This window comes from Dermacentor albipictus, chromosome 2 (genome assembly GCF_038994185.2).
Source record: "Dermacentor albipictus isolate Rhodes 1998 colony chromosome 2, USDA_Dalb.pri_finalv2, whole genome shotgun sequence".
In the NCBI taxonomy this organism is placed as follows: Eukaryota; Metazoa; Arthropoda; class Arachnida; order Ixodida; family Ixodidae; genus Dermacentor; species Dermacentor albipictus.
Window position 1 is genome coordinate 87,814,912 of NC_091822.1, and position 120,562 is coordinate 87,935,473.

Genomic DNA, 120,562 nt, shown 5'->3' on the forward strand with positions numbered 1-120,562 from the left:
AAAGTTCTGAGGGCAGGTGCCAGTCCACAGCACTTTTGTAATATCGCGAAAGTAAACTGATCGAGCAGGAAACTCTCGAAAAAAAAAGCGCAGGAGCCGGAACATTGTGTTTTGTACAAGAAAGGCCGGCGGTGAGTAGGCCCAGCCTCAAGAGTATTTAATCACATCGCAATATCTTCGTGGCGTTACGTGAAAGTGAACCGGTTTCTCTCAACCGACAAAAAAGCCTTCTCGTTCTTTATTGAAGGAGCAACCTATAGCAAATCGAGTGCATATTTACTTTGTCCACTTCACTTCATAGCATGTTGATACCGTAAAAAGCAACGAAGTGGATGGCATGAATGAATTACTACTGTGTGTCGCAGCAACTTACACTTGTTTGTCCTTAACTGGAGTCTGCCGGTGCTAGCGACGGCGCTCGATGTGGCCTAAGCGCCATTTAGAATCATGGTGGCACGGAAAGGCAGGTCTCTGGTTATGTGGTACAGCAGTCATTCGTCGCATTGTCACTAAAAGTTCGAATTTTTCTGCGACATTGATTTCCTTCACGAACGCGACTCAGACGATCTCCGATATCACAACACGGCGGCGGATAAGCGTCTGCCACACCGTTTTGCTTGAACGTACAAGTTCGACGTTAGCAGCACGGTTGTCCGTTGGCGTGCTTTCAGCAGCGGGATTATATGGCGCGTTGCGGAGGCTCGATTCAGTGTTGGTGTTTTTTTTTTAACATAGTCGCCAGGTTGTCATGTTGCGACCCAAAATCATACATTTTTGCAGCAAAAGTCGTTTAGGGATAATGACGATGATGGCTTACTCGACCTGAATTTTATATTTCTTTATAATACTTTGTGGACGCCTTCGTCGTTATTTTCAAGTTTGAGTTTTGATGTACCTCATGTAGTGGCGACTCAGCGAACGGAGTGGGAGCCCCCGCGTTTCTAAAACGTTATCAGATGTTGCAATTGTATTTGACCAGAAAATGGGTTTTGACGCATCCTGACGGCTAACTAATACGCTGTCTGGTATGCCATTAGAAGTAGCGACCAAATGAAAGCGTATATCCGCATTCGCATAAAATAAACGTCAGGCACAATTTAATGGATATTCGCGCTACAAAAAGGTCACAGAAAAATCACTGAAACTTCACAAAGGCAATGTTGCCGCTAAGGTGACTAAAAACTCGCTAAATTTAGTCACTTTCTTGCTAAGACACCGACACTGGCTCGATGAGGCTCGTGTGGACGCCCGGTCCTGGGTCCTTGAAAGCACGCACGGTCATCACAGTAAGTCCAGAAGCACCGGCATTGTTCACGCTCTCGAGGCCTGTTGGCACCACATGTCTGAAGCCTCGCGACAGCTGTTCACAAGTGCAAAACCATGTCCTTGAGCGACGAGAACCTCTGCAGCGTCCGCGACACATGCTGCGGTTGCTGCAATTCTTTGGCAGTCCTCGGCGACTCCATGCCCAGCAGCTCCGAGAGGAAGCGCACTTTGCGGTCGCATTCGTCGAACGATTGCCTCCGCCGTGCCGCCTCGCGGCCGATCACCAAAGTGCGCAGCAGCGAGCAGAGCGACTGCGCCGGTCCGTCGCAAACCACGTAAAAGAGCAGCGCGCCTGCATAGCTCAGAACCGTGTTGGCCACGAAGTCCCGAATCTGGAAAGAAAATGAGTCATTCCGGCGGAAAGATTATCCTGAGGCGCATGTGCTCAACCCACCGCCCATAGAGGCGCCACTTATGGCCTCCTAGCGGGCGCTCTTGAAAGTACAGTCGGTATGCAGCAGCCGACGACAACACTTTGCAGCAAGTATGCCTGAAGTTCGTGGCTACGATTCCCCCTTTTGCTTTCGGATGCCAGCCCACTGCTTCAGTGGTGACAGCCGTAGGAAAGGCGCGGACCTCTACGAGAGTGGATATTTAGACGATGTTACGAGCCAGATGCGTGCTGCAGACAAGCACAATGAAAGTCATAAGAAGTGCAACTCGAGTTAACTAGCCCCTTCGTCTTGTTGTCTAATGCGTTGTCTGAACAGTTTTCTTTTTCCATTTTACCTATCCAAACTCGAATGGGTGAATAAAAGCGCAAGTTAGCAATGCACCATTGATGCCATCCCGCAGCGCCTGCCGACGAACTGTCCTTCACGCTGCAGTTCTCGCAATTTGAAATTCCCTGACTGACTGGCTTGGAGGCGTACAACGTGAAAGTGTAACCAATTCTTGAGCATATATTTTTCGTTTCTAGGGAGGAGAGAATCCACAGGATACATTTAAAGGTGGAGCAGCGCTGGCCAAGCCAGATGGGCGCTGGCGGCAGGGCCGGGTTTTGTCCTTTGCGGCGTAGGCATTGCCACTCCTACGCCGCAAGAGATAATAAAAAAATAATTCAACTGAGTACGAAATGCACACGCAGGAATGCACTCAGTTCTGAAAGAAAGTGCTTTGCGTTATAAGCATCAAGGTGTAATGACTCCACAAATATGACACGAATTTTTCAGCGAAAGTTAAACAGCAATACCGTATATGCAGCAGCCAACATCAATCTTCACAATATCGAAGTTGTCTAGGGCAAAGCAGTAAAAGTGTTCAAGGAGCAGTTGTCTTTCATCATTTTTAAAAACTACAGCGTGATTTAGGCCCCTTACAAAGGAGGTGAGCCGAAGACTTCGTATTTAAATATACCAACAGGAGTTCTGCATGCAACAACTAGCAGCAGTTCAAGATGCACGATATCGCGCATCAAATGCACCCAAGAACATAAATCGCGTAACAGTTGCCACGACGATTTACTGGGCCGTATGAAAACAACAAATTCAGTTCTTGGAAGCCTTCAGCAGCTCTAACACACAGTCTCGTACAGTCGGGCTAGAGCAACACACTAAAGAAGCTGCAAACGGTAGAAGCGGTAAGCGGCAATCAGAACCTAAGCGAAATGTTCGTCCTGTCCATATCATTTCTCTCCGCACTTATTCCGCTCAAAGATAAAACGAAACGAAATGTGTTTAACCCGCATGCGACACTGCGCACAAACCGGACCAAAACATGACTAGGCCATGAACGGCTTCGTCCCGTATTCGTATAAACATGATCGAGTGCAACGAATACCGAGATGACAAAAGAAAGCCCGAGAACAAGAAATGCACCGGCGGCGATACATTGCTGCCGTTGCACACCGCTAATGAAGCCTCGCTGATAATTATTAGAGCCGTGTCGCCGACAAGTTTTCTGTCGCTTTTTGGCGCCTTGAAGTTTGACCACCACACATATGCCACGGGTCTGGCTATTATAGAAGCACGACCAACGACGCAGAAAATAATGGCGGACAGCTCCCTCCTTTCCCGAGTGCACTTAGCAAAGCCGCCACCAGTGGCGCGTCCATCGGCATGCACTATGGGTATACACTGAAAAATACACGTCACTGTCAAAAGCTAACTGCAGCTCTATTTTACTTTGACCAAACTGTTAATAAATGGGTAGACAACATCATGGTGAAGCAATCTTAGCAAAGCTGCAAGGCTGAGGGTTGCCTAATTATATTATTAGCACCTCAGCAGAGGAGGCACGCACTTCGTATAGTTAGTTCCGTACGTCGCCAATCTCAGCACCTCGCCTCAGAGATTTTCAGCCCGCAGAGTGTGCCGCTATATCACATAGGTCATATCGAGGAGCCGCGATGGGACATTGGTTCTGAACGTTCTGGGTCCTGGTCCACACTCAGCGAGCGGTAATGGTAGTGTTTCTCTTTAAGTTTCAGTGCCAAAGAACGTCCCTTTAGCCAGTTTCTGTCGTGACACAGCCACTCGTATTTCAAAGGTAAAATTTTCCGCGGAGGCTGCTACATATATCTACATTTTCTGAAACTACACAGTCTGTCTACACGATCCGCAATTTTGTCACAGTTGGTATTCAATGGTAAAACGCCAGCAAAATACACAACGTGTGTATAGCCGCCGTTATTTCTCGGCACTTACAAGAAAGGCTTGAGCGTTCTCAAGATTGTTGCGTGCAGAGAGCACGCCGTGCATGACGATCATCCAGGAACAGAGGTAGGCGCCCAGCGAGAGCCTTCCCAATGCAGCAACGGTGCGGCAGCCAAGAACGTCGCGGACCAGTCCTGAATAAAGCGGATCCGCGTAAGGAGGCTTGAAATTGTAACTAGAAGAAACAGTGTCCACAACAGAGATCGTATACGTACATACTGCCTCGGTGCACGAACAATATATATCAAGACATTCTTACGGCATGCTTGTTCATCAGCTCTGGGTATAATGCCATTTCGGCATTTTCTTGCAAGGCACCAAAAGAAAAGGAGGGTTACATGTTAACTTTAATCTCGGCCGTATATACATTTGTACTATTGGGAAAAAATTCAAGCGGAAATAATTCAAAATCCAATGCGTTGTTAGGCTATCAGGTTCACCTGTATTTGTAAGAGTGGCATAATTTAGTGTCATGGACGTACATTTGGGACCACTACAAGCTTAGAAACCGGCTACAGAACGAATGCCTTTTAATTTAATGACGCATGACATGCGTTTCGATCAATTATTTTCTGTCCGCAGTTCAAATCATGACGATAGTACATTTAAGAGGAGATGAGGAATATTGCGTAACAGCAGTAGGCTGCCCAGGCTGCCCACACAGGCAGCCTCGCGAATCCCCAACCTCGCACCCGAGCAGTCCAAGGCAGTGCTGTCCAGCTCGAAGCCTCGTTTCCATTTACCATTTACCGAGCTACCATTTTCTGTTTCGTGGCTCCTCGCGAGATTGTTATTCAGTTTATTCCTCCAATTCCATTGTTATACTCAAAGTTTCAATCGCACCTTCGCGAAATGCAGTGATTCTACATTTTCCGCTTCAAGGAGAACGGTAAGGTGTCGCCCGCGACTCGACGATGTCTGGAGTACGTGCTTTAACCAATTGCCATTCGAAGCGTTTTATCGGGGAGTATATTCAACTCGCGTATAAATTTAGTGCGTGGTGGGAGCGGTTCGTCACGCCTCGCATAGCATGCGTACCGGATTTCCACGTTGTGGCGGCCCACAGCACGTAGGCGATGGCCACGCACCAGACCAGCCGAAGGCCCACGATGAACAGCACCGAGGCCGCTGCCGTCGAGACGGGGACCCAGGATGTCCAGAGGCACGGATAGAGGGCGCCCCAGACCAAGGCGGTGGCCGAGAGGAGCCAGAAGACGCCACGTACGCACTGCGTCATGATATGTTTGTTCGCATCAATCGTGGGCCGAGCAATTCTATGGAAATTAGCGCAGATTTTAGGCAAGAACGAAAGTCGTCATCGCTCGAGCCTTTCTGCGCTGGCTGCCTTATCGATGAACAGACAGCGAGTGCAATTCGCAACCCTTGCTCGAGAAACTCCGTCAGTAAACCTGCTACATCTTCATAGATGTGCACAGGAAGGCGCAATACACTCAGCATTTCGCCCGCGATTCACCGGCTTAATGGATATTGACGGTGAGCACGCAAATCAGGTACTGTATTCCGGAAGAATAACTTTAGAGGTTACGGTCACTTAGGCGACACTTCGCGTGACTCGGCACAGGATGCGTCGAGAGAAGGATAAAACGTTCTATTTGCTCAGTGAATTATTGGGCCATGGACCTCAGTCCACGCACCTCTGTCAGTGCGATTGATGGCGAATAATATGTACGCTGCCAAGTAATCTTGCTGACGGTGTATATCGGCCGCAACTCCCAAACTAGGGTTGGGACGTAGTGTTAGAGAGGTGGTAGAGCCTAACAGAGAAGGTACAAAGTGACACGTCCACAAAGATCGCTGTTAGCGTAGTCGTAGCAGTGAATGTGCACTGAGGGGGCACTCGAAGATATGGCTGAAAGCGTTTCTGCCTCTGTGCAAAAATAGCCGGTTTAGCGTAGTGCCTGGCACGCTGTCGGCCTTGGATGCAGATGCCGTCCAGTGTCGATTCACATGAAATCTTGTAAGAGTGGTTGCATCTTCGAAAGTGATCGCTCGAAAATTCCGCCCCTACTTTCCCGGCCGTAATAGCTTGACACCCATGCCGGTTGTATAAGTATTTCACGTGCTAGCTTGACACATTTTCTCCTGTGAGGGTTAAATGCACAATTCACGTGATATAATTCCGTGGAAAGAAATTCGCTGATGCCACTTCTACACTAATCACGGCTGTGCGCTCGCCACAAAGTATACAGACTTAAAAATTAAATTGTGGGGTTTTACGTGCCAAAACTAATTTCTGATTATGAGGCATGCCGTAGTGGGGGACCCCGGAAATTTCGACCACGTGGAGTTTATCAATTCCAAATTTATCAACCAAATCAAAAACTTGCAACCAGGAGTCACTAGATTTCATGTTTTTATTTTAAATGCACCAAACCTCGTCAAATTTGGTGCAGTGGTTGCCGAGAAAAACGAATTCTCCTTTAACATGTATTTAGATAGGAGCACCCGAGCTAAAGCTTCCTCTTAAGCACAACGAATAAAAGTAAGAGAGAAATAAACAAAGATTGCCTCATATATCTCCACGAACGGCGATAGGCGGCCTGCCGCGAAAAATAGCTCTATGACTAATTCTCTCCGCGACAGGAAAAAAGTCGCCGCTCACCTGTTCTCGCTACACGCTTTCTGTCGCCTCCAGCATGCCGGGGACGCTTTTGCAGCTAATGCGGATAAAGAATAATATACCGCGGAGTAAACTGAGATAATGGCGTCAAACCTAAAAGCCGCGATGATGAGCGCACGCGTTCCATACATCGATAGTTTTAGCAGTTTCACACACGACGACCGGGCTTTGGAGCATATATGAAGATGGCGGCGCAAACCTACCGCCACTGGCTATTGCGCTGTTGCTACGTCATTGAACATACTAGTGACAAAATAATGATCTTGCACTGATAGATCCTACTGTAACGGACTTTACGTTACAGGAAACGCAGTGGTGCACACTCAGGAGAAGAATGGCTGGTCGACACGGTGTACGTGAGTGATCGCCTGCAATGAAACGTGGTTTGCTACTTAAAATCGCAGAATTTAATTTATTTTCACACTTTCATTATCGTCGTAGTGAAAGTTCGAAAAAGCCTTCTTCCAGATAGCGTTCACATCGCAGAAGCAATGAAGTCGTGACAAAAACGTGGGGCATGCGTTCAGTACCCGTTGAGTACCATAACGCTCAATCGCTCCATGCGCTGCAAATTATTTGACGCCATGTGCCTCACTCACTTTGAACAGGTGGTGTTTCTCACTTGAGAAGCAGAGAGGGTGACTGAATGTATGGCGCAGGAGTGTAAAATTCTATACGGAGGCGGAGACAGCGGAGTCCGCTGTTGGAGAGCGATGATGTCACTAAAATAACCGAGGAACGATGACACAAAGCTACGCGTCCAACACAGACGTGTTGCTACGACGTCATCGCCAGTATATTCACATCAGCCTGTCCGAAGGGAACAAAAACAAAAACGAAAAAAAAAGATATTCTTGACCGTAACGAAAACATAACCGAAACGTTATCTATTATTTTGTTTCGGAGTAACCGAAACAAAACCGAAAACGAATTTTTTTATCCGCTTTTTGATCAAGGGGGAAAGTAGAGAATTCGGAACAACCGACGTCAGGCAACGTCAGAGTTAGAGCTTGTCTCGGCGGTCCACATAAGCGCGTATCGCAGGCGGGGATAGTGCGAGCGATAGCCGGTCGAGCGCTCCACTAATCTACGTCTGCCGCTCGGTGCACTAGGAGATTGGCATCGTAGCAAAGCCCAGGGTTTGTGCGCTGAAGAGCGTATCATTTCGTTTTGTACGGCTACAAAGGCTTTGTTACCGAAGTTTCACCATTCGTTTATGTTCGTTTAAGTTTACTTTATGGGAATAGCGGTCTCTGGCATTTCGGCGAGTGCGCTCGATGAAGTGCCGCTTCTCACATCATGCTCACTGCCTTGAGTCAAGGCAATGAGCATGATCAAGGCACTGAGCATGACATGAGAATTCATGATTCACGCACTGATAAAAATAAATACCATGTTTTAAAGCGACAGCGTTATGGCCCCGTGGGGCAGGAAATCCGGCGTCCATGTCCGCATCAGAAAAACGATCCCGAATCACGCGTCCCGATACATGCAGGCCCTCCGCGTGGTGGATAGGCGCTACTTAACAAATTGATTTTCTCAAAACGCGTCAGAAAGTTCGTGACTTGCACAATACCTCTAGGCGCGATAGCGTCGACTTGTAATTTTGAAATGCACGAAAACATAATTCTGCTACGCGGAAACTCAAACGCGAACGCTTATTCCACCTGCCGTTTGAGGTGTGTCTTAGTAGAAACGGCGCGCCCCAGAACGCTCGCCTTCGTCTACGGCGTTGGCCACCAACGCTTCAAGGAAAACATTACGATTACACAAGCTGCAGTTGCCGGGAAGCGTGAGAAGCAATCAGGGATCCTTGAATGCTATCGTGTTACACTCTTAAATGTGAAGCTTGAGCGTTCCCCCCCCCCCCCCCCCCTACCCCAAATATTTTATCGTTGTTTTGCTTCCAAAATTTTTCGCATGCGAACGAATACCATGGTTGCCTGACGTCGGTTGTTCCAAATTCTCTACTTTCCCCTTGATCAAAAAACGGATAAAAAAATTTCGTTTTCGGTTTTGTTTCGGTTACTCCGAAACTAAATAATAGATAACGTTTCGGTTATGTTTTCATTACGGTCAAGAATGTCTTTTTTTTCCGTTTTTGTTTTAGTTCCCTTCGGACACACTCCTGTGAATATACTGGCGATGACGTCGTTGGCCACCAGCGTTTCAAGGAAAACATTACGGTTACACAAGCTGCAGTTGCCGGGAAGCGTGAGAAGCAATCAGGGATCCTTGAATGCTATCGTGTTACACTCTTATATGTGAAGCTTTAACGTGCCCCCCCCCCCCTCCCAATATTTTATCGTTGTTTTGCTTCCAGAATTTTTCGCCTGCGAACGAAAGCCATTATGAGCCGTTACCAATCGTTACTTTTTTTTTTTGTTCCGGACCAGAAACGGAACGGAACGTTTTCCAGTGGAACGAAACTAAAACGAGAACGAAAAACATTTGGTTCCGACACCGTGGTTCACAGAGCGTGTACGTGACTTGCGCTGGATCGCGTATATATTCGAAGTGTAAGGTGTTGTGTTGCTTAGCAACATGGCTAATCATTTATTCACAATTTCTATTCGCGCGCTTTGTAGCTCTTAAACAAAACGGGGGAGCACAGGCGATGCCGTCTCACCTTAGAAATGCTCACTCTGCACACCCTGGTTATCCAGTTGTTGAAGAGGACGCCGATGATGAATGCCGGAGCGTGTAGGAATGGCAGGTACACAACTTCGCTGAGCGTTCTCACGTATTCCCTGGAACATGCAAGACAGCAAGAAAATGCCAAGCAAGGTCAGGCACTGGATACGCGGCACGTTAGCGATGCTATTTTGCACTGTTCTCGTGAGGCACGTCGACGATCACGTTCGCAATTCTTGCGATAGTACACGCGGTCCGGCGCTGATAGACAGAAGGTTATATATAGAAGCAGTTGAATGACATTAGACTGCCGGCCACTCGTGATCAGAAAAATGTTACCTACGTAAGAAACCGATTATTCACAGTGCAGAGCCGCTATATAAAACAGTGATTAGGCATAAAGAATGTGATAAGACGGTATACGATCACGTGGCGATACGGCTATTCTCGCTGCACAGAGCCAGTACGGGATCAGAGTGCACATGGCACGGATTAGAGAATTATATGCTTAAATATATATATCTTTTAATTTACGAGGCATGATAGTTTGTTGCAAGAACTCGCCGTGATGTTGTAGTTGCTTTTGAGTTGCGCTGCTGAGCCCGAGGTCGCGAGATCAAATCCCGGCTGCGATGAGGGCGAAAAAAGAAAGCGCTCGTGCACCGTGTATAGGGTGCACGTTAAGGGACCCCAGATTATAGCAATCGATCCGGAGTCCCCCACCACGGCGCGCCTCAACATCCGATCGCGCTTTTGGCACGCAAACCCCAAGAACTTAATTAAATAATTATCATTCTTATAGGAAAGCGGAACTAAACAAACTCTGCCTCCATTCCTCCCTGTCAAAGTGGATGTACAGCGAAGCTGCTGCCGACATTAGGTAAGCACCGCCACCACAAGCAACGTACGCGTACGTCACGCGAGCACGCATGTGTATGGAGATGCAGCATGCTTCATCATTCTTAGCTGTCCTGTGGCTAGAGCAAGTACGCTATTGGACTAAGTGAATTTCTCAAAGTAAAATGCGTCAAAAAATTCAGAAAGTACGATTTGCACACAACCTGCAGACATATAGCGTTGGATTGTAATTCTAGTATACGAGAAAACATGATTCTGTTACACGGAAACTCGAACACATGGCCTTTCAAATGCCGCTTCTTTTTGTGTGAGCACTGCGCACGCGGACACGAAAATTCCCGACCAACTATACTCCATCGCACAAGCTGGTTTCATCACTGCCGTAGGTCGAGGCATACACGCGGAATATCCTTGCGCACGGTTATGTTGTTCTAGGCGCAACTGGCTGATTATTGGCTACATAAGCGAGCTTTATTTTTGCTCGCTGCGTGATACGGTACAGTGATACGTGACATGTTAGGACCTTTGCGCATGCAGGTCGTATAGCGAGAATTACTGTGGCAGTTACCGCCGGTAACCGTAATAACCACCCTTATCATGGCAACATGGCAGCGCCCATACAGCGCCGACCACCCGCTTCGATCCGAATTTGCGCTTGTTACTGGATCTTCGTTCTGTCAGGAAGAAACGAGCGGTGAAGTCCGTCATCACTAAGTCTTCTCACGCTGAGCTCAAATAGTTAGGTATCTTTCGTCGTAATTATTGAGCTCGGCTGTTCGTTTTGACGCTGACAGGACTACAAATACGGCAGCGAACCATAAAACTTGTTTGATTTTTAGTCAGCCCATGGTGCCATAGCATTAGCACTGGTGATGCGTTGACGATGCGGAACGCTATAAAAGCCTAATTGTTCACTACGTGATTAATTTACTACTCCAACCTAGCGTGCTACGTGATGAGAGCAGCGAGCAAACGCCAACTAGACGCCGAAAAGACGCTGTGGTGCAGGTGAACATTTGTAAGGGGATTCGCCCGTACTACTTGTTAAGGAGGCTGCGAGGTAAAACTGCAGGGAAACTGTATAGGTAAAGCGAAGCCCTGCTGTCGCATACATGTAAGCGCAGCTTATGGTTACGGTATCGAAACATCTTTTGCGTCAATCCACCAACCATGAAGCGTGTAACAGTATGGCAAGAAGACGCTGAGCAGAGCTGTGAGAGACAGTTACGGCGCTGCACTCATCTCTTCCGTTTCCTTACCTAAAATCACTTCACACACACACGCTGAGCAGAAGACGCGACGCGGATGAGCGCGCTTCGAAGGACATTCGGTCTTCCTATTGGCTAAAATTTCGTGTAGCTTCCACAGTGCTGCAACCAGCTTATGAGGTGCAGTATGGAGACTAACAACTTGGCTCTAAAAAGATCTTGCATTTCAAAGGGATCGATATCAAGCACTTTGCACTCGTTTTTAAAGCACACTGTGTAGTTGACTAATCAAACTATTGCAATGTTTCTGCCACTCATTTTAGCACATATTCACACTACATCGTTAATATTCATCCACTTATGACGCTATTTTCTCTCAAGGTATGCAGTTGCAACGTATCTTTGGATCAGCGGCTATCGAATATAATGTATACTGGCTGACCGTTTAAGGCGTAGTGGCTTATCGTATCACTTCAGGTCAGTGGATACTAAAGCACCATCCTGGTGTGTTGCATGGCGGGCGCCACGTCGCGTCGGAAAGCGTGTCCTGAAAACTCCGGAAAGTGTTATCGATGCTGAAGCCAAGCGATCCGCCATATACTGCAGCGTGTGCGACAATGTTCATGTCAAAAAGAAGCAGGAATGAACTAATAAGGTCCAGTAGACTTTGTTCACTACCATGCCACGGACATTTGAGGCGACACACAAAGGTGCTTGATTTCATGGTCCTTTCCGCGATTTTATGTGCCAGAATAGACCACCGCGTCAACTCAGCATTGTTCTTCGGTGCCTTTGAGCGATACCCTTCGCCTTCATATAGCCGACTCCACATATGTAACGATATATGTCGCGTCAAGCTGTGTGACACGACTTTATTTACCCCCTAAATATGAAGAGCTGAAACGATACCTGCTGCGGATGGCCACGGGAGGCTGGTATCCTCTGACGACCACTGCGGCAGACACTGCTGCAAGTGCGGCGATGCCGATGAAAGCGAGAAGGATGCACGATGTTCTCTTGAACCTGCGAAGTCGCGTAGTAGGAGGAAACATTAACGTGTTTGTTACGAGCTGGACAGATAGGGTTAGTTCGTACCGAAGCTTGTTGCGGATCGCGTTGTGGTCCAACTTATGACTTGAATAACTTGAACGTGTTAAGGTTCAAGTCTGCGCGATTGCTTTAGAAGTAATTTTCAATAAGCTTGTCGGAAGCAAAAGTTTTTCATATACTTGAACTTGCGTCCTTGCAGGAGCAAACTCCTTCTAGGGATGATTTCCTTCAATCTCTATATTACGTTTACTGTAGCAGTTGGCACACGCGATTAGTTCTCGTTGAACAGCCTGCCTGCAGTGGCCAGACGAGCTAAAAGAACTGTGATAACTCGATACTATAGTACAAACGAGAAAAAACAGCATGAATAGAATTTTGCGAGCGCGTAAAAAATACTCCTAAAGTCAGCAGGCTACAAAACGTTTACGGCCTGTCTAAAAATTTGCCCTGTCGAATGAACAAATCTACTGCCATTTTTTTTTTACATCGCGCGTTGCGGAAGCAGAAGGTATAAAAGTCCTCGTGCAGAACCTACCTTGCACTTAGCTAGCATGTTACTATCAAGCAGTAATAAGACGCGACCACAAGGAAATTTACTAGAAAGCGCGCTCATTTTGTTGAATTTCACAGTGTCTGCCCGACATGGTGTAATTACTAGGTTCACAGTTCTTTCGCTGTAGCGAATTTGCAGATTTCACATGAGTCGTAGCTTCAAGTAAGTATACGTAAGATGTATTCTATACCTCGCGTATTGCTGTTCCTAGTACGTTCTGCCCAAAATAGCACATGAAGTGTTCCTAATTTCACTTGAGCTAGCTCACGTATCTGGTTTCTGGATGTTCAAAATAAAATTTTAAGTTGACCGGCGCTCTTATTTAAATATCTCCTAAAGAGGCTCATGCGCCTTATTTCTGCTTTTTAAAACTAATCTTCCCAAGATTGCACTTGTTGGATCGCAATGTTCAAGAAGACGCTTAGAACGGCTGTTTGCCTGGTTTTTTGGGCCTTCAAGTCGGCCACAGCTTGCTTCTCTGAGGGTAAGGCGTGAACACAATAGCGATTTCCTTTTTCTGGATGAGTCGGGGATTCAAAGATGCGAAGGGTTGTGTTGCGGTATGGCTGGAAATTTCGACAAATAAAAGGAACCCTGGGGTTTTACGGGCCAACACCGGGATTTGATTATGCGGAACGCCGTAGTGGGGGACTGCATATTTATTTGCATATCTGGGCCACTCGCAGGCTTCGCGGCGGCGGCGCCAGATGGCGCAGAGTGCTCTTAGGGAAGTGCAAAAGAGGCGCCCCGCTGCAGTACAGGCCTCAAACATAACTCGTTTCGACGGTGGCAATGCGCTGTGTCGCTATATTGATTGAAAGGCTAACGCGTTATCGTCGACAGTCATCGTGAGATAGATTCTGCCGCAATCTTTTTTTTTTAGTTTGTACCCGAGGCGTACAGGGCAAAATCAAGTGGTACCACCAACCTGCGCCTGTGTGGGCAATATAATCCACAGAAGAAAATTCAACGTAGCACGGCTGGGCAGAAGGAATTAAAATTTTTTTTATTGCGCCATGGTCTTTAGACATTGTTCCCGGTTGTACATAAAGCAAATGCAACGTACAAAACAAATTCTAAATGAAGCCTGACCAGTGTGTAGTGGTCGAACAGCGCATTCAAGGTAAGCAGATCATTTCGGACCATTACCCTTTCGATAAATAGTGCGAACCTAAATAGGACTTGCCGATAAATACTGCAAAACTAAATAGATATTGTATGCAGGTTTTATATTGTTGGCCAAAGAACTATCGAAATGTGTCGCACGCTTTTGTAATCTACAAGCATAATGTCAAGTGCACGAAGCTCTCCAGAGAGTGTTTGCCACACCTATTGTTTTAGAATTGAATACGGTAGTGCCGGTGCCGTGCTTTCTTGAACAATGCCGGCACTGCCATTCTTTGATTACAGATCTCGGAGTGAAACTTTAGAGCCGAGTGTCTCACCTTCTTATGAGAACGACGATTCCGGAGAGGGCGACGAATATCTGCATCTCGCACGATACGTACCACAGAGGATTGTAGCACTGCCATCATGTTGAAAGAGAGAATAAAGCGCCACACGTAAACGTTGAGCCGCAAAGAAGAAAAAAAGTAATAAAGCAGCCACTGGCAAAATAATACACTACAGTCACTTAAACAAAGCCACTATATTTGACAGCACCATATTTGACACACACGCACGCACACGCACACAAGAAGAAAGCCCATGGAGCATCAAATGTCATGTAAGCGCACTTTCCTGCATTGAGTTCAAAAGCATAATAGCAGCAGTAATTGGCTGTTCTAATATACTAGTAGCGGGGAGGAAGTCGAGCAATATTTCTCCTGATGACATCGTAAGTCTGGCACTGCAACTGGAGGCGATCGCAGGAGCGCGTCTCATTTTGGCCGCCACGCTTTTGCATGGGTGTGCATGCACGTGAACGATGTGTCAGGCGTGTCATCGCTATCGTGGCTTGATTTTTGTGGCTCGTCAAACACTGCGCACAGCAGCTTTTGTGGAATGATGTGCTTGTTGTAATGTGGCTGCACTCGCTACCCACGTTAGCTGAGCGAAGTCGCTATTTGGATCAAGTTGCCTGTGATTTCTCACGATCTCACAAATGGCGTCACTGCATGCCCGTCTCCCCCATATGATTTGAAAAGGGCTCGTATATTTGTTAATAATTGTCCAACATTCATATCGCTATGCCTAACAAGTGTTGTGTTCGCAACTGTCGGAAAAGTTACCAGGATGCAATGTGCTCATGGTCAGCTTTCCTGAGGATAATCACCCGTGCGAAAAGTAGCCGCACTCTATCTACTGCGAGAAGATTTCACTCCTTCTCACTACTCCAGTGGGAGTAATAATAAATCCTTCTTAATCAGGGCTAGCCTACGCGCTTTTTTGTGTTGTGTTGTTCGCAGAGCATTTAATCGGTGCCTGAGAATGACCTCTAGCGATAATATTATCGTGTGTCGAGCAGAAGTCTCTTACGTACAGGCAACATCCTCTGTAGGTTGGCGAGCATCACTTCGCACTCAGGAGACGTTCGCACTCAGGAGATCATTCAGGAGACGTCTCACATCGCAACATTATCAAGCGAGCAAGTGTCTTACGTCACACAAGCAAGGTAACGACTCGCTGCAACATAGTGGCGACTGAGGAGGTGCTCTCGAAGGTCAAAGCCATCATACCGGTCTTGGCCTACGTGGCGGGATACGCCTACTACGCTACTTTGAAGTAGCTCAAACGCAAATAAAAGTAGAGAGGCACTGACAGTGAACAAAGAAATAAGCGTCGCCATTGCTGAAAGGCACTGATTTCATCAGTGCGCTGGACCGATGGGCCCTGCTACACCCAACAATGTCTGTCGTTAATGCTGTAGCTATAGCTACGCTGTTGTTGACGATCTGTCAGGGATAGAGCACTTTATAAATCTGCCCACTCAGCGTCAGATAGTTACGGATATGACCTCCTAAGCAGTGACGATTCGTATGATTTTGACGCCTGTGGTGAAGGGCGCACAAGTGAAGTGGTTCTCAAACATGTGCTGTGATACCATATGAATGTACTGCTGAAAAAAGTTATTTCCGAATAAAATAAATAACTGTGGATGCCGCTGCTAAATATAAGAAAGGTCTAAACGTTGAAAAAGTGCACCAATGTTAATACCGAAGAATGTAAGCAATAAAAAAGTCGTAGTTTCGCCCGACATGCGAAGCATCGATTGTGATAGCAAATTAGTAGACAGTTTTGCGAAGCAAGTAAGGATACTAGCTTTATCGGCCGCATGAAGTTGGAAACATTCGCTTAGTAGTTGAATTAACAAGCATGGTGTTAGCGCGCACATGCAAACATGGTACGACATGGTGGTACGACAAGGAAAACAACGATGGGCTTACGCACGCTTTTCTTCATTGTGCAGGTTAGTAGGTTCCCAAAACTACCTCACGCTTCTTTTAAATCTGATGACCTGTTCCTTGTCGTGCTTCCATGCCCAAAAGCCTTGGTTGATCCTTTTTATTCTTTGCTTTTGTTGTTATGTGGTGACGTTGAGAGCAATCTCGGTCCCAGTACAGGTTCGCAAAAAGCGCAATCTTCGAATGCTGTGGAAGAAATTTTGAAAACGCTTAAGGATCTAGACGAGCGATCTATAAGAATGGAAACCCTACAGAAATCTATGGCTACGTCAATATCAGACCTAAAGGAAAAGCAGGAGTCAGTTTGTCAGGTAATATCGGATATAAAAGCGAGATTAGAAAAAGTTGAACAGCAAACTTTTGCAATTGAACAAAAGCAGACAGATCTCGACGACGTGCGGGATTCCGTAGTCCGCGTCGAAAAGCACACGCGCACACTCCACTCAAGACTAAACGACGCCGAAGACCGCGCTCGCCGGAATAACTTGTTGTTCTACGATGTGCCTGACTCCGCTGATGAAACCTATTCCAAGTCGGAAGAAAAAATACTGAAAATTTTTGCCGACACTTTAAAAGTTGATATTTCAAGTAACAACATAGCCAGAGCGCACAGAATCGGGCGATTTGCTACAGGGAAAGCACGACCACTAATAGTAAAATTTGAAACATACAAATGTAAGGACTTAGTCCTTTCCAAGCGCCAAGTTCTAAAGGATGAAAAAAAAAATATCCGTAAGCGAAGATTACTGCCCAGCAACAAGACACTGCCGCAAAAAGTTGATCGAATTTGGAAAAAACACAAAAAAGTCATTCAAGTTGCATTACAATAAATTGATTATCGGTGGAAAAACGTATGTTTACAATGAAGCTCATAATACTGTTACTGAAATAGAAGCTTTCGATAGCACACAGAACGACCTCAGCCCTCGTACTCTTCGCTCTGGACGCGAATTCCCTTTAAAAGAAATATAGGGGAACGAACGGGGAGGTGGTTCTCAGCTGTGTTCTTGCTCGGTGCTTTTCTCGAACATGCGTAGTCTTCTGCCAAAGAGGGACGAACTGTGTGCCATTATTGATGACTGTGACGCTGACATCATTGCGTTAACTGAAACCTGGCTGTCATCTAGGGTAGCCAACTCTGAGTTGTTTTTTTGCAGAAATAAATACGCAGTTTTTCGGAGTGATCGCACCGGTAAAGTAGGCGGTGGTGTGCTTCTTGCAATCAGTGACCGATTTGAGGGCTTTTGTGTGCCGGTTGTTTCAGATTTAGAAATCATCTGGTGCTGCCTTACAATAAAATTTAAAAAGCTACTAATAGGGGTTTGTTACCGATCACCCTCAAGTCCTTTGTCCTTTTGCAATGACCTGTATGACAACTTGAACCAAATAACAATACGCTATCCTGGAGTGCCAATATATCTAATGGGCGATTTTAATTTTCCATACATCGTATGGTCACCCATCAGTCCGTTTTCTGAGCCCTCATCTACTGAATGTAATGAGTTCATTACACTTTGTTCTGACTTCGGTTTTTCACAAATGGTCACCTCACCAACACGAATAACTCGGCACTCAACCTCACTACTTGATCTCCTGCTCACAACTTCTCCCGACAACGTCTCATCGGTAACTCACTTACCTGGTCTGAGTGATCATGACATTTTGCGCTTCACGCTTACATTCCCCCAGCAGTATCAATGCAAACAACTAAAGACAATTAGAAACTTCAAAAGAGCCAATTTTTCTGCCATAAACTCAAGCCTATGTTCATTTCTTGACGACTTCTTACCGCAGTTTTTTGAACGATCAGTTGAAAGAAATTGGTGTATGTTCAAGACTAAAATTTTAGAATTAATCCATCAGCATGTTCCACTCCAGCGCGTTTATTCTCATAATCAAGCCCCCTGGTATAACAGATTTCTTAATATGCTCTCAAATAGGAAGAGACGCCTTTTTCGCACTGCTAAACGGACGAAAAAGCCTGCTCATTGGCTTGCATTAAAAACGCTGCCTCCAACTACTCAATCACTGCTAAACATACTAAGCACACATTTTTTAGCAAAACCCTGCCATTATTACTAAAAACAAATCCAAAGCGCTTTTGGAGCGTAGTAAAATGTAAATGTGGAAATAAGATTGCATTAACACAGTCTGGTAGTCAGGTTCCCAGCTATCTTTGCGCAGACGTCTTGAACAGCGCGTTTGTGCAATCATTTTCCTCTCCCGCACCTAACAACGAATGTCCCGTCTTACAAGGCTGTAACTTTCCTCTTATGGACCCTATTATATTTGATGCAACAGGAATTAAAAAAATAATCGAAAATTTGAAAATTACTTCCTCCTGCGGTGTCGATGAAATCACCACCAAATTCTTAATTAGCACAGTTGAATATTCATCTATCATATTGCAATATCTATTCTCGCAATCATATAACTCTGGCATGCTTCCGCTTGATTGGAAAACAGGAAAAATAATTCCCATACACAAATGAGGTGACACTCATAATCCCTTTAATTATAGACCAATTTCTCTTACTTCAGTACCTTGTAAAATTATGGAACATGTAATCTACACGCATCTCATTAACTTCCTTGACGATAATAATTTCTTTACTCCTCACCAGCACGGGTTTAGAAAAAACTTCTCTTGCGAAACACAGCTTCTCACATTTACAAACGATTTACACTCTAACCTTGACGCAGGCTTCACGACGGACTGTGTTTTTTTGGACTTCGCTAAGGCATTTGACAAGGTGTGTCATGCTCTACTCTTACACAAACTAAGCATTTTAAACATTGACCCTACACTACTTAGGTGGATCTGTAGCTTCCTTACATCGCGCGTTCAGTTTGTTTCTGCTAATGAATGTACTTCCTCTCTAGCCCCTGTCGGCTCGGGCGTCCCTCAAGGATCTGTCCTGGGCCCACTTTTGTTTCTTATATACTATAATGACTTACCTATTAATATTTCATCAAAAATATGTTTATTTGCAGACGATTGTGTGATATACCGAAAAATTTCCAATAACTGCGATGTAACAGCCCTACAAACCGACTTAAATAAAATAACTAATTGGTGCAGCACGTGGAAAATGCAACTTAACATTAAGAAGTGCAAAACTATGAGGGTTTCTCGTACTAACTCTAGTTCTCCAAATTATTCTCTCACTAATATATCACTTGAATGTGTCACCTCGTATCGTTATTTAGGCGTAACCATAACTAACAATTTGTCTTGGAAATCGCATATTGATATCGTAGTGTCCAAAGCTAACCGCACTTTAGGGTACCTACGCCGAAATTTTTCTCGTGCGCCATCATCATTAAAACAATTACTATATACCACTTACGTTCGCTCGTAACTTGAGTATGCTTCATCAATATGGGATCCCTGGCATTCAACACTAATACATACGCTGGAAGCTATACAAAACCGTTCAGCCCGTTTCATTTTAAATAACTTCAATCGGACAGCAAGCGTAACACACATGAAATGTTTATTAAACCTTCCTCTCTTATCCGACCGCCGAAAACACTCACGCATTTGTCTTTTTCACAAAATCTATTATCATAACACCTTTTTACACACTCTTTGGATCAGGCCAGCACCTTTCATTTCTTTTCGTCGTGATCATAATCAGAAGGTTAGCATATCTCATTTCAATACTATCATGGGCGCAAATTCATTCTTACCAATGACTAGCAAAGACTGGAACAGCTTATCCCCTTCATTAACAGGTATAATTAATCCACTTATGTTTAGAAACGCACTTGAAAACGAACTTTTGTAATATACTTACCATTTGTCTTGCCTATGTGTATGTACCTTTCTCTATTGCAGCATTTTCATCAGTTTTCATCAGCATCATGATCAAAAAGTTAACAATGCATTTTGTAAATCTACTGTACATATTATGTTTTTTTGAATCTCTTTACCATTGTGTACATCACATTTGTATTTGTATCTTTCGTACCTCTGTTTATTATCATCGGATGTCAACTCAAAATTAGCAATTATTACTGCTGTTATAATTATTTTTTTGTTTGAGTTACTTTTACCGATGTTTACTTTGTATTTCCTTAGCCCCTCCCCTCTATAATGTACTATGTACCTTGAGGGTAAAATAAATGAAATGAAATGAAATGAACACAGCACACTCGATGACCGAGGGGGAGATAGAGAGAAAGAGAGGCGAGCACGAATAAAGCGCGTACACAATAGAGCGGTAGGGGGCGACATTCTTAAAGTCTATCGTGAAGGTCCGTAGACGAAGTGCAGAATCCTACCACTTTCGCGGTTGTTGAGTTAAATGGCTATGCCTTCTTGTTTGTAACGGGATCTCATTATGAATATTTATCCTTTATGATGCAGACCGGAGGACGCACCACGAGACAGTGCTGGTCACCGTGAAGGATCATCTGGGAAAACTACACGGATGCCGCAGCTAATTGAAATAGTTTATATGTGCGTCTTGGCTATTGTTATCTCGTGGTCCTTAAAATGCAATTTTCATCACAGCGCGCCTAGGACAACTGGTACAGCGCCGTACTCTTAAAAGCAAAAACGAAGTGTTTATAAGGGTCCACATATGCCACAACAATAAACACAAGAATTATGAGCTTTCGCGAGCACGCAGTTTTTTAGCAGCAGCCATATTTGGTTCTGATGAAGCGAAGCGGCTTCGTGGAACGTCATCTTTTGTACTGGATTTCCGGCTGGGTTAAAAATACCCTGAGCAGCAAAAACAAGCCCTTCGATTCCTTATCTATGCAGCGGTGTACCTCGCTGCCTTACACGTCTCAGCCCGGCAGGAAACAAGAGACCGCCGTCTTCTAAACTCATGTGTTCAAGGACGGCATTACGCACCAGCAGAGAAAGGCAAAAAAAAGAAAGATACAATAGTGGCGTTTCAGATCTTGCTTGGACTCACGCTACGCTCAGATTGCCGCGAACCTAAGTCGTACAGTTACTTTGGAGGAAACATAAATGAGTGAATGATACTTCCAAATAATCAGCGAGTGTTAATTAAACGGACTGCATACAAAATGCTGTGTAGTCGCATACGACTAGGGCATATATGGCCTAAATCTAGAGTGTTGTGGTTGCAAGTACCCTTCGTATGAAGAGCATTCTTGCAAAGAAACAAGCGCAGAAGAGTCCTCAAGGACCATGCTCAAAGGAGGCAGTGAGAGGTCAAAGTCCATCAACCCCTGGTATTAGACATCTGTGCGCACTACTAAATATATATATATATATATATATATATATATATATATATATATATATATGAAAGTAACCTTGCGGTACCCTAAGTCTCATTTGGAGTAGTGTACATCAAAATTGGATCGTCATCACGCGTACTACACTCGGAAAATAGGTACAGAGGCACGAAGCCGCTTACACACACACACACACACACACACACACACACACACACACACACACACACACACACACACACACACACACACACACACACACACACACACACACACACACACACACACACACACACACACACACACACACACACACACACACACACACACACACGCGCGCGCACACACACACACACACACACACACACACACATGTCTTCGTGCCTCTGTATGTATTTTTCCCGGGTAGTACGCGTGATGACAACCCGATTTAGATGTACACTGCTGCACATGAGGCTTAGGGTACAGCAAGATGACTTTTGTGACCAAGTGTGAAGGGTTTTTGGCGCTTTGGCGAAATTCATCGCAAAGAAAGAGAAAAATGAGGGATGAAACGCCAATAAATATAGCATATTATTCTAATAGTGAATACAGACTTTGCATAGCACACCCGATGATGTCTGGTAAGCGCCGCATCCTTCTACGCAGTATTGTGCACGATTTCTGCGAGGAATTAAAAATCAAGCCAGACTTCACGGAGATTTCATGAATTCAATGGAAGCTAATAGGAAAATAAATAAAATCTGAAGGAAAGGCCGGCAAGTTGCTAGATGCGCGCATGGGCGGAGATTTGAACGGATAGAAAGAAAGGAAAATTGAAATAAAGATAGACGGGCGGGACTGGACGGGAGTGAGACGGTGAAACAGTTGTCACGAGAAGTCATCCGAGTTCTTTTGCTTACGGTTATCGGCAGGGAGTTGATAAAGAAGAATAAAAAACAAAGTGAGCACTATTTTGGCACACAGTTATGCAAGGTCTCAGCCACCCCAGTGAAGGTAAATCGCCTACGATTATAACGATGTAGGCACTCCGAGTCGCATACGGGCGACCTTGACTGGTGCGTTGGCGATCGCTTTTGCATCTGGACGCAATTTGTAACACTCACACGAGGACGAGTGGGCGTCAGGCCTAGTATGTGCGTTACTGAAAGTATTCGGCTAGCTTGCGTCATTCTGAGGCATTTTTTTCTTTTGAAAACTGCTGAAAGGCTTCAGCGATAATTTAAGATTTTTTTGGAAAAACTGCAGAGGGATTTTTTTTAGCACGAGAAACAGTACGAAGTTATTAATGCTCCATTTACACTCGAATATCTACTGAACATCTACTGCTACAGTTAGAGAGTCCTTATTCAGAGGCAAGCATGTATAGCACTATGGTGTGAGCCCACTTATCACTCATGCACGGCGCACCTGTGCATGAGTGATAATGTGATTCACCATGGTTAATTTTTATCGAGTTGTTTTGTTGCGCACAACGCGCCAGATGTACGTTGCTGAGTCTGCGATGGGATGTTTCGGCGAATAAAGTACTTCTAGTACTTGACTCCACTGGCGGATCCCAAGGATATAGCGGTGCGTGGCTCAGTCTCCGACTGCACCATGCACATGGCGTTGCCTACAGACGATATCGCGCGTCCAGCGAGCCTCCATTCCCTCCTCTACCCCGATTTGTGTACGCTTTTATGGGCCAATAATTAGACCCATTTGGGATTTTAACGACAAGCGCTTCATAACGTGCAATATAAAGAGAGGAATTCGCTAACATCGTGAATATACAGGATGCGAGGACCAGTTTACATGAATTGTTCGATCATTTTTCGAATACCACATGAAAGCTAATCGATATTTGATTCGATTTGGTTTTAGAACTATTCGATTCGTATTTGATCCGCTCAGGAAAATGAATATTTGCACATCCACGGCATAGAAATTTCAGGAGTCAGGGTTCCAGCAGCCGCATACTGCAGGCTAAGTGGCGCCGTCGATGAATAGCAAAAGAGGGCCGCGCTAGTTGGAGTCCGCCCAGGGAGCTGGCGTTTTTCGCTTACAGGAAGAACGGCGAAGGGAGAGATAACATACATGGTTGGCGTTCTTCGAAGGAGTCTTTATTGCTGGGACGTAAACGTGCGTCGTGGCCGTCGATAAACTTCTTTTCGATATCAAATTATCCGTGTGGATTTGGAGACAAGCCAGTGATTGGTTAGAGACATTGGTCACCGTCCAGTTGACCTTGCATTGCTGAATCATGAATGCTCTTCCGATGATCTAAAATTAGGTTCATGGTACGCCGCTTGTTAAATGTTAAAGATTGCCCAACCTGCCAAGCAGGGCGGCTGGAATTCATAATAATTGAACTCATTTAGGCTTTTCGTACGCATTCCTGACCAAATGCACGGCTATAGAACGTTACAATGCCGATGCTGGCGTTCACGCTTAACTTCTGCTTCCGCAGCAATGGTCTAAGTGAATAAGCACTGCCGCTTTAGTCTTCACACCGCCTTTCCAATTGTGCTCAGGATGCTGCAAGTCCGGCTAGTTGGTCCATGTTGATTATGAAGTATTTGGGAAATTGCTTACCTTTTTAGGTAAACGTCGTGCAGTTGCACACATAAATTAGGCAGCGATTTTGCGCGCACAAGACTTATTTCGATACATTCAATACAAATGTCAGAATGATATTATCAGAGTATAGGAATTTGAGAATGTGCGTAGGTATTCATGAGAATGTGGGTCTATATAACCGTAACAGTACTGTCATAGCATAAAAACATGTCCTATTTGTACATGTCATCGAAGAGATTTGGCACAAGGCAAGCGTGATTACGCCAACATACTGGATGGCGCAACGGGAGTTGGAGCACTGTAGGGGCCCGAGCTGGCCAGGCCTGGCCTTCGGGTGAAGCTCGGGCCAAATAAGCATTTGTTGACTCAGGCCCGAGCCGGGCCTGAGTCAAAAACTTATTTTAATTAAGAAACCAAAATTAAATAAGTTTTCAACAAGTCCAGAGGGCCCAACAACTGGTGGAGCGTCACCACGTTCCCGTCCCGACTTGGGCGTCACCTACGGTTTCGCCAGAGGAGTTGCCCACGTGGGATCTCTAACGGCTTGAAACTCCTCCGGACCTCAATAAGGTTCTTTACTGACCGACCGACCGACCGACCGACCGACCGACGGACCGACCGACCGACCGACCGACCGACAACAAGTTAACTGAGTACCTAAATAAAGTGGCAGCAAATAAATTCCGGAACGTTCACTCACAATTTTTTGTGTGTTAAGACATAGTGCAACTCACTGCTGGTTTCCATTATTTTTCTTCTTTATTTGCTGAACTTAGTTTAATATTCTGCCGTTGGTAATGTCGCAATTAGTCCAACTAATCAAATTTAGGCTTTCAAGTATTCGCTGTTCTTGGATGAATACTTTAGGCCTACGCGGATGCTGCAAAACTTATCCACATTCGCGAGAGGGATGTGAAAATGAATATAGCACGCACAAAATGTTATTTTCTTGGTGAATTTTTATTTGGAATGCTATTTTCCCACGTTGACTGGCCTGACTCTCATGTTCACCGCTTTGTATATGTTTTTCTACTATTATAGGTGGATTCCCTGCGAATTTAAGTGAACAAGCAAGCAGATAATATTCCAATATGACGGGGAAAATTGTGCTGCCTATGCCCTGCATGCACTGTAATGTAGCACAAAACGAACAAGTCCAAGATTGCTTATATTGCGAAACAAGGATGCTTAAATTGTGGAATGAAAAACTGACACTATTACAATAAAGAAGAGTAAAGTAATAAAAATGACACGTTCCGTGTGAAAATATGATTGTACACAAATGTTGGGATAGCGGATGAGCAATTTCTGTTTATAAACAAGCTTCTAGTGACCGTGTATTATAGTATTCCCAAAAGGCAATAGAACTACGTATTTCAATTTACATTCGCGGCAAATTTATTGGCCCACGTTCCATCACTTTACATCCAAATGATTATGTGAAATTCAAAAGTGACGTGAATTGGCTGGCGGTCTGTACGCGAGTCTTCAGCTGTACCTTCGCTGTAGTATAATGTCGCACAACTATTTAGAAATTATGGCACGGCCGTTCATGTCACACTTTAAAGCGCGAGCATGGTGGGGAATGGGTGTACGTTTCTATATCTTCCTCCCGAAATGTAAGCAGGCGTTGTGCCACTCCCCATGGCTGTTGCAAGCCTGATCCTTCCCTATTTTCCTAACTGTCCATTGTATATGCGTGTTTTCGTAACAAATATTCGAATAATAAACTGTGCGTGTTCACCTAGCAATGAGATGAAATTAAATGTTTATTTCTCTCACAGTTGAAGCAGGCGGCAAGAAGGGATGCAGGGCAAAAAGCTGCTTTTATGCAGCTTGAAGACCGGCCAGAGCCCGTTGATCTCATGACGGTATCTTCACAATAACCTAGATCTCGAACTAGCTTCGTATAGGCTCAAGTGATAATGGGTTAAGCAGAACCGGCCAGAATCTTTCGGGCCCGGGCCTAGTACGGGCCATGTTGAAAATCACCGGGCTGGGCTAGGGTGGTCCAACGCATGGTACTTTCGGGCTCCGGCAAGGCCCAGAGTTAAAAAGCCGGCCCATGCAGTGGTCAAGCGTGAGCGCATGGCGGCGTGTTGCGGCACGATGTTCAGCTACAATGAATGCAGCAACTTTCACAGCACAGAAATGATCGACTGCGGGCGTCTTAATTGCAGGACAGGAGATTTCGACAGCGACTAAATGGTTAAGAACATATCACCGTACATCTCTGCTTTCAGATAGACAAATACGCAGTGCAAAGCGAGTAGATTTCGGATGCATTGCGATTAATCAAACGTGTCACAAGATGTCGCCATTGTAGCGCTTCTATTTTATAAAAGGTTAAATAAAATGTCACTGACTCGAGACCATAAGGACGCTGAGGTTCTGTTCTAGTTCACGATTTTCCACTGCTTTAGTATACGTCCACGTTCCGAGGTACATGCATGCTACGCGCTAAAATAACGTCCTGAATCCTAAGTCTAAACGCGTTCACTCACCACCTCGCCATGTCCCTGCAAGTTGTTGAGGTGCACGACCACGAACCCCCATCGTCGCTGGCAGACGTCGCTGAGCCGCGGCAGCACCCGGTCGGCGGCTGGGCCGTCCACAAACAGCGGGTAGAGCACGAACACACCCAAGGTGAAGAGAACTGACGCAGTAAGCCTGCGAAAGGACCACGTGATCAGTTGGCACCGGCAGAGTCCATGGGTTGCGCCAGAGGAGCCGCACGCCGTTTGTTCATTAAATTATTCACTATTTTCATGCGTGTGCATACATCCCCCGTCACTCCTGCCAATAGCGCGGTGACGGTGCGCCCGGGAATGCATTTACCAATGCTGTCGCCCATTCGAGACTATTGTTTTTGTTGCTTCTGAGCATACGCTATATTATGGCGAGGCCTGTGGTAGGCGCATCGAAAAAAATTACACAACCTCAATGCTGAAGGCCCAGGAGCAGCACAGTCGGCCTTTGAGGGAGGATGTTGCGGAGGCCTCAGGAGTCGGGATTAATTTTGACAACATGGGGTTTCTGAACGTAAATCCATTTGCAAAGTGTACACAAAAATTCTTGCGTCACGCCGTAATGAAAACGATGCTGGCGCGGCCTGGAGTGGAACACGCGATCTCGGGTTAGGCCTGCTCGCGCGTCGAGCGCAATGAGTATACCGCATAGATAGATGACCGAGCGAGCCGGATCTAGTGTAGCTACCACGTGGCGACAGACTGCGTCACCACACGTTAACATCCTGAGAAGGTAAACCAAAGCCATTTGGCAGAAAAGCTACTGTGGTAAAATATTTAGAGCGCTCTGAGGCTTGTTAGTAACTTTTCTGGAGTTTCATGGTTCGACCTTTCATTGAACGCAAAAATGAAAAACAATAAGGAACTATCACTACTCTTTTAATCTGCTATTCCATCGGCAACTTCCGCTGTTCAGTTGCTTTCTTTTGCTACCAAGAGTTTGTTTTCGTACTTGCCCAGTGGGCACCCGTTGTGCTTATTATTTACACTGTTTGTTTGTGCTGCTCTTTATTTCATTGATTGGCTGTCTGCTGTATGCGGTTCTCAGAACGAACCGCTCGTTTGTGAAAAAAACGCGAAGACGTTTGGCTGTTTTGTCATTCTTTTAAAACCAGCCATAATTATTTCTTTCTTTAAATGCATGGACTTTCTTGAAAGCGCCGCGATTCGGATAACGACGTTACCTAAGCAGTAAGTTGCGTTCATTTTTTGTTTGTTTGCGTATTAAAGATGTTGAAATATTTGAAAGGTTGCCACTAATTCATAACTATGGTTGCTTTGTGCACATGGCGCTCGCTTTTAGTGTGAAAGTAGCCGAATCTCCAAAACGATACAAGACCAGTCGGGTTGCGGAACACTTGTGGCTTATACACTGCAGCTTTCCAAGAGGCCACAAGTTCAATTTCTGGCCGCCACGGTTGTATCCAAATGGAAGGAAATTAAAAAACAGCATATTTCAGCGATTCTTTCGGCTCTGAACTCGTTTACTGCGACAGCAGCATTCTCTTACAGTGAAGATCTGCAACATGTTATTTATTTGTTTTGGTTGGCGGCTTTTCTTTGAAATAAAGGCGCCCACCAGATACGTGGAGCTCGAAGAGACTCCAACGGTTAGGGTAGAGTTTTAGGGGGGGAAAGGCGCGGTTGCATACAGGCCTATGACTTAAAGAAACAGTAAAAAAAAAACTAACATGCATTATATAACTTGAAAGGTAATAAACATTTCTGGCAGCACAGAAAGGCTATTGTTTAATAGATTAGGTCTGAATTTTCTTCTTTGTGATGTACGCAATCTCATTTCTGTATGACATAGTAATGCGTGTTGTGAAAATAGAACTACGTACATGGACGTACTTTAGCGCTCTGAGATTCCCGCTGTATGAGTAGGCTATACTTGATTAGCTAAAATACACAGCTTTTCGAGACCTTTTATTTGTAATTGTTTGACCAAATGCTTATGATAATCTTTCTTTTTTTGTTCGCGGCTGTTGAATATTTTAGAATACAATATATTTTACTCGAACAGTTTTGGCACACCTTGTTCATTTCAAGCGCAGCTCTGAGGTACCAGTTCCTGCGGCGAGCGTCGGCGTAACCGAGCGAACGAGCGCAGTGACGGATGAAAGAGCGAGCGCGGAGCGGAGGATTAAAAACGAAAGGAGCAAAGCGGAAGAAGAGGGTACAGTGGAACTACGACTCCAGCGCCGCAATTCTCTCCGTTTGCAACGTGCCGTTAGAGACAGATTGTCCGCACCAGCCAATATGTCGCGAAATGAAAACACGTAAAGAGCTGCTATCCAATTTCGCATTAGGGGGTATCGTAACCGAATCGGTCAATTTTTTTGCTCGCTTTATGTGAAAACACTTTCTTCGAACTGCGGCAATGGCGACTACAAAAAAAAAATATATTTTGTTGTGCGTCGTCGATGACAGCAATCGTCGTCACCCACTGCTGGATGGACGGGCGAGACGAGAAGGACTGGTCAAACCAAATTTTGAGCGCTTAACTGTTATTGCAGTAAAGCGTTCGTGTAACGTTCAAGGGGCCTAAATTAACTCAGAGCTCCATTCGCCCCCTATAGCATCTCAACCAACTTGGTCCATTTCTTGTGTACAGACTATAAAAGAGGTTATTCTTGAAGCAGAATAAACTGATTGACCCCTGCATCACGTGGTGGGAACCGCGCAGCCCAAGGAGCTGTGAGTGTATCTTCTTAACGCCGAGTAAACAAAAATAAAACGTGGTAAGCTAACCATAGCTACGGCAGAAGGGCGACAAACTGCAGCACTATTGAACTTCTCCTTGGTCTTGCACTGCGAGCCCAGATTTGACGGAGGACACATTTGCATACAACGTGAGATAATAAATACCATAGGCCACTACCGAAGTCATCATTTCAATAACGTCACGTTAGGCTGCGCATCACCTCCTGCCTTTTTATCACTAACGGTTTTCTCGTGATAAACCAATGTGTGTACAGCCGTCATCAAAAGGGGACGGCCTACGGGTTCAGCGAGAAGGCTAAATTATCATGTGAAATGTGCCAGCAGCTATTAGAACAGTACATAGCTATGATTGGTCGCATAAATGAAAGGATTCCACAAGTACGAACCCCAGATTGTTTGCTCAGACTGCAGAAATATGAGCTTTTCTTGCAGATGTTACGTCTCGTAAAATTTTGATTAAAGATAGTGAGATATACCGCCGTTTTCACAAGGCATGCAGACGACCTGGTATACCTTCAGGATGAGGGTGTCGTAAGTGAAGTTTGGTTGGTTCCCTGTTCAGTAAAAAAAAGTCGACTGTAGGCTCACCTGCTCTTTAAGCAGTGGACGGCTAGCAGTCTCCTGAAGAAGCCAACTTTAAGCCTGTGCAGCTCGAGGACGGTGTTGGCCGCTGCGTATCCACTGCGTTGGACAGGAAGGACGAAGCAGATAGAAGCACAGTTGAACGTGATGTGCGTGGTGATCCCGCGCTCTTGTGTGCATATGTGTGTTGCCTGTGTGTATGTGCGTACTGCGTGTGACTGTGTGCGTCTTATACGTGTGCTTCGGTGCTGTGACAGCCAAAAATGCCGCGTGTGTCAACTGTGGCCGCAAGGGGCCCCTTTTAAGTTGATTGAAACAAAATTTTCAACCACCTGTAAAGCCTATTTTAGGATAGTATAGACATAGACTAGCTTTCATGGAAAACCTTAGGCCTGAAATATGGGTGGATGCATCGCGATAAACTAGAATAAAAAAAAACATGTTTTTGATACCGAAGGTGGAAAAACTGTCGCAATTCCGCCTCGCCGGAAATCACGCAAAAGCAGCCCGTCTCTTCGGCATGAATAATCAGATAAACGGTGTCCCCGGCATGCTCAGAGGCGGGTCACATCTGATAATGCCGTCTGCTCAGGAAATAATCAAAGGATTATAACAATTTAAATTATAGGATTTTACGTGCCAAAACCACAATCTGATTATGAGGCACGCCCTAGTGGGGGACTCCGGAAAGTATAACTACCTGGGGTTCTTTAATGTGCGCCTAAATCTATGCACACGGGTGCTTTCGCATTTCGCCCCCATCGAAATGCTGCCATAGCGGCCTGGATTCGACCCCGCGACCTCGTGCTTAGCAGTCCAACACCATAGCCACTAAGCAACCACGCTGGGTCAAAGACATTTATAAGAATATTAGACGACTACCAGCCCCTGCCAACACTGTTTCGATACAGCATACTATTCATTCATAGCCAACTTAGCCAAACTTGAACTTTTGTTGCAGTTGACATTTGAGCACCTGCTTCATGACTGTTCTCCATGCAACGTGCAGAGACGAACGCTCGGAACTGCATGTGCTAAGTGTCATTTATGAGAGAGCTCTTCAAGAAAGGAGCGGCTTTATAATGCTGACTCGACGTCTAGTTGCAGCGGAGGATGACGAAGGCGCTTTTACAATTCTTAATGGCAAGGTACTTCTACAAATGGCTTTAGTAGTCGATTGAGTTAATTTGTATCCACGACTGTGCGTGTGTATATGCTAGGTGCCCTCTTTATTTCGGTCTCCTGGTGCAATGAAGCCAACAGGATTTGCTTGTCTATTTGACGTCCTTGGCTTTCTCCTTTCTATCGTCCGTGTTGCCTCAAATCTACAGAGACATTCCGCGTGTAGCTCGCACGAGCCTTCCTCCGTGCACAAGAGACCACCTAGAGTCCTAGATGGTCGTGAGACAAGGCCGGTCCTGTCGCGCCGACGGTGACTGTTTTCGATGGAGGATGCGGTTCTATTCCGCATGCCAACAGCCGAAGACTTAAGTGCAGAAGTATGTGCCGGGACCAAAAGCCGACAGCGTATAAAAATAAATTGAGGTGTTCTTCATTCACATGCGGACTTTCAAGGATTTTGCGCCTAACGCCGTTTACCGCTTTGGTGGTTACAATCCTGATCACAACGCTGGAATGACCGGTCGTAGTGCTTTTGATAGGATCACCTACTAAAATTTCCTATAGCTAATCTTTATGGTGGAGCATCGCACATGGCCTTGTTTATTTGCTATCAAAATGTACACATCAGAAACTACATCATAATCATGTTTCGATTGGTCTATTTCTCGCGCATTACTTGATGCTGAGTTTTCAGGCTACTCTCGTAGTTTACCTGAACTGGTTATTTGCATTTTGCGGTGGACCTGTGTGTAAAATCTTCTGCCCACTCACAGGGCCTTGCTCTGGAAGGTAGGATGTGTGAAACACTGCTGCACTTGATACGCAATGAACTCGGCATGCCTGACAGAAAGCGACATTTAGAAATCAAATATTCGCACGCACGCTCAGCCGTGCCAAATCCGCGGCCACTGGAAATATTGCCTACACCCTTAGAGTTGGAAAGTGGAGTTCAGTGATTGTTCTACCAGGTGAGTTCAAAAAGAAAATTGGTAATAGCGGATGTTAAAGCAAAAAAGAGAAACTTGCGAACACCTACATATATACGCTCACCATAATAGTTAATATTGTGAGCTGCTACATTTACGCGCTCACCGAGTGAGAGGCTCAGACATCTTTCTTGCCAACGTCTGGGAGCGAAATGTCTCCCCTACCTTATTGAAAGGGACAGCCCGCGTGACAAGTATGTTGAGAGCTACGTTTCTTTTCATCTCTTGCTTTCATTGCAGTGAGGCGCATTTCTGGTGGCGGTTTTTTGCGCGCTCTGCGTTTGTTTCCGGTGGGGGTGTTGAGTTGCTGCTCGCGGGATCCACGACGTTGCAAGGGGCAGTGAGGGCGTTTCGTCAGCTGGCGAGCAGAGTGGCTGCTCTGAGAATGAGAGCCTCGCGCGTTTTCGTTTGAGTTTTAGGTATTTCCGCGGCGCACGTACAACAGGCCACAAAATATTATGGACCATGAAATACGAGAAACAGCTGAATATCTTCGCAACCTCACAACGCCGCCTGGTATTTGAATTTGGGGCCTCGACTGGAATATGTTATCAATATTATCGTATACGATTTTACTGGCTACTGCTACAAGCTGCTCGAGACTTGAACGTTTTCTGAGACCCCGTGCTCCGTAAACTTTTGTGGCCGAGTGTACGTGTGATATCTTGCAGACACGTTCGTCATCGCGTGACCTGCGCTCAGCGCTTGCTTGTTTCCGATGCGAGGGGGCTCTTTGATATGAACAGCGGCAGGACGACAAAAAGGGTTGGAGGAATGGGTACCTGAGCAGGAGCAGCGTGGTGTACGCCAGGTCTGAACTGGTGGCGAGCGCGTACAGGGCGCCGTGCCGCCATTGCTTGTCCACCTCGTGCTCACCTGCAAAAATGACAATCGCCGCAGCAACGCATCAGTGAATGGGAACCAGAGCAAGAGCGCAGTGGAAGTCACGTGATTATAGTACTGCCAACGGTGCCAAATATTGTGGGACTCGTGGATCGCATGGAACGATCGCTTTCAACGCGGTGCTCCGTGTAGAAAGAGACCAACCCGACAAGGAACGAAAACGCCAAACGTTTGAACGTAGGACTGAAGAAGCAGGGTTCCCAACAGTGAAGATGAATAGAGCATCCTTAGGTATAATAAGATACCTTTAAAAAAGATTTTGGCTGTATTACATGTTCGGTGGTTGTGGTCGTAGGTTCTTTACCAGGTGAATATTGTATCAGCGTGCGGCTAGTGGAGTGGTCGGAATGGGTCGGGTGCTCGCCATTTGTTGAGTGTACAGCTGCCAAGCAGCAGACATAGCAGCTGGCAGTGAACGACCACTGTTTTGGAATTCAATAATCGTGGTGCGAATGAGATACACCGACTCGTTTTTTTTCTTTCTCTCTTTCCTTACTTTATTCCTTTCGTTAGAAGGGGTAAAGTGAAAAGCTCGCAAAAAAAAGTAACAGTGCGCTCCTTGGTTTTTCCTAAGCATCGATAAGTGCCTGTCGTTATATTTCTAAGGAAACGGCATGCGCTGCATGTTTATTTAGGCTTTCTTTTTTTGTCGATGTAGAGCAACACCCGTACCGTGTTCCAGTAACCGGGCCCTGTACGTCATGCCGAGGACGATCCAGAGCAGGCTGACCGTCTTGAGGGGCTGCACGGCGGACATGTGCTTCTCTTCACGGACCAGCAGCAGACGCTTGATGCTCGTCACGGCCGAGATGGCCACCGTCAAATTCCGGTGGCAAGAATCTGCGAGGAAGCAGCGAAAGAGGAAAAAAAAAGGGACGTGCAAACCATTACGGGACTAGACCTCCTGCGTGGGAATGCATATGGTGAATCTCTTCGTCTCGATAATATGGAAAACATTTTAGCGCGAGCAGGCATGGACAAAAAGAAGACGTAAACACCGAGGCCTCCCTCTTTCGCCACACTGCTTGCGCGCAAATACATTCCAAATACATTTATTGATGTGCCGAACACACAGCTAATTCTAAGAACCTCTTCAAACACAAAAAGCTCCTTGTCAACTTCGGGATCTAGAAGAACTCGCAGTATCGATCGCCCGACAGGCGAAGCATCGATTGGGATAGCAAATTAATAGACAGCCTTACGAAGTAAGGATCGTAGTTTTATCGACCGTATGAACTTTCAAACACTCGCTTACTAACTAAATTAACAAGCATGGCGTCAGAATCCACAGGCAAACATGCACACATCAAACTCGATGAACGAGGACAACCGCTGTCAAAACTCTGGCGTGAGGAAGCGCGGCAGCAGCAGCGAGCGAAGTGACCTTCGTGCTTTCTATCACTTCAATGCAAACTGTGCGGCGAGATTACAGCACACGCAAAGCTACGAGCTGTCGGCCCACCTAGACTCTGTCCCCAAAGCAGATCGCTTTCAGCATAAAGGCCGCGTGTTGCTGCTGAAGTACAACGCCCCCATACCTCTCCAACCCCAGGTTCAGCGCGCGCGATGGATGACAGTGCCCTTCCTCCACGCTTTCCGCTCTCGAGCACGCGAGATTGAGCCGCAATTGTCGGGTCATCTTTGCACGCATTCACTCGCATACGGCGCGTGGCGACGGTGTTATCGCCCATGGACTTTATAGGAAACATCACGGTGGCGACGAAGGCAAAAAAAAAAACGCCTGGAGTACCCATATAATTGCTATCCCAATGAAACGGTGATTAGCCGCGAAATTGTGACACGACGAAATTCGGCTATCAGAGTGCACAGAAACGGAAATCGCAGGCTGCAGACAACGCGAAGATGCGCACCTCGAGGCGATGTTCTGGTTACGTCACCCAGCAGCCGGCAGACAGCGCTATGCGGCAGTGAGGATCACGAAGACCAGAACGCTGGTTCGCCTCTGCCCATCCACGTGGAACTGTTGCGCGCGCCTGCATTCGTGGTCTGCCCGAACTGGCGTGGTGTAGATACAGTTTTAGCTCTGAGTGTATTAGTTTCTTGCTGCGAATTTTTCATTGATTTCGATATTTCTCTCAACTTTAAATAACCTTTCGAACCAACAGATGAAACAAGTAACTGATGTTGCCTTGAATAAATCTCCAAGTTACGTGTCACTGTGAGTGACATCACTGCCATTCGTCACTGCCACTGACATCACTGCCACTGCACATCACTGCCATTTACGTAGGTGCACTTGTGAGACTGACGTCGACTCTCCGGCTGGAAGCGCGGCGCCCGCGAAAAGAGCGTACAGGGTTTGGCTTGAAATTTCAGGTCTTTTTCGCGGCGAGCAACGGCGGGGTGCTCGCAGACCCGATCGTTGGGGTGCATTGTATGTACTGCGCTTGTCAGCGCAAAATGACCAGATCTGCGAGGCATCGCTTAACGAGACACAAAAACAAAGCGTAAAATATTTCATTTCAGCAGCATCTCTTTTGTGAATCGCAACCGTTCGCGTCATATCTCAACGCGTCCGTTCCATAACTGCTGACGGTCATGCTTTCAAGCTCGCGAACTCGCAGCTCTCGTGTTCCATGGATGTCAACTTTAAGCACCTCGCCGGCTTCTTCATTCTTCGCCCATATTTTCAGCTGCTAGAAATGCCGCTGTTCCTGGGGCGCTATAACGCAAAGCCATTCCAAACTATTCTATTCCGATACTTCGATCTGCCCTCCACGATCGGTGAAAAAATGTTAGAGCCACCACCGACTGCGCCTTTCTGTTACACCACATCACGAAAACAGCGAGAACGCTCCATCTCATATGATATGTGCACCCTGTCACACTCATTATGCATGATTGCAGCGAACGAAAGAAAAATAATTTCTGATTCGACACCTTTTTCGCCGTCAGCGGAAATGGCCTCGTTTGACCAACTGCTATTGCGCAAACGCTTGCGGACTGCGCCCAATTTGCCTGCCTGTCACGCGACGTCACACACGCCAGGGAGACACATTATTACGCAGAACAAAACTGAGTTTTTCTCAATAGCCGTAGACTGCCCCGTTCCGAAAGAAATAGAAGATGGCTACCCGCCGATCTCTGTGGAACTGGCTACTCGGAGCTGCCGTAGAGCGTTGATTTATTTGCGTGTAATAAAAGATTTTGCGTGACAGTGTAACGTTATCAAGACCCTACCGCACATATAGACCTTTTCATCGGGCGAGGAGGATAGGGCGCGCGGAGAGCCTTTCCTCCTCTCTGGCTTGGGGGATCCGGCGCGGCGCTGCTTGAAAGTATTGCTGACGTGTGCTGCGGAACGATTTCGTGATGTTTTAGGATGCTACTTTGTGAAATTTACGCCATGTCCGTTCATATCAGGTCGTCAGGGAAGCCTTTCGGTCCATCGGTAACTACAGTAGGCGGAAATATCTCTTGGGGGCGCAAAAATGTGACGCGCTTTATCAGCCGCGGTGTATGTACATTATCACTCACGGTGTGTATGTGTTATAAACTATTTTGCTTATACCGGTTTTAATTCAACAAAGAAAACCGGTGCCTCTGTATTAGCTGCATGAACTGGTAAAACTGCTCACTATCTGATCGCTTGGCGTAGGGGGTAAAACAAAGCATAAGAGCGCACGCTCGTGCAATGCCAACCTAAGGCAACCACGAAACATCTAAGCGGCAGGCGCTATCAAATATTTGTGATGCACCGGCATCGTTCTCGCGCAGTTCGTAAACAGTCCCCTTGCTGGACAAGCTTAATTCAGACTAAGCTATGCTGCAATTACTGGCCAAAACTATTTTATTCAGGGGCGATAACCTCATCCATCGAACCAAATAGTCGCGCAATGTAACCTGCAGCGAATAGTTTGAACGCTTGTCAAAGTATAACATCACAGCTCCTATCGTAGCAGAACGGTACTCACGCTGTTACGATCGTCGCGTATGTTTCATGGCTCCTAAACCGCAGCTTCGAAATAGAGGATAATACTGCAATAATGTCACATTAGTTATTGGAACATTCAGAAATACACAAGTTATCTCCGAGGCTGATTGTAGGCTCAAATATGCGCGCACACATCGCGCTGCGTGTTCCGTCCACCTCAACGCCAGCAGAAATTCCGGCCATGACGCCTTAAATCACTTCAGCACGTCTCACAGAACAGTTTACCACGTAGAAGACGCACGTCATACTAAATAGACCGCACGACCGCGAAAACAAACGACAGAACCTATCGCCGAGCGTACACCTGCCATGCCAAAGACCGCTTTCACCCAAGCCAGTATGGCGCTGCTCACAGGCGGCGCCACTGCGTTCACAATATGGCGGCGCCTACGAAAAAACGGTCTATATGACATCGCTCTGCTATCTCTACTTTGCTGAGGATCCGCTTCGGCGGCATTTTTAACCTTCTGTTGCATGCCGCCGCGCACCAACGAAGCGCAGACGGCGGCACTACACTCCTTATCCGGTTATCGACTTTCAGTGTGCTGGCTCGGCCCCATTGAAACTCTGTGCATTTGAGCTTGCCCGTCGCCTCTTCCCAGCCAATTAGAAGAAAAAAAAACAACTGCTGAATGTGGGCAGCTTGGAAAGCAAAAGAAATGGACTTCGTATAAGCGAGAAGCGCATTTGATTCGGCTTTTCGAACAACACTGCGGGTTACCACCCGATGCTTGCGTCGGTCGCTGCGTAAATTTGACTTCAAGAGATTGGAATAAAAAACAGATAGGAATGGTCTTACGTTATAGGGTCCCTGATGACCAAGCAAATACGAAGCGCCTCGTTTACGTATATACGTTGTTTCTTTTTCTTCCTTTATCTTCTTTGTTTAGACTGAGGAAGCGCAGTCGGTGGGAAGTAGCAAGACTAGCTCAATTTCTCATTTTCAGTTTTAGCTGGCGCGAAGGAAATGTGACTACCAGAAATTAAAAAAAAAGGTTCTGCGGACTGGCAGCAGTAAAAAAAAAAGAAAAGAAAAAGAGAGAGAGAGAAGGAGAATGTTCTGCTGATTCTTACCAGCGACCTTCTTGACCGACGACTCCTTCCTGTCCCAGTAGAAATGCACCAAAGTAGACATGGCGATTAACGTGATCCAGACGATGAAGATGCATCTGTTGGAGAAAAGAAAGAAGCTCGTGAAAGAAGAAAGAACCTATCAAACTTTCCTATCACAATCAATGGCTTATGATTTCCTCGAGGCTCGTGTGCCCGATAGCTGAGAGAGAGAAAACGTGTACGCAGGTACAGCAGTTTGCCACTGAGCCAGCGTTTTCTTAGTGCATGCTACTGTGCTTTCGTGAAACAAGTACAAGGATTTTACGCCATCTTCCGCACAGCATGTGAAGATGACGTCTCTGTGTAGCGGCGTTCTTCCTGTCATCAACGTTCGAGCCTTAAGGAGTACAATAACTCGGTGAGGTGCCCTGAACAAACCGATGCGCACGTGGAAGTTCTCGCCGGAAATACAATGTTGATGTAGCAGAATATCAGGCGTGCACGCTGACTAGCTTCCAGTCGTGACCTATAGGTGGGTACAGAGTTTTCGGTCTTTATTTTACCAGAGTTTGGGTTTACATTGCCAGTTTCTCTTTTTCATGAAACCTAATCAGTGACATCTTTCCAGGTGGTCTATCGCTGCCTTTTCTAGAGCGCAGCTCTTAGGCGCCCGTTTTCTGCGGCGAGCGTCGGCATCGGCGTAACCGAGCGAACGAGCACAGCGAAAGATGAAAGCGAACAAGAAACGCAGCGGGGGTGGGGGGTGAAAGACGCAAGGAGGAAAGCGGAGGAAGAGGGTATGGAGAGGGGGTGAGAAGAAAAGCGAAGTGCAGCGACAATGGCTAGGAGATGGCGCTCGAGCAGCACGCGTCGTATGGAAGGCTTGTCGGTGGCTGCTGCTATGAATAACGGCCACGCATTACCCATGCGCTCGCTATCGCACTCTCAAGATTAGTGAGGCAGTCGCGCCGCACTTCGCTCCGTTTACAACGTGCCGCACGAGACAGATTGTCCGCGCCAGCCAATATATCACGAAGCGAAAGCACGTATAGAGCTGCGCTCAAATTTCGCGTTAGGGATCGTATCGTAATCGTCGGCGAATTCTTTTTTTTTCGCTGAATATTTTTTTTGTAACGCTTACAGACTTTCACCTGTGTATATATTAGGCTTGTAATTGTGACACGTTCGTCGTAAAAACAAACATTGACTAATTCTGCTGCCGGATAAACTATTAGTGGGGACGGCCGGCCAATACGAAAACGCAATTAGGAATAGAAAATCTTTGTGAATCCCGCCTCTGCTTCACTAATTTTGTTGACGCTAAAGCGTGATGCATGAGTTTCGATGTTGCGTTACTACGCCGTAGTTGCCTCGAATACAAAAAACAAAGTTTCCAAAAGTAGTCTAGAAATGACGCAACCCTATTTGGCAATGTGACTATGTATCAAATACGTATGACTACATTTAATATTCGAACATAAGATGCGGCTTTATTGGTAATCATACGTGGGTATATAGCTCCAAGAACGATTACAACAAAAGAAAAGAAAGGAATGTAGCGTTCAAACACTGTGTTAACATAAGTGAACTTGCCCAGTTCGCCCACCGAAGTGCGAGGATTGTTATGAAGACCTTCTACGGCCCTAAACCGTCTCACAAGTCAGGCGAACAGTACTTTAAGGCTCCTGGGCAGGGTCTCAAATCGAAATGCAGGCCTCGAGGAGGACAATGTCATCAGAGCATATCAGGCATTCTTCATCAGTCATGTGACGTACATTGCATCACACCTGAACTGGGGGAAAGCAGAGAAGGCTAAGCTAAATGCACTTATACGCTCCGGACTCAAAAGGGCTCTGGTACTGCCGCACGGAACGAGTGCCGAACTCCTCAACAAGTTAGGACTTCATAACACTATAGATGAGCTCATTGAGGCGCATTCGATGTCACAAATTGCAAGACTCTCCAACACTAAGCCCGGGTGCAAAATTCTAGATGAAGTCGGAATACTGCCTCGAGGAGAGGTCTCTAAGTTCAAAATACCCAAGGAGGTGGAGACACAATTAGTTGTAGACTCCATACCTAGAAATATTCATCCTGTCCACAACAAGGGCAGAAGGGACGCCAAGGCCAATGCATTCTGGGTAAACTGCGCTAACAACAAAGCTCAGCTCTTTATGTCGATGCAACTAGTTATGGATCGGGAAACCGCTACGCTATTTCCGTGGTCGATGAGAGTGGTAAATTAATAAGCGCGGCGTCATTCAGAACGAGCTCAATTGATGCCGCCAAAGAAGCAAGCATAGCACTTGCAATTACAATGAGGAGAGGCTCCACGATTTTCTCTGATTCCCGTACAGCTATTAGGAACTATTCAGCCGGCTTCGTCTCAATGGAAGCACACAACTTCTTTACACACTGTCTTAATACTCATAAGTACGAGCAACTGGATAGCTCACACCTAGTCTGGTTTCCGGCTCATCAGGGCCACTCGGTCAGCCCCAATGGCTGCAATCCTAACGAGCAAGCTCAATCTGCTGTGCGAGATCTTACATGCCGCGCATCAGATCAGAAACTGCTCAAGGATGACTGCGGCTGCTACAAATACCCACTTACTACTTTTCACGAGATCACCTCACACTATAGGGACGGCAGGAGGTTTTTTCCTCCCCCACATCAGAAGCTCAACCGAGCTCAGGCAGTCACATTAAGAATCATTCAAACTAAATCTTATCCCACACCTTTTGTGCTTAACAAAATTTACCAGGATTTTCACGCGGAATGTAAAAGTTGTGGACACACTCCGTGTCTATTTGATCATATGTTCTGGCTGTGCCCCAACCAAAGGCTTCGGATCTCAACACTGAGGAGGACTGGAGTCGGCGCATATCCAGCGAAGTCCTCCAAGATCAACTCCTGGCCGTCAGGAGAGCTCACGACATCGGGAAAGCCTTTGGCCTACCGTTGTCAACGTTGGGAGCCAACGACTTAGCCTGGGTGCTTTTGTCTCGGTCCATAGTTTCTCTGGACCCAAATAGCGTTCTTGCCATGCCATGCCATGAAGACCTAGGCAAGGACTTCTGCTCACCCCTCCGCGTACTGCCCTCCAATCCCTCTTGTTTCCTCTTGTTTTTTTGGAGGCAGAAGGGACTCAAATTTGTTTGTAAATGTACAGGACGATGTAGACAAATGAGAGAGAAAGGCAAAGAAATTACATAACAAAAAGTTGGGTAGTTTCTCCCGAGGCGCGAAGCATTCATAGCGATAGCAAGGTTTGGTGTTGCGTTAAAGCTCCTCGGGCAGTGTTCCAAGAACACGCGATGGTGGCAAGCTGGCGCGACACAGCACGCGAAGCAACAGCTGCCTGGCAGCTATTAGGCGTCTCACAACACTGGCGTGATGAAGGAGCGCCGGCAACGGAGCTGCAGGCGTCGCACCTCCATGATGTACGAGGCGAGATGGAACGAAAACCGACAGTGTTTACAGCTTTTAAGTCTGGGCAGCTAATTCCGTTCCGCTCAGACAAGTGCACGTACCACGATGTACCATGCACACTGTCGCACAAAAGGAACGCTAGTGTTGGCAGTGGTCGACAGACATGGCCAGCAGCGGAAAGCAGAGCACTGCCCTTACTATATTGCAGAGCCGATTGAGCGGATACTGAGCGTGCGCCCACTTGCATTTAGTTTCTTTTTTTTTGCCAGCCAAACCCACGGCGCGTCTTTCTTACGGCCTTCTTACCCTCCTTGCGTGTCAAGAATATGCACCGTTGATACCGTGACAGCACGGCGTCGGCATTGGCGGAGGGATCACACCTCGAGTGTCCATATACCGTATTTCCGCGATTCTAAGCACCCCCGGATTCTAAGCACCCCCCTCTATTTTCGAGAGAAAACTGGGAAAAAAGTTTGCATGCGAATCTAAGCAGCCCCCCCCCCCCCCCCCCCCCAATTAGTGAGGAAGAGCGTGTAGCCAAGGCCACCAAGCGTGCTTGCTCCCTCTGCCATCGAGCCGGAGCCGTCGGCCTGCCGAGGTGACACGGCGTCCGCAGCTCGAGTACGCCGTACAGCCGGACTGTACGGCTGTACGGCGAAAGCTGCAGAAACCGTCTCCATCAACCATGGCAAAGTGAATTTCGGACGCGTGGAAGCGGATCCAAGTGGACGTTGTGGTAAAACCTTAAGAAGTGCTCGATCCCAAACCACTTCGACGGAACGGAAGACTACCTGCTGTGGGATACCGAGTGCGGCGGTTCAAGCAGTGCGACGAACTCGAGTGGCAGTGACAGCAACTGAGCATCCGATACAATCGGTGGGTTCACTGTCTGCACCGTTTTTTTCTTTTGAATGTTTGCAAAATAACATGTTTTTCCTCGCACCCGTATCGTCGTGATGTCACAGCGAAAAGAGGGAGGGGGGGTCATTCTAGGTTTTTCTAATCTAAGCACCCCCCCCCCCCTCACTTTGGGCATCACGATCGATGATCGTGAAAAAAACGGGGTGCTTAGAATCGAGTAAATACGGTAATTGTTATTGCAATAAAAATTATATTGCAATAAAAAAGTAAAAACTACAGGGCGCTAGGACTCAAACGTTGACCCCGGCTTCGCCAGGCTCGTTGCGTAGGAGCGCTCTGAGCCATACCTAAAAGCTGTCTCGTAGATCACATAAGAATAGGCGACTGCTAAGCCCCTGTATAGATCGCCTCAGATGTAAGCAGTTTTGAGACAGACCAGGCCACCGCCCCCACGGGAATCACTTGTAATGTCACTACCACAACAAACGAAACCTCCACGACAGCGTGCTCGACGGCATAGCATACGGGAGAACAAATGCGTGTCGGATTTCACTTCGTCGCCCTCCGTATTTTAGTCAATATCACAACGCTGCTTTCGCCGGTCTTGCCATAGCGAATGCGATGAAGTGGTGAAAGCGGTACACCGCGAATCGCACCCACAAGGTGCTGCGAGACGCGAGACAACTGCACTGACAAAGCGTGTGCTTATGCCTTGCGAGGTGTCGCACGGCCGGAAGAGAGACATCACTGTGGCGAAGTATCCCTCGGGTACGAGCTTATACCAGCGAGAGTTACGGACGTGTTCAGTTCGGTTAGTAATTATTCGCAGTGTAGAAGAGGTGTTGGCCTTAACAAGCAGGTTGTGTATATACACGCATAATGACGGCTCGGAGAAGCCATTGGCACGCGAGATAGCAGAGTGAACAAAACACTAGTAGTGAAACGTTGGCAAACGTCAAGACCTCGGTGTGAAACGATGATCGGGATGTACACATGTCAAAATAATTCTTAAACACTACTGAGCTCAAAGCATCTATCTACACATGCATTGAGATACGATGATTACAATGTATACGTTAACATAAAATTACGCTTCGCTATAAGGGACACGTGATACGTACCTCATATAGGCGCGTGTAGTTGCATGCACTCTGGATGCTTACAGAAAAGTAGACCACGGAAGTCTCCTGCTCGCAACGCCTTTTTCCTGCCATAACCACGCTGTCAAATATTGATATTAGTTCAACAAGCGCTAAATGATTTCATGTGTTCAAAGAATTAGCGGAAAATAAAGTACTTGTCGGGCCTGGGGGCTTCGAACATTATCAGAGAGGAGGGCCAAGCGAGTAACTATAGTAAAGTGGTCTTAGGGTGCTTTACAACGACACGGAATCATTTGAATACACAGGTAAAAATATCGGCAGATCTGAGCCGCCTCTGGCAAGCCTAACACCAAGTGCGACAATTGTATGTGATTTAACTGCTGAGATCAGGCACGCTAATAAATTAGTAACAACAAATAAGGTAACCGTTATAAGTTCACGTCGGTGCTGAAGGTTCAAGAGTCATGAACATGCGGACAAAACTTGTAAATAAATTGTTGTCTAGGAAATAAATTAGTATAATAAATAAAGATAAGGACGATGGTGCACGATGGAATTAGTGCCTCTGTACCCAGCCGAGTTGGGTTGTCCTGCTGTAGGATTGAAGACGACCTATGTCTGCTTTGGCAAATGATCGGTGACTTCAAAGGTGCTCGACGCGATCCTGGCGCTGTAAAAGTGCTGCAACATAACGTAGTGCTGGTCCCGTTGCGAGTAGCCCATCCGGTAATTGTCAAAATCGATGTCGTACAGCAGGGCGCACAGATCTTCCGCCTTGCCCAGATGGGACATCTTAGCCTGCAGCGTTGTTTTGTCGTCGAAAGTAATCGTGACCTTGAGGTAGCGGCCCAACGTTCTTCTGAGCAGGCAACCCGGTACTGGCTTCACGTAATCCTTGAACTCGATCTTGAAGTCGCACACCTCGAAAAGAGCCATGCGGCCGGGCGTCTGGGACACGAGCTGTGCAGGCGCGGGCCGTTCCGTATCGCGTTCGTTGCCGGCGTACAGTGCCAGCGACATGCTGACGCAGAGACCTTCGTATTTCTGAGGTTGCGCGTTGGGCGCGCTCCCTGGCACCGGGTGTACCCCGAAGAAGGGCGTTACAAGCGCCATGTGGTACGCGAAGACTGGCAGGGACTGGTCGCAGTAGTCGTCCGAGAAGCTGTTGCCGCGCGACATCTGGTGAATCTTGAAGAAGGTCACGTTTAGGCTGCTCTGATGCGCGCGGAAAAACTTCATCGCGGAGACGTCTTCGGCGTCGACAATGGCGGTGATCTTGAAAGCGGCGCTGGGCGTGTTCAGCGACACCAGGCGCCTGATAATATCGATGAATTCCACCAGCCGCGGCATGGCGTCCTTGAAGGGGGACTCGCAGACGGCCTTGTCCGGAACCCAGTGCAGGTTGAATCTGGAAAGGTTGTACTTGCGGTACGCGTCGCAGGCACCCTGTGCCAGCAGGTGTCGAACGCTGTCGTTCTCGCTGACCACGTGAAAATCGGCACTGTCCTCGGGGTAGCCACCGAGCGTCAGGATCACGTCTACGTTGACGCCCTGGACCCGCGCGACATCTTTGATGACGGCGAGTCCGTATTGCTTGTCAAATTCTTCCGCCCGGCTGGTAAGGTTTCCGTCGGGCAGCGCTCCAAGACCAATAGACGATTCCCGGGCATAAGGCCAACGGGAGATACTGCGCTAGGAAGAAGCACCCACTAGGCCGCCTGAAGCGAGTCACGTTGAAGAGGCAGTATAAGGGTTGCGGACCGTTGAGTGGAGCTTTGGGACTAGCCGATAGAGTCTCCCTGGGCACATCCGACAAGTTCTTGGCCCCGGGCACTTTGGCTTTCGTCCGCCGGCACTGGTCAGCAGTCGCTGTCGTACCGGCAGTGACGATTCTCTTTTCCTTTTCCTTAGTAGCCGTTGTCTTGGTCGGTTGATCGACAGTTGCTAAAATGGGGTTGAACACGTGGCCTGGTGGTGCCTCAGTGGCGGCTAACAGGCTCGCCTTGATGTAAGGAAGCAGTGAGATCACCAAGGGAACTGCTATAATTGCGACTCCCACGATGCAGAAAGCCCACACCATGATGAGACAGCCTCCGGAGCGTCGCCGGTCATTTGTCGTGTCGTAGTCCGACGAAAGGTTGACGAGTCGCGTACGTGCGTGCCGTACCTGTACTCGTCGCCTTGCTGGTAGTCGTGGAGGTCGTAATCTCCGCCTTCTTTCGGGGCGTCCGCTGGCGGCGGTTCCTGCGGCGATTCCGGCGCGTGCCGTCGCGAAGCCGCCGCCGACAACTCTTGGAGCTCCGGCCACGCGACGACGCGTATTATTGACACCGTGGAGGCTCGCCTCCTGGGCTTCCCTCATCGTGGTGCATCCGGGATCATCTGGAAAGCTCGCCTTCGCTTCGTCGCCCTCTCCGAGTGGTCACTCACGGTGGCGAACAACCGCGCAGCAGGACTGATTCGTCCTCGCAGTGCTGTACCCGTTGGTGCGACTACGCCCAGTGACAGCAAAGCACACGCTGGCGGAACGAAGCTGCACCTAGCGCCTCGAGAATGCGCGGAATGGGAGGGCTTTTTCTCTCCTTTCTTGGCCGTTTCGAATCGCACAGAAAAAGACCGCAAGAAGTGGGATCCGGGGTGCGGCTTTCTATAGGAGCAGTTAGATTATTTAACGTTAATGTGAGCCGGCTGTAGAGAAATAATGTGCTTTGAGGGGACGTCGGTAATATCGACTGTATATGCTCTGGCCTTAGATTCTGTGATGGCCGCTAGGTGCCAAATACAGGGTGCCTAGAGAACTGGAGAACCTGGAAACGTCAAGGAATATGTAAACATATAGAAAATAAATGGAATTGTTAGGGGACTTAGTGTTTCATAGGGGAGAGCCATGCAAAATGAGCATGTAAATTAAAGATTGAAATTCGTACAGAATGGATGCCTCGCAAAACCCTCGTCTAACCAAAAAGCCGAACTTGTGCCTTGATGGACTCGTAGTAGTGCATTAGACAAGCAATTGTTGAAATAAATTAATGGTGTTCTTACCAGAAATCAAGGCATTCGATGAATATTCATAGCTGGTTAGAGGCATGCAAACAGCTGATGCTGCTAATTTCTGCACAGTGGTGAATGCCCGCTTTCACCCAGAGAACCGAAATTGAGTTGCCGAAGAGAGCACTGTGACATCGTTAGCAGATGCACATGACTGAAGTCCCTGTTTACGCCTCACCGTCGGGTGAGCATGAAACGAGCACCCTTGTAAAGGAGCCGTCTCGCTAGCTTCATGCTCGCACTGCTCAACTTGGCTGTGCATGCTCGCCTGCACATTATTTTTCTAATTTCAATTTTGTTATTGCAGCCACAACTAGGACTACAACTTATAAACTGAATGAAAAGACTGGATATTGTGACATTTATAATAGTTATAGAAAATCTTCTGCAATTCATATACGCTGTCTCCCGAGTTCGCTATCTGTCACTGCTAACAGGACATTTCGTTACTGATTGAAGTAAGCACGTCAGCATGCTTCCCGAATTCCGAGAGCGTCTGCTGTCAACTACAGCAAAGGCAGTCAGTTCCACCTTTTCCTTCTTTTTCTTTTGTTTTCTTCTCTCAGCTTGTCTGAATCAAGTCAAGGGCGGATATGTGTTTGCTTAGGCCCATTAAGCCTCATGAATTAATCAAATTTAGGAGTCTGCGAATATTAAAACCTTTGTAATAGCGAATGAAATATTTTCCTATTCGATTCCATCTTCAAATCGAATAGTGGCTCTATGAAAATGCGAATATTTTTGCAATACTCGTTAAATAATTTACGTCGTCAAGTGTGCTCGATCAAACGTAAAATTATACCGATAATGTCCATCAATTATACCAATAATCCACATTGAGAATAACGCGTGCTGCGTACGAACCGCACTTTTACGGCAAAGAGCGACCACTCGCTAAAGGATGTTGCTTAGACAAGAAATGCGGCAGTGAGGATTGTTTCGTGCTATATATATATATATATATATATATATATATATATATATATATATATATATATATATATATATATATATATATATATATATACTAAATGCGTCCTTGCACGGGATTAAATCAGCATACAATTAAGTGCAGCGGACTTCACACAACAGTGGCACCATTATCAGCGACAGTTCAAGCTAGAGACAAAGTGCACTTTCTTTTTACTCGGCCAGTGCCGCAGATGCCACTGCCGCAGAAAATGTACTCAGATATTCATTGGTCCACAAGGCTACATTTACAAACTGATAATGGATGAGCGCGTATGTTCACAGCAGCCCTGAGTTTGCGAACAATCTGATGAGTTGCTTGTTATGCTTTCATTGTGCTTTTAATGAAGCACGCTTTTTGATGGGCAGTGTAGCGACAGAAACTTTCTGTTGTTCTGTGAATACCAGGCTTTTAATATTGTTTGATATTATGGTGAGAGAGTTTTACATGATTCGCAAGCTATACGAAATATATTTGATTCGTCTTTTTGGTAATATTTTTTTCTTTTAAAATCCGGTCTCAGAAACTGCTATGCGCACACTCCTAGTCAAATTATACAACATAAATTATGACCTGGTTGCACTGAGCCATTTCTTTCAAACGGCTCCCTCTAGGACTCTGAATATTTTGCTATGAACCAGGCTACAGTCAGGTTTCTTCACTATAGTGCCGAACAACAGTGCTGGGAGGAAAGTACGCAGCTAAGAAAAGCTGCTTGGTTCGCTGGTTCACTGGCTCAACGGCGGAAGTTAGCTAGACTTAAATTTCTTTTTTTGTTGTCGAAAGGCCACTTCAATATTGAAACCACGTCCTATCTTGCTCCCAGGCAGGCTAGAAACGCCAGATCAAGCAATCATTGCATGTTCTCAGTTCCAAAAGCATATCTGGACATGTACGCTTATTCATTTTTTCCGCGAACGATTAAGGAATGGAACAGTTTGCCGGCGTCTGTTTTGCAGTCGACTAGCATTGAAATCTTTGAGGAACACGTTAAAAACCTTTTATGAAATTTATTCTTAGTGGTGCCGTGCAAACATTGTCACACTATTCTAGAAATACATACAATAGTCTTTCTTTCATGCTGCTTCCAATATCACTGTCACAATGTTAGAAACATGTATTTCTTAGCCAAACTATTGTTTTTGTATTTCATTATTTGTTTCGCATTGTATTTCCAACATTCATTGCTTCATGTCCAATTCACGTTTGTAAAGTGTTTACATTATTTTACGCTATGTGCAAACCAGCTGTACCCACCCTGTTACGGCCAAGACGGCCAACAGTATTTCAAATAAATAAATGTGATTGAGGCCCGCCCTTTCTTTACAAAATTTACATTTGGCCGAATATTGTTCTGGATGATAATGATTAAAGGTCACAAGATTTGGGCAGGTATTGGTTTGAAGGAGGCGCCATTCCACCGCCTGCTGCTTATTACGTGATGGGTGTGCGGGAGGAAAACGCACCCTCTCCCCCTCTGGAATGGTTATTATCTCCCTGTAGCCAACCATTCCGTCCCCTGTCAGCCCGAGCCGCGGCGTCCGGGTGGCTCGGCATGTGAGTCCTCGAGCCACGGTGTCGGCCGCCTCGTTGCCGGGGAGGGAGGAGAGCGCAGGCGCCCGGAAGATATGGATAACCCGCTAACCGCTGAAGTTTGCCAGGATTCGTTGTGATTCCGGCGAAATACACCCCTCTGCGTAAGTTATAATTGCGGTTTTCAAATCGCTCACTATTAAAAAGAAACGTGTGAGAAAACATTGCTTAATATAAATATTAATCAGCGCTTCCCGCTCGCCACAAGGTCGAGTTCGCCTGAACCAGAAAGAAAAAAAAAAGAGAAAAGAAATGTGACCTGCGTTATGCGCTCCTTCTATCCAAAAGTATCAGGAACTTTTGTTTCTTTGTTAACGGCTGAAGTAGCATAACATCACAGCGGTGAACATTTCCCGCGCTTAACGAATTTCTAGGACTGTGATAGCCAATTCCTCCAGTAGAGTGTCTGTCACAGCGGAGACGTTGAACAAGCCCGACTTACATTACTGCCAGCTGCACGTGGGTGATGCTGAAGTCGTTCCGCGAGCGGCACGCCGACACTGTGACTGATGTATTGGACCCGTTGAGCACTGAAAAGAGAAAACAAAGGTGAGGGACAGATAGATAGATAGATAGATAGATAGATAGATAGATAGATAGATAGATAGATAGATAGATAGATAGATAGACAGATAGACAGATAGATAGATAGATAGATAGATAGATAGATAGATAGATAGATAGATAGATAGATAGATAGATAGATAGATAGATAGATAGATAGATAGATAGATAGAGGGGGGGGAGCGACAGGTTCTTTAAGGAAAAGTGGAGAAGTTTGCCTGGCTGCATTGACTAAATATTTAAAATATGCAATCGCGTTGTCTGCATTCTACTCTATTCACTTGCATGTGGGTTAAATATTTTTCAATAAATTCCAACTTAGGAATTATGACAAGAAGGTTTGATTGCAGAGAGATGGAGAGAGAGATTTAATGGATCCTGGACAAGTTTGGCCGGCGGCATGTTTAGCATGCTACTCCAGAAGGATACGGAGAAAAATGAAACGGCGTGAACAGTTCACCCTGCTTTAATGAAAGCCGCGGCATGCAAATAGATAACGTCAGCTAAAGTTAGATCAGATGTGTGCGCTACAATAAGTTTCACGCTTTATTTTAAGCACGGAGAAAGCGTCGCGTACGTGTTAATTAATGCTACGCAAGCAGTAAAGCCAGAAAAATGAAGAAAAAAAATAAGAAAGGTGAAAGCACATAATAAACCTGTCGTTCACTGGTAAGAGTGACCACAACTTGCCTTTGGCAATGAGCGCTTCCACTTCTCCCCCAGAGCAGTGTGAAGGCACGCACACGCCTTGCCATATCCTCTTGAAGGAAGTCTGCAAGTGGTATTGAAAGAAAATGCTCACACTAGCAACTTTCGCTATATATTTGCTGTTCCACAACGAGTGGTCGCCACCGAGAGCCTATAGCACCTAATTCAGTATTGACACGCATTCTCAAAGTTGTGAAAACTTTACTGTTTCTGGCACGGAAAAGAATGGCACTTCTGAAGCGTGAAGTTTGGAGAAACGCTCATGAGATGCTATTGCTAGCAACATTGTTTGGGACTTCGCCCTTTTTTCGGTATGATGTCCGTGTTTGACTTCTTTCGCGACAGCTTGGGTCACTGGGCATGTGCTACCTGGTGTGTGTCCGAATAGACAACAAGCGAATAAACCTTTTGAAGCATAGGGTATATGCGCCACTCGGTATGTTGCACGAGATATGTGGCCATACATGACCAGTTCTACAACATGACTATGTGCGACTGGGTGGGTGACCGCACCGAGAAGCAGAACAAAAGGCTAAAAGTGGGGAAGTCAGCCACCGACAGCTTAAGAAGTCGGCTAAAGATTATTGCACATGCCGGCATCAAAAACAGCAGAGTGTAGAGAACAAAGCGAAGCGAATACAACGGGACCTGAGCGTTTATTGAGCTAGCTGCATTTAGCAACAAAAAATTGTACAAGTCGTTTACGCTCAAGTTAATAAAAGTTCGCCATGCGGCGTGTCACTACACTGCTTCGATGCTAATAGCAATACCGTCGACCTTCATCGTGAGGTGGGCTCTGCAGGAATTGCTTAAATTTGATACTAAATTTGGCCTTGAAAAGCCAGATCTGGCGTTATCGACATTATCGCGACGTCTGACACAGAGCGAGATTTAGTTACGTGGTATAGTAGTAAGGCTAGTTATGATGAAGCTGCTCATAAAGATATTAACGCGAGGTGCAGTGGGTCGTTTCTTCTGGCTCTACTCACGCGCGGCCGCCGCAGCGATCGCAGAAACGGAGCAAACAAGAGTACCACGATGTCATGACGGAACCACCTTCCACCTACACAGGTACAAACTGGCCCGTAAAAACATGCATTACAAATTATTTTGCTAGTATGGTTTTTTCAATGTATCAAGGGGCCCCAACCGTTATTTGGCGCAAAACAAAGTTCAGTAACGATTTAACGGTAAATGCTAGAGAAATGCAGTTGCACTACGTCGCACCGCTTTGAAGTCCCGGATCCATGTTTTGTAATGGGTTCACCACATTGCAAAGTTTTGTTCAGGAGCTCTCTAGACACACGTCCTGTCTGTTCGAAGAGCGAAGTGCAACTGATGGGGGTCCATGGCACATCACCATCAGTAGCACTACATACATACATACATACATACATACATACATACATAAATACATACATACATACATACATACATACATACATACATACATACATACATACATACATACATACATACATACATACATACATACATACATACATACATACTACCCTAATCTCTCCCATCCCCTCACTACCTTTACTGCGTGACCAGCTTTCCACACCTCACACACATGCACTTTTTCCCACTTTTACACTCTCATTGGCTATGCATCAAAAAGAAAAAGAACGGCAAGTACGAAACGTCTCGTCGCTACTCTTTATGCGACGCAGACACTGAAAGACAGACAGGTATGGAAGATGCGCCACTTCCTACTTAAATCCTATTACTAAATGTGATATCTGTATACATATGCTCAGCGGCAAAAGCAAATAGGGAAGCCAAGCATATCCAGTGACATTCATCGCCGTAAAATGAAATAAGACAAAGCTAGGCTGAAGAGTACAGCCTACCTCATGGCATGATCCGCGCGTACCATTCTGGTGAATAAATTGTTTTGTCCCGTAATTTGCAGCCCTTCGTTCTTGCGATTACACGTTCGCGCAAGACAGTGTTTTCTTTTGTAAAATTATCACGTTCTTTTAAACTGAGAAGGCTTAGCAGTAAGGATCAACGGCGCATATCTCGGCAACCTTTCATTTGCAGATGACATTGTTCTGTTCAGCGAAACTGGGGACGAGTTACAACAAGTGATTGAGGACCTTAAGAGGGAAAGTATAAGAGTGGGGTTGAAGATTAATATCCAGAAGACAAAGATAATGATAAATAGCCGGGAAAGGGAACAATAGTTCAGGCTCGCCAGTTACCGTCTAGAGTCTGTGAAACCGTACGTTTACATAGGATACTCACAGGGGACCCTGATCGTGCGAAGAAAATTTACGGAAGAATAAAAATCGGTTGAAGCACATTCGGCAGACGTTGTCAGATGCTGACTGGAAGCTTACCATTATCATTAAAATGAAAGGTATACAATCAATGCATTCTAGCGGTGCTGACATATGGGGCAGAAGCTTGGAGGCTAACAAAAAAGCTCGAAAACAAGTTAGGGACCGCGCAAACAGCGATGGAACGAAGAATGTTAGGCGTAACGTTAATAGACAGGAAGAGAGGGGTGTGGATCCGAGAGCAAACAGGGAGAGCCGATATTCTCATTGACATTAAGAGAAAGAAATAGAGCTGGAAAGACCGCGTTATGCGTAGGTTAGATAACCGGTGGACCATCCGGATTACAGAATGTGTGCCAAGAGACGGGAAGTGCAGTCGAGGACGGCAGCGGACTAGATGGGGGTGATGAAATCAAGAAATTCACAGGCGCTAGCTGGAATCGGTTGGCGCAGGTCAGGGGTAATTGGAGATCGCAGGGAGAGGCCTTCGCCCTGCAGTGGACGTAAAATAAGCTGCTACTGCTGCTGCTGCTGATGACTCAACTAAGATGGATGGTAACGTCGGCAGACGGAAAGCGACCAGAAATATATACGAGCACTTATAGTCGAGGATTCAATATCGCAATACAATATAGGACGGAAAAAAATATGAAATAAACAACGTGGCGGCTTGCTTGTTCTGTCTTTCGCTATGTACGAGTATGTAAGCAACATTTAATTGCCAACAATGCTACAACTGGTCGGCCTGCATTATTGCATTCTTTAAGCATATTATAGCGTTGTTTCACAACTGGGTCACAGAAACGGCAGATGAAAAGAAGTTCTGTATATAACAAAATGCATGGCGTAAGGAGCAAGCAAGTAAGCAAGCAAGCATTGCAAGCAAGCAAGCAAGCAAGATACTGTTGTGTGTGCATACGTGCGTGCGTGCGTGCGTGCGTGTGTGTGTGTGTGTGTGTGTGTGTGTGTGTGTGTGTGTGTGTGTGTGTGTGTGTGTGTGTGTGTGTGCACGGCTACTTTGTTCACAGATGAAGAAGTAGTAGACATTAATAAAACGTAAATGAGGCCGGCAAAGCGAACAACGAAACTATATATGAAAATTAGGGAAAGCATATCATTCACAAAGGTTGACAATGACAAAAATTGATGCGTTATTCCTTCAAAAAGGTCAGTATAAATACTTTGCTGCGTTTTCACTGACTATACATTGCGATTAATAGAAAGGCAGTTGAGATGAAGTTTAATGACATATTCCATTTTTTTTCTTACTCAGGTACCATCGGTGGAAGCGAGTGAGGCAGAAAAGAAGCTTCTAAAGTAGGCGGCCAACACAGAGATGGGTGGGAAGGAAACAGACCGATACATCGACGCACGTTTCTCGCACACGCGTGGCGCACACAAGCACAGCACGAATAACCAAGGCAATGGACTGATTTCGCTACGTTCAGAGTGCATGTCCAGTTTCCCTGCCACGACGACAGTAGCTGTCGTCGCTTTCCCGCTGTACTTACGTTCAAGGCAACATTGGGGGCAATGCCGGGGCTATGCTAATGGAAATTTTCGCAGTGGATGTTATGCGGAAGTTGGACCGACGAGTTCGCTCAGCCCCAATTTTATTGTGGCATCATTTTATACTGACCTTCCTGCGTTTTAATATCGAGGGTTCGGTGGGTTTGTGATGACACAAGAACAACAGGCTACTTCGTGTACAGTTACCGTTCATTTCACCAAGGACTGCTACTACCGACTGCTACTACCGGCGGCAGAGGATGCGTAGTGAAAGCTTCCTTTTCACAGAATCGATCTCGGTCGCTGTGGCCTGAGCGAAGGCCAGGCGTGCGCATTCGTTCCGTGTAGAGCGAAGGTTGCACTCAGTCTTGAGCCATGTATGCCGTCGAGGCTCGAGCCCTTGCGCAAGCTCAAAACGCAGCCAGCTCACGCTACTATATCCACCAAGGTGAGACGTCGCTGAAGACGCAAATCACTCTATGTGTCGGATATGTCCTGCGTAACTTTTGGCGAATGAGCGATGTTTGATCACTGAATTTTAATTAGGATGGTGCTAAGATATGCAACATTGAGTCTCATTCAATGAAGACACGCTCGAACGTGTCTACCGAGGCCACGCGACGTTCGAAGCAGAACGGCTTGTGTACACCTCAGGGCCACTTTCTATTGAAACGTCCGAAGTAACTTGCACTTGTGTGGGTGGGTGTTTTATTTTTGCAGCGAAAGCTGTTGTGGGGTCTAATCAACCAGATGTATTTGAAGTTGAGAGTATGACGGAAGCCCGTCTGGTCGGGATGATGCATACTTAAAAGGAAGAGGTCTAGACACCGACCAAAAATGGTTTAAAAGAGTTATTTACGTTTCGGCTCCCCCACGGGAGCCTTGTTCACAATGAAAGAAGCGGCAGAGCTGGCGCCCCTTTTTATGTGCGTCTCAAAACATGATTAAGGCACCTGGCATACATGGGCGGCAGATTGCTTTCGTTGCGATTAAGAGTGTGCGCCGTGGTTTGGATGATTAGGTACTCAAGATAAAGACGCGAAGAATGATTTCGCTCCTTCGCAATCACACGAGATTTCTCCCAGTTGATCTTATGTGATGTGGCTGCGCAGTGTTCGGCCAAGGCATTTGATGCAACGTGTCGTTTCTGGACGTCATTCATGTGTTGCTTAAGTCTTGTTTTGAAGTTGCCGGTTTCACCGACGTAGACATATCGACAGTCCGCACACGGAATGACATACACCACGCCTGGGAACTTGTCCTTTTCCAATGGGTCTTTCACATGCACGAGCTGGTGTCTAAGTTTCCGGGAGGGCACATGCGCAGCCTGCACGTCATATGACCGCAGGACGCGCGCAAGAGTTTCGCTTATGTCGGGGACGTACGGAATCACAGCCCGTCTTTTGGGGGGTCCAGACTGGGTGGGTACTGTGCGAGCCAGCTGACGCCCTACCGAGTCAATGACGTACTCAGGGTATCCACAAGCCATTAATTCCCTCCGCACAAGTGCATTGTCCGCCATGTGGTCTACCGCTGTTGTGCACACGTTTTTTGCCCGACGAAGAAGAGAGCCGACAACAGACCTCTTTTGCGAAGCAGGGTGCACCGATCTGTAGTTTAGGTAGCGGCCCGTGTGAGTGTGCTTCCTAAACACCTTGAATAACAGGTTTGGCCCATCTCGCTGCACAAGGGTGTCCAGGAACGGCAGTTGCCCTTCGGATTCCACTTCAACGGTGAACTTGATTGCTGCTTGTATATTGTTTAGGTGAGCCGTGAAAGGGTCAAGGTTTTTCCTTTGCAAAATGCTGAAACAGTCGTCGACATATCTGAGGAAGACTTTAGGTGCCGGTGTAAATGAGGACAACGCTTGAGCTTCGATAGCCTCCATTGTATTTGATATCGACACCACATGTCGATGGGGGGCGAAGTGCAAAAAACATTTGAATACATTAGGGCCCTATAACGTAAAACTATTCCGATTTGTCTGTATTTCATTTCTGCCATTGGCCTTCCACAACTGGCCAAACATTTTCGGGAGACACCTACTTCGCCTTTCCGTCACGCGACGTCACAAAACTACAAGAGCTTCCCATCTAAAATTCTACCCACTAAAATTCATAATTAGCCCCCCACACCCCCTCCTCCGAACAAAGAAATAACCTGTTTCCCATTTTGCACCTCTTTCGCTACTAGCCCGCCGCTGCACGACAAAATTGTTTGAGCTACGCCCAGATCCTGTGTCTGTCACGCGGCGTCACAAAACCGCGAAATTTCACCAGGTCAATGTGACGTGTACAGACTAAACGAGCATTATGCGCCGAATAAAACTAAATGTTTTCCGGAATTACCGGAGACTTGAGGCGCTATAAGGTAAAGCTATTCCAAACTTTTCTATTCCAATTTTGCAATCAGCCCTCCGCGATAGATCAAAAGCTTTTTTTTAGACCACCCCCACTTCACCTGTCTGTCACGCGACGTCACGAAAACCGCGATAGCTGCCCATTTGATATGACTTGTACACACTGAGTATGCATGATTGGACCGAACAAAAGGAAAATAGGTATTTGTGATGCGACGCGTTTTCACCATTATAGAGCTCGGCTATTGGTCAAAAGCTTTCGGGCTGCACCCACTTCATCTGCTTGTCACGCGATGTCACAAGACTACGAGAACGCACTACGTCAAAGTGACGTGTATGCGTTAAAAATGCATTAACATGCCGAACAAAACTGATTTTTCTTCTTAATAGCCGCACGCTGCCCTGTTCCGAAAGGAGTAAAAGATGGCTGCCGCCGATGGCTGCTCGCACCTGCTGGAGAGCATAAGTTAATTTGTCCATAATAACGCTTTCTGCGTGGTCGGGTAACGTTTTCAAGCGCTTTCGGAACGTTTACGACCTTGCTCTGCCAACACTTCTTTGTTGAGGATCCGTTTTAGTGGCATTATTAAGCTTCCGTTGCATGCTGCCGCGATTTCGACCAGCCACCGCAAGCTAAGTAAGGGAAAGCGGACCAATCGCAGACGCCGGCACCACCCTCTTCATCGGGTTATCGATTTTCAGTGCAGTGGCTCAGACCCCTTTGTATCCCTCTCCACTTAAACGTGCTCCTCGCCTCTTGTTAGCCAATTAGATAAGACAAGCCGCTCAGGGTAGGCAATGTTATTCGTTTTAAAGCAAACAAAGTGACTTCCTGTAAATGAGGAGAGCGTTTGATTGGTCTCTTCAGACAACCCTGCAGGTCACCGCCCGATACTTGCGTCGGCGGTTACGCAAATTTAACGTCAGGAGACTGGAATAAAAACATATTGGAATAGTTTTACGTTATAGGGACCCTGGGCGCTATAACGTAAAGTTATTCCAAACTATTTCTATTCCATTTCTGCAATCAGCCCTGCACGATTGGTCAAAAATTCTTCTGGCTACCCCCACTTTGCCTCTCTGTCGCGCGACGTCACGAGAAACGCAAAAAGTCGCCATCTGTTATGATGTCTACATAATGATTGTTTATGATTAGGCCAAACAAAAGAAAAGTAATTATTTCCAGTTCTACATCTTCTGTTGCCATTAGCCCTCCGCAATCGGTCAGAAGTTTCTGACTGCGCCCGGTTCTCCTATCTGTCATGCGACGTGACGAAATTGCGAAAACTCACCACGTCCAAGTGATGTCTACGTAATAGATATGCATTGATACGACAAAAAAGCTCATACTTTCCTTTTTCTTGGAATAGTCGGAGTCTGCACCGTTGCGAAAGGAATAAAATATGTCTGCCGACGTTTGCGACATCGCTCGACCAACTCATCTTCGTTGAGGATCCATTTTAGCGGCAATCTTAACATTCCGTCGCACGCCGCCTCGATTTTCGACCAGCCACCGCCCTATTCCAGTAATCGGTTATCGAATTTCACTGTGCCATGGACCGTTTTATTGAGGGCGCCGCCATTTTGTGATCACAGCGCCGTCTATCGTCCGGCGCCATGCTGGTATGTGGGATCGAGTGGGAGGGGGCACGGCGAACGTGCTGTTGACGACGAGTGGCAAGATTTCGCGTTTTCCAGAAAGGTGTGAACTAGTAGTTTGAATAGGAAAACTTCTTAGCGTGTCGTCACTAAGCTTTCAGCTTCCATATATAGCCGCAATATCGAACGGCGACAGGCCTAGAGGCACTCTCGCAGCTCTTATCACGGTTGAAATAGGTGACAAGCCTTAAAATTGTCGGTGTGTAGCATACACATGTAACGTGTTGCTATTGTATGTCTAGCCTTAAACTCTATTAAGGTATCACTCAGGTGACAACAATGCGGTGTGCCGCACCAGCGTACATCCCAATCCGGGTAACTGCGAAACCCCGAGGAAGCACGTTTTTCTAGCTTTCGTGCCCCTAAAATTTTTGGCGGTACTATTTTCTAAACATTGTTTGTCCGGCACCCGAGCATCAAGCTTTATAAAATAAATAACTGCAAAATAACTCCATCGAAGGAGCTGTTAACATGGATTAAATGAGCTTATGATAGTGGCTGCCAATATGCCACGATCAACGCACGCAAAGCGTTCGAAGATTATGCGCTCTTAGGTCTCGAATGTTGCCTTTGCTTGTAAGGGCACCTCGCCTAATCGAGAGAGCTGAAAAAAGAACAACTACTGTTTGCAACAGCACCTTTATATTTTGCAGTGAAACCGCTGCACGGTTAGTGGCGTCGACGGCTTGTCGGCGAGATTCGGAAGCTCGGGAGAGCCCATGTGATGTGTAGCCGGCACACGGTAGACACGGCTTTGGTTACAGAATGGAGAAGAACATACCTTCAATTAGTAAAGCAATAAAGGGGGCTAGTTGGTGAACGTTCATGGTTATATTGCACTCAGTTTTACAAAGACGATATTAAGAAAGGACAGGACGTGGACGGACGTAGCGCAAACTACCAACTGTTTAATAATGTTAATTTAACATTATTAAACAGTTGGTAGTTTGCGCTACGTCCGTCCACGTCCTGTCCTTTCTTAATATCGTCTTTGTAAAACTGAGTGCAATATAACCATGATACCTTCACTTCTCAGTCAGCACATAATACGTCCTCGGTCAACTTCCGCCAGAACGTTGGTTTCCAAGCATGATAATCTTGAAACGCGTTTGAATGAAATTTTAATGTGCGTGCACGAAGAAATAGCTAATTTCATCCATTCGCGATAGTTGACGACTCGAATTCACATCTTTCTTTCACATTACAGTTTGATCGTGGTGCCGAGTTCCGAGTTCGTCGCCGAGCGCTCACTAAGAACAAAACGTTCCAAACACACGATGGCACCAAGCCCTTTCCGTTAATGCCGGCGGCAATGCAAAGCGGACGCTTCTCTGCTATCGCAGCGGCGGGGTCTACGAAGTCGCCGCTGCTGACGACGCACTTCACGCTTGCTTCCGAAAGTTTTTTGCAGCCGAATACAGCAAAGTGGTAGCCAGGCGACCTTTAGTCATCTGACATCGCAGAAATCCCAGACGGAACACGTCAGAATCGCACTAATTCGCAAGTAAACTGCACCGTTGCAAGCTGCCGCTGGTAGAAAACGGAATCCGCACATAGCAGTGAGAGGAGGAGAGCGGCGCGGCGCGCTGGTTCGAGGATACGTTTCTCCTCGCCGATAAAACAGTCTATAGCTCAGCCCCATCGAAACCCTCTCCACTACTGCTTGCCCCCCGCCTTTTCTTAGCCAATTAGATAAGAAAAATCTGTTAAGGCAGGCCATACTATTCGTTGTGAAAGCAAACAAAAGTGACCTCCTATAAACGAGGACCGCGCTTGATCGGTCGTTTGAAACTACCCTTCCTGTCACCACCCGTTGCTCTCGTCGGCGGTTACGTAAATTTGACGCTAGCAGATTAGAATAAAATCAGAATGGAATAGTTTTACGTTTCAGGGCCCTAGATTTAAATTCACATTAGACAACCTCAGGCTGTCAAAATTTGTCTGCTCCCCCCCCCCCCCTTTTACTTCTCAATTGACAACCGTCGCTTTGGTACGTCAAGCGCTATGAATCAACTTTACCATTGAAATTTTATTTACGTAGCCTAACTTGCAATTGAGCAACTTTCTTTTATTTCAAAGTGAAACATTCTCTGGGCCATTCGTGGGGACATTGTAATGATAAAACGGCCGATCCCGCGGATGGTGTAGTCAAATATGGGTCAGTTACGAAAACAGTGTGAGAATAGACGGAGACGACTGTGGAGCTGATCTAATAAAAACTGGACAATCCCGGATACTATGATGAAAAGTCGTCACTTCGTGGGCCGATGTCCACCCCAGTATACGTAATATAATGTTTGAATGAGGTCTGTAACGCGAGGCGAGCCTGTAGGCTGTGCAATCCTGATAATATTATCGGATTACAGTCACCGAGGTGTAATTTCGTGAACTTAAACTGCGCTAGGTACGAAGTCACCGAAGACGAAGAAGACAGGACGAACGCACACCTGTCTTCTAGATGCGTCAGCGAATCGTCAGGGTATCTTTTAAAGAAAGATCTTGATTTCTGGGTGTAGATGAGGGCTTGGCGAGGAAGTGTTGCGTGGTCACGCGGCATGCGCAAAGTTCGAAGAGGCAGCTTGTGTGATTTCAATACACCCGTGAACTGCGTTCGTCCTGTGTTCTTCTACCTCGGTGTCTCGTCCCTAGCGAAGTTTAAGTTCAGGAAATAATGTCGTACCAACTAGCTTCTCAACAGTCTCTCCACTGAGGTGTAGTCTGCATGCCCCCAGCTTCGTCACCACTTTATCTCGATTTGGCGTTGATGTTCGCCGTATAGACTCCGAGGCAGCTCTTAGCGGTCACTTGGGGGCTATGATTGATTGGTGACGCGTTTTTCAGAGTCGTTGAGCTGTTTAGCATGCCTCGGCATGTTTTATTCCTCTTTGTACGTATACCGCTGTTCATATTGTTTCTTCCTGCACTCGCAAAACATCGCATCAGCCAGAATGTAATCACTACGTCAACGTCGCATACAATGACTGCATGGCAACTTGCGTATGAATTTGGGCATAAAGTATAAAGAATCCCAAAAGTCAGGAACAAAGTACAGTGAAAAAAATTACGGGTCTCTGCATAGCATTTAGTTTAAATGATTCAAGAAAGCTTTCCTTAAAGTACATTCCAACACTTGCGCCTAATCTGTCGTCATTATTTGGCAATTTTCAATCTTATTTTTTGTTTGCTCCTTAGACTGTCATGCGCTCTACATTCACTCCTGGACAACGATTCTTCGCCTATCTACATTAGCGGTAACTGCCGAAGGCGTGGACTACCATAACATCACCAGGATCAGACGGCTGTTTGCTGTGAGAGTGTGCTGCTGTCACAACACACGAGTTGAGTGCCAGAGGAATAACTGAAATCCTCGCGTTTGTTTCTGCGCCATGCTTGATTACTTCGAAAAAATACCGTACTCATATGCTTTGTACAGACAACGCTGACGTCCCGTCATTCCCGTGTTAGACTTCAAAAGTTCAGAGAAAATCCCGCGGCTGTAGATGTCTGCCTAGTACTTTACTGCACCTGCTTACTTTGCTTTGCTAAGCTGTCGTAACTGGGCAAGGTCAACGGGGACCTCGGTATATGCGGCTCATCGGTGACATGCGCGTGCCTTCTGCTACTTATGGTTGCGTCGATTCATTTTCGAAAAGTTCTTTTCCGTTTACGCGATGACGGCCGCAGCGAAACCTCACTGTTTTGGCGTTTCCGTGTCGGTAGCAGTGTTTCAAGAGCGCCTTTCGTCGCAATTGCGACACACTCAAACACGGGCGCTCGCACGCTCGCACGCGCGCAAACACGCGAAACAACGCGCACGTGCGCGCGCGCACGCACCCACGTGCACGCGCGTTCACTGCTCAAACGTAAACGGCCCCAAGAAAGCGATGCCCTCTGCAAAAGCGACCTCACCGTATTCCGCGGCCGTGGCTGCACGCTGGCGCGCTCTGCATGCGGGGGCACGTGCGTGGATTCAGATATCTGTGCCTGGCATCTGTATCTTGTTGCAGTCGAGGCCCGAAAAGCACCGAGACATTCCAGCTACAGTAAGACTGTATCTCCGCCATCTTTAGTGATTTACAAATCGAACGCGGCCTCAAAGCCTAGTTTCTTTCCAACCCCCTCTCCCCCGAACCTGTTCCCATTTTCTTTCAAATCGAGAAGCACATTGCTCTTTTATCATGACCGATGCATAAATATTTCCCTCCGGATGAGTTTCTTCTCCCTTTCTCGGCGTTGTGCCGGTTTCTCAGAAAGCCGAGAGTGTGGGGCGGTAGGTCGCGCAGCACCTTCAGCCCATTCGGGGGAGTTTCCCAACCCCTAAACGCGACACAACCTGTTGCGAGCGACGGCAAGTTGCAAAACAAAAGTTGATATCGACGGGCACACGGTGCTCCGTATTTTCGCCTGTGACGCGGCTAAACGTGTGTAAAAGCTTCCTTTACGCTCTCAATCTGTGCGTCTCTCGTGACCTTGGATTCCGCTTGAAGCGCTTCGTGCCACCCTTACTCCGGCATTCACGGTCCCAGATCGTATCGAAGAAGCGGAGAACTAGCCTTACTGACTGCTCATCGAGGGACGCAATTCGATAGTACTCACGCTTGGGCGTAATACAGCCTCCTGGGCTCGTTGTGGGAAATTTTCAAGTGCGCAGGTTGAATATTGCAATCTCAACAGACATCTTTATAAATTAAGCAACACAGCAGCTCCTTAAAATACACCGCTGTATTGTGCTGAGTCGCTTAAGGCGACACATGGAATTGCCTTCTCGGTTTATCTTGCAGCATATTAGCTTCAAAACGGAGTTAAGAGGCTCAAATTTTCCTACAACGATAAAAGACGTTGCATTAATACTTTTTTTTTCGGGCGTATCTTCGGCGTCGAAGTAGGTGCAGGAACGATTGTCAGCACATCTCTCTGGACTAATGACAGGAAGTAGAGAAATGAAGCGGATGTACCGACGTCAAATTCGTGAAGCGCGTTGCTGCTGCTCCGACGAACTAGCGCGTGAGAATGGCCTCTGAGATCCAGCAGAGCGTGCGTAATCTCGGAGGCCGGGTCACATGAGCTTGATACCGTTTGTCAGCGAGCGAGCAGAGGTGAGAATGGCGTTCTCGGTGGAAAACACCGCATCCGCTAAAGGGCGGTCACAGTATGAAAAAAGGACCAGCTCCCTGGTTCACGTTAAGCGCTTCACCACGAGCGGCATAAGGCCGGAAACCGCCCGTCGTGGTGGCGTGTAGTACATGCTTTGTAGTTGCGTTGCCAAACCCCGAGGGGCGCGGGATCAAACCCCGGGCCCGGCGGCGGCATTTCGACGCGGGGCGATATGCAGGAATGCCCCTGTACCGTGCATTGGTTGCGCGTTAAATAACCGCGGCTGGTCAAAAGTAACCCCGGAGCCCTTCACTATACGGCTTGCCTCGTAATTATATCTTGGTTCTCGCATCTAAATCCCCAGAATCCGATTTATTTATACTGGAAATACGTTCCTCATCGAAAAAAAAAATAATAAGACTGCTCGGCTGGGGAAACGCTGCTTCTGCTGCGATGGAGGAGCGTGGACGGGTGAATCGAGTGAATGATATGTGCGGTGTACATGTACTTAATTACTTCAGGTAGAGCACTTATAAGCAACGTATTTTTATAGTGATTATCGTTACATGTATTGTTAGATACTTTGCTTCTTTTTTAGCTGCCGTGTTTGAGCATATTCACGGGGTAATAGAAGCGAATGTACGAAGGAACGAACTGACGGACGGACGGAACCGACGGATACATCACTGCTGCACCGAGGCGGTCGCTCAAAGAGCGTGCAGCGCAGTAAACCGCTTTCGCATCACTCGCATCGACGTGATAGACTCATCGTTGTGCCGTGCAAGTGCAGATTTATTTCCTCATATAATGCGAAGGTCTAAAACACCGTAATCGAATGATGTTTCCAAACTAAACTTTGCACATGGGGCTATGTGGCTCAATTATGTTGTGAGTCGTGTACTTCAATAACTACTTTTAAATATTTGAACGACATACACGTAATACTGTTCACCTACTATTTGGTCTAAGTAATTGTCACGACCAGACAAGATGTATAACGGCCTTTCTATCGCTGCTTAACTATACTGGGTGCTTATGCGAAAGGTGGGAAATTTTTAAATAACTACCTGTGGCAGATAGCTCAACTTTTGTGTTTCAGCAGGGCTACTAAAAACAGGCGGGTATTGTTTGCACGAGAAATCGAAATGCATACTTGATTAATTACTCAACTTAACTATTTAGGCTTTGTTACCTCATTACTTTGCGGTATATATTAAGATTTACAAATGATATCTGGTGAAACTGCAAGCCATATCCAATTGGAAAGAAATCCGTTAATCACACCATTTTCGAGATATGTGCCGCCAAGCTTACGAAAAAAACGGACTGTTCACCCACTTATTTCTTAACAAAACACCTTTGCCTGCACAGAAATGCCAAGTATCTCGGTCGCGAATGCATTTGTTCGCAAAGTTCAGGATATTATATCTCGGAACTGGTGTCATACTGAGAATTCGTTCCAAATTTATCCACCGTGCGAAATTACGATTTGCAAATTTCAATACGTGCCGGGCAGTTATGTTTTGAGGTCATAATTAATAGATATTATTATTTCCAAAATTATGCATTCCGATATCTCGAACAAACAATGTTCGCTTGACTGAGTAATCTAGCGCAGGTGATCCTGAAAATTTTTTTTAGCACCCTTCGCAGGAACACCGAGTTCATTGTGTACATGAACTCGGTGAAACCCGCTGAACTCCACGTGACACCCGCGTTACCTGCATTTCGGATCGACACAGTGCCAGATCAGGGTTGTTGTTCGTTTGCACTCGCTGCGTAGTAATATGAATTTTAAACTTGAAGTGAAAACTGCAAAGATGTTCTTTGTTTATTTGTGATACAGCCTCCTTTTCACTATGGGGAAAATAAGAATGTACAACATTCTTTATTGAAAACGTGGTGCGCAATTCAGGTGCGAAAGTTTTCTGTTCGTACATTCCTTAGTCTCCTTTCTCGGTCTCACTTCTTTTTTTCTCCGCAAGAAAATGCATATTCGAGATGAGTAAACTAGCCCTCCCGACTTATTCTGAACCATTTAGTGAACATTGCCAAGTTCTAATAGCGCTGCTATAAACCGCTGTTTCCAACACCTTTGCTTTTTAAATAGCGCGAAACATGAAATGTCGCATTGCACCATGAACTTGGACTTCATTATTGTCCAGCCAGAGCACTTTCGTCTGATTCACGCCACATAGGCTAATAGCGGTGCAAACTCAAATAAAGCATATATATATATATATATATATATATATATATATATATATATATATATATATATATATATATAGGTCATATAATGAGAAGCCAACAAACACTGACACCAAGTACAACATAGGGGAAATTGCATGTGCTTAATAAATGAAATAAAGTAATGATAAATTAATGGAAATTACAGTGGATGAAAAAAAAACTTGCCGCAGGTGGGAACCGAACCCACAACCTTCGCATGTCGCGTGCGATGCTCTACCAATTGAGCTACCGCGGCGGCGTTTCCCCATCCACTTTCCTGGGTATTTATGTGTACTAGTAGAACCCTGGGAGTGTTAGCCAGCGCCCCCACTCACAGACCTTGGCGGCGGACGTGGAACGTCTTTTTTGCCACAGGCGTCACGAGAACGTGATCTTTTCGGGTGAAGGCAACTGGTCAATAAACCCACATATGCTACCTGAAGGCATCAATGTTGCCGGATTCGAGACCCTCGTTATGTAATAAACGAGAAGAAAGGGGGTTAACCGAGGGGCCCGATATTTATTAGTCATATAATGCGAAGCCAACAAACACTGACACCAAGTACAACATAGGGGAAATCGCATGTGCTTAATAAATGAAATAAAGTAATGATAAATTAATGGAAATTAAAGTGGATGAAAAAACAACTTGCCGCAAATGGGAACCGAACGCACAACCTTCGCATGTCGCGTGCGATGCTCTACCAATTGAGCTACCACGGCGGCGTTTCCCCATCCACTTTCTTGGGTATTTATGTGTACTAGTAGAACCCTGGGAGTGTTAGCCAGCGCCCCGACTCACAGACTTTGGCGGCGGACGTGGAACGTCTTTTTTGCCGCAGGCGTCACGAGAACGTGATCTTTTCGGGTGAAGGCAACTGGTCAATAAACCCACATATGCAACCTGAAGGCATCAATGTTGCCGGATTCGAGACCCTCGTTATGTAATAAACGAGAAGAAAGGGGGTTAACCGAGGGGCCCGATATTTATTATACATATAATGAGAAGCCAACAAACACTGACACCAAGTACAACATAGGGGAAATTGCATGTGCTTAATAAATGAAATAAAGTAATGATAAATTAATGGAAATTAAAGTGGATGAAAAAACAGCTTGCCGCAGGTGGGAACCGAACCCACAACCTTCGCATGTCGCGAGCGATGCTCTACCAATTGAGCTACCGCGGCGGCGTGTCCCCATCCACTTTCTTGGGTATTTATGTGTACTAGTGGAACCCTGGGAGTGTTAGCCATATATATATATATATACATATATATATATATATATATATATATATATATATATATATATATATATATATATATATATATATATATATATATATATATATATATATATATATATATATATATATATATATATTTCAGAAAGCCGATGCCGATTGTTTCTGGCAGACTCCAATTATTATGAGTTCGGCTGCCATGCGCACGTATGGGCCATGCCGGCAAGAACCAATAAGCGTGTGGCCAGTCTCATCACTTCCTTCAAAAACACGAATCATATGCGTTCCACTCTGTTCCACTTTATTTTTCTTCGTTGTTTACGCTTCGGCACGTTCGACGAGCCGTGGAGAATGCACGAGACAAAGGAAGAATGCTGGCTATGCTTTCACGAGGAAATTTATTGCTCGGTGTTCGTCTGACGTCGTTGCCTGGGGTCGTCGCTGGAAGGTCTCGAAACGGCATGCCACAAAGCGCCTGTTTTGAAACTGGCCACGGACGAAACCCGTCAACCGCGTCGGAGAGGTTTCGGCACGGGACCTTCCTCGAAGGGTCGCTCGAGGGCGTAAACACGTTTATGATTTGCGTGTTATTCTGCGAAGCGACATTATCGCGAAATTGTACGAGCAAGCGCAATAACTACAAGTCCATCATAGTCACCGCTTTCAATTACACTGCCGGACAAATCACCGAGATGACCCCACTCCACCTAAAGATGCAAAATTTCCAGAAATTCGGAATGGCCCGAGAAAGAAAGAAACGCTTGTCTACGACTTTTTTTTTCAGGAGTTGCAAATAAAGTAGGATACACGCTGTCCACTAGAAATACAAGATTACGATTATCTGATGCTGCGAATGTGACATCAAAACATACAAAGATACAAAGATAGTGCAGAGAAAAGGAGAGAGAGAGAGACCAAATCATAACTGAAAGGTAGGGAGGTTAACCAGGACTGAACCTGGTTGGCTATCCTACACTGCGGAAAGGGAAAAGGGGACGGACAGAATAAAAGAAGAGAAAGTCTACTAGGGATATCGTTCGGTCACTCACTCCGGATCGCAGACGCTGACTCAATCCAGTAGCTTTCAAATATCGCAGCAGCGCTTTTGTGGCCTTTTGTGGTTGCGATATGCGAGGCCATAGCCCCGAATTCTTGTTCAAGTTGAACGAGTTTCTATCTAACTGATTGAGAGCTGTGCAGAGGTCAAGTCTTTCATTTTCAAAAGAGGGGCAGTAGCACAGTAGATGTTCCATAGTTTCCTCGACACCGTAGGCATTGCAGTGGGCGCTATCAGCGATTCCAATCAAAAACGAATATGCATTAGTGAATGCGATGCCCAAGCGTAAGCGGCACAGCATTGTTTCCTCATTACGCGGAAGCCTTGGTAACAGCCGCAGTTGTATAGGTGCATCGAGGGAATGCAATCGATGTTGGGTGAATTCAGGTGTGTGCCACTTCTCCAGTGTCTTATGGTGAGCTAGCTTAAGTGCTGGGCTGCGTCAGTCCGCGATAAAGGTATAGAAACAAGGGTTGCTCCTTCGTGTGCTTTCCCAGCAGCATCGTCAGCGAGGTCGTTGCCGGAGGTGCCGCATTGGCCCGGCAGCCACTGAAACACGACGTCGTGTCCTTTCGCGACCATAATTATGACGGTGCGTTTCTCGTATCTCCGACACGATTTGTACACAGGACCCGCGACGAAGAGATGACAGAAGACATTGTAAGGCCGCCTTCGAATCGCAGAATATTGCCCACCGATTAGCCAGTTGGTTGCCAATATAATCAAGGGCACCTCGGAGGGCAACAAGCTCCAAACCGGTCGATGTTGTCAAGTGAGAAATCTTGTATTGCATGCCTAATGACCGTGATGGTGTAACAACACGATCACTAAGACGATGGTATAAGGTAGTGTAAGCGCTTAGAACCACAAGCACGTAAAACCCAAAACTACCTATTCTGTGTCGGTTTGACTACTTTCTCTTCAGGAAGTTTCCTTTACGCAAAAGGCAGCTTTTTCTACCCTTTACGCAGAATATTTAGTTTATATCCGAGATTGGCATTTTGATGGGCTGAACTTTTGGGTAATTCTTAGTGCTTAAGAAGAAAAAAAGGAACCATTCGCGCGTGTTTATTTGTAACAACAAAATGTACATTCGTGAGCAACAAAAATATGCACTTTATTGCTCCCAATGATCTTTGGAAGTTCAAAGAAGTCCTTAGCTAGGAGCTAATACAAAAGAATATGTAGTGACTACTGCTGGTGAGTTCATGGAATTAGCAATATATACCAAGAAAAAAATGAAAATGTCACCTCACATTGATTCGTGGACGCCAGGTCGATCACACACTGACGTAATAGAAAAAGTGGAGGTTCGTAATCTTCAGGAAGAAAAATTCAATCACCGAAACATGCATCGCGTAATTGGCAAAATTACCGTAAACTCCACTACGAGAAGACAAAAAACATGCTTCAGAAAAACTTTATAAGAACGAATAAAGACCCAAAGTTATGCATCCCTATTAAGGTCATTGAGTGTTATCGTCCAAAACCAAACGCGAAGCCAGCAAGGAATATCTCAGTAGAACAGGAATGCCGCCAGCAACTGATAACTGTGTACTTCGAAGAAAGACTGCATGAAGCGGCGAAGCACTTCTGACGGGCTAGGCTCAACAACGGCCAACCGAAACTGTCACTAAGCTACGAAGTGTGCCTGCACGACTTCTTTAAAACAGACGCGTAATAAACACAGTAAGTGTGCATATACGGCAACAACCAAATATTCGAGCCGAGGAAACATCTTCCAATAAAGTACCTTAGTTCAAACGAGAAGTAATCAGTTTATAATGGAAACAAAGTAGCCTTCGATATTTAGTACGTTTCATGGGCGCGCAGGCCTTCACGAAGTTGCAACTCACGGTGTTCGTCCGGCTGCCATCGCTTTCCGCGATTTTCGTGGCCAAGGAAGTCGAGTTCACAGCCCACTGCAGGCTGCAGTATCGGCCTTCCATGGCGGGGGGCGCCCGGTCGCTGCGCGGCAGACCCTTGGCGTCGTTGTGCCCGATGTCCAGGCACTCGGCGTACGAGCCCGGGTCGGAGGACGGAGACGACGACGTGAGAACTCCACTGGGGAACTTGCCCGTGGCATCCAGAACTGCGTACGCGCGGAAATCATCCAATCAACCGATAGTACGGTTAACATTCGGGATTGCTGGGAATGGTATTAAGTATTATGATAGTTCAACAAACACAAACAAGAAAACAAGAAACGAGTAATTAGGCTGGTATGAACTAAAAAGAAACGATGAATTTTACTATTTATTATGAATCCGAAACGTTGGCAGAAAAGACTACATGTCGCCAGCTTCTCCCAAGCGGTAAATTGTTTATATGGTTTAAAGTTGACGGTTGATTGGTGAAATTAAACATTTCAGCTGTTTAGCAGTTCGCTGCAAAAGGTGGCGCAGTCCTCCGCAATAAAAAAACAAACAAAGAAGACAAAAGATAAATAAAGATAATCATCGTGCACAATACATTTCTCATAGCGTTCACAGGCTTTTCACATACGGGCCAAGGATAACAACTTTAACCAAAACAAGAGGCACAGAGACAGAAAAAAAAGGCAACGTTGATGGTGCTGATTCATGTATCGGCACGCGTCTTTCGCCTTATAACCAGATTTCGTTGTGCTGGTTGGTAAAACATTAGCACACCGAGGAGAGGCGTGGATATACACAGAGAAACAGAAAGAAGGACAAACAAGAGAAAAACTAGCTTGAGGCTGGTGATAGAGGTTTTCAAGTTGTAAGTTAGATACCTCCAATGTAGGTGCAGCAGACGCGTAATGCTGTGAAATAAAAATGCGTGAACGATGGCGAGATTGAACCTCCTCCTTCCAGCACAGCAGCCTCATGCTCTAACCCATATTAGGCCACGATCGCATTTTTTATTTATTTGTTTATTGTTAGGCCACGATCACGCGCGTGCTTTCATCGTGCCAATATTGCTCTTTCAAACGTCTGGTGCGAGTGTCAGGTGCCAGTTTATCACACTCTTCCATTGGGACAGCTAGCACTCGGAGGTGCTATGTAAGACTGCACTGCGCCCGGGATCGGTCTGCGTTTTTAGTCCAGGCGATGCTACCTCCGAAGTGGGCCAAGTCCACCTGTAATGCTATGGCATTAAAATGAATACACATACTAACGCGTACCCACGTGCGAAATGCACTAACACAAAAAGCCATTACCGGTGCCTCATTGACGCCTGTATTCCACACGAAGGGTATAGACGTTTCAGTGGGGCATTGCCGCGGTTCAAGAATGTCCCGCTGCTGAAGTCCCGTTTCGTGTCGTACATGTTTGAAGCGTTGCCCAAGACAGCCCTGAAGGTTTTAGAAACGTCTCTAAATGCAAATTAAATACGAGGCACTACATGGCACGCGCCGGCGCAGATGCGCAATTATACGCGGGGAACCGAGACGGCAAGAACTATATAAAATTATAACGGAAGACTTGCTTACTTCTATTGCAGCGAAGCTGTTCATGGCTAAGTCATGGATTTTTCTTGTGCGTCAACAAATCTGCGTGTGCAAAAACTCAGCTCCCGAATTTGATGCAAAATCGCTTCGTTCTGTGCAAAAGCTTAGACATCTCATCGCTTGGATATGCATTTTTCAGTAGATTAGTTATCAACAGGCACCATTTTTCAAGACCAGTAGGCTCTCACGTGGATATTTTTTTGTTCTTGCTTACGGGGGAAAAAGAAGAAGAAGAGGGCAAACCGAGCAGACTTGCTCTACGTGTGCTCCCAATTCAGTTTGCAATTCCTGCGGATCGCCCCCTCGCAACGCTTGACTGTCCGCAGCATTCGACTCAGCTCAAGAAGCGCCATTCAGAGAGACCACGCACACCGCCGTGAGTTTCTTCTTCACGCAAGTACTAATCCTGAAACTTGCAAGGTGACGGCCGTGCCCAGCTAAGCCTACTCGCGATCGCCGAGCCCTGCTGCCTGAGGCTCCGCTCCTCGCTCCTCGTGCCTCGAGATCCACGTGCACGCCGGGCCGCCCGACAACGGCTTTTTAAAATGTTTTTTCCCTCTTCAAACGCAGCGGCAACCTAGCATTATGGAAGTTGACCGAACGAACTCCATAACAGGAATAACAAATAATGAAGCAGAAATGAACGACACGGAGCCGACGTTCGACAGCAACAGCGGAAAAACACTACGGCAGACAGGACCATGGGTGATGCTACTAGCGCGACAACAGAAGAAGAAAGAATCCATCGCAACTTCGAAGACGCCGAAGGAGTTCTCATGCGAACTCAGCACGGGACAGAACACGAATGATGGAAAACGGCAAGCCCCTCAAAAGCCATGGGGCCACAACAACGCAAGCAAGCCATGGCCTCGCTTGCCAACGACCCCACCGCTACCAGAAAACCATTACAAGATTGTTTACAGACCTAAAGCCGGTGCGAAAGTGTCAAACTGGAAAGACGGAGTGATAGCAAGAGGATTAGCCCAAGCATGCGGAGTCACACCCCAGGAGCTCTACGCCAAGGTGATCATACAGACACAGTGGCAACAAAACTTAATTCTGGCAAGTACCGAAGAAGAGGATTGCGCACTTAAACTAGCAGAAATCACAAGCATCGAAATAGGACACGCAATATACGAAGTCACACCTTACCTCAAGCCAATTCCGGGCACTGTACGTGGCGTTGTTCACGGAATAGAGGAATGCACCACCGACGAGCAGCTAGTAGACCTACTAGCAACAACCAACAAGTGCAAAATCCTATACGCTAGAATGCTGGGAAGATCGACGTCGGCAGTGATCACCTTCGAGGGCCCGCACGTTCCGTTCTACGTTAAAGTTGGATGTACGCTTACCCGCTGCAGACCCTACCGAAAGTCAGTGCAGTACTGCAGATCTTGCGGGGAGATAGGACACAGACAAGACGTCTGCCCTAATCCAAACGATGAACTATGTGACAACTGCGGAGAAAACAACGCTGATCCAAATAACCACCAATGCGAACCGAAATGTAAGCTCTGCGGAATGCCCCATGAAACGGCGGGTAGAGACTGTCGAAGGAAGCTGAAACCAGCCCCGCCACCGTTCAGAGTCAGGGAGCGGTCAAGATCGAGACAGAGACGCTTCTGGTACCAGGCCAGCGTGGTACCTAACAACGACAACGAGCACATGATGACCATGTCACCATCGCCACAGTCACCGAATGAGGCCGAGCAGACAAAAAGATCCAGATCCAAGTCGGGATCGCGATCAAGGGAAAGACAACAGAGCGTTCCCCGGACAACGGCAACGGGCGTGGAACACGACAACACACAGCGCAAGGTAAGCTGGGCCAACGTCGTCAGAGGGAACATTCATACGTCGAAAGAAAATAATGGCGTTCAAACCACAAGACACTCGAGGTACGAAGACACGATAATGATTCTCCGAAAACAGAACGATGAATTGAAGCGAGAGCTAGAACAGCAAAAGAAGAAGACACAAGAGAAGGAAGCCAGCACAAAAAAACAGCTCGAGTACCTGATGCGAGAAATAGAACAACTACGGAGAGAACAGACCCAGCAATCGCAAACACCCCTACCGCGGCCTTCATCCCCACCCCCACCACCATCACCAACAGAGTCATCAACAACAAGTCAACAAGTCAACAGACCAGAGCCATCAACACTGTCGAACCAAGCAGTGATAACCCAGAACGACCTCAAGACACTTGAAGACCGCATCAACGCCAACGTGACCATCATGATGGAAACCACACTGTCCACAGTAACGCAGGTTATGCAAAACACGGTAACACAGATGATACAGACTGGCTTCCAATCTCTCAAGAACGAAATAGAGAACCAGATTCAGGCTCTACAGACCAAAATGACACAATCCGGAGAAAGTTTCAGTCAACGCATTCACATGCTAGAAGAAAGAGATAATGCTCGCAAGAAACCTAAGTACCCTGCGCGAGAAGCCAAGATGATGCAGACCCTAAGCGAACAAGATGGCGAGGCAATCTAAAGAGGAAGATGACTACAAGCAACACCCACGGCTCAAAATTTGGCAATGGAACTGTCATTCCATTCGAAGTAAGAGAAGCAACCTTGTACAATTCTGCAAGCAGTTTGACCCAGACATTATAGCCTTACAAGAAACCGAAGCAGAAGACTTCAAGGTCAGTGGTTACCTCACTCACGTCACTGACGGTAAAACGAGGACAGCAATCCTGACCAAGAAAGCCATCAACGCTCAACGACACGACATCCAACACCGCATCGAACACACCCTCGTAGAAATCGTACCCGAGAAAAAACAGCAGCAAAGCCTCTTTGTGTTAAACGTGTACAGCCCACCAAAGGACCACCTAAAGGATCTAGACAAGCTTATGAGAGAGGTGAAGAAGCTGAGCAAGGGTAACGGGCTGATAGTCGTTGGAGATTTTAATGCTCCCCATGTGGCCTGGGGTTATGCGGCCTCAAAGAAAAAAGGAGAAGACGTGCACAACGTAGCCCAACAACACCTCCTCACGCTACTCAACGACCCACAGACACCCACGCGCATCGGCAACAGTGTATCTAGAAACAGCAGCCCCGACCTCACATTCGTACACGGACTCAAACAGTATGAGTGGAGCTGCATGGACGAGAATCTTGGTAGTGACCATTTTATAGTGCAAACGATCATTTCGCACCACAAAGCAACGATGAAGATAGGAAAAGCCAAGATCATGGACTGGCAGGCCTTTCGCAAAGATGAGAGTGCCATTAAAGCGACGATAGACGACATAACAATATGGATCAGAGGAGTCGTGGAAACAGCCGAGAAGCATACGATGACAATCCAGCTGTCGCAAATCACCCCTGTGGTCGACCTGCACTTACTCCACCTGTGGGAGGCCCGGAGGGGTCTCGCCAAACGCTGGCAGCGTAAGAAGTGCAACCGGAAACTCAAAATTCGAATCTCTAAGCTGATCAAGGAAACACAAGAGTACTCTGAACAACTTGAAAGAAAGAACTGGCGCGAAACATGCAACAAGCTTCAAGGTACCTTAAGCAGCAAGCGCACTTGGGCGGTGCTCAAGACTCTCCTATCAAAGAAGGAGAACAAGAACGCCACAAAACAGAAAATGCAGCCACTCATACACAACCACCCGGGGAAAGAGGAAGACATTATCAGAGAAGTGAAGGAGAAGTTCCTCGGTACTGAGCGAAACATAACTGTAGATTCGCACTTCGACGAGTATCGAGGAAACCCAAATATGGAACTGGATCGGCCCTTCACAGAAGCAGAAATCGAGAGGGCCTTGAGCAAGCTCACCCGCAACACGGCGCCGGGGTACGACAGAATAAACAACAAGACACTCCGGAACCTTGACGGACCCTCTGTAGACGCGCTCTTAAAATACATCAACGAGTGCTGGCAACAAGGTAAAGTACCACCGGAATGGAAACATGCCGAGGTAGCCATGATACCTAAACCCAACAAGCCCATCAGCGTGCAGAACCTTCGACCTATATCCCTAACCTCGTGTGCGGGAAAACTCTACGAGCACATGGTGCACAACCGCATGATCGACTATCTCGAAGACAACGAACACGTCCGAAGCACTATGTTCGGATTTCGAGCTCACCTGTCCGCGGAAGACGTGTTGCTGCAAATCAAGGAAAAAGTCATCGACAAGCTGGACACGCACAGCAAAAGAGCCATCCTCGCACTTGACGTGAAAGGGGCTTTCGACAACGTGTCACACGAAGCCATACTGCAGCACCTCAACGTATATAACTGCGGTGAAAAAGTATATAATTACATCAAAGCTTTTCTGAAAGAACGTACAGCCACAGTGGGGATAGGCAACTTACGCTCTGAGAAATTCGACATACCGCGAAAGGGAACGCCACAAGGCTCCGTCATTTCGCCGATGCTATTCAATCTGGCGATGAGCACACTACCCAAGCAACTGAAGCAAATAGAAGGGATTGGTCACGCAATATATGCTGACGACCTCACCATCTGGACTACGGGAGGGTCGACAGGTCAACAGGAAGACGCTCTGCAAGAAGCGGTTGACACTACGGAAAAGTACCTGGAAGCATGTGGACTGACGTGCGCACCTGAAAAATCGGAGCTCTTGGTGCTAAGGAAGCGCACAAGAGGCCGACAACCGCAGCAGATACCAGACTCGGTAGTAAAGGTGGGAGGCATCATGATTCCGCAGGTTACGACGCTCCGCATCCTCGGACTCCTGATTCAAAAGGACGGGGCCGGGGGAGCAGAGTTGGAAAAAATTCAAAGAACAGTGCAACAAATAACCCACCTTATCAAAAGAGTGACGAGCAAAAGCCACGGACTCAAGGAAGAAGACTGCACGAAAATGATACAAGCGCTGCTCACGAGCATCGTCACGTACGGGACCCCATACGTTGACATGAAGAACAGTCAACGAGACAAAGTAAACGCCCTCATCAGAAAATCATACAAAATTGCCTTGGGTCTGTCCCCCTCCACGTCCACAGCGAAATTACTCAAAATGGGAGTCCACAACACGTGGGAAGAGCTCGTGGAGGCGCACGACGTCAACCAACTGGAGAGACTAAAGCTGACAAGGACGGGAAGAGGCCTGCTGCAAGATCTGGGCTATCAAGTCGAGGATGAAAGGCACCTACCTCAGCGTACCGCACACGAGATCAGAGACAAGCTACACATAAGTACCATTCCCAGAAACATGCATCCCGAGTACGACAAGGAAAGGAGACAGGCGAGAACACAGGCGTTCAAGCGCATACTCGAACGCACCAACAGCAAAGAAGAAAACGTTAGATATACAGATGCAGCTGCGTACAGTACCAACGACCGATTCGCAATCAGCGTGGTCGACGAGAAGGGCGAACAACTTACAGCCACATCCATACGTGCCAAGGACGCGAGCACAGCGGAAGAGGTGGGCATAGCCCTGGCCATCGCAACGTGCAAGAAGGCCATGGTTACCGTGGTGACGGACTCGCAAGAAGCATGCCGAAGGTATATGAACGGAAGGATTGGAAAGGCAGCGCTTGAGGTCTTGAACACCACCAAGATAGAAGCAGCACAAATCCTCTGGACACCGGGGCACGAGTCTCTCACGGGGAACCAGGCGGCGCACGCCGCGGCTCGAGATCATGCACGCCGAGCCATCTCCGACGCGCAGAGAACGCGTACCGACGACTGTGAAGAGGATGAAGAACGCATATCCAAGAAGTACTCGGATATCTTGGCGCACTACAGGAAGCAGAGGCGTCGCTACCCGCCCGCGCATAAGACGATGAGTAGGGACCAAGCGGTAACCTGGAGAAGACTACAGGCTGGAACGTACCCACACGGAACACTGCTGCACGCCATGTACCCGGGCATCTACGGGCGAGACTCCAAGTTCTGCCCGCCGGACACGCCCAACACCTTGCGCCATATGGTGCTTGGATGCAAGAATAATCGAGAAGCACAACCATCATCATCGCTATCAGGCGATAACATGCAGAAAGAGGCGGACTCGGAAGAAGAATTGGAAGACCAGTGGGAGGCTCTGCTGGTGACGCAAGACCCTGACAGCCAGCTGCGGTTGGTGAACAGGGCACGGGTGGCGGCAGCGAGCCATGGCTACCTGGACTGAGGAGGCCACCCACCTTTGGGCTCAAGAAGCCTGGTTTCAAAATAAAGTTTATTTCTCTCGCTCTCTGCTTACGGGGGTGTGAGCCATCGCTTAAAGGGGTATCAGCCATTCATTGTATTACGCGACGGACTAATTTCTCGTCGGGTACGTGTAGAAATGCTCACGCACTTAATAACAGATTTGATATGAGAACGTGTGTGCGCACGTATCGTCACGATGACCACCGATAAGGACAATTAATGTGTTTGTAAGTTTCTTAAAAATTCTGTGTCACCTGTGTGTCATGCGCTAAACAACTTCGCTGGTCATCCACCTTCACAGAGTGGAATGGCTCATGAATTTTTAAGTCTCTTTTAGGGCGATCTGCTGGAATGTTTTGCGTAGTCCAAGGAGGATGGCCTTCTAATTCAGTGATACATAATGAAAAGGGATACGTAAAACAAGACGTGTTTCTTTATTTATCTTGTTTGTGTGTGTTTCTTTCTTTTCCTTTTTTCACGGTTGGACTGTTCCGGTTAAAACTAGTTCGTAGGAAGCCCGCTAACTTTGATTAAAGCGTGTTGAACACGAGCGGTTGAATGTGAGGTCGCATGGAAGAAGAATAACGACGAGGCACAAGGACGCACTCGAATTTGCTGATTCGAACTTTGAAAAATAAAATAGGCGCAAGACATAAGTGAACTTCCTTTGAAGAAAACTATCGCACGAAATACCATCGTACCTGCTGTCTCCTGTATGTTTTTTTTTCCTTTTCATTTTATTTCTTGTTGTTGGGAGCCACGGTGCCCACTGTGCCGTTCCTGTGCCAATGTATTCGAAGGCCTCAGAGAGACGCCGCTTGAGTAGCACAGTGGCCTCGACGTCTTCTTGCGCCCTCGCCTTATTCTTGTTATCTTTTTTTGGGAGCTTAAGAACCCGCACTTAGTTACGATACTCTACAAAGCAAGCGTAGGAGTGAATCCCAATGGCAGCATTTGGTTTCGTGATCCGCTGCTGGGGCTCACAGTACCTCAGATCTATACAGCAGCCTCCACAAATTATTTTTAAAAAAAACATTGTACACAAACTTGGCAACCGTGCAGCTCTAAAACCAGAGGCGAAGATAGCTGGAGGAAACAAGATAGCCTCTTACTTCTTTATATACAATTTCCTTATTTCGTGCTGTTTTTCGAGCGTAAAGCTTCGCGGCCTTGCCGGAGCGTTCGACGGCAAAGAACCGCGCATAATGATTGCTCTGCTCCCGCTCAAAGCCTGAGAATTCTGCCAACGTCCGCGCTCCTCATCGATGACCCTCATCGGTGTACGAGTAAGAAGGCAGATATGGCTGTCGCCGTCTGAGAGGAGCTGTAATGAAAAAAATATGTGCGCATATTATTTTCTTAGTCTGCCAAGAAAGATAGGCTGGCGTTCTAGTTATCACTTATAAAGGCTACGCGAAAGTCACTGTCGCTCTTGGTGCACCTGTAAAACCTCGAACCAGAGAGAGAGAGTAAGTAATCTAACGATTAAGCGATAAATGATAGCGCAGTTAGCATTAAGTTGTTCGTCGAGGTGAAAACCAATTACCTTTTTCTCAGCGGTATTTCGGTTTAGGTGTTGACGTACTTGGCAAAATCATTATTTGTAGTGTTGGGCGAATATCAACTTTTTTTTACTACAATGCCAATCGAATACGTATAGTCAGTGTGAGATATCGAACGAAATAATAAATAGCCATTCGCAGAGGCATAAATTCACAACAGTAGTATTTATTCCAGCATAATGAGGCATAACGACTGCAGTGACTAGTGAAAAATAGATAAACAAACCGTCAGGAACAAAGGAACCGTTTTAAACACAAGATAATTGTAAATAAAAGAAGTGCGCGATCGAATAGCCTCTCATCACCTTGAGAGCCTGTTGGCAAAAAAAAAGCTTCGCAACAACAAATGGCTGCTGTATAAAGAAAGAAAAAAAAAAGCCGCTGAAGGACTTGCGGGCCGTAAACACATGCAATAGGGCCAGTTGGAATGAAGAGATCACTAGTTATAGCTATAAAAGAAAAGATTGCAATTTAACTAGGCTGCCAAAAACACTAAATGACAGACTTGAAGCAGATATGATAGGCTGATATGTAGGCTTCATCCGCAAAAACAGAAAACACAGCTCGCTTTATACATTTGGCTCCTGACTTAATTCGGAAATTTTTCTCGCTGTCTTACTGTTTAACAGAAGAAGAACAGTAAAAATATTTTAACAGTTGGTTCTTCCGAAATATTTGGATAGCTTCAAATTAGTGTTCGAAACATTGATGATTCGCCCACCCCAAATCATTTGTTTCTACAGACTGTGGTCACAGCGCAGTGGGGTCCAAATTTCTTATTGTGAAAATGTTCGCAAAGGTGTACATCGTCGCTAGGGCTCGTGTAGGTCAGGTATGTTCAAGAAAAGCATTATCGCTTTCGTGGTTTAGCGCATACCGGAGTTTTTTGGCCAATGTCCAAGGAGCTTTACTTCCGAGAACGTCTATTGTCTAAGCAGTGGAAACTCGTATGCAGAGCATGTCGCTGGCAGTGGAAAGAAGGACACTGGCACAGAATGCGTTCTACGGTTTCGGCGCATGCGTGGCATTGTTGGCTGTCTACTACGAGTAGCAACGAATATGGCGTTTGCTAATGCTACGCCTGATTACGTGCAGCGCACTGAAGCTATCAGCGCTGTAGCAGTCGACGCAAGCCAAGGTCCAGCGAACACAATCCGGAAATGGAGGCTTACGTTCTTCGGTGAATGTTGGATGAATGTGGCAACACAACGGCTAGCACAATAATAGATGCGAGAGTGATGCACGAAATGACCCGCTGGTACATGTAATACACAAGCGCAGAACATGCGCGAGCATGCACTTCAAAAGATAAACAATCACGCTCTGCAACTAAGCGGTCAAGACGCGTGATGAAAGTGTAAACCTTCGTAGAGAAATCCAAGAACTCACGCCGCCTGACTTGTGCGAAATAGCAACATCGCGTGTCCTCCTCTCTTCCCCCTTAAGGAATAGAAGGGCAAAAATGAAATACGCGACGATAGAGATAGTTGGAAGTGCATTTATATATTCTCGAGACTGATTCTTGGACGTCGCTGCTCTGTTTTGTTCGCGATAGCACACACGCATGGCACGGTGTCTGCTTGCTGCCTCAGGAACTTGTTGTTGAGATGTTTGGCGCTCCGTTTTGCCCCGCCGGTCTGTGCCGCATCTAATGTCAGCAGTTAAGTAGGAAGTCGCCAGTAACACCCAGAGACTGGCAATTGTATTTCATTGTATTCTAATGACAGCTCCAGTGGCGCGAGACGAGCGGCAAACAAGGAACGGTAAGTGGGAGACCTTGCTTGCGGTCGCGCCGCTTGGCTGAGACATGGCTGGCGCAAGGGCATAAGAAACGCACTACATTGGAGCGCACTGAATGGAGCTGTCGGTGCTGTAGAATTCGTTTGAATACACCGCTCAGTCTTCGGACTGCCTGGGCCTACCGGGCTCGACCGGGGGCAGGCTCGAGGCTTCACAATAACACCAGTGCATCACTACAGTGGATGGGCTCTGTGAGCTGGGAGAGAACATCTGTTCTCACGAAGCATACATAGTCCCGTAGGCGCCACCTGCGTGATAGTGGAAGCTCTTCGCGTATAAAGAAAGGTTGACTCTCCCATAATCAAAGCCTCTATTGGTTTAAAGGGACACTGCAGAGCATCTTTAAAGTTTTTTAAAACTGGCAACACGTGCTGTCGGCACATTTGGAGGCTAGGCATCCGCGCTATTGGGAAGCATGCCTGCTTTTCTGTGCTCTGCGAGAAATTTCCCAGTATGCTTCACTGCAGTTAGTAGTTCCCGTACTTGCTGTGTCATCTTCTTCGCGGTCCTCTCGGGAGCGCTTCCCGTCGAGTCATTTTCGCAAGTATGCACGCTTGGAGCAATGTGTGTGGGACAGTGCTTGCTGCAGATACATCGCCGCGGCCTTTGTGCCCGCGTGTGCGTATGATTACGCTGTGATGGGTTAAGCGATCTCTACCGTGTCACGACTGTGGCGAAACTAAAAAAAAAAAACTCAGCAAGTTTCGAGGAATATGTGGGCAAAACGACTCTCGCTCGCGTACATATATCGACAAGGGCATCGGAAAGGCGACACGTGCAGCGTCCAGCCTGTGTCAAAAAATTTGTCGCGAGAACCAAGGCACGCGCGAGTAAACGACGTCCGTCACGCTTTCGGCATTCGGGACAGCGAGAAGCCAACAAAAACGCGCGACTCGCCGACGACAAACTTCGGTCGATGGCCTAGCCATTGCGGCTAATGTGTGCGCACATATCCGCCGGCTCTGTGCGTCACCGTCTCATGGCCTTGCGTTATACTAGATGCTTCCTAGCGGAGAAAGACGTAATGGTCATCGGGGCGACCGTGAGTACTGGCCGAGAACCTTCGTCGGATGTCCAGACTATATATTCGTGGCCGGTAGAGTCCGCCTCTAGACGATGGAACTTCTCTGTAGCATTACATTACTCGGGCAACGCGTTCGCCGATGCTCGTAATAGTGTGGCTTCGTTAATAGACGTTACGCAATTCAAGCCGCGCAACAGCGTGGTCTGCGCTTGCCGCATAAGTGATACTCTGACGCTGGGTGACGCCGTGCTTAGAATGCGACGTAAACGCGTTTTACGTGGTAGCCGCGTTTACGGTGACCGTCGTCAGAATCACGAGTCTGGGTTTGCTTCATCCGTCCGTCCGCCTTGCCGCGCATATCATTACGCTGGCGAATCGTCATCATCGACGGGGCCTTATCGGGTTGTCGCCGGGGCCCTTTTCTCATCCTCAGCTTAGCACTCGCCGTAGGGAGACGAAAAGAAAGATAAGATGGAACTTCACCTATCACAGCCACTGTATTTCTCGCGTTGCAGGCAATCGATTCAAGCAATTTCAAAGCGACTCACAATTTTCACTCAAAAAGCAGTAGCCAAGCGAATTTCTGATTTGCGTAATCAAACAATAAATCACGATACAATTACTCTATAGATACAGATGCGCTCTCACTAATACGAACCACAACGAAAGTTCGGATTTGCCAGATAATGTGCAAGTTTTTGTTAGGTTACCCGTAGACACACGTAAAAACAAAAACAACGAGAAGCGCAATAGGGAAACAAAGGAAAAGCAAAGGAAAACAAAATTTAACGCTGCTTTCAAATGGCGCTATTTTTCACTGTTTCGCATAGCTGAGACATCCATGTGTGTGTACTTCAAGTTTACGTTTTAGACGCACCACGTTAGCGAGAACCTTGGGGAACCTTATGGCTGGCGTAACATATTTCTTCGAAAACAAAGTGACACATGCCATAGACTGATCACACGACGCATTTCTGTGTTTGTACTGATCGCGGTATGCAAAGAAAGATAGCAGGCCACGTTGACGTGTCTAATGATCTTGTTTGTTACTGGTCTTCCATCCATTCAACACGAACAATTTCGCAGGTAAGTTCAACACTGCAATCATAACAAGCACCAAGGGGTCGTGGCCCTCCGCAGTACCTGAGATGTCGCAAGCGCGAAATTGTACGTAAAACTACGCAATCTGAAAGAGTCTTCATGCGGACCTTTCGTTTGCTTAAGCAGAGCTTGCGCGGCGACCAGTGGTACTTGCAAATCGGCTCAGCGGGATACCCCGAGCGACCTCTCGGTTGGAAAAACGCCGATGGTATTTCTGTTGGCATGAGGTATATGCCAGTGTCGACGATTATCTCAAGACACGCAGGGCTGACAACACGTAAACGCTAACCAGAGAGGTCCTCGAGGTGTCCTCGAAGGGTGTTAATGACGCTGAGTACACTGCCGAGGTGCCACGAGAATAAATGGGGCTCAATATATATATATATATATATATATATATATATATATATATATATATATATATATACACATAGAGAGAGAGAGAGAGAGAGAGAGATTAATTGACAGGAAACGATTTTAAGGAGGGGCGGTCGGAGCTGGGAGAAGTGGCAGTTTCTAGATAAAACACCCATCATAAATCGTCGGTAAGTCTGAATTACAGTGGCCCAAATAAAAGTACGCAAAGGAAATTCTTGGATTCATGCAAGGGTAAAAATAGTGTTTTTTTTTTCACTTGCTCCTGTTTATTTCAATGTTTGGGTGCACACAAAATTGTGAATTCGTTTTCTTTGGTGGCTTCTGTTATGATAAGGATCTGTTGATGTTTTTGAGCTTATGTTGGCGGAAATGAACTCTACGCTGTAGCATCACCGGCATTTCTAAAGTAGGTAGACCTACTTTAGAACAAAACAAAAGAGAACAAATGAACAAAAGAAAGGAAGCGCCTGATATTCAGTGATTGAATTGGAAAATCACTTCTGCGGAAGCCCGCGGGGTGCAGGAAAGCGCTCGAAAGGGGAACATTTACACCCACCCGAACGTTAGAAGGAAGCTGCAAAGGAAACCCACACGGGTTTCTCGAAAAGGAAGCCTCGCACTTGAAGAAAACTTCGTCCTGGTCCGGGATTCGCATCCGCATTGCGCAGACGTAGCCACTAAGCTGTTTGAACACTTCTGTTGTTGTATTTCTTAAAAGGAGAACATTTCTTAAAAGGACACGCGCAATACACATCCGCTAACTCTCACGACTCACACCTTTTTGATGTTACATCCGGTGTCCCCCAGAGAGCTGGCTTATCCCCCCTGTTATCTTTAATGTATATCAATGACCTGCCATGTAACACAAAAACCAAACTTCGACTTTTTGCTGATGACTGCGTCATCTAGAACGCCATCCATAACCCTGGTGATTCCATTGACCTACAAAAAGACATAGACACTACCGTTTCATGGTGTGACAAATGGTTCATGCCTCTGAACCTTAGTAAGTGCCAATGTATGTCCTTTTCACGTAAGCGCAGCATTACAAATTACGCATACCACATAAGCTCAACTACGATACCACGAACAGACTGCTATAATTATCGTCATTATCATGGGTTACTCACATTGAAACAATATGCGCAAACGCCTCGCGCACACTTGGGTTTTTGCGTCTTAATCTGAAATCTGCATCGCCCGCTATTAAGAATCTTGCATATCAGACATACGTTGGGCCGAAACTGGAGTACGCATCATCTATCTGGCACCCATCGCAAGCATATCTCACGTACGAATTAGAAGCCATTCAGAATCGTGCTGCACGCTTTATCATGTCAAATTACTCAAGTAAAAGCAGCATAACGGGAGTAAAACTCACGCTCGATCTTCCCAGTCTCCAATCACGTCATATCATCTCGCCTCTCTGCATGCTTCACTCTTTCTGCTATCACCCAATAGACAGACACCCTCGACTACAAGCCCCGCCTAGAATCTCTCCGCGTCTCAACCACAGCTGTCCAATCGCGCACATTCAGTGCCGTACGTCTTCGATGAAGGATTCTTTTTCTCCAAATGCAATAGCGCTGTGGAACACTCTGCCCGACTGCATTGTTTCTTCCGCCGACCACACGATTTTCCGTGAGAAACTAACAATCCACTGTACCTAGAAAGATTTGTTAGAAATGCATTTGCTACTTGACCCCTTTTAAGTAAATAATTGACAGTGATTCGTTCTCATGCATAGTATGTATTTAGTAGTATTTATGTAGTATGTATTTTGCTGTACTTTATTGTGTTTTACAGTGATTTTGATGATAGTGCCGCTTGCTCGGTTCCCTCCTGAGCGTTGTTTCCTTTTCTATTCTTCGTCCATCTTTTCTTCCCTTTTTCCCTCCTTTGCGTGATGAAGAGTTCCTCACACTTTGTTTGCCCCCGCCCTATTAAAGGCCTCCGGGCCTTTAAGGCTTCAAAAAATGAAATAAAGTATGAACATCCCCAAAACACGCGGATAGTAGCCCAGAAAGTGGTTGCGCTTTTAAAAGAGAGCGTGGATTATACTTCCCCTGCTGAAGCTCGAACTGATCTCGCTGCGGCAGCGACAGCCGGACGGGCCAAGCACATTGCGCTTGATGACTGGTGCAAGTTCGTGGCGTGAATGCAGCGCGCGGCACCGAACTGCTGGAAGACAACTGTGCGGTTAGCGATGCTTTGCGTAGCATTCACGCCATCAACATGGACCGGCTCGCCCAAAATCACTTTTCCAACTTGTGGCACGTTGCTGTTTCGCCCCGCAGAGAGTCTGAGAACTGCGACGTCCCTAAATGTATTTCGGAGGCCACTACAGGCAGTAGTGTAGGTGACGGGGACGAAGTTGCGTGCACCACCAAAAAAAAAAAAAAAGCAGGCAGATGTTGAGAGGGAAATTCTCGCAGGGATTTATCGGCAGCTGCAGAGAAATTCCCACGCAAAGCAAAGATGCTTCGTATTTCTTCTTTCGCTTCTTCTTTTTCTTTTCGATTTTTTGAGAATTATTGTATCTGACCAACTGTTCAAGAAAATGATGATTTCTCTGATCTACTTGCCTTTAATTTTTTTCTATATTTATACATACATTTTTTTTATTCATCCCCTAGTACATTCATAACATTCTCCCGACGACCACGAAAACTCGCCGTCGTCGTCGTCATAAAAAGCGCCGTCCGTTGCTAGAGCTGTTTCAACAATACATTTCAAGTGCAGGGGCATCTGCATTTCTTTCCCTTTGTATGAAACGGCTTCTGCAATACGTGGCAGACTAAGAGGAAGACATTCATGTTCCATAGGTACATTATTGCAGAGATAGATGTTGTGAAAGGAACAATTGGTCAAGAAAAAGACAGGGTATCAGGAAGGGTGCCTGCGCAGAACTGATCATCAGTGGTAGGCGTATCCAGCACTTTTTCATCGAAGTAATGCTATTGACGACTTCGATAAACGTCAGACAATTCCACTCTCTTGGTCCCAGCCGACGAACACAGTCTAGGTAGAGTCAAGGCGCTCCTCTGTTATCGCGAGACAACCTTGTTGCCCAAGACTATTATTACGCTGTGTGTGTCGTCACCGTCGTGTCCAAGTTTCCGCTTCGTTTAATCCTGACGTCTTTCAATCTCTCACACGCCTTTCTGTTGTTCAGTATAGACAACACTCCCTCACAACGAATCGTCAATCAAACCTAGTGGTATACTTGTGCCGTTGTTAGCGAATGAACAAAACTGGTCACAAGTCGGTACAAGTACAAATACCTTTCAGGGAAATTTTTGCACTGAGACGTCGTGATAAGGCGTGAAACGGGTGTTGCTACTCTTAATGTGACAGCATTACATGCCCCATTACGCGGAAATCCGGCGTTGTAGTCGGTGGCGTGACCGAAAGGTGGTACCAAAAATGACCTACGGCACGAAGGGTAAAAATACGTGAAAAATGCCCGAATTGACGTCAGATTTCTTTTCGCAAACAAAGTAAATTAATGCAGTCGAAAAGAAAATTTGGGACATTTCGGCCTGGGAGGGAATCGAGCCCGGTCATCCGAGGTGTGAGACGAGCATGTTCACCCGACGCTGCGGCGGCTCCATGGCTATCGGTGGGCGAATTTGTGCCCAGTGCGTGCGTCATTGCCCACGTGACGTCACTGCCTCTCGCCCGTCACTTGCTCTTCGGATTTCATCGCTGCTGCGCGCGCCTACTGCGATGCACTCCGAAGTGTCTACCTCAGCGGCAGCTGCGAAGCGTGGTCCCGCCCACGGAAGCACACCTCGGAAGACCAAGCAAGGGAGCACAAAAGAAGACGGCGTGGTCACGACAGACCTACAATTAGGAATGGAATACAAATCGCCCTTCGGCAGCAAAATGATCCGAATGTTTCCATCATGTGGCCAACGCGTACGCACATACACACCGAACCAGCGGAAAGAACTTTAATGCATGTTGAAAACATCAATCGAAAACATTTCGCCTAGGCTACTACAACGCTTTCGCATTCCGACAGGTAAGCAGCCTAAAGTGTCTATGCTGAATTCTTTCTTTTTTCGTTTTTTTTTTTTTGCTGGCCGTCGTGCTGGTGTAGTATACCTACGGCATTGCGGTGCTATAGGCCCGAAGGCTCAAGATCGTATCCCAGCCGTGGGGGGCCACATTTCGACGGGACGAAATGCGAGAACGACCCTGTACAGCGCATTCGGTGAACGTTAAAGAAACCTAGGTGGGCCCAAATTATTCCGAAGCCCACAATACGGCATGCCACATACTGATATTGTGGGTTTGGCACGTAAAAACAGAGAATTATATTTTCTTTAACTACCCGCCGTGGTTGCTGAGTGGCTATGGTGTTAGGCTGCTGAGACAAGGTCGCGGGATCATATCCCGGCCACGGCGACCGCATTTCGATGGGAGCAAAATGCGAAAACACCCATGTACTTAGATTTAGGCGCACGTTAAACAACCCCAGGTGGTAGAAATTTCCGGAGTCCTCCACTACGGCGTGCCTCATAATCATAAAGTGGTTCTGGCACGTAAAACCCCATTTTAAAAAAAAAATTAACTTTTTGCTATCTCATAACACCCAGAGGGAGCCCCATCAGACGTATATGTTACATATAAGAGGATCGAGATCTTACTGAGAAAAGTTAGAGTGCGTTTGCACACATGCACGCGATGCGGTAAACGTATGTGCAGACATCTTCAAATAACTATATTAAAAATTTGTTCTGTTTATACTTGTTCATTTGATGACAGTTGGAAAGGATGCTTTATTTTTGTTGTTGTTGCCGCGGTGCTTTAAAGCGAACCCATCCGTCTAGTCTTACGCAAGGAGAGATTTCCGGTCATTTTCTGCGATTACCAAAGTGGCACCAGTAGGCTTACAGAGGAAAGCTGTCCGTCGATTTTTATCACACCCTTCGCCGCTTGAGGTATGTATATATTTTTTTCACACGAGGAAATACGTCCGCTTCCGCGAGAGAGCGATATCGTGGGCTTCTATATCTTTCGGCTTCCTGTTGCTCTTCTGTTTGCTTCGTACTGCGCAGCCGGCTGCCTTCACGGAATGGTCATTTCCTGGTACTGAATAGAAGTTATAGCCTCGCCGTCAAGTGTACTTTTGTTGGCTCGTTTCTCAACGTGACGTCAACCAAGTGCGTTTTTAACTTCTCAGATATAGGAACGGCAGCGCTATGCGCCGCGTAAAATGAGATCTCCTGCAAAAAATTGCACACCTGTGAGGTTATGTGAAATCTGGGAGCTTGGCAATAATACTCCGAGTTCTGCGCAGAAGTACATCACGTTTTCGTTTTTATTTTGTTGTATCGACATTGAACGGGCCTAGGCGAATAGCGCATCGTTTGTGTTGATGACACGTTGCGGTGGTGGTCGTGGAATGTAGCTTTATGGCAGGTTTTACCTTGTGATCAAGGCCATCGAATTTCTCCGCCTGAGTGACTCTTGCAGTTCCGCTCGGGTATGTCACCACGCGTTCAGCGAATCATTGGTGCCTCTTATACGAAGGCTGTTGTCCACAAATTCAACAGGAGGACACATATCTAGAAACAACATTAAAGTCGGGACATCAGGGGACATGTAAGTGGAGACGACTAGAATTTATAGAAGCTCATAAAAATATATTTCTGGTATGTGTGATACTGCCATGATTATACAATTGTCCCCTGTGTTTTACTAGGTGTGTATTTCCTATGCGTCTGCCAGCAGTCGCCTAGGATGTTGACGACGGTGTTTGCAACATCTCATGTTCCAGCCAGTTCTCCTTTGTAACTAGTTGTGCAATGTAGGACCTATGCTCGGTTGAGATGATATCGTACATTCATAGGAAATTACGGCTTTGCAAAAGCATACAACTTGAAAATGTTTCCGAATGTGATTGTGTTACTACACCTATTACAAGTCTACTGTGTGTATGTAATTACATTTCCCGAAAATTCGTTTCATTTGTATCTGTTTGAACACTTCTGAGGATAGCGCCTTGGCTCAAGAGGGAGGTGCGCACATTGCACTTTATGTCTTCACTTCTCTTTTGTTAATTTTTTGTTGCTAATATTGCACTATGCATAGCCGCGCGTTCTTTTGTAATTATGTTTGCAACTTCTTCGCAAGCTAGTTGCGCAACGTTGCAGCAATACTTTACCCAAATTAGATGAAACAATGTCATGCAACTGCAAAACCATTCCTCGTAAAAGGCGGTCCTCAGCAGGAACTTCGAATTAAATTTCATTTGTATTCCAACGTGGGTTATATATATATCCTGGAATGACGTCATATTTTTAGCATAGGATAGGCTAATGGCATCGGCTATTTCTAAAAACTCGTTAGTGATGCACTCTACGTAGTACAGTGAAGAAATGTCTAGAGTGCCAGTGGTTGTGCTGCATTGTGTCACGTTCATGTTGCTTTTTGTTGTGCATTATACCCGCCGCGATGGGGCTTAGGAGTTCCAACGCTGATAAAGGTGAAGCGGATTCGATTCAAGATCGAGGATAACGTATTCCTGAGTTAATTAAATGCGAAATAATTCTACAGTGTTTTCGATGCCCGCTCATGATCTTCAACAGGTGGTCAACATTAATCAGGAGGCCTACACTGCGAGGCCTCCCGTAACCCAGGAGTTGCTTCCGGATGTTATTTTAAATAAATAAATAAATAAATAAATAAATAAATAAAAATGTTTGGTCTTTACATAAAATGTTAAATCCTTAACAAGTACCCAGATAGAAATTCAGATATTGCGATATAGATGCTAGGAAACACCAAATTCAGCGTGTTACGCGATAAGCTGCCGGAAATTGTTACATAATTGTTTCCCAAGTTGTACGCATGGAATCACACGTTTTAATTACTCGTAATAAAGTACACTTTCTATAGTTCTCTAATTTAAGTTTACTCAATAATGCTAACCGTAATTCAATTTCTTTTTATTTTAGTAACCAATTACATGTAAGCCATTAAGACGATCAAGCACCTCCTCTTTGACTCTTCCCGTTACAGTGTGGCTAGGAAAGTACTCGTGACAGAGCTCGGAAAACTGGAAGATCGCCCCTTGACGGAGGAGGAAAAATGTCCTAGAGCACAGACGGGTCTCGGCGCTCAATGGCTTAAACGTGCTGCTCAGATTCTGAAAGACCTGTGAATTGTGCGATCGACTTTGAATGCTACCGCGAGTTGCGTTGCGTTCTTGGGTGCACTTTTCTCTTGATTTTTTATTCCTGCTATGGCCTTTTATTACCTTTACCCCTTTTCCCAGCAAAGGGTAGCCAGCCGGCACTTACACAGGCCAGCCTACCTGTCTTTACTCGCTTTCTCCTCCTCCTCCTTATTGACGAAAGAAGCCGTAGCAGGCGACGCAGATTTAAGCGCTTCAAAAAGAGAAACTTTTGTTGAAATTAGTTCAAGAGTTCAAGAGTTCTTTATTTGCATAATAATAAGGTTACAAATGGGAATTATACATACATACAGAGGGAGGTCCCACAGTCAACAGACTGTACAGGGCACCTCCCATTACAAATGAGTAGGATATATAAATACAAAGCAGCTATATGAAAACACAAAAGACACCATATTAAGTTAGTCACTAGCTTACGCTGTAAAATATTGAACGACACAAAGCACTTATTAATATAACAATTAATACGTATTAATATAACGAATGGAAGTGGTCGTAATTTGGCGAGAGTGCGCTAAAATGTCCGTGGTGTGAAATTAACATTTTCCAAAATGATAAAAGCATGTAGCTTGATTACCTCCTTCTCACCCTCGGCGTCCTGCAGCTACTCGTCGATCGCCTGAACATGACCGGCTGGCAGATTTTCACATCTCTTTCCCGAAAGCGCTTTTACGCGCCAGTCATAGGCGGGAACAGCAGCAGCTCAAGTCTTCGTTGAATGTAGCCTACGCCTTATCTGGTGTAAACATAACATTACGGCCGTTAAACATACATATTTCTATCTGCAGCATGCATGACTCACGGATACGTAATTTTCAAAATGTAATAAACAAACAAACAAGATTTTCAGGGCTCGATAATATATGTAGCGGTATTCAAATTACATTACATATCTGGCCGCCTTTTTGAGGAATGTGAACATTTGCTGGCGTCGGTTACGATTCCGCGTTTCAGCCTAAATGGCCAACGAGTGAAGAGCGCTGGCAGGATGGGACTCCACCAGATGTCGTCCGACGAATTGAAATGGTCTTTCTGTGGTTTGACGGCAATGGCCGCCAATGCAGACGCTGACGCCAGAAAATCCCGGATCAACGATTTTTCCGTTTCCTTTTTTTTTTCGCTGGTCCTGTCGGGAGTGCCTTCTCCTAGCCCCAGAAACAATGATGCGTGCTGCTCTTCACAGGGGACACGAATACGAGCATCGCAGCGTTCAGTAAGCTCTATCTTGCGCGTGAGCTGTTACTACGTTACAACATTGCGTAGGCTCCCGCGTTCACATTGGGCGAGTATACGGTGCTGTTACCTGTTGCCTTCGCTAGGAAACGTAGAAATGTGTCCGATAAAGATTTGGAAAAGCAATTGTTACTGAAGATAAACTACATGTAAAAGGGCAGCAGAGGACTTACTGAAAGAGCCAGTCCAGCTCGTTCTGTGCTGTATTTGTGGAATGTGAATAAATGTTGGGAGGAAATTATAATGTAAAAGTGATCGATTACTTAGAAGAAACTGCTGAGTTAATTTCGTGTGGTAGTGATTGGTCGTACTAACAAATTAAAATTTTGAATGAAGTGCAGTAATTGGGATCGGTTATTTCACTTCTCTCAAGTGTACAAGTCTGCCATATTTTGCAAGAAACAGTCTGCGTTCTGATCACCTAATCGCGAGGTTCTGTATTTAGGTCCGTAATTAGGATGGATGACAGACAATTAAAAATGCACGCCTTACTCCGCTAATAACAGTAGCTAAAAGACAGCAGCCCTTGAAAAACAAAAGACATTAATTGAAATGCCGAAATGAAAGTTTCTACAACACGAGAGCAGGTGGCGCGTTGAATCAGTAATTGATCTGAAGACTTTGAACGAAGGCATTTACACAACGCGTCAGACAAATAACGTCACAAGCCAAGGTGACAGGTCGAATGTTTGTCCTGTCATGACACTTCGCAGGCAAGATACGGCTGTGAACGAGACGACTGTCAGTAAATAACTGAAAACATGAGAAAACTCTGGCATTTCTGGTCGTATCTTTCCGGTTATAGGCCGTGTGCCGATGATATATTTATTGTTTGTTAATACATTTCAACCGCTAATAAATGTTGCTGACTGATAGAACCTACTCTGTAAAAAATAAAGGGCCAGTAAAAATGGTTATAAAGAGTATAAACGCCTGAATAAACATTTCACGAAAAAAAGCAAAAGTACAGCAGTGCAGTTGCTAATGATACACATTACAAAAAAGGCATTAAAAAATAAATTCTGAAATATTACGTTGCAAAACCCTGATCGCAGTTTTGGCGCAGTGAGGCACTCGAAATTGACCACCGCGGGTTCTCTAACGTGCAACCACTGCGCGGTAAACACGAGTGCTTTTAGCGTTCTGCCCTCATCTAAGTGTCGCTAAAGTGGCCGGGATCAAACCTACAACCTAGATCTCAGTTGAGCAGCGCCCTAGCTACTAAGATATACCGCAGCGGGCGAGACACAAATGAATCCATGTCAAGACACAACTGTCGAAAAACACTGCCTCCTCCTTAATTCATAGCCAGATGCGAAGTTACGAACGGCAATAATCTCCTATCTACATTTTTTGCCGGAACCAGGTTTCAAGGAACATAGACATCTGCCCGCTTGCGTTTACATTGTTCATTGAGTCCCAAATGAGGCTTACACGCGTACTTGACAAAAAGTTCAGCAGAAACCAGCTCTTCCTCACCCTTGTTGAATGTGTGAAAAGGGAGGCTGTATGTCAGCTTGTTGATTACGCCTGCTTAGGTAGGTATAATCTAACTGGAGCGATGGAAGGCACAACTCGTCAGCTAAAGACCCGAAGGTGCAGAAGGCTCTTCTGGGTCACGTTCGGCTGGCGGCAGAAGCCAGCGGAGCCCTGGACTTGGGGCCCCACCCATCAAGCTCCTAATCCGCCCCCCCCCCCCTTTCCCCAATTCAATAAAGTTATTCTCGCTCTCAGCAGAAACATCTGCGCCAGAGAAGCACTTATGTTCCCTGAATTAGTTAGTCGAGCGGGAAGAATACAAACGCTCTGAGACAGTCAGTGATACGCATACGGTGGCCCTTTTGTCGGCTTGAGCTTTTTTTATTCTTTCAGCCAACGCTCATACTCTCATAATCCTCGCAATCGCTTTATTTACTCTTACTGTTGCCGTACTTCCAGTGCGAGCCAAATGAAAACCAGTCTCGACCTACTTAAGTCATCGCTGCGTCGAAAGATATCGCGTCCATCTCTGTTTCGTAAGATATACCATTTTAACCCACCTCTCTGAGACATACAGAAGTAAGGACATGTATTCGAGCTGGTTGGTAAGGCGACATCTTAAGGCAGGTAAAGTGCAAACAAAACACGGACAGCAGAAAGAATGAGGACACACAGAGTGCTACTTCCAACTATAGGGGTTTTCTTGCGTAAAAATTTAGTTGGGAGAAGCGCTCTCTTGGTCCTCAACTAGCCTTTCCCGGGCCCGTGTTTTATTTGCGCTTTAGTGCCTCAAGATGTATCCGCGACACTGTTTTCCGCCCAACAACATGCATTTCGGCACCGCAATGACCACGCGCTGAAAGTCGGCGTGCCTTGCAGCCGCACCAACTTATAAGCTCCATCTATTATCCCGATAACTGGTCCTTAATGGAACCACCTGCCCGCCTCCGCGTCGATCTATGACGTCACCCCTTTTAGGAAAGCCATCGATCATAAACATAGTGCCTACGCTCTATTGTAAATACGTTTATTTTGTTTTCTTGTTTCACGCCTCTCGGTGGTGCTTCGGCCTTGAGATAAACGAAATAACTAAATACACCGTACAGGAAGACCACGGACCAATTTTTCTTAATGTCTTGGGTAATTGACTGACAACAGGTTTCTGAGCAAAAGCGGCCGTAGTAATTGTTTTCAATCAATTAGCCAAGCGAATAAGAGGAATTGGTTCATGCTGCCCCCCTGCGGAATATGCAGTAGGCTTGTCTAACGATTATGTCCTGGCAAGAAAGAAAATGACAAAAGAAAATCTGACAACGAACACTTATGATCTGATCACAGCAATGCTCCTTGTTAGCAGCTACTAAGACGACAAAAAGTTTCGAGACGCCCATTTCTTGCGTAGTTTATTGCTCACATGGGCGCACTCTGCCAAGAGGAAATTTAACCAAATGTCTGCTTAACAAGAAAGCAACTACCTGAAGTCGGCACGTGCTGACTTCGGCACGTGCCCGAAGGTTACAACGGAGTTGCAACGCACTTTACGACCGTTCGAGGCACCGCTGTCGCTCTCTGCGTTTTTCCTACGAACAGGCTTAATTTGCATATTGCGCAGAGTAAAGAAAGATGTCAACGACTGACTTCGCCACCGACAGTATTGCACTGCGAGAAAAACCGTAAAATATGGAAGCAAACATTTGCGCAGTTTGTGCCGTGATAACGCACCTTCTACAGGCAGTCTATAACAACGCAGAAGCGTACGCAGGGGATCGTGAGAAAACGAAACCAGACATTTGTGACGTTGCCCTCGAAAGTCGGCGTCTTTTTTAGCTTTTCTTATTATGTGTTTCAGCACAGTGTTGAACAAGAGCAAAGCAGTTGTTTTTTTCTTGAGCTCTAGGATTTGGCTATCGCTGAATGTTGACCTGAAGCAGGATGGATGTCTTGGCTAGTTAGTGTAATGCATGGAGCAAGAAAGTTGCTCCTTAGGATAATGTAGCGTCTTCAATGCAGTGCGAACAGGTGTGGACTGAGGCGAGAAATCATTTTTCTTTTCATCTTAAGAGAATGGGGAAACACCCGTCAGCGAGGCTTCTATGGGCATTATCACACAAGGAATAAGGGATGTAATTACTTGCTTAGCACGAGGTCTCATGAAACATGTTATTCATGTTTATTTGTTTTCGCTGTATCGCGCTGTTATATTAAAGCGACGGCGGGTTCCGCTGGTCACTGCAGGCCATCTTATTTTGTGCCTATTGTTTATACACATACCGTTTTCGAATATAGCTTCAGGAATGGTGAGTCGGAACTCCTATTCCGTTCGTGTCGACGTTCCTAAGTCTCGCGCCGAAACGAAGGTGTTTAATTCATGTTTGCAGTGGTAGAAAACGAAAGTGCAATGTAACAGCGGGAGATGGCGAGAAGCTATGTTGAAAACATTCACTCCGGCAGCTCCTATGACTGAACGCAAGCTCGATTTGACTGCACGAAAGCGCGAGGTTGGCCAGTTCGTTGGGAAAACAGCGACGTTCCGTGTTCTAGCGCTGTTCATCTTAACAGGGACCACAGTAAGCCGTACAACGCAGGCCCTGTCAAAGCCAGGGGTTATGTTTTAGGTGTTAGTTTAGCCAAATGCTTGTACAGCTCAGTGTTTATAACCAGGGCTGTTTTCTTTTCATTTAAAGTTCATTCTTTTGCGACAGCGCGAACATATTGAGTGTGGCCGTTGCCACGTGATATCAAACTGAAAACAACTTTGTACAAGCTTTTCAAAGAAAGACGCGTTAAGCACTGACTGTTTCGCGTCTTCTCGGTATAAACTTACACTTGAGCGCCCACAGCTGTCCTCGACGGACGCCGCCGTAGACGGCGAGCAGACCGGAGACGCACTTGGAAGACAGCGCGCCGTTGCCGGCCAGTTCCTGAATGGGCATCCACAGCTTGCGCACGAACCACTCGGCCGTCCTGGTCAGCGCGCCTTCGGGGTCGCTCCACACCGCTTCGGGTTCGCCGTCCAGGTCCAACGCCCTCCTCCGCCTGCCGCTCCGTAGAGCCTCCCGCTTGTCAGAGGACCGTCCGTTCTTAGGCGAAACAAGACGAGAGTCACCGGTGTACTCCCGTAGGTCGTAGTCGGCACCACTCGCGTCCCGAAGCTCACTCGCGTGGACCGAAAGCGAAACCTGGGGTCTCGCACGTGCTCCCTGAGTGAAAGTAAGCGCGACATTACGCACCTCGGTAGTCGACAAGAGGTACTCCGCTACGTCGTTCACCGTTGCCTCTTGAAGCCACCGTTCCCTTGTTGCTGCTGTTGTGTCTTCTGCCACTCTTTGTTGCGCGCGAGTGGCAATAATCCTGTTTCGGACGTCGCCGTCTCCTGCACTTTCGGCGAGGCGCAGGACTGCCGTCGCGCACAAGCACGCGAACACGACGCGCACGGTTCCCGAAGAAGACATTTCTTTTGACAGTAGGACAACACCGAACGGCGGCAGACACGCGGTCGGCTTCAGAGAAGAAGCCGGCCGGGCAAAGCCACGCGCACAGGCAGGCAGGCAGGCACAGCGGCCCCGAATGGAGGCGATTATCACGGCGGGCACATCTCGGCAACCGGCGATGGCGGTCACCTAGAAACGTGCGTCGAGCGGGACATTTAGAAATATTGTGAGACGGGGAGCAGCAGCGGCGGCGGCGGCGGCGGCCTTTCGAGGGCCGGCTTACACTAAAGGAGCGCGTGCGTTTGCCGACCGAGGAAAAAAAAGAAAAAACGGCTCAATACGGCCAACGCGCGATCGGAGGAGGCGGGCAAGAAAAAGCGACAGCGCGAACGCCGCCGACGCTGCCGAGGGGTTGGCAGCAGCAGCGGCTGTGTAGCATTGAGTGGAGAGGGGGACGAAGCACAAGGTCGGTTCGAAACTGGACGTCCTCAAGGCCGGAAAGTTTCCTGCAGCAGCGCACCCGCCGGCGCGCGTGGCGCGACGCGTGGCGCTCGCCTTACCTCACTAGCGAGCATTGCTTGCGACAGGTGGAAAGGGGTACCGTGCTTACTCTTCCTCCTCTCCACCAGCCTCAGAGTTTAGTGCTCTCTCCGACCTCTCTCCGGTGTTCGCGGCCGTGCGCGGGTGCGATGGCCGTCGTGGCGATATGCGTGACCTGTGAGCTGCTGCTGTTTTGCGCGGTGAATGATTATGTAGGATTGGAACGGAATAACCCTAACGAATTGCGTCCCCTGGGGCAACGCATCGGTGTTATGAACTTCCTCAGTGGTTTGGCTTTAATCGAGGATGCCTAGAGGCAGTGTTGTAATTGCGTTGCTTGCCGTCGGTGCCCACTCTGCAATTATCCGCGTCTGTGAACCTAAGTGAAGGAGTTACTTATTGCTTCTGTCGGCGTGAACCCTTTTAACTAATGGATTGTGTTAGTTATTCTGCTTTCGTGAAGCTTAAGTCATCGTGCTTCCTATATACAAAGAGATGGCGCACCGAGATTATTAAAGCTGTCTCTGGGGATAACTTTGTCCACAAGCGCCCAAGCGACCGCCACACGACGTATTTTCTCCCTGGCATTCCCAAGCGAAGGAGCGTGCACATAAACGAAAAATGAATAAGAACGGCTCCATTATGGCGGCCGATATGCTTACCAAAACGCCCATCGTGTTCTTTCCTTAAAGGGACACTAAAGTGAAAAATGATTTCTTCTGCATCAGCAAACTGCCGTTCTACAACACCAAAAAACACCACCCTTTCAACGATAAAACGTTTGGTAAGCCTGAAGGAGGTAAAGAGATAAGAAGAAGGTAGGGAGGTTAACCAGAATCACGTCCGGTTGGCTACCCTACACCGGGAGAATGGGAAAGGGGGAAAACAAAGATAACAGGGAGAGAGCGGAGGGAAGGAAAGAAGGAAACTGCAGTGAGTTCGCTGACGTGTGTGGCCTTACATAAATTGCAATTAGAGTCCCAAATGGTCGCACAAGCCCGTCGTCCTTAAGAAGCACAAAAGTGCCTTCACCGCTTTTTGGGCCGACGGGCGATGGGGGCGGTGTTCCAGCAGCACCTGCACAGAAAGCGGCCGATTGTCCAGTTTTTGAAAAGCTTTGGCAAGTTCTTGTCTCTCAGGGGTGTATCGTGGACAGTGGCACAGCAGGTGGTCGATGTTTTCTTCCGTGCCACAGACCTCACATGCTCCACTGTCAGTCACTCCAATCAATGTAGAGTATGCCTTTGTGAACGCAACTCCTAACCAAAGGCGACAGAGAAGCGTAGCTTCATGTCGAGGAAGTTCGAGTGGAGGCCGGAGTTGCAGGGAGGGGTTTAGTCGATGCAGTCGTGTAAGTCGCAAGTTCGGCGAGTTCCACTCGGTAAGTGTGAGACTGCGTGCCAAGTGTCGAAGCTGCCTAGCGGCGTCTGTCCTCGAAAGCGGAATCGGAACGCTCTGCTCTTCATGCTGTGCTGTACGAGCAGCGTTATTGGCGGAATCATTGCCACTGATTCCACAATGGCCAGGTACCCATTGAAAAATGACCTCGTGACCTTTTTGTTGGACATCATGGTAAAGTTTCGCGATTTCGTATGTCAGTTGGTCATGGCATCCGTGTCGAAGAACTGACTGCGTGCACTGTAATGCCGGTTTGGAATCACAGAACACAGCCCATTTTCTAGCTCTTTCAGATTCAATGAATTACAGTGCTCGACGCAGGGCCGTTAGTTCTGCTGCCGTTGACGTCGTGACATGCGATGTCTTGAAGCGCAGTGTCATTCCTCGCGTTGGTATCACCACGGCACCACCGGAACTGCACGACGTAGTTGATCCATCGGTATAGATGTGGACGTGGTTTCTGTACTTTTCATGCAGAAGAAGTAAGCTCAGCTGTTTTAGAGCAGGGGCCGGTAGATCTGTCTTCTTCTGTAGTCCTAGAATCATTAGATGCACTTGTGGACGGCTCAAACACCACGGAGGAAACGCTGGCTTGGACGCAGGTGCGTACCCTGAAGTAAACGACGCACGATGTGCACTGACAATGCCGCTAAATGTCGAGCAGGGCCTTGCAGCAGTGAGGCTCGCCAAGTGGTGGGAAGGGGTCCTAGCATAATGCCTGAGATGCATACGCATTGTCAGGTAAGCCTGAAAAAGCGCAAGAACGAAATACGGGTGGCGACGCCTACTTAAGTTCCCGCACCTGGGGGCTGTGACGTCTTGGATTTTGATGGCATTTTCTAGGGCCTACTAATTATATATAGCGGTACAGATTGACTACATTATGTTCTAAAGGAACCAAATATGAAGCATGACAAGTTTCGGGAACCTTCATTCAGCCAACGCGGCCCAAATGCGAAAACATACTTTGGAATCCCTGACGTCACGCTGACGTGCCGGTGCTTGGGTCTTGGCACGAAATCCAAATACTGATACTTGGACCTTAATTTTGTCATCTAATAATCAAACTGTTTTTTTTTAAATGACTGTCTGCAGGGTTCTCAAACAATGCTTCATTAGTCTGAACTGATTTATTGTTTCGCTTTAGTGTCCCTTTAACCACTTGCAGAATATTTGAGATGCTTTACAACGTGGTCATTATGATGCGTAAGATAGTTGCGTCCCTGATGCACGCTGCCCAAGTAATACGCGTCCGAAATTGGTTTGATATCATGTACCGATGGAGTGCGGATTTATAAAAGTATATTGTAAACTTGGCAATATGGTCAGCACATTTGTATCAGGCTGAACTGTGTCAAGCGACAGAGAGCGAGCGAGACAGTCGTTAAGAGATGATGGAGACCATTCGCGTGGCCGAACTAAGCGCTGCATGCTACTCCATGTGACAGGAAAGTTAAATTAATTAAATGACCTGCTCATGCACAATACACATGCACACAACATGCACGAGTAACGAGTGCTCAAGCACACACGCTAAGAAGCATCCAGAGCGTCGGATTCCGGCCAGCATCCTGGAGGAGCAGTAGCGCATGTTAAGTGCAAAGCCCTAGCAGCGCTGCTTCAAGCTTCTAGAGAACTACGGGAAGCATTCAGCGAAAATAAAGGCCAATTCCAGTGTTCAGGAAATAGAATGAGTCATCTTAGTGCTGCTCCTTACTGTCTCTTTAAGGGTCAGGAAGGAGACAGCACACGAGTTAAGCCTGATTTGCAGATTACTGGGCACAGATTCTTTGCATGCTTCATACAAGATAAAGGATGGGAGGCAGTTGCACCTGCTTCTAGTCACGTCATATACTTTGCCTGTGTGCGCCTTTTGTTTTTGAACAAAAGGCGCACACGTTTCATTATTGTAACGTAACAAAAATAATTGATAGTGACGACTCGTGCTGTCTGGTTCACTGCAAGGAAGCCAGAAATAACGCGACGTTACAATGTGATGTCACATTAAATTCGAAATTCCAGCCACCTTGATGGATCAGTGGCGGGGACGTTCTGTGAACTAAGTGGTGGGTTCGCTTCATTGCCGGCCACGGCCGCCAAATTACGCTACCAACCGTTCGAATAACTCAGATCACTGAATATGTGGCAATGTGCATATATGTGGTGCTCTGCAAAAGAACCTATTTCATACCTACATAGCTTACAGTAGATGCGGGGCTGGCTAGGTACCGTGCGAAGAAAATATTTGATGCCGACTTGGAGCACTGGGCATGTGCAGCTCGGTCTGTGCTGGTCTGAAATGAACCTCTTGCATGCCAACTTGGCTCACTGGGCACGCGTCAGTGGATGTATGGCGCACATCATTGAGTGTGTTTGGTAGTTTGGCAATTAGGTGTGTGCTACTGGGAACCTCCGCTCTGCAATGAAGAAAAAGATTGTTTAAATTTCTCCCACGCTGAGCGGAATGCAACTCACGTCTCAAGGGTTACTTAAAGACGGCGACCTGGAGCTTTATAGCAGGCTGCGCCACAAATGCACTGGGTATGTGCCGTTTCTTCAATGAACGCCCTTCACGCCAACCCTGCAGTGAGCTGCGCCTTGAATGCATTGGCCAGATGCCGCTCTTAAATGGACCCCTCGCCAAGTTGCGTCACTGAGTATGAGTCGCTCGGCGTGCGCCATGCGAGGGAAAAATTTTCGGCGTTCGAAGGCACCGGCGGGCCGCGATTCTCGTCTCGGAGGCCGTGCGCGGATTTCGCGACAGTGCCACTAGATGGCGCAGCGTGTCCCCAGAAATAAACGTGACAGGGGGCCCCGGTTGCCTCATGAGGATTTTCTCAGCGCTCACGCGCGCTGGCACACCGTGCATTTCTGAGGCCACGCGTGCGCTTCGCGGCGGCGGTGCTAATTGCTGCCGAATGTTAGGGCAACGCGAAAGAGGTGTGCAGCTGCCGTACACGCCTCATACATACCTTGTTTCGGCAGTGGCGATGCGTTGCGTCACAATATTTTTCGATGCTAACGCGTTATTGTTGACAGTCATTGTGAGATAGCTTCTGCGTTCTTTTTTTTGTTCTCGCGACGCACGCTTCCCTCGTAAGCTCTCAACCTTCTCCGCGGTCACCGTCGAATGGAGCATTCTATTGTCAATGAACTCTCGTAACAGGTATTTCCCAACTGTATCCGTCTGTATCCGAGTAGGTTGGTATGACATTTTAAGGCAGCCTGCCCTAGAATGTATTTCCGATTGTTGCAAAAACATCTTTAGATGCGCATTCACCCACTCGTACAAGGGTTACGCTACACACCTGCAAAGTTGCAGCGCAAAATTTGTATTGTTAAACTCACAGCCATATGTTCAAGTTTACTTTCGCTTCTTCTCAAGGGCGTTTTTCTGGCCCTCGGAAGATCTTGGTGATTTCTCATGCCACCCTTTATATCATCGCACAAAAATAAAGCTTTCCCAGAAGTTGTCGAACACTATTGTATTCCCTGTGTATTGCTGATGGCGCATTCCGACTTAACTTCAGTTTTTATACGGCTATTATATTAGCTGTCGAGATCTATGAGGAGTTTTCCAATTAGCGCTAATTACTAAGACTTATGCCGGTTTGCCGTATTGATTTCTTGCCGAAGACAATATTCTGAAACTGCTTGTTGAATGGCAGCACTGACGAAATAAGTACGTCTAAGCAGCCTTGTATCACACGCTGCTTCTTGTGCCCACGGTACCGAAACGGCTACGTTGCCGCCGTCATTCGCTTCAAAATAGAAAACTTAGCGGTTTACAACACTTTAGGATGTAAAATACATGTGTGGAAGAAAGGAGCAATGGGGGATCCTATTTACACATTTTTTGTACGATTCAGAGAGATCAGTATGTACAGCAGGATAGGCAGCCGCGTCGTCCTCCTTAGCGGCGAGCTCGAGCTATGCCTTATTGATTGTGTGGAGCGTCCTAGCAATACTTAAATGGCCCTGTAAGAAACCTCGTTTCCAGTTCTCATGCTGTTTACTGCTCGCTAATGCCTGGCACGACGTCGCGTTGCTGTCATTGCCCAGTTCAGCCACATGCTGCAATAAGTGATCAGGAATAAACAGAATGTCATAAAGGAATCTTTAGGAGATAGTCGCCGCATGTGAAATCCTCCAGTTTTCTGTCTTCGCTGGTCAATCGCAACTTTGACACGTTATGTGTATGCAGTAAATGCTTCGAGTTGTAAGTATCTTGATGTTAATAACTGTGCACTTTAAATTCTTCATTTCCCTAATTCTCATCTCTAAGCGGTTCTGTTCTGCAAATATTAGAAATTTCCCGAGTTAGATTTTTTCTCAAATCGGAACAATAGATTTCGCTCAGCCATCTATTTCGTAAACGCAAACATCCGGATACTGATCTGCTGTACGGTAGTGCTTAGCTCAGTCTGAATGCGCACTTGCCTAAGTGGTTTAGAAGGCACATTGATCTGGCATCCCAAGTATTCGGTAGTCTCAGGTTTTTGCACTCACAAACCGCAGGCTGCCGTACGTGGCGAAGCCCAGCATCGAACTGTTGACGAGGTCGCCTTAGCTCAAAATAGCATTTTTTTGTGATAATATCTGTCAGTTCAGCTGAGCTTGGATCGAAGCCTGTAGCGAACCTTTCCCAGGTACGTGCGGACATTAAGCGCAGGCATAAAATCAGTCATTAATCAGATGGTCCCATTCTTTTCTCTCATTGCACTTCATTGGCATTCTGGTTGCGTGTCATGCTAGCGTTAAGCTTGCTGTAGTCTTGTGGTGCTCAGGAGGCTGCCGTGAATCATGGCAGTCTGCCTAGGGCATTGTTACCCTTGCATGGAAAGGCCATTAGCGGGCTAGATCTGCTAGGTCGGTCGTTGTTTGGCAAGTGCTCGAACCTAGACCGAGGCTGAATGTCAGAAGCAATGCTATTAGAAGCCAGGAAGTTTTCTCCCGATGCACAAGTGAGAAAGAAAGATCCTTATAGAAATGCAGAGTTCTTGTGTAGCTAAGTGCCTGCTAGCTACTCTGCATATAAAGAAAGGGATGAGTGTCAGAAGGGCCCTAGGACTTTATATATTTCGGCTATGAGGTCTGCCTGGTCACCGCATATACCGTATTCATATTAAAAGGACTATAAAAAAGGAGAATATATTAGGATGGTATTAGTCCCTCTTAACGTGAGAGGAGGCTTGGCAAGCCAGAAAAGATGAAAAGTCAAATACCAGACATACAGGCTTCCGGTATCTGACATACAGACGTCAGGTACCAGTGACCCAAGTTGCCCTGACGATTGGTTTCGAACCCGGCTCCGTTATCACCGCGTGTCGATGCTCTCACCATTAGACTATGGACTACCCAATGACATAGGTAGGCAGGGAAATTGTGACAGACAGGCAGACAGACAGACAGTGTTAGGGTTGGCGCCTGGCACCACGTGGCGACAGGAATTTCGCCCGACCTTCTCCCAGGATTCGTAGAAATGAGGGTTGACTTCTCCTGCGATGGTTAACGTCAGGCACCTTGTGCACAAAGGGCCTTCTACCAGGATTCGTCGAAATGAGGGTTCACTTCTCCTTTCCTTGCTCGGTAATGCAGGAGGAGGGGCCCTCTCTCTGTGGCTGTCACGTGACGTCGACGGAAGCAAGATCCCGCCCACACTTGTAGAGAGCCTATTTAAGGGGCTCCGAAATGTACTTTTAGATACTTCATGCTTTTCTTATTTTCTTTCAACTAGCTTTTGTTTGAACCGCACCGATGGCACCGGCTGTTGGAATCTCAGCGCTGCCACCAGCTGTCGGAACCTCAGTGCTGACACCCGTTGTTGCAACCGGACCGTTGGCGCCCGTTGTTGCAAATGGGTCGCAAGCCCCAAGGGTAGCGTTGGCCTGGCGGCCTGGGGCACACTGGAAGCATCCGAAGGTCCCAGCAAAGCATGAGGCGACTGCTAAGAGAACAACTTGTTTATTCTAGCATCGCAAAGAGCGGGCGGTCAGGTCGACCGAAGTAGAGAGACGGGAGAGCACGTTACTCAAGAGAAGAAATCGGAGCCTCTCTCCTGGCGTCCGGGGGCAGCTGCTCTTATACTCTTGGCGTCGCGGGCAAGAAGGAAGGTCATGGGACGACACCACGTGACAGCGGTGACGGACGGACTGAGAGACACGTTGGGACAAGGAGGTGACGCATCAGCCGGGCCGGCGCCGGTCAGACCTCCTCGCTTCACACTGGGGGAGCTCCTCTCCCCGGCTGCCGCGCTTTGACAAGCGTGGGCACACACACACACACGCACACACAAAGACACGTGGCACTGAACATGCCGGGACGCGCTCGGCGGGGATGCGTCGCGGCCGCTCCGAACGGGCCAAAATGTCCGCCGCTTTGAACGAAGCCCCGGCGTCCGTTGAATCCGCGCCGTCTACAGCGCGCGTCATAGGCGAAACGTAACAGACCGCCCCGCCGGGGGAAGGAGATCCCGATGGTCAGGGGACTGCATCCGCTGTCCGGAGGGATGTCGCTCGATGATGCTCATAACCGAAGTCGGTCGTCCCTCGGCGTTTCTTGAGCGCAGCGCACCGAGAAGGCCTCGTTCTCACGTTCAGGTTCACACAGGACACTGCAATGTGACTTCGGGAGAGTTCTCATTTTTCTCTCGTTCCCAGCAAGCGTTAGAACTACGCCGAAACTCAGCCGCTCAGTCAGCAAGCACGGCACAACCCTCACTAAGCCATGCCAGGCTCTTTCCCCTTTTATACTACTGCATAGCTCCTTACAGTAGTCTAGCAGCACTCAGAACGCGTCCACAAATCGGAAAATTGCACTAGAAAGCACATCATCACTTTGAAACACTATACAAAAGCAATATGTTAAAAATCCTGCCTCAGGAAGAAAAACATCAATAACAAACAATTTTTAGGCTGATTCCCACGTTAGGGGCTTCGACTTAAGCCATCGGCGTTACCGTTGAGACTCCCCTTTTTGTAACGCACCTCAAAGGAATATTGTTGCAAAGCGAGGCTCCAGCGCAGGAGGCGGCCATTTTTGGGAGAGATGGTCTGCAGCCATTGGAGAGGGCAGTGATCCGTCGCAATGATAAACCTCGAGCCGGCTAGGTAGCATGACAATTTCTGAACGGCCCACACGAGACACGCACACTCTTTCTCGGTGGCGCTGTACGCCTGCTCACGACTGGTCAGCTTACGACTAGCATACAGGACGGGGTGTTCTACTTCTCCATTTTCCCGTTGGCACAGTACAACGCCCATGCCTCGCTCACTAGCATCGCACTGAACAACGAACCCTTTTGTGTAGTCGGGCGATCGTAGCACAGGCTGGCTTGTTAGGGCGCTCTTCAGGGCGCTAAAAGCTCTTTCCTTTGTCTCGTCCCAGACGACTGTTTGCGGCTCTGTCTTTCTTAGAGCATCCGTCAGGGGAGCCGCGATATCAGAGTACCTGGGGATGTACCTCTGATAGTAGCCGGCGACACCTAAGAACGACCGAATATCGGTCTTCGTGCGCGGTTGCGGAAAGTCTCGCACAGCGGCCACCTTTATTTCACACGGGCGGCGACGACCCCGACCAATCACGTGACCAAGGTAGACAACCTCGGCCTGTGCTAACTGGCACTTGGGAGCCTTGACTGTCAAGCCCGCTTCGCGCAGGCGGGTTAGCACTGCCCGCAAGTGTGCCATATGCTCAGACCAGGATGCGGAGAATATCGCTACGTCGTCTAAATACGGTAAAGCGAATTCTTGCTGTCCCCGCAACACTTTATCCATGAGGCTTGAAAAACAGTATGGCGCGTTCTTCAAACCAAAACTCAACACTTTAGGACGGAATGTTCCCATTGGTGAAATGAACGCCGCATACCTACTAGCCTCTTCTGTAAGTGGAACCTGCCAATAACCCCTGACAAGATCTAGGGTGGAAATAAACTGAGCGCTACTAACTTTCTCAAGGCGCTCCTCGATGTTAGGGATCGGATAAATTTGATCTTTAGTTATGGAATTTAGCCTGCGGTAGTCGACACAAGGACGAGGTTCCTTGCCCGGTACCTCAACTAAAATCAAAGGGGAGGTATAATCACTCTCACCCGCCTCAATAACACCGAGCTGTAGCATCTTCTTTACCTCAGCCTCCATAATATCGTGCTGGCGGGGTGACACTCGGTACGGCTAGGATCGTACTGGCTCTGGGGAGGTAAGTTCTATATCATGGGTAAGGACAGAAGTCCTACCAGGCCTCTCAGAGAACTGACCTTGAAACTCTTGTAAGAGCTGGCGCAGTTCGGTTTTCTGCTCAGGCGACAGCGGTGCTTTACTGATTAAGTCACTAATGACTTGATCGGTGTCTTCCCTGTTCGTCACTGAGCCTAGTCCCGGAAGCTCGACCGGAAGTTCTTCGGGAGCGTTTACCATCATACACACTACTGCTTCCCTTTGCTTATAGGGTTTGAGCAGATTACAGTGGTAAACTTGCTGTGCTTTCCGTTTTCCTGGCAGACTCACCACGTAGTTAACGTCCGACAGTTTTTGAACAATTCGTGCTGGGCCCTCCCACTGCACGTCGAGCTTGTTCTTTAGCGATGTGCGCAATATCATGACCTCATCGCCCACCTCAAAACGACGGGCCCTGGCTGTCCGATCATAATAAACTTTGGCCCTCTGCTGGGCCTTTGCCATTGCTTCACCTGACAACTCCTGTGCCCTTCTTAAGCGTTCGAGGAGCTTAAGCACGTACTCCACCACGACTGGGTCGTCACCCCTGCCTTCCCACGATTCTCGAAGCATGCGAAGCGGAGACCGCAGCGAGCGACCGTATACCAGCTCAGCTGGCGAAAACCCCGTAGCCGCATGCGGCGCAGTCCGTAATGCAAACATCACCCCAGGCAGACACAGCTCCCAGTCAGTTTGATGTTCAAAACACAATGCTCTCAACACGCGCTTCATGACGGAGTGGAGCTTCTCAACGGAATTCGACTGGGGGTGGTACACTGAGCTGTGTAACAGCTTTACCCCGCACCTTTCGAGAAAGGCTGTCGTCAAAGCGCTAGTAAACACTGTGCCCTGATCTGATTGGATTTCCGCAGGAAAACCAACTCGCGCAAATATGGACAGTAGTGCATTGACTATCTCAACTGAGCTGAGTTCTTTAAGCGGCACTGCTTCAGGGAACTTTGTCGCTGGGCAGATCACAGTCAAAATGTGTCTGTACCCCGTGGCTGTTACCGGCAGAGGTCCCACTGTATCAATAACGAGCCGTCTAAAAGGCTCCGTAATGATAGGTACCAACTTCAACGGCGCCCTCGATTTGTCCCCTGGTTTGCCCACCCGCTGACAGGTGTCGCATGTCTTCACAAAGTGGTCTGCGTCCCGAAAACACCCTGGCCAATAGTACTCTTGCAAGAGACGGTCCTTAGTTTTCTTAACTCCTAGGTGTCCGGACCACGAACCCCCATGAGACAAGCGCAACAGATCCTGACGGTAGCACTGAGGCGCGATCAGCTGATCGAACTCCACTCTCCTGCGGTCTACATACTTCCGGTACAGGACCCCACCTGTTTCCACAAAGCGAGCATTTTTCTTGGCGATACCTTCCTTGACAATGCAGCGTATGTTTTCTAGGCTGCCATCCTTCTTTTGCTCGGCTATCAAAGCCGACCGGCTGACTTTTAGCAACCTATTAAGTCCGTCTGACGTAGGCGCGATGAGCAAATCTGCAGATATCTCTTCTAACTTTCCCGCATCGGGCATTTCCTCTCCAGTATCTGGTGCCTTTAACGCTACAGACTAAGTTTTATTCAGCTCGGGCGTGCTCTGAATATCAGCTTGCTGCGCCTCTGACCCTTTCTCATCGTTCGACAACGTCGGCCCCGCAACTACCGCCTTTGCAGCGAGCTCCCGAACCTTCGATCTGGTTAAGGCTTGAACGCTAGCCTCACCAAACAAAAGCCCCTTCTCGCGCAGGAGGTGATCGGACCTGTTCGAAAATAGGTACGGGTACTGGGGGGGGGGGGGGCAGCATAGATGACACTGCCGCCTCCGTCTCAAGTGCTCCGAAAGGTCCTTCAATAAGCACTTTTGCTACGGGCAGACACACGCTGTGAGCTTCCACGGCTTGCTTGATCCATGCGCACTCGCCCGTGAACATATCGGGTTCTACGTAAGAGGGGTGAACTACATCCATCGTAGCTGCGGAATCGCGAAGCACTCGGCACTCTTTCCCGTTCACGAGGAGGTCTCGCATGTAAGGCTCGAGAAGCTTCATGTTCTCGTCAGTGCTGCATAACGACAAAACCACGACTTTTGTTTTTGTTTCTGGACACTGCGCCGAAAAATGACCCGGCTTCTGGCACGTATAACACACGCGCGCTTGCCTCGTCTCGAACCGCTTTCTGCGTTCGGCTTCGGCTGCCGCCGTCTCCTTACGTTCGGTCGGACTGCTTTCACTCGCGTCCGCACTACGTGTGTCCCCCTTTGCTCTCATGGGCGTGAACTTCGGCCTCTCAAACTTGGAGCCAAATTCACCCTTTTGACCGTCCTTAGCTCCGCGAGCCCGACGCGTCACAAACTCTTCGGCTAGCTCAGCGGCTCTAGCCACCGTACTAACGTCTGGCCTATCCAAGACCCAGTAGCGCACGTTCTCAGGTAACCGACTATAAAACCGTTCTAGCCCGAAACACTGCAGAACTTTCTCGTGGTCACCAAACGCTTTCTCTTCTTTGAGCCACTCCTGCATGTTTGACATTAGCCTGTAGGCAAACTCTGTATACGACTCACTTTTGCCTTTCTCATTTTCTCGAAACTTCCGACGGAACGCCTCCGCTGACAGCCTGTACTTTTTTAGCAGACTCGATTTCACTTTGTCGAAATCCTCTGCCTCCTCTCTCTCCAAGCGAGCGACTACGTCGGCCGCCTCGCCGGGTAACAAAGTGAGCAAGCGCTGTGGCCACGTTTCCCGAGAGAACCCCTGCTTCTCGCACGTTCGCTCAAAGTTAACCAGGAACAAACCAATGTCCTCTCCAAGCTTAAACGGCCGCATCAGGTCAGTCATTTTAAACAATACTCGTTCTCCTGCACCGTGTGCCTGACTTCCATTACGAGCGCGTTCCATCTCTACCTCGAGACGGTTCATTTCCAAAGCGTGATCGCGCTCTTCTTTTTCTTTCTCTTTTCGTTCTTTTCGTTCAAGCTCATCTTTTTTTTCTTGTTGCTCTCGCTCTATCTGTTCTTTACGTTCACGCTCATCTTTCTCTAGTTGCTCTCGCTGTTGCTGTTCTTTAAGTTCGCGTTCCTGTCTTTTTGCCGTCTCCCTCTCCTCAATGGTCTCAAGGCATTCCGACAGCTCGTCATCCTCAGCTCCTAACTCAAGAATAGCCCTTAGCAGTTCCGGTTTTCTGAGTTTGTCTGAGACATCCAGACCCAACTCTCTTGCAAGCTCCAACAATTTCGGTTTGCGCAACGACTTCAAATCCATGGCTGCTCTGAATGCTGCTTTCTCTACTGCCTACTATTGCCTTGCCGCAACTAACCCGGCAGCAACGACAACCACAATTACCAGCTCTGTTTCTGACACTAACAAAAGCCTGGCAAAACTCAGAAGAAGAAAGTCCCGCACTCACCAAACCTCGCAGCCAAGAATTCAGCGCAGTCGTTCCGCTGCAGGCAACCAGTCATCACACAGGGCTTGTTGCACTGCTCCCGGATGGTCGTTGTGCTGCTCAGCATACATTCAACCGCATATCTTCGCTGCTGGCCTCCGTTGTCGCGATCTCACCGCTGGCAACCAGATATTTGAACCGCACCGATGGCACCGGCTGTTGGAATCTCAGCGCTGCCACCAGCTGTCGGAACCTCAGTGCTGACACCCGTTGTTGCAACCGGACCGTTGGTGCCCGTTGTTGCAAATGGGTCGCAAGCCCCAAGGGTAGCGTTGGCCTGGCGGCCTGGGGCACACTGGAAGCATCCTAAGGTCCCAGCAAAGCATGAGGCGACTGCTAAGAGAACAACTTGTTTATTCTAGCATCGCAAAGAGCGGGCGGTCAGGTCGACCGAAGTAGAGAGACGGGAGAGCACGTTACTCAAGAGAAGAAATCGGAGCCTCTCTCCTGGCGTCCGGGGGCAGCTGCTCTTATACTCTTGGCGTCGCGGGCAAGAAGGAAGGTCATGGGACGACACCACGTGACAGCGGCGACGGACGGACTGAGAGACACGTTGGGACAAAGAGGTGACGCATCAGCCGGGCCGGCGCCGGTCAGACCTCCTCGCTTCACACTGGGGGAGCTCCTCTCCCCGGCTGCCGCGCTTTGACAAGCGTGGGCACACACACACACACGCACACACAAAGACACGTGGCACTGAACATGCCGGGACGCGCTCGGCGGGGATGCGTCGCGGCCGCTCCGAACGGGCCAAAATGTCCGCCGCTTTGAACGAAGCCCCGGCGTCCATTGAATCCGCGCCGTCTACAGCGCGCGTCATAGGCGAAACGTAACACTTTGAATAAACCGTTCAAGTTTCGCACTAGCAAATCGTCTCGCCCTTGCTCGATCGCCATGGTCTACCGGATTCCTGCAGCCCGCCGACAACGGCACGTTACCCAATAAGTAATGTCGGTCGAGCTTCGATAGGCAGGCGCCGCTATTTCTCGGCAGCAGTACGGTACGCTACCCTGGAGTACGCAACAGACAGACAGACAGACAGACAGACAGACAGACAGACAGACAGACAGACAGACAGACAGACAGACAGACAGACAGACAGACAGACAGACAGACAGACAGACGCTACTGACCAACCGACTAATTGACCGACCGATTCGTTATCATCGTCATCAGTCAAACTCAACGTGCCATTTCAAGTCTAATGTAGGATGACGGCCTCTCCCTGCAATTTGCACTTACACCTTTCACGCGTTAGCCATCTTGCGAAGAAAGATGGCGCGAGAACACTACTACTACTACTACAACTATTACTACTACTACTACTACTAATAATAATAATAATAATAATAATAATAGTAAAGTCCTTTATTGACACAGAGGAGACCATCGGTTGCTGATTGGGTAATAAATACACAAACAAATAACTAAATAAACTCTGGTGGTGCTAATCGTCAGTCTACAATGAACTAGCCAGTGATACCGACCACTGGATAAAAAAAAACTTGCGGCATGCGACGTCAGGCTGCTATGGGGGAGAATGTCTCCTTGGCTGAGCCGAACGGCGCTAGATCTCTGGGACAGGACGGGTCGGTTTCCACGGGCGACAGCCCTGGAAGCGTGTTTCTAACGCATTTTCTATGCCGATCCCAGACAACAGTGTCCGACTGGTGGCCACATCCAGCTTTTCTGGACATGAGGGTTTGGTTCGCGGGAGTGCCACGACCTGGCGAAGTCACCTCCAACTTTTCAAACTTCCCGCGGTGACGCAGTGATCACGTCAACGAAACAAAAATAAAAGGATTAAAAGCTGTCTATGCGCACTGAACCTCACCACAAAGTTTTTCCTTTGGCGTTATCAGTGTTCTTCAGAAATTATCATCCTAAGAAGGCTTAGTCACGACGAGGCTAACCCAGTGGTGATTGATTCCGGGCTTTTCAGAGTCTTCCCGAAAAACAGCCTCGAGTTTTTTTTAATGCTACGAAGTCAATGGGCTGGGATAATTGTCGAAAGCACTTCGCGGCAGCTTTACGTCGAGCCTGTCTCAGACGTCGCCTATTCAAATGCATGTAAAACGCAGAAACGCTTTTCAGAAACAACCAGTGGGCCGATTTTAATGTAATGTTTTCCATTTAAAAGAGGACGTTAAATTCAAGTGAGTGTTGGAAGTGGAATTTCGGACTAGTTCTGGATATTTTAAAGGAAATTTGCAAAAATTGGTAAGCTTGATGAAAATAGGAGCACGAAGCTTACAAATTTACAGCTTTGCACGTTGAACATATATCGAAGTTCTGTAAACTGCATCCATGAGAGCATCCAGAGCGGACAAATTTGATACGTCGATTTATGTCTTACGTGAATTTGTTACATTCCTTACAAGGGTTTCGCAGATGTCCTACTCACAAATTAGTGGTATTTTTGAGAGTCATGTACACAATGTCAATTTTGTTCGCTCTAGCTGCACCTTCATGGGCAATTGACGAAACTGTGATATCCTTTTCGATTTCTGAGTTACAGATAGTTTCGTTTTCTCAAGATATGCGATGTTTGCCAATTTTTATAAAAAAATTGACGACCTAAATAAAAAATTCGCGACCAACAGTAACTATATTTCAAATTTTTCTTTTAAATGCTACGAACGTTCTCATCGAATTTGGTGCTGTACTTGCCGAGAAAAAAACAATTTCTCAATTTCTGTGTATTTAGATAGGAGGCCCGAGCTAAAGCGTTCTTAACGTCGCGCAGCGTCCACGAGAGACGAGAGAAACTGCGTCCACGAGCGTCCACGAGAGAAACTGATTTTCACCTATCAGTTTCTCTATGGTACCTCCTCTTATTTCCCTAGCAATTTTGCTTTTCATGCCGATGAGCTACCGCAGCAGCTGCAAATCCAGAAAAGATGCGCTTAGGCATTAAGATGAACGCATGAACAAGTTGGTTTTGCACCTGGGGGCAAAAGGCATGACACAATAATTGTGCCAACTGTTTCTTTGTCGTCGTCAATTAGCATGCTATGGCCGAGGTTGCTCACAATATCACGTCACATTTATTGGCCACTGGGCCAGGCACACATTTGGGCATGACACATACAGCATTTGCATTTAGTTGTCAAAACACAGTTGTCAGCACGGTGTCTCTGTCACGACTATTTACGTGCGTGAAAGATGACAACTATTTAAGATTATTGTGCAGTAATACATGAACGATTTGTCTGTTCATCATATTGTCTATCCTGTTGCCGTTCTGCCTTTATAATGTAGCCGAAATGCAGTCTTGAAGGTATCAAGCGCCAAAAAGGCTGCCCATGGGCTCAAAGGGTTGGCGCATAACTCCTTACACTTAAGAGGATTCAAGAGTCGTGCGACTGTCGATGACATCATTGAGAAAGGTTGGCAGTTCCAGGAAGGTGACAGTCGGCAGATGAGACAATTTGTTCGCACCCTCATTACGTGAAAATCGGAATCAGCCTTCGAAGAATGACACCGTAGAGTGCATTCTAATTAATGTGTTGCAGTGCGCGTCCTAAATTTCTCACCCATGCCTTTCCCTGTAAGGATTCACTCTGTAAGATTCAGGACTATACGCGTCTCGCTTAATTATGTGGTCACCCGATAGCTGCCAGGCGCTGGCGTCGGCCATAGGACCTACTGGACCTCTCTTCAACACTTGCCGACATTCTCAACTTATTTTGTACCATCTAGTTTCAGCTGAACTCTTTCAACAGCCAATTTATTTGTCTCGAAATTTGACCGCCCTGCTACGTGCATGATCACTTTTCTATCTTATCTTTATATTTAGGTTAGCGCTGTCCTGAGATTTTCATCTGTTTCCCCTTTCTCATGATGCCTGCATTTATGTTGGCCTGTGTTCATATTTATGGGGATCTTTGAAAGACCTTGAAACCATAGCACGGCCCCCTGACCATGGTGCTCAAAAAGTCGTTTTATTTTCTTGAGGTCGTCTGCTAGCTTCTGCAAGCATCTGCATTATTGCCTTTCATCAACTTCCTGAATTCACTATCAACTGTGGCCCGTTCATACGACTACCGTATATTTCGGTGTATTAGTCGCAGTTTCTTTGTTCTGAAATTTTCGTTGGTGCGTCTTATCCTCCGGTGCGATTTATATAGTGAATAAATCCGGCTCGTGAGGACCGTGTGTGGTCCGCGCTCGAAGAGGTGCCTCTGGGCTGCGTGATGTCCGCGCACGTTAGGAGACACAGCTCTATGGTCTAAATGAATCCGAAGCGGACGCTAAACCAAACAACTTGCCGTTTTTCCTAGTCAAAAACATGAGGATGACGACGTGCCACAACCGCGCGCCACCTTTTTCCATGCACAGTAACTACACTTCAGAAGAACTTCAAGGTAACATCAAATTGGCTTGCAGAAATGAAATGCCATGACTCCTTCGTTGCACTAATCGTTGCGGAGCACTTCGCACGTGTAGCACCTGTTGTGTCATATTTCTGGCTAACCATGACGCCGCCTGCGAGTCGAAAAAGTTACAACGCGAAATTCATGCTGCGTGCAGTTGCATTTGAACAAGAACATGGAAGCAGGGCTGCAGGAAGGCAGGTTGAGGTTAGTGAGAAAATTATACGCGACTGGCGCTAAGCCACCAGCGTGCTCCAGCCAATGAAATCGACTAAGAAGGCCAACCACGGTAAGAAAGCACGCTGGCCGGAGCTCGAGGTTCTTCTGCGCGCGTGGGTACTCGAGCAATGAGCCGAAGGCAGGGGGCTGTCTATACAGTGCAGCTCCTTCTCAAGGCGAAGACCCTTGGAACAGAGATAGGTACTGTTGGATTTACGGGTGGTCCGTCATGGTGTTCTCGGCTTTTTTCCACGGAAGCTGGCAATGACGCGATTGTCATCTGACAGAAACCGTTTAAATCAAATTTACAGTGAACACGACAGCCGTTTTTTTCCCCAATTCGAAAGCAAGTTTTTCACCAGTCAGCGTGATCCTAAAGCATAAAACTTCAGAGTCTACAAAATTATGCGGACCCCACGTATTGTGGGAATGGATGTAAGCAAAGCTTTTTGTGCTGTTTGCTTTGGTTGGCAATATTTAGCGGTGACGGTGACTGCGAATGTTTCATTTCTTTAGCGCTTGGTCCAACACGAGAGTAGTGAGTTCATGACAAATGTTACCTTTCGTGTACCACTGCTGTTTGTCTGTGTAATACACAGAACGTACAGGGAGACGTCTTTGCTTGAGGCGTTGTTGTGCGCTATTGTTTATAACCTATGAGAAGGTTGAGCATTGTGATTTCCTCACATGGCACATCGCATCGCGGCAGAAGTGTTGGCAGAATTATGGGGCAGTACGTGCCAAACCACAATCGTATTATTAGGCACGCCGTAGTGGCTGACTGGAAATTTGGACCACCTGGGGTTCTTAAACGTGCATCGAAACCTAAGTACACTCATGTTTTCGCATTTAGAATCGAAATGCGAAAACATGTTTTCGCATCGAAACGCGGCCGCCGTGGTCGGGGTTTGTTCCCGCGACCTCGTGCTAACCGTGCTTTTTACGCAGTACTTTCGTTTTATGCATGGTTGTGAACCGGAGTGAAGGGCAGGAGGGTTAAGATTCTTAAGATCTCCTGTTAATTTGAGGGCATTGTTATTTACAACCTCTTATTTTAAGAAGTATGTTATGAATAATAGCTTATTGTGTTTAATGTTTAAACGCACGCGCAAAAAAGTCTTGGTCTATTTCCTAGCACCCACTAAATTAAAATATAGCACGTCTCTGCTGTCACGTTGTAGTGATGTGAAGAACAAGGCAGTTCCAAAAGAGTGAGTCACGAATATAACTCATAATTAGGCGAGCTTGCGTTGAAAAAAAAAATAACACTAAAATCAAAATGATCGCTGAGCGCAAATTACTGCTTCCTCTGAATATGATCTACGGATCAAGGCGTCAGTTTATCAGATTGGAATACTTGTACATTGCAGCGCGATCTCGGGTGCTCAAATGTGATCGAGAATGTACGCCAGTATTCGCGTCACGCGCGCAATCTGATTAGATAACTCTCGCTAGTGAACCTGTGACAACATTCCAGATATTAGAAATACATGCAGGTGCGTCTTATACAAACCGATAACTCTGGAACATTGGTTAGACGCTAAAGAAAGCTCACCCCCCAAAAAATAATGATGTGCAGTTGCTTTAAATATTATCTAAAATATAGCTCTCGTTATAAATTGAGACTGCTCAAGACTGCACAGTGGCGCCGACATACCGAAAATTAAAAGCTTAAAGAGTGGTATTTTTCAAACCAGCATTTAGTGTGTCATGTAGCCTTGTACTCCAGGGGCTAGTTTCACCATGGGAACTGTGTCGGAGCTCATATTTCACGTAACAGTACGTATGTCAGCATTAATTGTCAAAAAACCACAGTATCTTATTCTTTAAGTCTTAACACTAGACAATCAAAATATATGCAGCAAAACCCTCATTATAATACTGCAGGACTTTTCATTCTAATGTACATGTCTGCGCTGGTCTATATGTTACAAGGTATTCAAAATTATACAATGCTTTCCCCCAGACAGCTGTATTTATTTTTAATGACGCCAGGAAACCGAACCTGTTCGCGACAACGCTCAGAAATCTTATTGGGATTGCGCACAATGTTCTCGCACACCTTGTGTAATATACCGTAGCGGTGAGGTGCATCTTGTATAATGTAGAAGAATCGATTGAAAAGTCGGAAATGGATGGTTGGGCACATGCGTTTAAGTTTACGAAGTTGATTTGCGCCAAGAAAACCTGTCCAAGCTTTCACGCTTGCTTTATAGGAAGCCTACTGCGCCATCAATAAGCCGGCTGCTTTTAACTGCACCAAATACGACTATTAAACCAATCCAAATATTTGATGACATCATATTATCAGGGCAGTGTTCAGCCTCGCAACCTCTAGATGCAGGAGTAAGTTGAGAAGTTATGTGCGCAATTAACGAAGCTGCTTTAACTAAATTTTCAATAATTATTCTTAGGTAGCTAAAGCAGATGAGTGGTTTGGAGCCCGTCCTCGAGATTATTTAGTCGTACGACTAAGTTTTGATTAAACATGCATTTGTAAGAGCTATCCGAACAAATATTTTGCAATTAAACGCTCTAATAACGGGTAACTGACGCAGAAGAATCACGTCCGTAAGGTCAACCTGACCGCACTTAGCATTTTGAAATATTGCCACCAATACTATAGCTCGGTGATAATGTTCCTTGCGACCAGTCCGCAATCCATTTCATTCACGTTGTTTTTTTCGAAGGCAAGCCCATTAAAGTTTTAATGTAATTCAGCACTAAATTTGTGCGCCGTCGAAAGTTTTGCTGGTCGCAGTAGCGATAAATGACGCAATGTTGGTGCATATTTGGAGCGGCATTGCCCTAAAGACATTGCGCTGCCGCCGACTGGAGCAAGATAACGAAAGGGAACAGTTTAGCAGCTCCTCACGGGGCCATGTTGATCAAGGACGGCAATACTGACCGCTCTGAAAATGTGCTGCCGCCGAGGCAAGGAAGAAAGCGAAAATGAACAGCTAGGCTCTGTTTCCTGGCCTCATTAAAAATAAATTCAGCTGCTCACGGGAGCCGTGCCGTTGGCGACGGTGCCATCGTGACGAAATCTGGGGCGGCGATACTGACGGCTCAGGCCCTTTTTTTTTTTATGCGAAGCATATTACTAGACCTCAACCCAGCTCCTCAGGCGCGGCGGTGTCGCCTTTAATACCACGTGACAACGTGACGTCCCGACAGAGGAGAAACGGGGCTCCAACTCGCGCCGTCGCTCGCGGCGTCGCGGCGGTATATAAGCAGCTGCGCTTGCCTCTGCTAGACACTCAGGAGGTGAGATGCCTCCTGGAGACAGAGCTGCTCGTTGGAATGAGAAGCGAAGGTTGCGGCGTGCTACAGAGACTGTTTCTAGGTGGCTTTGCTACGGCGCAGCGACTACGCGCCCCGCATCGGACGCGGTGAGCGTCGAGCAACGCAGCGTTCGGCGCGACAACGAAATGTGCGCCTGAGCAAGCGCCGCACGCCTGAGCCGACGCCGACGACACCGGCTTTTCTGCGACACGAGCTCCTTAACGCTGTCGTGTTAAAATAAAGGCTAGTATGCTTCGCATCCTGGGCTTAACCTTAGCTAAGCCACAGCCAATTTTTTGTGTTGATTTCGCTTTCAGAAAGAGATAATGCTATAAATGCAGCGTCATTCGTTCTTGTCTCGTAGATTTAAATAAGGGTTTAAATAAAGTCTATATCCCATTCGTCCCGAAGAGTAGGCGACAGTGACAGTGACAAGAATTTTATTAGAGTGTCCTGAGGAACTTGATTGGGGGAACCGAAGGCTCCGCAATCAAGTTGGTGGCTCCGCCCACGACGGGACACGGAGGTGGAGACTCTCCGCGACGTCGCGGGCCCTCTGGACGGCCTGTAGTTGGTTTGGGAAATCTACGCTGTAAGCAGGGAAACGTTCGCTCCCTCGCTCACTCGCTCCCTCCAACCCACACACACACAAGCACACACACACAGAGATACGACAAATGCTCACCCGCATACGCATTTACACGCGTCCACGCATGCATTCACGCAGGAAAATGTACGCACGCACGCACACGGAAATGCACACACACACAAAAGCGCGTATGCTCACACGCGCATACACGCACTCATGTACACGCAGATTCAAATACGGAGGCACAAACACGCGTGCATGAGCAAATGCAAGTACACACGCACGCATGCTCAAGGCGTTGTGTGTGCTATCTATCCTTCCAAGCTTCCCCAGAAAAACATGCGCATGCCAACAAACAATGACACTCGCTCTGCCATTACCGTTCAAACTCCAGCTGAAATAAGTCGCTTGACGGTTTAAATTCGCGCTTCTTTAGGTCAATGTGCCCTACGCCGAGAGGGTGCAAAACCATTTGCTCCTGTCGTGGGACATTACCGCCCATCCCTGACCAAAACACAGCTTTAACGCAGCGCCAGTGTTGATGATGATATGTGATGTTTAATGGCGCGAAGGCCAGGTATGGCAAAAGAGCGCCATGGCAAATGGTAATTTTAACAATGTATTGTGAATGGTGTGGACAGGGAATTCATCATGGTAGATATGACATGGCTCTCAAAGGGGCCTAGAGCTGTCGCTGTAGTTAGCGTAAAATAGACAGGTACTAAAACGATGACACTGATTAGTTAGGGACATGGGCGACGGCAATTGGGTTTCGTTAAAAACATGATGCAAAGAAAAGAAAACATAACAGTGACACTAGAGCTTCAAGAGAGCCCTTGAATAGGATGGCTGTTAGTCGTGGGCTAAAAATTACCTGTCCAAATGATTTTCAGGGTATCTGTTCCAGCTAAAAACTCTAACACTAATTTCAGGTTAAAAAGCGGTTCATCTCTAAGAACTAATGTAGGGTGAAGAGGTATATTTTCACGATATGCAAAAGGGAAATACTTTTTCCTCTCTGTTTCTATTGCAGGGCACTGAATAAGCACACGAACTGTCAAACAATTGCCGCACTGCCACAAATGCATATGTTGTTAGAAGGGACTACCTTCTCAGCGCGGTCAGTTGAAAGTAGTTGATACTCGGGTTGACATATTGAAATAAAATTTCCTAAAATTTGGCCCATTCAATTATGCATGTGCATTGCCGTGATGTTCCACAGCATGGTGAAGGCGCATTCTCCAGAATTTCTGAGCATGTCCGTGCTACAAAGCACGATGGCTCTTTTTTAACGTAACACAACGACATGCGCATGCTTGTCATGTTGTAGAAGGAATAAAATCTTATTATAAAGTGATGACTTAACAAAGGAGCAACATATTGCTACCTTTTAGGAAGAAAAAGCAGAAAATATAATATTTCAAAAGCACAACTGAAGAACCAAAACCGAAACTAAGTCTTGAGTTTCGTGTTGTTTCTGTCTAGTGGGGGATGTGGAGCTAAGTCCTAAGTTGTTTAAAAGAAATATGATGGACATGGTATTGAACCGCTGGCAGCATGATGCGGGACGATATGTCCATGCGATAAAACAACTCAGCCACGGCTTCCACCGTTTCTGCAGTGATATGCTTGGATTTATGAAGATAGCATGTGAATTCGCACGAAATTGTTTCAAACATCGCTTTTGGGAACAGTGTTACGCCTTGTGTAGAGAGTCGAGATAGGCTCCAATCGAAACCTGAGTATCTGCACTGCTTATGCTGTAAGGACTATTACGATAGCAGCTGTAATTTTATAGTAGCCAACGTTTTCTTCTTAAAAATCCAGTAGAAATTTTCGTCGTTTCCATAGGCTTCCATTGCTGAACATTTAAGCGCTCTGGGAACAAAATGCCAGCTTTCCACGGCATGATCACTGCATTTGCCTCGTGTGCATTCTTTTCTACAACATGTCCGTCACCTGCCTTTTTC

The 120,562-nt window shown here is 47.0% G+C and overlaps 1 protein-coding gene across 1 annotated transcript; it reads right to left on the reverse strand.

Annotated features, from left to right (window-relative positions):
* Positions 1–1,069: 1,069 nt before the first annotated feature.
* Positions 1,070–96,959, reverse strand: LOC135900945 (nose resistant to fluoxetine protein 6-like). Its single transcript, XM_065430572.1, has 15 exons — positions 95,923–96,959; positions 69,546–69,781; positions 50,228–50,309; positions 49,416–49,503; positions 37,988–38,082; positions 33,631–33,798; positions 32,838–32,931; positions 29,954–30,046; positions 26,615–26,780; positions 14,370–14,449; positions 12,231–12,344; positions 9,251–9,371; positions 5,019–5,208; positions 3,972–4,114; positions 1,070–1,658 (listed from the first exon to the last, which is right to left on the reverse strand). Exons 1-15 carry the CDS (start codon positions 96,548–96,550, stop codon positions 1,365–1,367), a joined length of 2,592 nt encoding a protein of 863 aa, XP_065286644.1. The 5' UTR covers positions 96,551–96,959; the 3' UTR covers positions 1,070–1,364.
* Positions 96,960–120,562: the final 23,603 nt, after the last annotated feature.

Excerpts from the sequence above, each read along its gene's own strand:
- LOC135900945 (XM_065430572.1), bottom strand. The coding sequence starts at position 96,550 with ATGTCTTCTTCGGGAACCGTGCGCGTCGTGTTCGCGTGCTTGTGCGCG. Across the intron at positions 12,345-14,369 it reads ATCGTCGTTCTCATAAGAAG|GTTCAAGAGAACATCGTGCA; the intron begins GTGAGACACTCG and ends GCGACTTCGCAG. Across the intron at positions 5,209-9,250 it reads GCAGAGTGAGCATTTCTAAG|TGCGTACGTGGCGTCTTCTG; the intron begins GTGAGACGGCAT and ends ATCATGACGCAG.